The 144179-nt window shown below is 44.6% G+C and overlaps 3 protein-coding genes across 8 annotated transcripts; 1 reads left to right on the forward strand and 2 right to left on the reverse strand.

The window, feature by feature from the left end:
- Nucleotides 1–725: 725 nt before the first annotated feature.
- PIGX (phosphatidylinositol glycan anchor biosynthesis class X) lies at nt 726–54108 on the reverse strand. The gene is made up of 6 exons (XM_029615166.1): nt 53989–54108; nt 34705–34768; nt 28324–28465; nt 24621–24831; nt 10622–10719; nt 726–3336 (listed from the first exon to the last, which is right to left on the reverse strand). Exons 1-6 carry the CDS (start codon nt 54053–54055, stop codon nt 3202–3204), a joined length of 717 nt encoding a protein of 238 aa, XP_029471026.1. The 5' UTR covers nt 54056–54108; the 3' UTR covers nt 726–3201.
- A 73-nt stretch (nt 54109–54181) lies between these two features.
- On the forward strand, nt 54182–64931 carry CEP19 (centrosomal protein 19). Of its 2 annotated transcripts, none has more exons than XM_029615167.1 (3): nt 54182–54631; nt 55043–55644; nt 63265–64931. In XM_029615167.1, the coding sequence occupies exons 2-3, from the start codon at nt 55515–55517 to the stop codon at nt 63624–63626; spliced, it is 492 nt and encodes a 163-aa protein (XP_029471027.1). In that variant the 5' UTR covers nt 54182–54631; nt 55043–55514; the 3' UTR covers nt 63627–64931. The 2 variants fall into 2 exon arrangements, with proteins under 2 accessions (XP_029471027.1, XP_029471028.1); XM_029615168.1 differs by having other exon boundaries at nt 55472–55644.
- Nucleotides 64932–95236: 30305 nt separating this feature from the next.
- Nucleotides 95237–117288, reverse strand: NRROS (negative regulator of reactive oxygen species). Of its 5 annotated transcripts, XM_029616508.1 has the most exons (5): nt 117084–117116; nt 112274–112347; nt 105119–105289; nt 104701–104824; nt 95237–98144 (listed from the first exon to the last, which is right to left on the reverse strand). In XM_029616508.1, exons 3-5 carry the CDS (start codon nt 105124–105126, stop codon nt 96171–96173), a joined length of 2106 nt encoding a protein of 701 aa, XP_029472368.1. In that variant the 5' UTR covers nt 105127–105289; nt 112274–112347; nt 117084–117116; the 3' UTR covers nt 95237–96170. The 5 variants fall into 5 exon arrangements, with proteins under 5 accessions (XP_029472368.1, XP_029472366.1, XP_029472367.1 ...); XM_029616506.1 differs by lacking the exon at nt 105119–105289 and having other exon boundaries at nt 117084–117288; XM_029616507.1 differs by lacking the exon at nt 112274–112347 and having other exon boundaries at nt 117084–117242.
- Between the last annotated feature and the right edge of the window lie 26891 nt (nt 117289–144179).

Raw genomic sequence — 144179 nt, forward strand, 5'->3', positions numbered from 1 at the left:
AAACTTTTAAAGACAAAAGATTAGCTCATGCTAACTGAGCGCCTAACTGATCTTGTGTAAGCCTAGTACCACATCTGCTGCAGTCTCATTCCAGTGCAAATGTGCTTCCTTAAGTATTAAAAACACACACACACACACACACACACACAGACACACACACTCACAGTAACTCTAATGTCTATGTAGACTCCAAATCATAACTTTGTGTGAAAATAACTCTTAGCTAGTACCAAAACAATGGACTAATGTCAAAAAGCTGTGACTCTTTCCAGTCAGTTAAAAGTATGCCTTCTGCTGGTTAACCTAGTAAAAATTCATTTATTTCCTAAATCAGGGGTCCTCGTGAGCCACAAATAAGGCAGGTTTTCAGGATATCCACAATGAATATGCATGCGATAGAGTTGAATGCACTGCCTCCACTGTATGCAAATCTATCATATGCATACTCATTGTGAATATCCTGAAAACCTGGTTTGTTTGTGGCTCTCGAGGATCAGAGTTGGCCACTCCTGTCCTAGATTTGTGTTTGTCCTTTTGACACTAGAGTTCAGCACACACTCATATCACTCGGCTTCGTTGTTAGAAGACAACCTGTTCTCAATCATCTTATATTTCAGCATTGTCCTTTTAAATATGTCTTTATAATCGAAGTCATAGAAATCTCGGGCTGTAGTGACTCATGGGGTTGAGAGATATGCATACTCCTTACCACACACGGGACTTACTCACTATTAAGTTTGTTACATTTTATTACATGCTCAATCAGTCAATGTAGCTCTGAGTGAGAGAATCTGTAGAAACATAAGGGCAATACAGACATTAACAAAACATTAAAATACAATTATAAAACAGACAACCCCTGAAACCCTCATCCATCTATCAATACAAGAATAATAAACATATACCCATAATTCTTCCTCCTCCCATACATCAATCCCTCAATAAATACTTCTTTCTTCTATGCCCCCTAACAAAATATACCCTGCCTGATCAGTGTAGACTTTCCTACAACACCCCTAATTGTAGCACAACCCATTCATTAGTGGAAAACCTGCATAAAAACAAGATTATTCATTTTTTTACAGAAAGTCAAATAATTTAGGTCAATCGTAGCTCCACTGGTATCAAACGCCACGTGGATAGCCCAAAATAAAGTAAACACTTCCCGCCTCATGGAGGTCAATTCAGACCTGGACTAGCAACTAAAGTGAGATACAAGAGATTGGAGAAAACTAGCTGGACTTTAAGCCATTAGCAAATCAGCCAAGTATCTGGGATATATCAATGCAGAGCTTAAAGAGCAATGCACAAGATTTTAAACACCATCCGAGAACAGGTAACCAATAGCCTTCAGAAAAGGCTAAAAAGTAGCTTTTCTCACATTAAGTGGCATTCATAGCGAGTTCAGGAGGAAACAATCAGACTCGATTTGGTGTGAGATGTAGGGAATTTGGGATGGGTTTAGATTTGTTTTAAATGGGCTTATTGTTTTCAATTGTTATTGAATTTTGTATGAAATGTAAAGATTGTTGGTCACCGTTCTGGTCAGGTCTTGAATCTGAGTAAAAGTTATACAAGAAAGTAAATACAGCTGAACAAATAAAGGGGAGTTACTTGATTATATTCTTTCTTTCCCAATAGCAATCAAGCTGCAGCATTTGAACTATTTGTGAACACCTAATAACGTTCTTAGGCAACTCTGGTACAATGAATTACAATAATATAATTTATTGAGCACTAATCTATGTACCAAGGTCATAAGATCTTTTTCTGGTAGGAATGGTTGAATACAATGAATTTTACCCAAACTGAAAAAAAAAACCCAAACACACACACACCCCTAAATATTCTTCTGCATTGTTAGAGCAAGTTCAAACAAAACTCCCAAACTTATGGCTTATTCTTCTTCCAACAAACCATGTAGGCTGCAGTTAGCCCCTGAATAATCAGCATCATAATGCACGTGTTAAATTTGCGCTACCATCCACATCACTTAGTACACAAATGGAACTCTGGATAAACTGAAACATTCTTGTAAGTGCTGCAGTTATTGAGCAGATGTTTTGGCAATCAAGCCATGCCACACGTACATTATCCAAGTCATTCTGTGCTATCAGGTTTCCAACCAAGAGGGCCCTCACTAGTATGCTCCATGGTATCCTGCACTGACAAAACTAATAACAGGATCTCTGCAGCCTATGGATGTAATATTTATTTTAAAGGATTTATATCCTGTGCCCATCAAGGTTTGGGGCGGGTTACAATAGTACATTCATAATTAAATTTAAACATAAAATCCTAAGACAAAAATAATCATTTAAATTGACAAAATATAGAAAGCACCTTTAAAATAAATTAAAATGGCTAGAAAAGTGGGACTGATTATTGGGAATCGCACAAATCATAAAAGCTTGCTTAAATAAAAAGTGCTTTAAGGCTTTCTTGAATTCTTTGGAATTACCTATGGATCTAAGGGTTTGAGGTACGAGTTCCATAGGATAGGTCCTGCAATGGAAAATGTGTGTTTGCGTGTCGCTTCAAGCCTTGTAGCTTTAGGAGAGGGGACTTGTAACAGCAATTGATTTTATCTTAAATTTTGGGAGGGGATATATAAATGTAAGCTAGCGGGCAACCAAGTGTTATTGTTATTATAAATGAGATTGTGTAAGATTGATAGAATTTTATATTGTGTGCGCCATTTGATAGGTAACCAATGTAGACTAAAAAGAATTGGAGAGATGCGGTCATGTAATTTTGTATTAGATGATAACCATGCTGCTGCATTCTGGACTAATTTAAGTGGCCATATTGTGGGTTGAGGGAGTCCTTCGTAAAGGGAATTGCAGTAGTCAATGCTTGTCAGTACCAATGACTGAAGAACTGTTCGGAACGCATATGTGTCTAATAAAGGTTTGATGTGTTTTAGTAAACAGAGTTTATAAAATGAAGATTTTTGCGACGGTTTTTATGTGACTCGGCATGTCTAATTTGGTATCTAATATAATACCAAGATTGTGGATATTATTCGAGATTTTAATTACTGTATTATCAAATGTAAAAGCTTTTGGAATTTCTTTAAGGTGAGGGTGACCTAAAATCATTATTTCTGCATTGTTAGTAGACTTGCAAAGTCATTTTGGGAGCTCTTGTCTACTCCCACTTCTTTCATGTGTTGAACCCTGAAACAGAAAGTAGTTAGATCTAAAACTGCCCATGTTTCCATACAGCAGCAAAAATCATAACCGAACAAAACAGGGTTACAAGGATAGTCACGGTGCAAACCATGAAGCCATGCTGTTTCAACCCCACTGGAACCTGCAGAACCACCTCAGGCACCTGGGGAAAAAGAGGAGAGAAAACAGGTAGAGTGAAGACCTATGTACAATCATAGCCTTGTCTGGTATAGCCAATGTTATAAAGACATAAAGGAGAAATCTTACAGAAAGTCTCAGGAAGTAGTCCTAGAGACTTAACCAGCAAGTCTGGTTTTCAGAATATTCACAAATGAACAGTCACCAGATACAGTATAATACTCTTTGCCTGAAAATATAAGTCATTTGCATATCCTGGGTATCCAAACAACCAGGCCTGTTGCTAAATCTTGAGTAATAAGTAGCACTGCCTATCCCAAATAAATCAGAGTAACAGAAATCTTCAAGAGAACCTGGCTTGGAGTGTGAAGCTGTTTAGAACCCCAGAGTTTCAGAACAATCTGTATGATCTAAGCACCAAGTTCATTAGTAGGAAAATGAGTCCTTCTCATACTGTTTATAATGAACATGCGGGATAAAGTTTGTACACTAAAGTATCTGCTTCATGTTGCTGCAGCCTGGAATGATCACCAATAGCACAAGTTTGTTCCAGCAATGCAAGGCAGGTGCAGGTCAGATGCTGCGTCTACAGCATTGCTCGCAGCAGGAGCCATACCAGACAAAAACAGCAAGAAAATGCATGGTCATTGGTAAGCACTGCAGTTGAAATACTTACCCATTTCTATAACGCTATTTGACTTTGATCCCAGTTTAAAGAAGTAGTAGTAATAGTTAATGGAGCATGAGATTTTAGCAAAAAATCACTTTTAAGTATTTCATCTACTGAAGAATTATAGCAAGATGTTTTAACATTTGTAGACCTTGAAGAGCATGTTAGCATTGTTGACTCTGAATTAGTGAAATTGAAATATTATTTTAAACTGGGATCAAAGTCTAAGCCATATTTTTTTTTGTAAGCAGCTCATTTTTTGACTGCAACAAAAATTCTGAAAAACAATGTCTAGAAAAGAAGCAACTTGCACCTGGCCCCTTAGAAATCTAAGAAACCTTCTTTACTGTAATCTCTCTTCACTATTCAGGGCAGGAGCTGTGCTATCTTTAGGTTGGGTAAGGCAGTCAGCTTTAAGAGGCGAGTTTTTTAGGGTAGCAGCAGGTTCCCAAACCCCACTATCAGAAAGATGACCTGCACAGCAGCTCGGATCAGAGATGCCTGTGCGGTTTCCACCCCTGCCAGCAGGAAAATGACCTGCGTGGAGGTGACACAGTTCAATGAGGTGCTGGTGGGGCTTCAATCCCCACCCGGCAAGTAGAAGACTGATGTGGTGGCAAGGTAAATGACCTACCAGTGGGGTAGGAAGGTGTAAGAGGGGACAGCGGGAGAAAGAGAGGAAGAGGAGATTGAGGGAGGGGGGGAGGGGGTGTGAGGGAAGGAAAGGGGGGGGAATGAGGAAAAAAAAGTTGAAAATAAGAAAGTAGAAAGGAAGCAAGACTGTCTGGGGTTCATGCGAGTGGGAGAGTGTGCGCCACCCACCCATGCACACACACACACCATCACCATCCCCATTTATTCATCTCCCACGCTCCCAGGAGGCAGGCAGCAGGATTCCTGAGAAAGTGAAGGGGTTGCAAGCTTTTCAGAAATATTACTAACACCGTCTTCCACACCTCTGAGAACTTCACATCACCGAATGAGCCAAACGAACACCCCCCACCCTTCTCCGCAGGCAGCAGACTGCCTTGAACCACCCCTGGTTCTACGAATAACATTGCTTGGCTGGTCAATTGGGAGGAAATGGCTACAGCCCCGGGGGAGGCTTTCTGCTAATTTGATGAGAGTCATTTTCTGCTTATACTGACAGGGTTTAACATATCTGACTGTGCACTGCAAAAGCAGAAGAGACATTGTGTGGCTACATGTTTAAAAGAACGTTGAACTCTTTGTTTTATTACTGGTCACAGGCTAAGCCTCACCAAAATAGTTACTATGGCTTGCAAAAGTATTCGACTCCCTAAAAGGTCAGCAGATTTCTATGGATTACAAATGGCAATTACATAGACTGTTCCAGACAGTATGTTTACTGCAAACCAGTCTGCTCTTAAAAGAAATTTACAAAATCACAATACATTATTTCTCTGCATTTTTTGTAAAGTAAAATGAAATACTGAAAAATGCTGCATGCGTAAGTATTTAACCTTTGTGCTGTGGAAGCTCCAAATTTACACAGATGAAAGATATTGCCCTAACAATTGGCCTCTACCTGTGAATCATTTTAAAAAAAGAAAAAAAAAAGTCATTTTTTTCTGGATAAAAGACTCCCCTAATTTCAGTACCACTGCTAAGATTGTGAATCTGAAGGAAAGCTGTGAAAACGAAGAACAAATGGCATTCTACGGAAATTAAAGATAAAGTTATAGACATGCACAAGATAGGAAAAGGCTACAAAATAATATCCAAGTGCTTGGATATCCCAGTGAGCATGGTTGGCTCAGTGGGATATCCAACACTGAGAGGAAATTGCCTAGACAAGGCCAACCCTCAAAACTCAGCATCAGAACAAGGAGGAGACTTGTGAGGGAAGCCACTGAGAGGCTAACAATCACTTCAAAGAGCTACAGAGTTCACTGGCTGAGACTGGAGTGGAGGTGCACCAGCCAACCATAGTCGGGTCTGTCAGTATTGTACATATCCACAATGTAATTTAGTAAGGCTCTTGGGCCTACATGTACATATATACCAATCTAATCGGGCCTAAACAGACACTGAGCAAATCCTAAGGAACGACCTATATGCTGACAGGCTTACATTGGAGACAAACACAAAATGATCTAATTACCGTCTTTTTCTAACAAAGGTTAAAACTATCACAATCACTAGACATGAAAGCAGATATTAACTTGAAGGAAACATGCTTTTAACTTTTAGGTAAAGAGATTTCCTCTCTTATCCATCCCTTTGTCTCTTGTTTACAACACTGAACCATCCCAGACTGTTTAAAAGGGGCATTTACATTCTCACAGGTCTCTCTTCCTCACCTCTCACAGGTCCCTCTCTCTCACCCTCACCTCTCATATCACATGTTCCCTTTCCTTTTTCTCTACCTGCCACCTTCAGTATAGCAGCTGTACACTTATATGAAAATAAATTTGTAACGAACTCAAATATCATATAAAATACTATACGAATACCTGTATACTATACGAATACCTGTATATATATATATATAGGGAAGATACGATTGGGGGGGGTCAAATGTATGGAAAGTAGGGAAAGTATGGAAAGTAGGGTAATTTTTAGTAATAATATGAATGGGTGGGATTCTACGATAATTCTGTAAAAAGCATTAGTTTAACTACATCATGGTAATGTAAGATGTATTAGGATATGTTTTATATTTGTGTATTTTTTGAGTGTTGCTACTGCAACTCAATTGTATGTAAACCGCCTTGAAATGAACTTGAAAGTCGGTATATAAAGATATATAAATAAATAAATAATATATATATATATATATATACAGTGACTATAATCTATTATACTCACTGTCCAGGAAAAGCTGAACCCAAGACCTCATGCATGCATCATCATTACTAAGATTAATAAGATTACAGGGTCGATGTGGTGAAGGCAGATACACCCGTACTACTTCTGTCAGAGAGATAATATCCTGTGATGATACCGATGGGGTTGGCATCGGTGGTGCCCCCTGCATGACTTTAGGAAGATTAGGTGGCAGGGTAGCATAGGCAGGTTGTACTCTGGTGAAAAGGTCACAAAGAAAGACTTCACTACATTGATGAGTTGTTCCAACGACTGTATCGCTTGGGTAGGCAAAGGAAGTGCTATATCCTCCTCTGGTACCAATATGGGCTATGTTTAGACCGCAGATGGTCTATTGGTCGAGAGAGGAACCATGGAGCAAATGGGATCCGGTCCTTCCAAGTCTCATAAAAACATAAGAATATTAGACATGCCATACTGGGTCAGACCAAGGGTCCATCAAGCCCAGCATCCTGTTTCTAACAGTGGCCAATCCAGGCCATAAGAACCTGGCATGTACCTAAACATTAAATAGATCTCCACCTGCTGGCAGAGATGTATGAGCCCAGGCGTCTGGACTGATCTGGTTACATACAGGGAAAGGATGAGGTAAGAGGTCCCCCGGCTTCCTTTCTGTACTATAAGGCAGTTCAGAAGTTAGTGGATGCAGAGTGGGGGACGCCTGATGATTCGCTGAAGGTGGGGAGGACCTTGGGGAAGCTCTATCCCATTCCAGAGGAGGTCTTGGGGTGTTTTGTCCTTCCTAAGGTCGATGCAGCAGTGTCCGCAGTGACTAAGCGGACCACCATTTCCATGGTGGGTTCTGCGGCATTGAAAGATATGCGAGACCGCAAATTGGAGGTTTGTGTACAGTGATTTGCTCAAGCTTTATGCAGCGGGCTTGTCTCCGTTGGGTGCAGCAGCTGCAGGACCTGCTCCTGAAGTCGGGGGAGCAAACGGACAGTGTCGAGCGAATAGAGGCATCGGTTGCATTTGGGGAAGATGCCCTCTATGATTTGGTGCGTACGTCCTCCAGAGCTATGGCTTCGGCTGTCGTGGCCAGACAATTGTTGTGGTTGCGTAATTGGTCAGCGGACTTCTCCTCTAAGTTGCAGTTAGGCTCTTTGCCGTTCAAGGGGCGTCTGTTATTTAGGGACGACCTTGAGCATCTGATTCAGTCGCTTGGGGAGAATAAGCCGCTACGGTTACCGTAGGACAGACCTAAGGCAAAGAGGCTTTTTCAGACCTGTTCGCGTCTCCTTACCTTATTGATTAATAGCATTTTATGGACTTCTCTTCTAGGAACTTATCCAAACCTTTTTTAAACCCAGTTACACTAACTGCCATAACCACATCCTCTAGCAATGAATTCCAGAGCTTACTTATGAGAGGAAGGGGCTTACAGTAACCCAGTGCCCCAGTGAATCGAGAATGCATCCACCAGCGATCCGTTGCTCCTCCGGCCTAGGGAGTAGAAGCAGTCCATCTTCCCGTTTTCCAGAGAGGCGAAGAGGTCTATGTCTGGGGTCCCCCATAAGCAAAAGATCCCGTTCTCCACCTCTTGACTGAGGTCAAAAGGTATAGCTCAAGGAGTCCACCAGGGTGTCATCCACCCCTGGGAGATACAACGCCTGGGAGGAGGATGCCATTGTCGATAGCCCACGAACAAATATGGACTGCCTCCTGACAGAGGGTGAAGGATCCCGTTCCCCCGTTTGTTCAGATACCACATAGCTACCTGATTGTCAGTCTGAACAAGAACTACCTTGTTCAGGAGCTGCTCTCGGTATGCTTGCAGTGTGTAGTGAATCGCTCACAGCTACAGGAAGTTGATTTGAGACTGCAATTCTTGTGCAGACCAGAAATACATCAACTATTGGGAACCTGACGGGTACTTATGACCCAGACTGTCCATGTCAGAGACAGAGTACTGGGCTCGATGGATCCTGGTCTGACCCAGCACGGCATTTCTTATGTTCTTAAACATAGTTATGCATGCATCTCAGCTGATGCCAGAACCTGAAATCAAGAGTTCACTTATATTTTCATTTTTTGAAGTAAAAACATTTTATATATCCAAACTTGAAAGAAAATTTTTTTTTCAGTAAAATTTAATAATATAGCTCCAATTATTTAAACATTTTGAAGGCCAATCCTTCTATACAAGAAAAACAATCTGGTTTTAGGATGATGTGATGAAGTAGTTATTTTATATACAGTCATTCCAAGTAAAGATCACAATGATTTACCAAGTAACATTCATATGGGGAAACACAGACTTAGGTAAACATGTGTTTAGGCATAACAAATACTTTGGTACTACATACTTGGTCAACACATATTTTGGGGACAGAACAGCTCCCCTATGAGGAATGGCTGAAGAGGTTAGAGCTGTTCAGCTTGGAGAAGAGATGGCTGAGGGGGGATATGATAGAGGTCTTTAAGATCATGAGAGGTCTTGAATGAGTAGATGTGAATCGATTATTTACACTTTTGGATATAACAGAAGGACTAGGGTCACTCCATGAAATAAGCAAGTAGCACATTTAAGACTAATCGGAGAAAATTCTTTTTCACTCAACGCACAATTAAGCTCTGGAATTTGTTGCCAGAGGATGTGGTTGGTGCAGTTAGTGTAGCAGGGTTCAAAAAAGGTTTGGATAAGTTCTTGGAGAAGTCCATTAACTGCTATTAATCAAGTTGACTTAGGGAATGACCTCTGCTAATACTGGCATCAGTAGCATAGGATCTTCTTAGTGTTTGGGTACTTGCCAGGTTCTTGTGGCCTGGATTGGCCTCTGTTGGAAACAGGATGCTGGGCTTGATGGACCCTTGGTCTGACCTAGCAAGGCAATTTCTTATGGTCTTATGTTCTTTGGTAAAGGGGTCATGTGAGTCTATAGTTCTTTGGTAAAGGGGTCATGTGAGTCTATAGTTCTTTGGTAAAGGGGTCATGTGAGTCTATAGTTATGTACTTAAGAGTCATAGCTAGGGATATGGGGATATATTTTAAGGGGTGTTGTCAAAAGATATTTTCAATCTCTCGTCATTTAATATAGACTATGTCCTTGTTGATGTTGTCTCAGCATTCTGAGACAACAGAGTAATAAGTTGAGTAATAAGACATTTTTAAATAGCCAAGTCTTTAGTTCTCATTGGAATATCTTTCTTTCTGAGATCATTTGTAATGACTGGTAGTGAGTTCCATAATTTTGGACCTGCTATGGAAAACATATGCTCTATGTGCTTCAGGCAGGTATTCCAGACTGTCGGTACAGATAAAAGACCTTTGTTTTGGGATCTTAGAATTAACTGGGGTATGTATTGTTGTAGCGTCACACCTAACAGTCCTGGGTTATCAGTGTGAATGATTTTAAATATTAGAGTTAATACTTTGAATTGGATTCAGTTTTGTATCGGTAGCCAATGTAGTGCAATTATCGAAGGTGTGATATGATCAGAATTTCCTGGTTACTATTAGCAATCTTACAGCAGCATTTTGTAATAGCTATAGTTTGTTTTTTTTTAATAGGCAGGATGGGAGTCCAAGCAGCAGAGAATTACAGTAGCCTATATTTGAGAAAATTAGAGATTGTAGGACCGTAAGGAAGTCTTCGAAGATTAGTAGTGGTTTCAATCTACGTAGACTGCGCAGTTTTGACTATCCTGTATTGATTAGTTTATGTGCTTTTTCACTGTAATGTTTTCATCTATCTGGATTCCTAAGTCTCATATATTAACAGAGGGTGTAATTTGAAAATCACCAAAGTTTAGGGATGGAGGTTTAGTAATTGAAGGGTTACTCACTCACCGGCTTAAACGTCACATCTGTCCAGTGGCAGGCAGTTTTGTCCCTCACTGAACAAGGGGCATCTTCTAAATGCATATGGCACATCTCCAAAAGCAGATCTGCAGAAGAAACAGAAAGATGTTGATGCCAAAATTCAAATATTCTATTCTCAGTGCATTTAGCATATTTTGGTTCCTTTCTGTTTTAGGCCAATTAAATGTTCCAAGGTCTTAAAGAACCACATGAAGAGCAGGGAACTGCCAACATGAACTAGCTAGGCCATAACCATTTGTTGGCCTGGGTGCCAACAGGTTCAGAGCCCAGAGAACTACAGGCTATTCTGTTACCTAAAAATTTTAAAATGCATTTCCTATGATAATAGCTTTACTTTTTCCTTACAAGGATTAGTGAAGGGGCTTGGGGAGAGAATAAAGCAGACTTTTTATATAAAATTCAAAATACAATTAAAACTAAAAATGCCCAAGTGTTTCTTCCTCTTTCCACTAATTGATGTGGTCACATAGCCAGAAGCAGTGTAATGCTTGGTCACAAGAAACTTTTTAAAATCCTGCGAGTAAAAACCTGATAACATAACAGAAAACTTGACTGAAAGTGGGTGTTCAAGGCAGCAGAGAATCACATATGCATATAGAATCTAAGGCATGCCAGCAATGAAGGGGAAAGAATGACCAATGTTTTTAAAAACAGAACATGGTATGTCAAAATAGCCAACCAACAAGAACAGATTGCTGTCTCAGAGGAAGTAAAATGTGCATTGGGTAACCCTCCTCATCATCTGAATGTTTTGTTTTTCTCGGCTGCTAGAGTGTCATAGACTGTATTTACCAGGAAGCACTAAGAATGCAATGAAACCTGTTGGAGAGAGAGAGCAATTGGCTGAAAATATGTGAAAGAGGGGATAAAGATTCAGAATATCCCTAAAAAGCACCATATATTAGCCGCTGGTGTAGTGTGGCAGCATTTAAGATTATATGAAATTTTTGGAGGTAATATTAGCTCTATATCTATAATAGGACTCTAAACAGATGGAACTGATTAACAAAAATGTACAAAATAATAAACTATTTAATATATATACTTTTTTTTTTAACTTTAGTTCACTTATAATTAAGAAGCAGAGAAAAATAAAATACATTGTTTTGCATTAAATGGAACAATTATATCATCATGAAAAGTAAAGTTTCATAATATAAACCAGACATCACAACAGAACAGAAAAACTTCACTAATGTCAAAGAAAGGGGAAAGCAGAGCTGCTTACCTGTAATAGGTGCTCTCCAAGGACAATAGGATGTTAGTCCTCACACATGGGTGACAACAGATGGAGCCCCGATGCGGAAAACGTATGTCAAAGTTTCTAGAACTTTGACTTGGTACCTTGAGCATGCCCAGAAAGCCCTATACCACGGACCCATGCAGGGTACCTCTCCAGTCTTGGAACATAGAATTATAATTAAAACAAAAAATAGGAGAAACCCAACTCCACAGGGTGCGATCAGGTTTCGTGAGGACTAACATCCTGCTGCCCTTGGAGAACACCTGCTACAGGTAAGCAATTCTGCTTTCCCTGAGGACAAGCTGGATGGTAGTCCTCATACATGGGTGAATCCCTAGCTACAGGCTGCTCCCCAAAACAAAAGGGGACCAAGAGACACCTAACCAAGGGCCAATGGGCACAACAACAATGTTGGAGGGGGAGGGGAAGTCAGCCTGAACCCAAACAATGGGCTCTAGGCAGGAGAGTTAGGATCTACACCTCAAACAGTTTCCAAAGGACAAACTGGCCGAACCTACTCTCGCATCGGCCATCCCTATCCAGACAATAACGAGATGTGATTGTGCGGAGAGAACGCCACATCACAGCCTTGCAGATCTCTTCCACAGGAACTGCTCGCAAGAGGGCCACTGACACTGCCATGGCTCTGACAGACTGAGCCTTGTCATGACCCCCAAGATGCAGTTCCACCTTGGCATAACAGAAAGAGATGCAATCTGCTAGCCAACTGGATAGTGCCCGTTTGCCAATGGCAACGCCGAACGTATTCTTGTCAAAAGAAATAAAAAGTTGGAGGACTATCTATGGGCTTCTGTCCGCTCGATAGAAGGTGAAGGCTTGTTTGCAGTCCAAACTGTGCAGTGCTTGTTCGCCTTGGTGCGAATGGGGTCTAGGAAAGAATATTGGCAGGATGATTAACTGGTTAAGATGGAAATCAGTCACCACCTTAAGCAGGAACTTAGGGTGCATACGCAAGACCACCCTGTCATGATAAACTTAGTGTAAGGTGGATAAGTCACTAAGGCCTGGAGCTTGCTGACCCTGTGCACTGAAGTGACCACCACTAAAAATATGACTGTCCAGTTCAGGTACTTCAGGTCACAAGTGCACAGCAGCTCAAAAGGAGCTTTCATCGGCTGAGCCAACACCATGTTGAGGTCCCAAGACACAGCAGGAGGTCTTAGGAAAGGCTTCAACTGAAGCAGGCCCCGCATGAAGCGTACAACTATAGGCTGTACATAAATGGGCGAACTGTCTACACCTTGGTGGTATGCGCCAAATGCATTTAGATGAACTCTACCACAGTTGGCTTTTAAACCAGCCTCCGATAGCTGTAGAAGATAATCAAGTAGTCTTTGTGTTGGGCAGAAGTACAGATCTAAGGCCTTCTGCTCACACCACATGGAAATCCTCCTCTACTTCAGTCCATAGGATTTTCTCGTGGAAGACTTTCTAGAAGCCACCAGGACCCGAGACAAATACTGTGAGAGATCAAGTGGTTGCAGAAATAATCTCAACATCCAGGCTGTGAGCAACAGGGCCTGGAGGTTAGGATGCTGCAACCTGCCTTGATCTTGAGTGATCAGATCTGGGGAAGTCCCCAGACTGATCGGTCTCTGGATGGACAACTCCCTTGGAAGTGGAAACCAGCTGTCTCGGCCAATGAGGGTCTATGAGGATTATAGTGCCCCTGTCCTCACAAAGCTTCAAGAGAGTCTTCGCCACTAAGGGAATCAGAGGACAGGCATACAGAAGACCTTTGCCCCAATGACGGATGAGGGCATCTGAGACTAGTTTGAAGACTGACCAGTACAGGGAGCAGAGCTGAGGCACCTTCCTGTTGCAGGGGAACACAAACTGATCTAAGTCCAGGCTCCCCTAGAGGCAAAATATCCGATTCGCCAACCCCTGGTTCCAGGGACCATACTGGTCTGAAGGCTCGACTCTGCCTGTCTCCATCCCAGCCAGGTACATGGCCCTGCGCACCATACTGTGGGACAGGGCCCATGACCAGATGTGGACCACTTCCTGAGACAGGAAGTATGATCCCACGCTTCCTTGCTTGTTGACATACCACATAGCTACTTGATTGTCGATGTGGATCAAAACAACTTTGTTGGACAGCCTATCTCTGAAAGCCCATAGCGCATACCTGACTGCCCGAAGCTACAGGAAGTTGATTTGACAAGAGCATTCCTGAGTGGACCAGAGACCCTGGGTCCTGAGCCCATCTACATGAGCTTCCCACCCCAGGATGGCTGCATCCGTGATTAGGACAATTTGAGTAGAGGGACTTTGAAATGAGATTCCTCGTTCCAGATTTGATCCATCAGGACAATGAGTTCTGGAGAAACGGTGTGACTTGGATGCAATCCTGGAGGCTTTGAGTAGCCTGGCACCACTGCTACCTCAAGATCCACTGGGCTTTGCACACATGTAAACGTGCCAAGGAAGTGACATGGATGGTTGCAGTCATATGTCCCAACAAACTCAACATTTGCCAGGCTGACACCTGCTGCCTCTGTTGGATCTCTGCCACGATGATCATCAAGGTGACAGCCCTCTGGTGAGGCAGGAAGGTCTTGGTCTTAGCCATGTCTAGCAGGGCTCCTATGAAGTTCAATTGAAGTGATAGGCCGAGATGGGACTTTGGGTAGTTGAGAATGAACCCTAGTGACTCCAACACCTGAATGGTCAAACGCATGGACCTGGTGGTCCCTGCCTAAGACGTGCTCTTGACCAGTCAAACCATCCACATATGGGAAAACATGCATTCCCACTTTGCGGAGGTGCGCAGCCACCACAGCGAGGCATTTTGTGATGATCTGTGCGGGCTGACACAAGCCTGAATGACAACACCTAGTACTGGAAGTGCTGTTTTCCCCACGACAAATCGGAGATATTTCCTGTGACCGGGGAAGATCTCAATATGCGTGTGTGAATCCTTTAGGTCAAGAGAACATAGCCAGTCCACCCTTTTTGCAAAAGGGGGATCAAGGTGACCAGCGAAACCATATTGAACTTTTCTTTTTTTAGAAACTTGTTCAAGGCCTTTAGGTATAGGACGGAATAGAGTCCTCATGTTTGTCTTTGGAATCAGGAAGTACCTGGAGTAGAATTCCCGCCCTCGTTGCCCTGGTGGTATGGATTTGACCTCGCTGGCCATTAAGAGGGAAGAGAGCTCTGCTAGTAGTACCTCCTGAAGCGCTACCGGCCCCCAAAATGGGCAGGGAGGGCATTCTGGCAGGACACCCAATAGGCTCAATTGGTACCCCCTGACGGATGATAGACAGACCCCACTAGTCAGACGTTATACTGTGCCACCAGTTCACAAAGAATCGCAGCCTTCCCCAGACCAGAGGGTCCATCCTCTCAGGTACAGGCAACTGGCTTACGATCCCCAAGGCCCAATCAAAACCTCCGTCTCTCAGAGCTAATGGAGAAGCCGGTTGGGGCTTGGGCCAGCCACGGGAGCCCTGATGGTGTTGACAGGAGCAATGAAGCAGAAGATACTACTTCCTTTGGCAAAAGAAAGACTTGCTTGGCCCAGCCTTGAAGGCCTCCTGGATGAGGAGTACGGGTCCAGAGTACTGGCTGGAGTGTTTCATGGTGGTCCCGAAGTAGGACTACAGCATCCCTCTCCCTATCTTCGAAGAAATTCTCTCCAGTACAAGGAACGTCAGCGAGTCACTCTTGTACCTCTGGTCAGAGATCTGAGACCCGCAGCCATGCCATTCTGCAGGCGCAGATTCCCACTGCAGAGACTCTCAATGCCATCTCGAAAACATCATAGGTTGCACAAATCTCATATTTTCTGCACTCCAGGCCCTTATGCACCAGCGACATTAGGGTGTCCTACTACTGTTGCAGCAGCTGCTCGGCCACCTCCTGCACCTGCTTCCAGATGTCCCACGAGTACTGGCTCATATAGAACTGGTAGGCGGCAATGCATGCAATAAGCATGTTGAGCTTCTCCAGAAGTAGTACAAGAATGGCCGGCACTGGGTCCGATACCATCAGTGCCACAGGACTGAAACCCTGCAGCACCCAGTCCACCGCTAGCTGGACTTGACGTTCCAACTCCTCCTTGAATGCTGCCAATGCCAAGACCAACAGAGGAAGGAGGGGTAGCAAATCTTTCTCAGACCCTCGAGGTGGATCAGTGACTGGCATTAGGACCAGTGGAGACAGTCTCAGACCCAGGGCACAGATGGAGGCTTGGCACTCCTTGCCATGAGGTCACTTTGGGGGCATTATGGCAAAAGTTGGTGCATCCCCGTGCCTGGCACCGTGCATCGACAGGGACCAGTGCAGATGCTTCTTTGGCTTTGCTTGCTGCTCAGCCCAGTCCTTCCCTGATGCCGATGAACCCGATGTTCTTGGCCTGGAGATCGACAATGGTCGGTCTCTGGGGCCCCTGTCCGCCGGCGACATCAATAGAATCGATGGTCCCACCAATGTCGATGGCTGTGTCCATTGCTGCGGCTCCTTGGTCCTTTAATGCAGATACTTCCAATGCCGATGGCTCAGACTTCTTTGACCCAGAGAGTTATTCCATCTTCTCAAGTTGAAGCAAATGTCCCTTTGGGGTCATCTGGGCGCATAAGCGGCAACACCGGACATCATGCAATGCCCTAAAGCAGAGGGCATGTCTCATGCGGATCTGTAGTGGGCATGGTCCTTGAGCACCAGGGGCATCGCCAAAAATCTGGACGTGTTCAGGATGGATGAAACAAAAGAGCGCTAATGGAAGACGGCGGCAGGGAGTCAATGGCCGGTGGGCATCGATTCACCGCCACCACAGGGTAATCGTCCGTGAAAGGAAACTTACCCGAATGACTGAAAAATCCTGACCAGAACCACACAATATTCAAGATGAGGTCACATCATGGAACGATACAGAGGCATTATGATAGTCTCCATTTTATTCTCAATTCCTTTCCTTATAATTCCTAGCTTTCTATTTGCTTTCTTGGCTACCGCTACACACTGAGCAGAAGATTTCAATGTATTATCAATGATGCTGTCTACATCCTTTTCCTGAATGGGGATGCCTAATGTGTAACCCTGTATTGTGTAGCTATCATTTGGGTTACTCTTCCCTAAGTGCATCACTTTGCACTTGTCCACTTTAAATTTTGTTTGCCATTTGCATGCTCAATCTCCCAGTTTGCCATTTGCATGCTCAATCTTCCAGTTTTGCAAGGTTCTCTTGCAATTTCTCACAATCCTCTTGTGATTTGACAACTTTGAATAATTTTGTGTCATTGGCACAAAATTATTTGTGCTATACACACAAATAACAGAAAAGTCACACCAATCTGATATCACAGTACTGCAGCATAATACTAATGGGTCCAAGTATAATCACAAATTGTATCTACTTTCACTTCTTTCAGTAAGTTTTGCCCCTCACATAATCTCCAACTTTCCCCTTCAGCGTATTTTTTATTCTAGCTACTATTTAAGTGTTTCTAAGCAGCACGTAAAACAGGAATAAAAAATGCCGTTAATTCAATCTAAATGCAATATCAAAGCATCTTAAAATTTAAAAAAACCAACATGTAATGATTAAGCTTCAGAAGGTTTTGCAAAGTCTTGGCTCTCTTGAGGTATGTTCTTCTATACTATTGAAAACTCAGCCTACTAAACTAGATGAACCTGGGGAACAATTTTCTGGTTCTCTGTGCTGAATCTTAGCCAATTAATGCAAATGCAGTGTTCTAGCAGATCCCCCCAAAAAAGGATCATTTACGTTTTGCTTTTTATTATATAGTGGGAAAAAAGTGGAATTAGCTGCGTCATGGAAATCAAAGGTAGTGTTATATGAACATAAGCTTCCAAGAACAATGCCTAGTAAAATTAGGTGCCAGGTTTATTTAAAAAATGTATACACCACTTAGATGACATTCAAAGCAGTTTATAAAATAATCATCAAAACACGAAATAAAACAAAACAAACCTAACAATGAAAAATGAACCTGCTTGTTATACAGTCAAGAGATCATAAGTTTGCTTCAACAAAAAAAGTCTTCAGCAGCTTCTTGACAGCCTTAGTGCAAGATGTCAAATGCAACTGTTCTGGAAGATTATTCCACAGTGTGGGACCTGCTATAGAAAAAAGTTCTCTCTCGGGTCTCTTCTAAAATGTTGATCTAACACTAGGAACTGTTAGCAAAGAGGGTAGGTTGATGATTAAGGGGTAGATTTTACAAATTTGCGCACACGCGTACTTTTGTTCGCGCACAAGGCGTAAACAAGAGTACGCGGGATTTTAATAGATACGCGCGTAGCCGTGTATATCTGTTAAAATCCGGAATCGGCGCGCGCAAGGCTGTCCAAAATTGGCAGCCTACGCGCGCCAAGCCGCGCAGCCTACCTCCGTTCCCTCCGAGGCCGATCCGCCCCCCCCCCCCCCACCCCAGGAAAGCTTCGGGACTTACGCGCATCCCGGGGCTTCCGCGCGCCGCCGAGCCTACTCAACATATGCTCGGCGCACGCAGGGGGAACTTCGGGCAGGTTTTCAGAGGGTACACGCGTACCCCTTTGAAAATCTGGCCCTAATAATGCACATATCCATGGGTACTCCACATTATTATTCACAAATTACTGGACAATCAAATCATATGTAATTCTAGCATTTAAAGAGAGCCAATGTAGATCATGCATAACTGGAGAAATGTGTTTCTGCTATTGGAGCCTGTAAGAAGTTGGACTGCAGAATTTTGCACAACCTATAAAGCCCGCAATGTGGTTTGTAGTAATTCCACAAAAAAGGAATTACAGTAATCAATTTTAGTGAATATCAAAGCTTGTTGAACTGTCCAGAAAGCTGAGTGCTCAGAGGTTTTAAATTCTGCAGTAATTTAAGTTTAAAAAATATGGCCTTTACTACCACACATTTACTTGCAGGTGCAAATCTAACTGTGGATCTACTATGACTCCCAAGCTCTTTATTTTTGAAGAACAAAAGATTTCAGAATCGCCAACCACAAATTATAAGGCATTATCTACCCAAGAAAATCTGTCAAAAATCATGATTTCTGTTTTAGAGATATTCAACTGTAAGTGGTTATGAGTGAGCCAATTCTTAATGATGGCAAAGCAAAGAAATAATTGAGAAGTAGCATCCCAAACGAGCTGGAAAGTAAAACTGAAAATCCTCAACATAAAGACAATATTGCACATCAAAGGGGGACTAGATATACAATATGTTAGAGGGAGGCTGAAAGCACCAAACACTGTGGAACCCCCGTTTCAATAGCCCTCCAGGAAGATATAAGCCCAAGCAATAAGAACTTGTTGCTGACAACTGGAAACATATGATTTCAACCAGGAAAGAACCTTTCTAGCAAGCCCAAACACTTTCAGCCGATGTACAAGATTATCATGGTTGATCGTATTGAATGCTGCAAATATTGTCTAATGCAAAGACAAATCTCTGTCTGGAATTCAAGCCACAGAAGATGACATCAGTGATGGAAATTAGGAAAACTTTCAACACAGAATTATTAAAGTCAAACTGAGAGTAATCTAAAATGTGAAACTGCTCCATGAGGTCATTTAATTGTTTCAATTATCTTCTATAAAAATAGCAATGATGAAATGGGCCGATAATTCAATAAACATTTATTATTCAAAGATTTTTTTTCGGCATGCCATGAATTGCTGCACATTTCAGATGTCCTTCAGGTAATGACAGATTAAAGATATTAGTCAGAACTGGAGCAATATCTTCTCTAATAAATTTTAAAGCTGCAGTTAGACAAGGATTTAATGGACAGGATGTTATCGTTCATCTTCACAATTGTTTGCACAACCAAGTAGAAACTAAATGAAATTCTTCCCAGTTTGGCTCAGCAGTCCAAGGCTCAAAATCTGAAGTTTGGAAGCAATATTTGTGAGTATTTCAAAATATAAAGCAAACTGTTCACAATTTAACAGAACAAGTAGCACCTGTAAGTCAGCCTGAGCGTTATAATTTGGACACATGTTCTAAAAGGATGGAAGTCCATGCAGGCTATAAGCAAGGAAGGTCAGATTTCATACATTGGAGTAATCCAGCATAGATTAGTGCCACGAATAAAGCCCGATAGTCTTCATTTTCTTTCCTTCCTGGCCTGCAGGATGTCAGAGAACAGTGCTCATCTGTTATTGGTGCTGCTTTCCCCTCTGCTGGCTCTCCTCTGAAACTGAAACCACCCAGGACCTGGTACTCTTGTGAGACCTGCTGGTCCCTGCAGTTCTGTGCAGAGGGAAGCTGGCTAAGGCAATGTGGTAGAGGTAGAGGCAGCTAAAAAGTAAGAGGTGTTCTAGAGAATGGAATTAAAGAATAAAAAATAAAGACATTTTTAACATTTCATCTACAAGTTTCAGCAAGAGTTTCCTGTCAGAAAGATTGCTAGAACTTGCAGGGATGTTTTTTAAATACTGCTGAGCTGTGTGTGTCAGAGCCTGCCAGAACTTGCTTTGCTGTATGCTTTCTAATATGTTACTAAGAAAGAGGATGTGCTTTTCTGGGTTATTGAACACAGCATGACAACTATGGCTCACAGCTAAAGGCAAAGGAATTAGCTTGAGGTTCAGGTAAAGCAAGTACAATTTATTAAAAGGTATCTTTCTGCTTTAAAAAATTGTGATATCATACCAGTTATGAGTACAGCTTGCATGTGTGTGTGACATAATGAAGTAGCCTCATCAACCAATTATATTGAAACTTTCATCAAATGTACACTGCCATTTACATTTCAGGCAAAGGTAAAGCAAAATAAATGCAAAAGGTCTGCAAGACAAGATGCTGCCAGTCTTGAAACAGCTTATCTTTTGCCCAGGGATCTCCAGCAACTTCACTAAAGGAAAAATCTTTAAGAGGAAATATGGAAGCACAAAGTTCTGCAAAATATAATGCAGTGCATTTGTCCAGAAGTGCTACATTTAAGAATCTGGTAAAAGCTTTTGCTTGCAAAATTACATTTTGTGGAATTTTTTTCCTTTCCAAAAGATGCAAGAAATTAAATAATTGATAAAAGATATGCCATTTCAGAATTGTGCAAGCAAATTGATTTTTTGTATATTTTTTGCCCTACTTTTACTCAAACTTAAATCTGGTTTCTAAGTGCCTACAGCAGGGATGGCCAACCTGTTGCTCAGAAGTGCATGTGGCTCTTTCATGTACAAAATGTGTGCCTCTTGCTCTCCTGTCCCCATGACAACGAGCAGCACTGCAATGGACAGGAGGGGAGGGAAGAGAGCAGGAAATGCACACATAGAGAAGAACCATTCCATTTCTTGCTCCAGCCCCTGCCTTCCTATTCCTGCAGTGCCGCTGGCTGCCATGGAAACAGAATATGGGGTCTAGAGCAGGGGCCAGGGGCTTATCTCTAACTCAACCCTCCCTTCCTTTTGCAAGCAGCAGCAGAAGATAAGAGAGCAGGGATCAAGATTGAAGCTCACAGGACAGCAAAAAAAACCCCCAATCTGTGCCATTTCTCCCTATCCTATCCACCTGCTCTTGAAGTAGTGGGCTCTTCTTTATTCTGCTGTCTGGAAGCGAGGGGTGGGAGTGAACATTGCTACAGGCCCAATAAGTCACCGTGCTCCCAAGACTTGACAGCAGAGGGGATGAGACAGTCACCCAAAGCTTCAGTCAGGTCAGAATAATTTGTAGCGAGGCAAGGAGAGTATTGCTGAAAGGAGATGATGGGAGGGGGGGGGGGTGAATGATTGGAAGGGCAGTGCGGGAAGTGTAGAATCTTAAGGAAGTGAGGGGTGGGAATTCTTGAGAGATGAGTGGTGCAGCTGGGAGTGAATGCTTGAGTGGGGAGACAGTGATATGAAAAGGAAAGCCACTGCTTATCCCTGGGCATAATCAACATGGAATCTACTTACTATTTAGGATCTTGCCAGGTACTTGCGAGCTGGATTGGCCACTGCTGGAAACAGGAAGCTGAGCTTGATTGACCCTTGATCTAACCCAGTATGACCGTTCTTATGAAAAGGGATGGAGAGTCGAGGAAGAGGAGCAAAGGATGGAGTTGAATGTTGGGGGAAACAGCATTGGAGGAGCTGAATTAAATTAGTTGAATATACCGCTTTTCATTAATCTATCAAAGCAGTGTACAAATAAAACATCTTTGGAAATATAAAAAATAAATCGGTCATTCATTACTCGACCCAGTAAAATGCTGTGGGGGACTTTTCAAGCTAAATTCTAGCTTGATAACTTTTTTTTTTTTTTAGCAAATCCATTCTCGTCTACCTTCTTCCCGAGGCCACACATTCATGAAGGTGAAAAAGCAGTTTATACCTTGGGCTGTCAATGGAAACTGGTTTACTAGAAAAGAAGACCTGAGCATCATCATACAACTCAGCTCTTTATCTGCTTCAAACCGCATAGACAACACACTTTATCCAACTGACTGCAAATTGCACTGCATTCTGCTACACTCTAGCAGGTTTACAATTTGTAGATTCCTTCAAGCCATCTAGAACTGTGCTATAAGCAGTATATAAATGTTTTAAATACAATAAATAAGTAAGAGCCAGGGTTGTTTCAGTAGCTCTTTCATGAGCACTACCACGACATCTGTAAAAGGTGCAACGTGGTTGTCAGCTCACACCTGCGCAGCCCATTGCTGCATGGACAATCTCTTGCAGAGTGACAGTAATGAAGATAAGCAGTTTTTGCATAGCCTGTCCACCTAGTAGTCCACTCTCCATGATGAGGTCAGAGTCGCTTCCTCAGTAAAGTCTGCTACAATCCTCAGAATGGAACTCCCCAATTGTATTGGTTAATTCAGCCTACTTACGAGATGGAAAAAGCAAGTTTTCTTACCATATTTTCCATAGATAGCAAGAAGAAGTATCCATAGGATATCTGCCCACCTCTCTGGCTAGAGTAACTTTAAAATCAGCCAAGGAGGTTCACCCATGCATGAATCCCCACATAAAAGCTCTACTAGTTGAGAGAGCGGTCTGTTCGGTGCCACCACCCACATATAATGGTTAATTTATCCTATCTATAGAAAACAAATTTGCTTTATACCCAAATGAGCCTTTTGTGGTCACTTCTTCAGAAAAGCGTGACTTCCACACTAATTACAATTCAATGTAACTCCTTCATAACAGCACTGACTTCTAACATTCACTGCTCATCTCCAGAAATGGTTTTGATCTTCCCAACACTGGGCCAGCTGGGAGTGTTATGCAGGAGTTCTCATCTCCAGTCTTAGAAGACCACAAGCACATCTGGGTTTCAGAATATCCATTATCCTCATCATCATCAGGGGTGCCCTTCTTCAATATGAAGGTTGTCAACCGTGGTGTGCCAATTCTCTCTTTGCTCAACTTTCCCATTTTGTCCATGTTTTCAGATCTTGACCATTGTTTAAGGTCATTGCTCCAAAACGCTGGCTGCTGTCCTTTATCACATTTGCCCCCGTCATGCCTCCAGTACTAGATTAGCTCATTTGCCATTACAGTTTTTAAGTGCCTGACTAGCAAATCTTAATTTTCCTTTTGGCCAGAATTCTTCCACGTCCCATCATCATCTCATACACTCATTTCAGATCATGCAAATCCAGCTAATCTTTAGAATTCTTTTAAAACAGCACTTTTCAAATGCATGTATTTTCTTGTGAACTCTTTACTAACAAACCATAAAATGATGGTAGAAGAAAGCAACCAGTATCTCTCAGAGTGCCGACTAATGACCACGGAAGAGTCCTACAATCTCAGAGAAAATTCTCTACACTCTTGGTCACCACAGATTAAGTAATATCTGTTGCAGCTATAAAAAGCAAGTAGGAGAGGAAAAGCATACACAGGTTATTTTTAAAAGGCTAGATCATTCTAACAAAGACAAAGGAGGGGAAAAATGAAATATTGTACAATATTTTGGTTCTAGTGCTTGAACTCTTCTGGTTAGGGCCACAAAATGCCTATTTCCTGCTGCTAGTAGCCAGCAAAGCTTGCTATATGATGGAATACACTGGCATTAAGACTAACTAGAGTTAACTGTGGCTGCAAAGGAGAATAAAAGATGAATTCAAAGGGACATGGAATAAACACTGTGGATCCCTAAAGGCTGGAGATTGGAAATGAAGAAAAGGGTGCAGGGGGGTAACCTGCATGGAACGGCAGCTACTTCCCTTAACAGAAGGCATGGGGTTTACTATCCTTAAACAATTAGCCTTGGTGCTTTTGATGCAACTGCAACATTGCTCTCTGCTTCGACGGTAGCGGGAAAAGAGGAATTGGATTTAGATAACAACCAACAAGGACCCCAACTTTTATGGTCTGGGGAACAGATACACAGAAATAAGAAAAAAGCACAGGGCAGCTTCTATGGCCAAGTTCATAAGCAAAGCACATCAAGCAGCTCTGTCTGAATTTGCAATAAGGCTCATCACCCAGTAAAAATGTTTCCAGCAGAATTTTTTTTTAATGATTTATCATAAAGCTTGGGGGATAAACTGCATGGAGCAGCAGTTGCTACCCTTAAGAGAAACATTGGGTAACCTGCACAGCATGGCAGATATAAGAAGCTTGCTAGGTAAACTGGATGGACCATTTGGTCCTTTTCTGCTGTCATTATTGTTACTATGATAAGCCATTAAAAAAATTGCTGCTCTGACAAGGTTATGTTATAATGGGGAGCAGCTTACTTTACATTCTGCAGTCAGCAATCCTCAGGAAAGATAGGATTTGGAGAACAGCACTCACCTGTTTTGCAGCGGACTAACAGCTGGGGACTTGGCAAAATCACCAAGGCTTCTTCACGTTCCTCTGATGGCTGGTGATACCTGATATGTATGGGTACTACGGCACTAAAGCATCCAGCACACTTGGGGTCAGGTTTAGCATAGACAAAAAGCGTGTGCTCCATGGACAAATACTCTGGAGCTTCCACATCTATAGAATCCAGAATCAAAACCTGAAAAGGCAAAACAAAATCATGCTGATGAGAATAGCTGCAAATACAGCATGCATTCTTGGCAAAGCAAACTATAGACGTGCCAGTGAAAATGTGCAATTTCTAACCTAGAAGGCGTACAACATACAATGTAGTCTACAATGTCTTTACAATGGAAGTAAGTAGTGGGACAAAGACTTTTAGCATGCTGCTAGCGATTTTCAGGAATTGAGCTATAAACCTGTATACGTTGAGGGGAGCAATTTTCAAACGTTCTCATGTAGGGAAACATGTTTACCCACATAAAGCAGAGTTGCTTACGTGTAACAGGTATTCTCTGAGGACAGCAGGATGCCAGTCCTCACACATGGGTGACATCATTGGATGGAGCCCGGCACGGAAAACTTATGTCAAAAGTTTCTAGAACTTTCACTGAGCCTCTCTGAGCATGCCCAGCATGAAATTATACAAAGCATCCACACTGGATTCCCTCAGTCTTATAACAGAATTGAGGAATGAAATTTAATTAAGAACAATACCCATGAAGTGAACCCCAATTCTGTGGGGTGGTGGGCAGGTTTCGTGAGGACTAGCAGGATGGCAGTCCTCACACATGGGTGAATCCCTAGCTACAGGTTGCCCCCCCAACACAAAAAGAGAATCAACAAAATACCAAAATAAGTGCCAATGGGCACAATTTTGTTGGTAACAAGGAGGAAGAAGCCTGAAAAGAAAGAATGGGCCCTAGACAGGAATAGAGTTGGGTTCTATACCTCAAATAGATTCCAAAGAACAGATTAGCCAAATCTGCAGTTGTGGCCATCTCTATCCAGACAGTAATGTCACATGAATGTGTGGAGAGAACTCCATGTTGCAGCTCTGCAGATTTCCTCCAAGTGGACTGCTCGGAAGTGGGCTATTGATGCTTCCATGGCTCTAACAGAGTGGCCCCCAAGATGCAAACCCACCTAGGAGATGCAGTCTGCTACCCAATTGGAAAGCGTCTGCTTGGCAATGGAGATCCTCAACCAGTTCTGATGAAGAGAAACAAAACATTGGGTGGACTGTCTATGGTTTCCGTCCACTCCAGATAGAAGGCTAAGGCTCTTTTGTATCCAAACTGTGCAGGGCTTGTTTGCCTTGGTGCAAGAGGGGCCTGGGAAAATATGATGGCAGGATAATGGGCTGGTTAAGAAGGAAGTTAGGTAGGAAATTAAGGTGCATGCATAAGACCATCCTGTCATGGAAAAACTTCATATAAGGTGGATAAATCACTAAGGCCTGGAGCTCGTTGACCCTGCGAGGTGAAATGACCACCACCAAAAATATGACCTTTCAGGTCAGGTACATCAGGTCATAGGAGTCCAGCAAGTCAAAGGGAACTTTCATCAGCTGGGCCAAAACCAAATTTAGGTCCCAGGACACTGCAGGAGAGGAGGCTTCAAATGAGGCAACCCTCGCATAAATCAAACTATAAGCTGTACAGAGATAGGTCTACCTTCTACACCATGTTGGTATGTATCAATCAACATTCAGGTGAACCCCGAGTTGGTCTTCAGACCAGTCTCTGAGAGGTGTAGAAGATAGTTAAGTAGCTTTTATGTGGAACAAGAGAAGGGATCTAGGGCCTATTGTTCACATCACAATGAAAACCCCCTCCACTTCAATGCACAGGATATTCTAGTGGAAGGCTTTCTGGAAGTCACCAGGACCTAAGAGGCACCTTCCGATAGATTGAATGGTTGTAGGATCAGCCACTCAACATCCAGACTGTGAGTGACAGGGACTGGAGGTTGGGATGCTGCAACCTGACATGATGAGATCCAGGGAAGTCCCCAATCTAATGAGTTTCCTAATGGACATGCCCCAAAGGAGTGGAAACCAGATCTGTCTCGCCCAATGAGGGGCTATGAGGATTATAGTCCCTTTATCTTCATGAAGCTTCGACAAAGTCTTTGACACCAGTGGAATTGGAGGATATCCGTACAGAAGGCCCTCGCCCCAATGGTGAACGAAAGCATCCAATGCCAGATTACTGTGTGACCTATACAGGGAACAGAATTAAAGAATAAATATACCTCCAAGCTTCCTCCAGGCGGAAGATCGAGTTCACCACTCCTTGGTCCAGAGGTCATTCGTGGAGTCTTTCAGCACTCTGGGATGTATACCATCTGATCCAGGTGATTTGCTACTCTTTAGTTTGTAAATTTACCCTAGTACATCTTCCAGGTTCACCGAGATTTGTTTCAGTTCTTCTGAATCATAACCTTTGAATATTATTTCTGGCATGGGTATGTATCTTACATTTTCCTCAGTGAATACTGAAGCAAAGAATTCATTTAGTCTCTCTCCTATGGCTTTGTCACCCCAAGTGCTCCTTTTACTCCTTGATCATCTAATGGTCCAACTGACTTCCTCTTCAAATGTACCTGAAAAAGTTTTTATGAGTTTTTGGTTCCACGGCAAGCTTCTTTTCAAATTCTCTCTTTGCCTTATCTATACTTTGCATCTGACTTACCAGTGCTTATGCAGTTTCCATTTTTGTTCATTTGGATCCTTTTTCCATTTCTTGAAAGATTTCTTTTAGATTTTATAGCCTCTCTCACCTCACCTTTCAACCATGCCGGTAGTCATTAACTTTCTTCCCACCTTTTCTAATGCATGGAATACATCTGTTCTGGACTACCAAGAAGGTATTTTTAAACATCCATGCCTAAGGTAAACTCTTAACCTTTGCAGTTGTTCCTTTCAGTTTTTTCTCATTTTCTCATAGTCACCTTTTTGAAAGTTAATGCTGTCATAATAACTGGAGGGAGCGCAAGCTACTAAGTCAAATTTGATCAAGTTGTGATCACTATTGCCAAGCGGCTCCAACACTGTTACCTCTTGCACCAAATCCTGTGTTTCAGTAAGGACTAAGTCTAGAATAGTTTCCCCTCTTGTTGGTTCTTGAACCAGCTGCTCCATGATGCAGTCATTTGTTTCATCTAGGAACTTTATTTTTCTAGAATATCTTGATGTAACATTCACCCAGTCAAAACTGGGGTAATTGAAATCACCCATTATTACTGTGCTACTGATTTTGTTAGCTTCCCTAATTTCTTTTCCATCCTTATGTGCTCTGCTATTTTGTACTCTTACCCCCACAATGGATCACCTCTGCAGGTCAGTTGCATACTTTCTCCATGATTTTTTGGACATTTGTCCTCCTCTCAAACAAGCACTTAACGAGAAAATAATTCCCCAAAATTCAACTGTTAGTGAGTACACTACAATTTATGGAGGGATGATCAATAGGAAAACATGGATGGTCCTCTACACTGAATCAACTTGTAGCTAAATATAAAACAGACATTTTCTGCATAGCTTTAGCACTCCTAGCACAATATATCATAAACTACTGTGCTTGCAACTCTCTCGTACCTCTGTATAAAGCTACAGGGTCAAACAGCACTCTTTTTAGAAAGCTACTTAAAAGGAACCCAAGCTGGCTTTCATTTTGAGTAGTCGTACCTCAGTTACATTGTGCTGCTGCATTGATGCCAACTGATAGGGGTCCACATACAGTCCACTTGGAAGACGCTCCTTAATCATCACCCTGCAGTCAGCTGTGTGCTCAATAATGGCACCAAGTTCCATCTTAGAAATAAGGTCTCTACAATCATAATACAATATATAAAAATAAGATTCACAGAAACAGATAGAGCAGCTTTTAAACTAGAAAAAAGGGGAAAGCTGACAATCGCTGAGCAGGTAAACACTAAAAGTGCAATGCCTCTGTCTGTATCATATGTCAATCACAACGAGAGGCCCTATAACAGATACCTTTTCATCCAAAATTTATTAAATATATTTTAACACATAATCAACCTCCTCTAATACATAGGAACTCCTATCTAGACAATATATACATTAAAACATAACCAATCATTCATTACCCTGCATACTCACTACCCATACATACTCAAATCATCCATACACCACATAAAATCACCCAAAATCACCCAACATTTAATGATCATGTTGGGTGATTTTATGTGGTGTATGGATGATTTGAGTATGTATGGGTAGTGAGTATGCAGGGTAATGAATGATTGGTTATGTTTTAATGTATATATTGTCTAGATAGGAGTTCCTATGTATTAGAGGAGGTTGATTATGTGTTAAAATATATTTAATAAATTTTGGATGAAAAGGTATCTGTTATAGGGCCTCTGGTTGTGATTGACAATCGCTGAGCAGCACATAGTTCAGAGGATACTGATGAATCATTAGAGTTAGGGCATCCTAAAAGAGGTTCCATTAATAAGAAAAGTAGGCCAAGTGCCTATAATTATAAACTCACCTGAGCTAAAAGATTCCAATTTATCCCTGTCAACTGAAAAGCAGAACGTAAATTCAAACAAAAAACATTCTAGATTTTTTCATGGGTAAGGAGTTTCCCTTTCCAGCTTAGATGTTGCGTTCGTGCCTGCTCTTGCCCTCGCTCCACCCTCTCTACCTCTGAAGGGACTCCCTTCGAGTCTGATGGACAGTTGCTGCCGCGGCTTCTCCTCACCGTTTCTTCCCGGAGTCCCCGGGCTGGCCTGACGCTGCGGATCCGCCATGTTCCTGATGACGTAGGGCGTGTGTGCGTGCTCCAAAGTTTGTACCAGCAAGGGCGCGAACCTCGGGGGCATCCCCCCGTAGTGATGTCATCTGCTTCCAACATAAAAGGTCTTTGCTTACGCTTACGAATTGAGCTTGCAAGGGATTGATTGCGGGGATCATCTCAACCCACTTCATTCTCCGCTGCTCTGCCTCCTCGAACTTACCAGGGGTACCCACTCCTCGGGGGCCCCGCTCTCTCTTCTTGTTTTCAGATTGCTAAGACGGGATCCGGTACTCGCTCCTCGAGGGCCTATGTCCCTGAACGCTCAGAAGACTCCCTATTGCCTGGAAGCGATCGCAGATGTGAACATTGTTTCTATTCCAGTTGCATATAGGAACCGGTACTCGCTCCTCGAGGGCCATTGTTCCTAGAACTCTGAAGATTCTCTTCTGTCTAAGACGCTATCGCAGGTACGGAGATCGTGAGTTATTATTACAAACTGCAGATAGGAACCGGTGCTCGCTCCTCGAGGGCCCATGTTCCTAGAACTCTGAAGATTCTCTTCTATTTCAGAAGCTATTTCATATACAGATATTGTGAGTTCTTATTTCAGTTTGTATATAGGAACCAGTACTCGCCTAGAGGCTCCTGTTCCTGAATGTACTAACTATTCTCTATTGCCTAGAAACCATTACAGAGCTAGATAACTGAGTTACCATCACAGAGCTGTCCCTGGAACCAGGAACTCGCTCCTCGAGGGCCTAACTCTCTCCAGCTACTGAGCCTTCTTATTAATCTATGAGAGTGTATCATCTACTTCTGGTTATATATCCAGCATATCCTGTCTACTCACTATCTATGAGTCTGTCTCTACAGCTCAGCAAACCCGGAGATAGCAGTTCCAGGATCTGAGGGACTTCAGCCCTGCCGGGCACATCAGCTCACTACTGCCACCTCTGGTGGTTCTACTACCTGTCTAATAAAGAACTGTCTGTGTCTGTCTCCATACTCCAGCCTAGTCGGTGGTCCCTCTCATGATATCCTCCTGAGGGCGCTGTCATCTGCCATCGGCCCAAGGATTCACCATTCTACATTAGAGTGTTCATCTCTCACACTTCAAGAGCTGAGTACAACAAACTGCTACCTTGCAGTCTAACCCTCAACTGTTGCTAACATCTCCTTCCTCAGGAACTGTATCATAACCAATTGCTACTTCTTGCAGGAACCATAGAGATGGCCAACACCTCCCTTCTGGGGAACTCTCGTATATCAGGTTTACACTATGTGCGGAGATCCATAACAGATACTAACTCCTCCTCTATGGAAGAACAGATCTTATATGGTTGCTGACCTCTCCCCTCTGGGGAGCAACTCCATAACAGTTTGCTAACAGATTGCTAACCCTAGCAGAGTCGCTAACAGATTGCTAGCTCCTCCCCTCTGGGGGAGCAAAGCTCAACAGGATTGCTAACTCCTCCCCTTGGGAGGAGCAAACCCTAACAGACTGCTAATTCCTAGCAGCTCCTACATCAGTTTGCTAACTCTGCAGTCTAACCGATAAGAGAAGGGTGAAATATATTCTCTTTATATTTTATTTTGTAGTGTGTTAATGGGTATATAAGTCTATTCTTCAGTATGATAAGTTATGATTGGACTGCTCACATTTTGGGGAACCTTTCGCTTAGTTAATTCATAGTATGGAGCCAGTCCCGAAGAGCAGTAATAGTAAGAATGGTTGTAGTATGAAACTAGTTCTGCAGAGCAGTAATAGTAAGAATGGTTGTAGTATGGAACTAGTTCTGCAGAGCAGTTATAGTAAGAATGGTTGGATGCTGAGATTCTGTTTTGGACAATTGTGATTGGATGGTTTCCTTCTCTGTAGCCTTTTCTGATTGGTTAATTTGAAGCATTTGGTTGGTTTAAAAAAAGCAAAAAAAAAAGTGGAAATGTTTGATTGCAGAAATGTTTGATTGGACAGTTAGCTGATCGAGGGGTTAAAGGGGCACTTAGAGAAGTTAAGGCCATCACGGAAAGATTAAATGATTTCTTTGCTTCGGTGTTTACTGAAGAGGATGTTGGAGAGATACCCATTCTGGAGAAGGTTTTCATGGGTGATGATTCAGATGAACTGAACCAAATCATGGTGAACCTGGAATATGTGATAGGCTTGATTAACAAACTGAAGAGTAGTAAATCACTTGGACCGGATAGTATACACCCCAAGATTCTGAAAAAACTAAAAAATGAAATTTCAGACCTACTTCAATTAAGTTGTAACCTATCATTAAAATCATTCAATGTGCCTGAAGATTGGAAGATGGCCAATGTAATCCCTATATTTAAAAAGGGATCCAGGGGTGATCCAGGAAACTATAGACCGGTAAGCCTGACTTCAGTGCCGAGAAAAATCATGGAAACTGTTATAAAGAATAAAATCACAAAACATTTAGATAGACATGGTTTGATTGGACACAGCCAACATAGATTTACCCAAGGGAAGTCTTGCCTCACAAATCTCCTACACTTTTTTGAAGGGATGAATAAATACATGAACAAAGTAGAACCAGTAGATGTGGTGTATTTGGATTTTCTAAAAAAACTAAAAAGTCATGGGATAGGAGGTAATGCCCTTTTGTGGATTGCAAACTGGTTAAAAGACAAGAAACAGAGATTAGGATTAAATGGTCAATTTTTACAGTGGGAAAAAATAAACAATGGCGTGCCTCAGGGATCTGTACTTGGACCTGTGCTTTTTAATATATTTATAAATGATCTGGAAAGGGTACGACGAGTTAGGTGATCAAATTTGCGGATGACACAAAATTATGCAGATTAGTTAAATCTCAAGAAGATTGTGATGAATTGTGGGAGGACCATGCGAGACTGGAAAATTGGGCTTCCAAATGGTAGTTGAAATTTAACATGGACAAGTGGAAAGTGAGGAATATAGGGAAAAATAACCCTTGCTATAGTTACACAATTTTAGGTTCTGTCTTAGGAGTTACCATCCAGGAAAGAGATCTAGGCATCATAGTGGATAATACATTGAAATTGTCGGCTCAATGTGCTGTGGCAATCAAAAAAGCAAACAATTTTAGGAATTATTAGGATGGGAATGCCAATAAAATGGAAGGTGTCATAATGCTTCTGTTATCGCTCCATGATGAGACCACACCTTGAATACTGTGTGCAATTCTGGTCACCGCATCTCAAAAAAGATATAGTTGCGATGGAGAAGGTCCAGAGAAGAGCAACCAAAATGATAAAGGGGATGGAACAGCTCCCCTATGAGGAAAGGCTGAAGAGGTTAGGGCTGTTCAGCTTGGAGAAGAGACGGCTGAGGGGGGATATGAATTCTTTGCTTCCATGCCTTTTCTGCAGCCCAACGATTGGATGTGCTCGCTGGACCTCAAGAATGCTTACTCCCACATTCCGATGCACCCTGAATCCTGGAGTTACCTCTGTTTTCAAGTAAATCCCTGTCATTACCAGTACAAAGTCCTCCTCTTCAGACTTTCGTCCGCACCCAGAGTTTTTACGAAGTGTCTGGCAGTAGAGCTGGCCCACTTGAGGAAACAGGGCACTCAGTTGTTTCCATACCTGGACGATTGGCTAATAGTTGCACCAAATACCACCCAATTGCAATGAGACCTGGTCTCGACAATCCAATGTCTGGGGAAGCTGGAGTTCCTCATCAACTATGAGAAATCAAACCTCCAGCCACGCAGGTGCTCCAAATTCATTGGAGCGCTGATAGTCACTACGGTGGGGAAAGCGTTTCTACCGTTCGGCCGAGCCGCTACAAATCTTAGCAACACAGCTCATGAGCTGCAGGCGCCCTTCTGCCCATTGGATCCTGATGCTGTTAGGTCACATGGCAGCGGCCCTATTTGTTCTTCTACACCCTCGCCTGCATATGTGACATCTGCAATGGAGCCTCAAGCAGCAATGGATTCAATTCATCCATCTGCACTCCCTCTATGCAGAAGGAGTTAAGCTGGTGGCTGGCCCCAGCCACCCTTGTGACAGGGGTATCATTCCACCCTCCAGCCCATCAAATCATTCTTACCATGGACGTCTCCACCAGGGGTTGGGGAGCACACCTCGGCCACTGCAGACACAAGGTCTCTGGTCATCATGGGAGCGGTCTCAGCAAATCAATTTCCTGGAACTGCGGGCAGTAAGGAAAGCCCTCTGCAGGTTTCGCCACCTCCTTCATGGCAAGGTAGTCATGATCCACATGGACAACCACCAAGTGGCCATGTTCTACATCAACAAAGAAGGAGGGTCCAGTTCCTTGAGCCTATGCCAGGAAGCCGTGGAGATCCTAGAGTGGGCAGAGAAGCAATCGGTTTCCCTGCAGGCCACATACATCCCCAGTGTGGCCAACACCTGGGCAGACAAACTGAGCAGAATTTTTCATCCCGAGTGGGCTCTGCACGAGGGGGTTGTGAACGAATTGTTCCAAGAGTGGGGCATGCACTGCATGGACCTCTTCGCGACAGTGTTCAACAGAAAGGTGGGCAACCTTTGCTCCGTCTACCCCAGCAGGTAGAGCGTCACCCCGGATGCATTTCTCATTCTGTGTCCTATTAAGCTTATGTGCTAATATGTGACAGTATATGCAGCTGCAGGACATTGGCTAAGTCAGCAGAAAGTGAAGTTTATATTACATAATTTTATTAATTACCAGTAAAACTATTCTATATTATTTATTATCATTATGTTAAATTGTCATCCAGTTATAATGTTCTATATGTACCACTGTTCTATGTAAAGCCCCCTTATCTATGTTGGGCAGTTTATCGTTATATGTAAACCGGAGTGATTTATAGTCTCTATAAGAACCTCGGTATATAAAAATTAAAAATAAAATAAATAAATAAGGACATGGGAATAGTCTGTGTGGAAACCAACTACAAAGGAAAGTGCAGACATTGATAAGAGATGATCGATGTCTTCCTTGGGAAGTTAGTAGAGAAGGAGAACAAACATTTGGACATGAAAGAAAGAGAATAAATGTTTGGGTGCAGGTGGTCTAGGGAAAGGAAGCCAGGCCAGAGTGACATATTTAGAAATGATCAATACTTGGCAAAGGTAACTAGAAAAAAATGTATATAAGCCCTGTAAGATGGATCTTATGCATTCCTCCTTCCCAAACACACATACTGTGATTGGCAATCATTTATTTCCTATAAACATTTCACTAAATTTCTAAAATATCTCCGAGTCTCGTGCCTGATATATTGGGGCCAAGAACCAGGGGAAAGGAAGCCTGGAAGTCATGCAGTGGAATTGCATACCTATGAAATCCATCATTGAGAACCTCTCGCGTCAGAGTGACCTCTGGACATGCAGCCTCACCACCTAAATTTAAAAAACAAAACACACAATATTCTAATAAGAGAGTAGTTTTCAATGGAGTTGAGTGATTTTTCAACTGTGCATTTCTAAGTGCATTTCAGTGTAATGGCCATAGTTTCTAAACACCATTTTCTTTATTTCCCAGTTAAGGCAGCAAGGCCTTCTACTCATGGAAAAATTAAATTCTGCCATGAAGAAGATGAAGCAAATCAGCAGATGACATATTTCTTAAGCAGATCCTATCTAGCAAAAAAAAAACAAAAACAAAAACCTACTTGAAATTAACTGGAAGCCAAGAAAATCTCTAGCAAAGCCTTAGCCTCTCTCATCATGCTCAAACAGCAGCATCCCTCATTCATACCATGTGTCCCATCATGATATCAAGAGATCAACAACACCCAACATCAAGGGAACCCCTTGATATGTGGTCATGTGCGGTCACTATCTTAAGAACAGCCATTTTGTGACTGTCCTATTCAATAGCTGCCGTGCTTTATTCTTTTTAATTCTTTATTCAAATACTTTTTTATTGCATTTTTTGCTTTTTTATTTTTATAAAACCTGTATGTGCTTCATTTTCCCCGGCGCTCTGTCCGACCCACTTATCAATTACTTCTTTTTTCTTTCTCAAGTACTTATCTGAGAATACTGATCCGCCTGCCCGAACCCATAAAAGCGGCAGCAATCAGTATTCTCAGATAAGTACTTGAGAAAGAAAAAAGTAGTAATTGATAAGTGGGTCGGATGTTGGGTGTTGTTGATCTCTTGAATAAAGGGAACGAGGTTGGTTGTTGATTAGCCAACATGATATCAAAACAGCATTTGAAATTTAAACACCCTATCCAAAATGTATTGGTGGGTGAGCCTGGTAGCTCAGTGGCAGTGCTGTACACTGCCATGGGGAAGACCTAGGCTCAATTTTCAAGTCAGGACTTCCGTTACCCAGCCAGTGTGGAATACTGCAGAGGTAGCCTCAATGGTGACATTTAGTGGCCAGACTTGGGAACCCGTGTGTATGGTCCCAAGTTGAAGATTGTCGCTGCAATGACTAGGCTAAGTGAGTTGAGAAGCCGGATATAAAATAGGGGGAGGGAATCTCAAGTAGTTGTGAATCACTGAGAAACCAGTTCTGATTGAGATGTCTGCTCAAAGCAATAAGAGGACCAAAAAAAAAAGGCATATTGGTGAAAATGTGACTGAGAAAGCTGTCGCGACTCCAGAAGAGATGTGGCAGCACCAAAAGGAGATAAATCACAATTCACCAGATTGATCCTAAAGGTGTGCCAACACACAATGTAACTCAAAATCATACACCTAGTACCTTTCAAAAATGTTTTTAGTTTTTCTTTGTAATTTATATATTTTTTATGATTTTATATTACTGCTAATCAAACTCTTTCACTCATATATTTCTTGTGGTGCTCAGCCACTTTAAGCTGCCATCATGGGAAAAAACCCTTTTGTAAATTCTTCCATTGCTTATAAAGTATCATCTTTTATTTAATATTGAAAAATCTCCTAAATATTAAAAAGTCCCATAAAGATAGTACTAGTGCAGTGATTGCAAACGCCAGTCCTCAAGTGCCTCAAACAGGCTAAGTTTTTAGGATATCCACAATGAATATGCATGAGATAGATTTGCATACGATGGAGGCAGTGCATGCAAATCTTTCATATGCATATTCATTGTGGGTATCCTGAAATCCTGGCCTATCTGTGCCACTCGAGGACTGGAGTTCACCATCACTGTACAAGTCTCATCAAGCTCTTCATTCGATGCAACAACTATAAATAACACTGATTGATTATGCTCAGAACGACCTTTTTCAATGGGAATCGCTGATCTCACCAACTTACATTGTTAAACAACAACTGTATTCCCACAAATCAATAACATTTAATTAGACGCATGATTTTGACCGTCATAATAGGCAACATCGTATAGTACTAGTTGACTTTATTACTCTGCGTTATATATAATCATAGGTCAGTCCAAAATATTTTTTGACATTTTTGTTGCAAAATGTGACAACCACCACCTTTATAATAAAATATCAATATTGATGATTAGTCATTCATTGGTGTAGTATCTTTTTAAACTTGCCTTATCTTAGCTTTGTTGAATACATTCTTCGCCCACAGGTTTGCAGGTAACGGTACCAATGCCCGACACAAGGCCATGTTTCGGACAGCGAAGTCCTTTGTCAAGGGCTTACTTCTGCGTCAAAGAACAACACATAATTTTAAATTACTCAAACTCATACATTAAGTTACTCAGAACACTCACAGTCCTACTTACAATTATGGCAGGATAGCGGTTCATGGCATTTCTCGGAGTTTTTAAAAACGTTTCTCTTCCGGTCTATCCCGGATCTAAGGTATATCTAACAAGAGTTACTGACGTCACTCTGGGTTGTATCCAAAAAAGGTTACTTACGTCAATAAACACATGACTGTACAGACTCTCTTCTTAGTACAAGGAATTCCAGTCTATTGCGCTTTTTAAACCTGCTGGTGCTACCATATTCATGCGGAAGATCCATTGTTGCTCCCTCACATTTAAGACTACATTAGGGTCTCCACCTCTGGGATTCATAGGGACGTGTTCCATGATGCGCCACTGTAATAGTTGAAAAGTATGCTTTTTTTTCTATACAATGCTCTACCATTGGTGCTAAAACTTTTCCCATCAATATGCAGCTACGATGTTCCGTCAATCGTACCCGAATGGAAAGTTTAGTGCGACCTATGTAATAAAGATTACATGGGCAAACTATTAAGTAGACTACCCATGTAGACGAACAATTTGTGTATTGGCGGGCCACATATATTTTCCCTTGACCATCAACCCATTGATGGTCTAGTGACGTAGTAACTCTTGTTAGATATAACTTAGATCCGCAGCAATATTGCTAAATGTTTACAGTACAACTTTTACCATCTCATTCATTATTTAATCAATTATTTATTTAATCATTTTTTCCATTTTTTAGACAATAGGTGTCAGTTTTCTAGTTTAATTTTATACTCCGGTGCAGATTGCAACAAATTTATAACAGAGGCATTTTTTCCGCTGACCGCTGTCTGTTTCACATACGTGAAGTTTTGAGTAAACTTCCCCCTTCATTTGGATTGACAAAATAGTTGGCGCAGCATTCAGTGTTTAAATGTCTGTCATGTAGTTGTCTCTTGTTTAATATTTTACCGTGCCCCCATTGGTTGGTAATAAAAAAATTTTTTTATTAATGCAATGGATTTTTCTTCATTAATCGTCTTCCACTGTCACATATGGGTATTCTGAGTACACGCCCCCATTTCTGATTGACAACTCAGTGGTGCTCTTTTTAGTGTTTAAATGCCCGGCATTTAGATTGTTTCCATGTCTTGAGTGCATTGGAGATTGAGCTGTGACAATAAGTGTCCTGAAATGCATCAAATTGCATGTAATTTCATGACTGCATTAATACGTATGAAGAGTAGTTTTAAGACTGTGTGGCTCAGGAGGTGTTTATAGCTTTTGAATAATGGATATATATGAATATCTGTCTGAATTACCGTTTTTATCTGAAGAGCATAATATTTTTAATCATTATATTAATTAATTTTTTATATACAATCTGCTGTATGAATTGACCACTCCTGCTTGGTAACTAATCATGGCAATACTGTTAACTGACAACAGCACAACTTTGATTGGCACTAAAATCCACAGGTACCGTCTTATCCATTTTTTATTTATTTCATTCTTCCATTTTTTAGGCAATTAGTGCCATAGTTTTCTGATTTTAGTTTCATTCCCCTTTTTTATGATTTCTAATATTTATTATTCAATCCATTTTTTGATTAATCATAGTTTTTATTGTTTACATCTTCCAGACCATCGGATGTCTTTTATTCACACTCTATCTGATCAAGTTGAGGTAATGCTCATGTCATACAGTCATATAGCAGTTTCCTAGATATACATTGATAATGTTTATATGATGTATGCACACATTTTTTATTTCATATCACATTTACATGTTACCATTATATATGTCTGTTTTCCAATACGTTTTTTATGATTTATTTTATTTATAAAGATTTGTGTATCTGTTTGTATGCTGTAGCCCCTGACGCAGCCCCATTGTAAGAGGGTGAAACTCGGCCTGAGTCGGGCTTTTTTAAAAAGATATTTCTATAATAAAGAATCCAAAAATTTGGACATTTTGGCTTCTAATTCTCTAGTTGTTGCCTAATTGTAAGCAGGACCATGAGTGCTCTGAGTAACTTAATATATGAGTTTGAGTAATTAAAATTGTTATGTGTTGTTCTTTGACACAGAAGTAAGCCCTTGACAAAGGACTTCGCTGTCCGAAACACGGCCCCTTATCAGGCATTGGTACCGTTACCTGCAAACCTATGGGCGAAGAATGAATTCAACTAAGCTAAGTCAAGTTTAAAAAGATACTACACCAATGAATGACTAATCATCAATATTGCTATTTTATTATAAAGATGGAGGTTGCCACGATTTGCAACAAAAAATTTTAAAAAATAGTTTGGACTGACCTATGATTATATATAACGCAGAGTAATAAAGTCAAATAGTACTATACGATGATGCCTATTATGACGGTCAAAATCATGCGTCTAATTAAGTTATTGAATTGTGGGAATACAGTTGTTATTTAACAACTATAAATAATACATGTAATCTTGAAAAGTCCCAAAAAATAAAGTACTTAACTCATCAAAGGCTCTTAATGGATAAAAATGCCGATACGGCCATGTTTTGCAACTTCCACAGCTGCTTCAGTGCATTCTGAATATAAATAAATAAATTTATAAATAAATTTTTATTTATAAATAAATAAAAATTCTGTTCACAAGGGCTAAAAGGCAACTGACCATCCTGGAATCATTTATGAGGGAGAGTCTGATGGAGAGATCCACCTGAGGTGGGAGATGCAGAGGGCAGGACGGCCAGATGACTTCACTTCCTCCTAGATTAAGAACATAAGAAAATGCCATACTGGGTCAGACCAAGGGTCCATCAAGCCCAGCATCCTGTTTCCAACAGTGGCCAATCCAGGCCATAAGAACCTGGCAAGTACCCAAAAACTAAGTCTATTCCATGTAACCATTGCTAATGGCAGTGGCTATTCTCTAAGTGAACTTAATAGCAGGTAATGGACTTCTCCTCCAAGAACTTATCCAATCCTTTTTTAAACACAGCTATACTAACTGCATGAACCACGTTCTCTGGCAACAAATTCCAGAGTTTAATTGTGCGTTGAGTAAAAAAGAACTTTCTCCGATTAGTTTTAAATGTGCCCCATGCTAACTTCATGGAGTGTCCCCTAGTCCTTCTACTATCCGAAAGAGTAAATAACCGATTCACATCTACCCGTTCTAGACCTCTCATGATTTTAAACACCTCTATCATATCCCCCCTCAGTCGTCTCTTCTCCAAGCTGAAAAGTCCTAACCTCTTTAGTCTTTCTTCATAGGGGAGTTGTTCCATTCCCCTTATCATTTTGGTAGCCCTTCTCTGTACCTTCTCCATCGCAATTATATCTTTTTTGAGATGCGGCGACCAGAATTGTACACAGTATTCAAGGTGCGGTCTCACCATGGAGCGATACAGAGGCATTATGACATTTTCCGTTTTATTCATCATTCCTTTTCTAATAATTCCCAACATTCTGTTTGCTTTTTTGACTGCCGCAGCACACTGAACCGACGATTTCAATGTGTTATCCACTATGACACCTAGATCTCTTTCTTGGGTTGTAGCACCTAATATGGAACCCAACATCGTGTAATTATAGCATGGGTTATTTTTCCCTATATGCATCACCTTGCACTTATCCACATTAAATTTCATCTGCCATTTGGATGCCCAATTTTCCAGTCTCACAAGGTCTTCCTGCAATTTATCACAATCTGCTTGTGATTTAACTACTCTGCACAATTTTGTGTCATCTGCAAATTTGATTATCTCACTCGTCGTATTTCTTTCCAGATCATTTATAAATATATTGAACAGTAAGGGTCCCAACACAGAACCCTGAGGTACTCCACTGTCCACTCCCTTCCACTGAGAAAATTGCGCATTTAATCCTACTCTCTGTTTCCTGTCTTTTAGCCAATTTGCAATCCACGAAAGGACATCGCCACCTATCCCATGACTTTTTACTTTTCCTAGAAGCCTCTCATGAGGAACTTTGTCAAACGCCTTCTGAAAATCCAAGTATACTATATCTACCGGTTCACCTTTATCCACATGTTTATTAACTCCTTCAAAAAAGTGAAGCAGATTTGTGAGGCAAGACTTGCCCTGGGTAAAGCCATGCTGACTTTGTTCCATTAAACCATGTCTTTCTATATGTTCTGTGATTTTGATGTTTATAACACTTTCCACTATTTTTCCTGGCACTGAAGTCAGGCTAACCGGTCTGTAGTTTCCCGGATCGCCCCTGGAGCCCTTTTTAAATATTGGGGTTACATTTGCTATCCTCCAGTCTTCAGGTACAATGGATGATTTTAATGATAAGTTACAAATTTTTACTAATAGGTCTGAAATTTCATTTTTTAGTTCCTTCAGAACTCTGGGGTGTATACCATCCGGTCCAGGTGATTTACTACTCTTCAGTTTGTCAATCAGGCCTACCACATCTTCTAGGTTCACCGTGATTTGATTCAGTCCATCTGAATCATTACCCATGAAAACCTTCTCCATTACGGGTACCTCCCCAACATCCTCTTCAGTAAACACCGAAGCAAAGAAATCATTTAATCTTTCCGCGATGGCCTTATCTTCTCTAAGTGCCCCTTTAACCCCTCGATCATCTAACGGTCCAACTGACTCCCTCACAGGCTTTCTGCTTCGGATATATTTAAAAAAGTTTTTACTGTGAGTTTTTGCCTCTACAGCCAACTTCTTTTCAAATTCTCTCTTAGCCTGTCTTATCAATGTCTTACATTTAACTTGCCAATGTTTATGCATTATCCTATTTTCTTCTGTTGGATCCTTCTTCCAATTTTTGAATGAAGATCTTTTGGCTAAAATAGCTTCTTTCACCTCCCCTTTTAACCATGCCGGTAATCGTTTTGCCTTCTTTCCACCTTTCTTAATGTGTGGAATACATCTGGACTGTGCTTCTAGAATGGTATTTTTTAACAATGACCACGCCTCTTGGACATTTTTTACTTTTGTAGCTGCTCCTTTCAGTTTTTTTCTAACAATTTTTCTCATTTTATCAAAGTTTCCCTTTTGAAAGTTTAGCACGAGAGCCTTGGATTTGCACACTGTTCCTTTTCCAGTCATTAAATCAAATTTGATCATATTATGATCACTATTGCCAAGTGGCCCCACCACCGTTACCTCTCTCACCAAGTCCTGTGCTCCACTGAGAATTAGATCTAAAATTGCTCCCTCTCTCGTCGGTTCCTGAACCAATTGCTCCATAAAGCTATCATTTATTCCATCCAGGAACGTTATCTCTCTAGCGTGACCCGATGATACATTTACCCAGTCTATATTGGGGTAATTGAAGTCTCCCATTATTACTGCACTACCAATTTAGTTAGCTTCCCTAATTTCTCTTAGCATTTCACTGTCCATCTCACCATCTTGACCAGGTGGACGGTAGTATACCCCTATCACTGTAGTCTTCCCTGATACACAAGGGATTTCTACCCATAAAGATTCAATTTTGTATTTAGTCTCATGCAGGATGTTTATCCTGTTGGACTCTATGCCATCCCGGACATAAAGCGCCACACCTCCTCCCGACTGCTCCTCTCTGTCATTGCGATATAATTTGTACCCCGGTATAGCACTGTCCCATTGGTTATCCTCTTTCCACCATGTCTCTGAGATGCCAATTAAGTCTATGTCATCATTTACTGCTATACATTCTAGTTCTCCCATCTTACTTCTTAGACTTCTGGCATTAGCATACAAACATTTCAAAGTTTGTTTTTTGATTGTATTTTTATTCTGCTTTTTAATTGATAGGGATAAGTTAGAATTTTTTAGCTCAGGTGAGTTTTTAGTTACAGGCACTTGGACTACTTTTCTAATTATTGGAACCTCACTGTCGGGATGCCCTAATTCTAATGCATCATTAGTATCCTTTAAAGATACATCTCTCCGAACCATGCGCTGCTGAGCGACTGTCGGCTTTCCCCTTTGTTCTAGTTTAAAAGCTGCTCTATCTCCTTTTTAAAGGTTTGCGCCAGCAGTCTGGTTCCACCCTGGTTAAGGTGGAGCCCATCCCTTCGGATTGCATCTTCATAAAGGATTGTTCATGCTCTTTCTTTCGACATACGGAGATCAGCTGATCCAGTTACAGCGATAGTTTCAGATATCTTAAATGGAAAGTTAAGTCCCTCTGAAGCAAAAGATCCAAAACGCCAGCTGACATTGGAGTTTGGTTCTCTTATATCAATGTGCTCTTTTCTTATTTGTGCCTTTAGGCGTTTATCATCTGCAATTTAAAAGCTATACTTAAAATAATATTAAAGTGAGTGCGTTCCAGCACCTTCTGTGGACTGGGAATGGATGATCGAGTAATCCGGCTAACCTCCTTCTTTAAGGAGGTCTTACACTTTCACCTGGCTTGTGTCTCAAATAGTTGTGTTCAATTGTGGGTTTTTTGCCCTTACTAATTTTGTTTGTGCTGTGCCTCTTTATATGTGGTTTGGAATTTCTAACAATACAGAAAAATAAAAGTACACATTAAACAGTGAATTGCAAAGCAGACCACATATGGGGAGATAAAGTAAAAAGGAAATTAGCATAAGAAAAAATAAGACATTATCTAAGGCCAACTTATTTTCCCCTCTATGGACCACCACTAGGAGTGGCCATCCTATTGCCCAGAAAATTATCCAGCTGGGTAACATCATAAAATATATAACTGTTACAGTGATATTTAAGTACACATTTATATGGATACTTTAATTGAAAATTCACACCCATATCCAAAACCCTCTGTCTTCTTTCAAGAAATAGTTTATGACGAAAATTGAGTACCTCTCACATCATCAGAAAATATAGAAATCTTCTGATCACAGAAGACATTTTTATTATAAAAAATAGTTTCAAAAGCAATTGCCTATCAGATTCTTTAAGAAATTCAACCAAAAGGGTATCTCTATCTTTAATTAAAAAATCAAATTTTCTCCAAAAAAAAGCAGATAAATCAAAAGGGTCTTGTTGAGAATCATTTACTGCGATCGGAGATTTTACAGAGACAAATAATAAGCTTTGATAATCAACAGGATAGTTAGTTCCTCAACTGGCTCTGCCCCCCTTTTCATCCGCACACCTCCACAAGACCCACTCGTCCAGCCCTTCAAGGAACTCTCCGCACTCCCTCTATCAAACCCTACAAACTTATCTCAACTTTGAACAGAGCTTTCTCCCTCGCTAGCCCTACTCTTTGGAACTCTCTCCCTCCAGATCTGCGCACTGAGACTTCCACTCCTAAGTTTAAAAAAAACCTAAAAACATGGCTCTTCCTACAGGCCTACCCGTCCTCTACCCCCACCATATAACTGTAATCTGGAATCCCCGTTTTTGCCATTGATTAGCTTTGTAATTATGTAAATAAGTTCTATTTGTTTCTGTAATTTATGTAATTTTTTGGTGTTTCTTGTTCCTCCGTTTTTACCTGACAGTTCTCTGTTCCATGTAAAGGCCTTTGCCTATAATTTCTAAGTTAATTGTAAACAGATACGATGTGCTAACTGTCATCGGTATATTAAAAAATGCCAAATAAATAAATAAATAGTTTCTTTAGAAATACCTAAAAAGTCAATTAGAAACTTCTCAAGCATTTCCATGGGAGACATAATAGGACATCTGGGAAAATTCAATATTCAAAGATTACATCTTCTAACATGATTTCCCAGATTTTCCACTCTCCTCTACAAATTTAAATTCTCTCTCAATCACATTGCTGTGCTCAATTGCACTAGAAATCTTACTTTCAATGGAAATGAACTTCTTAGCACGATCTTGAATGCTCTGAAAGTGATTATTTAATTGTAGTCATAACACCTATGGATTCCAACACAGAGTCAATCATAGATGATAAAGAAGCCTCTAATAAAGTGATGGTAATTCATAAAGAGTCTAGCGTTATCGTGGCTGATTTATTTAGATGACTCAAGGGCATCAAAGAGTTCAAGATGTTAGGCACACAAGCCGCACTCAAGAACTGAGAAGGGGGAGGACAAGAACTATCTATTCCCTCATCCATTCCCTCATCCTTTTCTCACAACACGACCGGTCCGTGAAGGAACCATCTTCGGACCCGAGTAGGAGCTGGGAGAGAGGCCCGCGCAGCCGGCGCTCGAGCCCATCGGGGTAAGGCCCTTAACTCTCGCCCGACCACCGTGGGCCCCGCCCTGGCCACGCGGGGATCTTACCTTTGCGCTGCCCTTTTCTTCTCGGACAGCAGCTTACAGCCGCTCCTCGCTGCCTCAATCCAGCCCCTCCGGCCGAGCGACTCGATCCGGGGAGGAGTCCACCAGGGTTGGGCCTAGTCCTGCAGACCGACCGACGCCGCCTCTGCCTCCGATCATCGAAGTCGCGCCGCTGACGTCACCCGAGCGCGCCGGCAGAGGATTTAAAGGGCCGACACGCTACCAGGCGCCCTTTTCTCACAACACGACCGGTCCGTGAAGGAACCATCTTCGGACCCGAGTAGGAGCTGGGAGAGAGGCCCGCGCAGCCGGCGCTCGAGCCCATCGGGGTAAGGCCCTTAACTCTCGCCCGACCACCGTGGGCCCCGCCCCGGCCACGCGGGGATCTTACCTTTGCGCTGCCCTTTTCTTCTCGGACAGCAGCTTACAGCCGCTCCTCGCTGCCTCAATCCAGCCCCTCCGGCCGAGCGACTCGATCCGGGGAGGAGTCCACCAGGGTTGGGCCTAGTCCTGCAGACCGACCGACGCCGCCTCTGCCTCCGATCATCGAAGTCGCGCCGCTGACGTCACCCGAGCGCGCCGGCAGAGGATTTAAAGGGCCGACACGCTACCAGGCGCCCTTTTCTCACAACACGACCGGTCCGTGAAGGAACCATCTTCGGACCCGAGTAGGAGCTGGGAGAGAGGCCCGCGCAGCCGGCGCTCGAGCCCATCGGGGTAAGGCCCTTAACTCTCGCCCGACCACCGTGGGCCCCGCCCCGGCCACGCGGGGATCTTACCTTCGCGCTGCCCTTTTCTTCTCGGACAGCAGCTTACAGCCGCTCCTCGCTGCCTCAATCCAGCCCCTCCGGCCGAGCGACTCGATCCGGGGAGGAGTCCACCAGGGTTGGGCCTAGTCCTGCAGACCGACCGACGCCGCCTCTGCCTCCGATCATCGAAGTCGCGCCGCTGACGTCACCCGAGCGCGCCGGCAGAGGATTTAAAGGGCCGACACGCTACCAGGCGCCCTTTTCTCACAACACGACCGGTCCGTGAAGGAACCATCTTCGGACCCGAGTAGGAGCTGGGAGAGAGGCCCGCGCAGCCGGCGCTCGAGCCCATCGGGGTAAGGCCCTTAACTCTCGCCCGACCACCGTGGGCCCCGCCCCGGCCACGCGGGGATCTTACCTTTGCGCTGCCCTTTTCTTCTCGGACAGCAGCTTACAGCCGCTCCTCGCTGCCTCAATCCAGCCCCTCCGGCCGAGCGACTCGATCCGGGGAGGAGTCCACCAGGGTTGGGCCTAGTCCTGCAGACCGACCGACGCCGCCTCTGCCTCCGATCATCGAAGTCGCGCCGCTGACGTCACCCGAGCGCGCCGGCAGAGGATTTAAAGGGCCGACACGCTACCAGGCGCCCTTTTCTCACAACACGACCGGTCCGTGAAGGAACCATCTTCGGACCCGAGTAGGAGCTGGGAGAGAGGCCTGCGCAGCCGGTGCTCGAGCCCATCGGGGTAAGGCCCTTAACTCTCGCCCGACCACCGTGGGCCCCGCCCCGGCCACGCGGGGATCTTACCTTTGCGCTGCCCTTTTCTTCTCGGACAGCAGCTTACAGCCGCTCCTCGCTGCCTCAATCCAGCCCCTCCGGCCGAGCGACTCGATCCGGGGAGGAGTCCACCAGGGTTGGGCCTAGTCCTGCAGACCGACCGACGCCGCCTCTGCCTCCGATCATCGAAGTCGCGCCGCTGACGTCACCCGAGCGCGCCGGCACACGTTTAAAAAGACGACAAGACACCAGGCGTCGCGCGCCGAAGGAGCGCGACAAAGGGGCCTGCCCCTTTGTGCGCCCCTTAGTGCGGACCCTAAGAGCGGAGCTGTACCCCACAGAGGCAACCAAATTCAAAGCACAACATTACCAAACAAACAGTTAGCATTCAGACTACCAATCCTACAAGCAAGCCCTTTACAACACAGACAACCCTATGAGACGCCGCAGTCTGCACTAACGACACAGCGTCAAAAATAATTCTTCACTGCTCAGACAACCGGACTCCACATTTGCAGACGAACAGACAGCACCGACTGAAAATAGACTTCACAGACTTCACAAAAAACAAAACTAACTAAACTAACAAACACTACCACCAGACAACTCAACTACTACCCAGACTACCAGACGCCACCACCAGACAACTCAACTACTACCCAGACTACCAGACGCCACCACCAGACAACGCAACTACTACCCAGACTACCAGACGCCACCACCAGACAACGCAACTACTACCCAGACTACCAGACGCCACCACCAGACAACGCAACTACTACCCAGACTACCAGACGCCACCACCAGACAACGCAACTACTACCCAGACTACCAGACGCCAACACCAGACAACGCAACTACTACCCAGACTACCAGACGCCAACACCAGACAACTCAAATACCACTCAAACAACCATCTATTGTGAACTCAGACAACCCAACAAATACCTAGACAACTAAACGCCACCAACTAATCAACTCAGCTACTGATCTAACATCCAGTCGCCACATCACTGACAACTCAGCCAATCACTGACAACTCAGCCAATACTCACCAACACCACTTTCGCTCCTAACAATGCAAACAATGTACCACGGTCTCCCTATACCGATTCTCCATCATAGAACACTACTCTCAGGAAAACCAAACATACTCTACAATCAACGAACCTACAAATCCCTCATCCCCATCATGATTACTCCAATCACACAACTTCTAGGATTCACTCTGTTCTCACTGATTCTATTTAATGCTCAATCACTATCCAAGAAATCTCTGATTTTAAATGATCTTCTCCTAGATGCAAACCCAGACCTATGTGCTATAACAGAAACATGGTTTAAATCTACAGATATAGCATTAATTAACCAACTACCAACTCAGACTTACGACTTTTTCTCTATCCCACGACAGAAAAAAAGGGGTGGGGGCATTCTCTTAGCAGCTAAGAAAGATCTTAGATTCTCTCAGCACCCAATCAAATCTGACTCGAAATTGGAAACAGGTCTTTTCAAATCAGACTCTCTACTAATCCTTCTAGTATATGCCCCCCCAGGACTTCTAGAAGCAGATCCATCACCATTCCTAGAAATCTTAGCTTCATATCTAAAACCAGACTTCCCAACGATAATCCTAGGAGATTTCAACCTGCACGTTGATAACCCCACACTCTCAACCAGCTGCGAAACCATTCTTACAGCCATGTCTGCAATGGGATTCAAACAAATAATCAATGAACCCACCCACAAAGCTGGTCACACACTGGACCTAATCTTTGTGAACCCAGGTATTACACATACAGTACAACCCACATGCCAAAAAGTTCCCTGGTCAGACCATTCTTTAATCTCCACCACCTTCTCAATGACCCAAACGAACAATAAACACTCCCCTCAACACTCATTTCTTTACAGAAAAGTATGCCCCTCGGATGAACTCAGCAATCATCTAATCACGGAACTCTCACACATAGATGTCACATCACCTAATACAGCCGTAAATTCCTGGTCCAACATAACAGAATCTGTGGCAAACAAACTGTGTCCATGGATAACAAAAAAAGTCAAACAAGGTGCATCAAAAAGGCAGCCATGGTTTTCTAACGAACTCAAAAGCCTTAAACTTAACCTACGTCAAAAAGAAAGTAAATGGCGGAAAGCTCCTTCCCCCACTACACTTTCTACATTCAAACTCGCCCTCCATTCATACAAGAGCTCCACTCTAAAAACAAAAAGGGACTTCTACGCTCAAAAGATTCATAACATTATATTCGACTCTAAAGCGCTATTCACATTTGTCTCCAATCTAACTCATGAAAACCCTTCTGACATACCACCTAACCAAGCTCAAACAAAAGCTGATGAGCTGGCACTCTTCTTCAGTAAGAAAATCACGAACCTGCTATCACAATTAAAGCCTAATACAGGCTCACCAGCTAGCAATTATGTACTCCATAATAAAGACATTTCCCTCCAATCTCTTGAACTCACCACTTCCTCAGAGATCCAAACACTTCTTAAAAAAATGAAACCCTCATCGCATCCATTAGACCAGATCCCGTCAAAATTACTACTGCTAATCCCGGACACCATAACCAAAACCCTAGCAGACATCATAAACTGCTCATTCACCCAGGGTTTCTATCCAGACAACCTCAAACTAGCATCCATCAAACCGCTCCTTAAGAAGCCTAACTTGGACCCCAATGATCCCAACAGCTTCCGTCCAATCTCAAATCTGCCTTTCATTGCCAAGGTGATGGAGAAACTAGTCAACACACAACTATCGGATTACATAGAGGAACACGGAATTCTATTCCCTACTCAATTTGGTTTCAGAAAGGCATCAAGCACCGAATCCCTTCTCATTTCACTGACTGACTACATTATATTGGGCCTAGACAAAGGACAGGCCTTCCTTCTGATTCTATTGGACCTATCTGCAGCGTTCGATACTGTCAACCACGCCATATTACTAAAACAACTGGCGAACATCGGTATTGCAGGATCAGCACTAACATGGTTCAAGACATTCTTAGAAAACAGAGGTTTCAAGGTTAAAATTCACAACAAAGAATCCCCCAGATACCCATCTTCGCAAGGAGTTCCTCAGGGTTCCTCCCTTTCACCGACACTTTTCAACTTATACCTTCTCCCGCTTTGCCAATTGCTAAACAAATTGAACCTTAAACACTTCATATTTGCCGACGATGTCCAGATTCTGATCCCCATTAAAGAATCCATCACTAAAGCTCTAGAACTTTGGGAAAATTGTTCTCATGAAATCAACGATCTCTTATCCAGCTTAAATTTAATTCTAAACCAATCAAAAAGCGAATTCATTCTAATCTCTCCAGACAATTGCAAAATCACTACAAACCCTCCAGCCAACTTGCAAACCTCAAAAGTAAGAGATTTAGGAGTTTCCATAGACAACCGATTAAATTTTAAATCATTTATCAACCAAACAACCAAAGACTGCTTCCACAAACTGCACGTATTAAAAAGGATAAAACCCCTATTTCACTTCCATGACTATAGAACAGTGCTCCAAGCAATAATATTTGCTAAAATTGATTACTGCAACTCGATTCTTCTAGGCCTCCCATCAGCACATACTAAACCTCTCCAATTGATACAGAACACGGCAGCAAGAATACTAACAAACAAAAGGAGAAGAGATCACATTACACCAGTCCTCAAAGACCTTCACTGGTTACCAATCCATTATAGAATAATTCATAAGTCCCTCACCACAATCTACAAGAATATCCATGGGCTGGCTCCACTCGATCTACAAATAGCTCTCAAAAAACACTCCTCCAATAGACCCATCAGAAAAGCTTATAGAGAATATCTACAGGTACCACACAACAATACCACCCAACATATAACATTGAGAGAGCGGGCCTTCTCCACAGCAGGTCCCCCACTATGGAACTCAATCCCCTTAGAATTAAGACAGGAACCATGTCTCCTAACCTTCAGAAAGAGACTGAAAACATGGCTGTTCATGAAAGCATTTCCAGACCCTTAAGGATTCACTTCCAGCAATTGCAGCAAAATCTAATACAGCAATACTGAACATTTTCTATCAAATAAAATATTTATTTAAAAGAACAATTACTTAATTGAACATTCCCTTCCAAACGGAATCAATCACTACAAACCAATCACTACAATGTTTTAATTCTTATTAAACTTGTTTATCTTTCCTTTAACTCTAATCCCAGTTAGAATAACCCCTGTTTATTGTAACTTTCTCTTCCGTGCACTTGTTTTATACTACTGTAATGTATACTCTTATGTTTTAGTTATGTATGTTATAATGTATTGATCACCCCTTGTTTTATGTAAACCGACATGATACGTACTCCCGTGAATGCCGGTATAGAAAAACACAAATAAATAAAATAAATAAATAAATCCATGTCCTATAAGTCTGCCTGACTTGAAATCTTTGCCCTTGAAAGAATAAGGCAAGCAGAGCTGAAAGAGGTCATAGCCTCCAATTGAACAGAGCTGAAGGCTCCAATTTCAGCAGCTCCTGTATGGTCTTGACTTGGAAAATAAAACGCTTCCAATGTCTGTTTTGAAAACAGTGGGATAGAGGAAGAACCAGGTGGCAAAGCTCTAAAGGTATCTTTTCGCTTCTTTCCCATAGAGAGGAAGTTTTCACCACAAACATGCCTGAGGTTCAAACTACGAAGAAGATGCTCCCAGAGCGCACCCCTTAGGCATGCACCAGTGGGCCTCGCATTTTGAAGGCGCTGGATAACAACGTCAGAGGGGACTCTTTTCTCTCACAACTGCCCAAGATGTAGACTCAGAGGCAGGTACTCAGTGTGGAATTGTTTGGGGAGATCCTCCAGCACTTGCCCCCTCCTGCTGCTGCTGTTGGGCACCGCGCTTTGAAGGCACTGGACGTTGAACCGAGCTAACATTTAAATACCACTAGCATACTAGCATCTGTAGCATGGGATATATTTCGTTTTTGTGTACTTGCTAGGTACTTGTATCCTGGATTGGCCACTGTTGGAAACAGGATGCTGAGCTTGATGAACCCATGGTCTGACCCAGTATGACAATTTCTTATGTTCTTAAAAATAGGTCAAGAATATGAGTCTGGGATGAAATAATTTGTTCCAACCCACATGCTAAAAAGGTGTCAAGAAAAGTATGAACAGTGGGGTAGATTTTCAAAGGGGTACGCGCGTACCCCCCCCGAAAACCTGCCCCAAACACCCCCTGCGAGCGCCGAGCCTATGTTGCATAGGCTTCCGGCGCGCGCAAAGCCCTAAGACGCTCATAAGTCCCGGGGCTTTCCTGGGGGGGGGGGAGGGGCGTGTCGTGATCCGTGCGTCATTGGGGGGCGTGACGCGGCTGACGCGACATCCGGGGCAGAGCCGCGGGCGTGGTTTCGGCCCGGGAGCATGGCGGCGGCCTCCGGACCAACCCCCGGACCGGAACATGGCGTGTGGCAGCCGGCCCGGCGCACGCAAAGTTACGTCTGCCACGAGCAGTATCCAAAGGGTCTCTGCCAAGCTAAAGATGTGTTTTATTGTGCATTTTATTGTACTGTATGCTTTATTGTATATTTTGGTTGTAATCCGCACTGATGCTCTTCGAATTGCGGACTATAAATTTGTGAGATAAAATAAATAAATGCATTCGAGAAACACTCTATGGATGGAAATTAAAATCTAGCAAGAGAAAAGGAATCACTCCAAGAGTCATTCCAATCAATTTCATATAAATCCATCTACAAGGACTGCCAGGGTGATGCAGCGAGATTTTTGTGCTGCAGCCTGAAGATCAAGGAATTCCTGGCCCTGTAGTGCTCAATTAGCCTGAGCCAAATGAGTAGGGAAAACTGGGGAATGGCGCAGAGACAGAGTTGTAAGAATAGTTGCTTGGGAGACCAAGATGATGGGCAGGGAATGTGGAGCACAATAAGAACTGCAGGGCTGGGAGATATTGTAAGGCATGGAGGTGGGTGCAGGAGAGATGTTGCAAGCCAAAGGGGATAAGGGGAAGGAAGGGAGGGGAGAGCAGAGGAGTAGATACCAGCCAGGAGGCCAGTAAGAGGGAAGGGAAGAATGTAACAGTAGTGGGACTATTTAGCAACACTGATCACAACACAATTACATTTTTTCAAAAGGGAGATTGATAAAATTAGGGAAATAGAAAAAAAAACCCTAAAAATGTGCAGATGTAAAAGTTAAGTGTTTATATTAGGCACCGACATTGTTTAAGATACTACTGCCTAATAGCAAATCCATTAAAAAGTGGATGAAATGCAAATTTGAAAATGGGGAAAAATCCTCCTCTTCTTGTGGCCACCTTCTTTTACCATGCTGGCATAATTCTTGATGAATATATCATAAGAAATTCCAGAAGGGAGTAAAAACATGGTTAATGAAGAGAGGATATTAATATTAAGGGGCTGAACTGAGCTGTAAACAACTAGTTTATAAGTGTACAATGCAAGAGGACAAAAAGTTTTAATTTTATGTATTGTTCCACTGCCATTAGCAATGGTTACATGGAATAGACTTAGTTTTTGGGTATTTGCCAGGTTCTTATGGCCTGGATTGTCCACTGTTGGAAACAGGATGCTGGGCTTGATGGACCCTTGGTCTGACCCAGTATGGCATTTTCTTATGTTCTTATGTTCTCTTTTCAATTTTAGTGCTATGTGTTTATTGTACCATGTTATTTCCTGTAAATCATTCTGAGCAATTTTTTAAATCTGGAAGGGCAATTCATAAATAATTTTAAATAAATCAATAAATATACATGATACTAGAGTAGAAGAGGTGGCGGCTGAATTTTAGCACCACAAACATATGCATAGCTTTTCTGAAAGTGTGGACAGGTATTCATAATTATGTTTTAGGAATATGTTAACAATTGGGTTTTGGGGAAGATCCTGCTATTTTAAGAGAGCATTGTGTCAGAAAGAGAATAGAGAAACAGGTAGCAGATTAGGAACATAAGGGCGGTATTTACTTCCGCCCTTCATTCGGTTTCAGCAGCTGCAAGCCGCCCATCTCAGCAGAGGCACCGGCAGTTACTTGTTGAGTCCAGCTCTGCTGTTCAAACCTCCCATTTTATGTTCATGGCAGAACATTATCGGAGTTTGTCTGAAAATCGGGACGACGGGAAATTCAGTTCGAAGCCTCAGGAATATTTATCTGAAGCATAAAACAGTCCCGGGGGGGGGGGGGGGGGATGCTGTTATAAGCAGATAAAAAGAAGATACTTCTCCTCTTACCCCCAAAGGCCGCCAAGCAGAACACAATGATTGTGAGCGGCAGAGAAAGCCTCTCGGGGAAGCTCATAATCCAGGCCCAAGGCGGAAGGACAGCGAAACCGGAAGAGTTAACCGAAGCCCCCGAGAAGAAAAGCCTGTCTGCGCCTTCGGAAAAAAAAAAAAACCTAAATCTAAAACAAATATTACTGTGGTTCACGCAGATTCCTAATGTATTCTCTTACTTCCATAAAGAAATGTGTTTAAAATCATGTCCTTCTTCCGACTGTACGCGAGCAGTTTTATTACCACCGGCTGGACAGGCACGGAGTAGACAGGCGGGGAGAGGTCCTTCCGCTGCCGGTTGGCAGAGAGACCTGCGAGGCCGTTTCGTTTCGTTCATTTTGCCAGGCTTTCGTTTCATTTCCACGCCAGATACGTAAAGATTTTACTTTGGCTGCCGAGGCTTGGGTTTGATGCTTGCAGCGCAGATTCCCGGCCCCTGTCACTTCTGCAGAGCCGGCAGTCAGACCGTCCTTGCATGGGGGCAGCTGGGCTCACTTCCTCATTCCCGGGCCCCCGTTTTAAAGAGAGAGAGAGACCCACACTAGGAGGTGCAGAATTCAGTCCTTTTCTCCCTCCTGCTCTGGGAGGATTTACACTTAAGGTGAGCAGATGCCACGCTTGTTTACTGTATTATTGGGAAAATGAAGGAACCTAATTATAATTGCTTTCCAAATATGCCCGGGTAGTGTCTCCGCATTCACATTTTACTGTCATCCGGTGTCTTTCCTGATACACAACTCTCACTAGTGCATAAGCCAATGGCACCCTCTTTATATGTAAGCTTCTTTGAAATTTACATACTAATTACTCGTAATTTAAGGGATTTTGTTCTTGATTTTCTGCCACCATTGTACAGTTCTTAAATATTACCCTTACTAATTTTTTGTTTATATGAATGAATGGGGTATGTATTCGCCAGTTATTATTTATTTGTTTGTTTAGAGTCCCCTCTGCGACTTTGCCACGTATCCTATGATCCTGACATTATCTTTAATTGTTTTTGTTTTCACAGAGACTTTTTTCAAGAGGTGTAATGCCACTGTTATCATAATATATATGTAGCTCGTCCCTTTCGATGCAGCCCTAGTGAAAGACGGTTCTGTGACTGGAGACTGACATCTTAATAAATATTCAGCATCTTGGAATTATTAAATTTTGCTGTCTAATTGTTTGTCTTGAGAGTCTCTCTTTATGGACCTTTATAACCTATCTTGCAATCCATCTGCTGGACTGATACATATACATTTAACCAACAAAGTTAAGTGCGAATGGGAAATGAAGTTTAATATTAGTTATGTTTTAATTTTTATGCATTTATGTATTATTAAATTTTATGCCTGTTGTAATCCATCTACCATGAATTTTATTGCTATAGGCAGAATAGAAACATTTTTAAATAAATAAAGTGATAAATCTTTTATTTCTGTTCTTCATTTTCCAGAGAGTATCGAAGCATTAGGCAGCCCTGGCTGAATCAGCTGTCCATGGCCTATGATGCAAACAAATGTGGCATTCGCTTCCAGCCCCCAGCTGTCATTCTTATCTACAAGGAACAGGGCAAAGACAAAGATCGTCAGCGGATCATGCCTATCCGCAACTTTTCCAAGTTTTCAGGTACATCTTCTTAACCCTTTGTGGAGGTGGACCCTTGGCCACAGGTCCCCACCATTGGGAGGCGAGGCCAGACAGGAAGCAGAGGCCAGCTGGAGCTTCGCCAATACCAGCCCTCATTCCCCGCAGGTTGAGCCCTTGGGTGCCAAGGCTGGCTGGACTTAGGTGGGCCTCCACATGGATGATCCCGAAGGGTAGGCCAGAGGATGGTACACCAGAAGGCAGCGGCTATCGGAGAGACCCAGCTGAGGTTGAAGCAGATGGTGAGGCAGGGAAGCAGGTCCAGGCAAATGGTCAGAGGCAGGCGACAAGGCTCGTAGTCAGGTCCAGGTCAAAGCCAAGGAGATCCGTCCGAAGGGAAGAGGAAAGCTGGAACAAGGACTGGAGCAGGAGCTGGATCTAGAGCAGGAACTGGAATGGAGCAGGAACGCAGAGCACAGCTAGACAGCGTGGAGACCTGTTGCCAAGGCAAGCTCTGATTGCCAGAGCCTGCCTTAAATAGTGAAGCTGGCAGACGTCATCAGGAGGGACTGTGAGTGGATTTCCCACCGTGGCCCCTTTAAATCCAGCAGATGCGTGCGCGCCTAAGGCTGTCGGGCCAGAAGGGAGGCGGTGGCGGCGTCTCGCAGCGCGGCAGAAGAGGAGGCCTGGCTGGGCCCGGAGGAACTCCTCACCGCGCAGGGAGGCCCGGGAGGCGAGAGAACAGGGCGAGCATGGAGACGGCTGCCCACCACCACCGGAGAGGACAGGCCCATACTGGGAGGCTGGCATCGGGGTTGAGTGAGCCCGGCCACGGGTCTGCTGTGGCCGGGTAGCGCAACACCCTTCGGAGATTCCCTGACACCAACCTTATTAATGCATATATAGGACATTCTAAGTCTCTTCATTTATAAAGCTTATTTCACTTCTTAAATAATTGAAATCAATTGATCTTGATTTAATGACACCAGCAGTAACCCTCTATTAATGTGCTGGCATGTTTTGAAATAGTAGCTTTTGACTTTTAATTCTTAATAATGGTGCTTTAGAACTATAAGTATGTCATAGACATAGTACACAAATCAAGGAAAATGCTATTTGATTGGATTTACGCAGAAATAAGACATAATGTAAGTCATCAGTGACTAGGAAGCACACTCTCAAGCCATGTTAGCTGGATTGTATATTTTAGTATTATATAAAATCTTGAAAATGGAAAATATTTCTTAGATTTATGCAGTTGTTTAATCCTTATTTGTTTATTTTAAAATATTTATATATTTTTATATTTATATATTTAAAGTATTTATAATAACATAGCAATTTATACATAGATCATTAAAGCATGATAATATAAAATAAAACAAAATTACTCTTAATAAATTACATACATTCAGCGGAAAGCATTCTTCACTTTCATTTGTAAATCAAGATTCACTGAATGCTTCTTGGAATAACAAATCTTTAACCTGTTTGTGAAAACATTTTATATCATCATTAATGGCACTAATAGTAATAGATAAATAATTTCCCGTTGATAGCAGGGCTGAATTAGCCATGCTGTCTGGGAGCGCGTCACGACCGGTCCGTAGACGGAGTTTTCTCAGTTAGTACAGAGTTTTGAACTCTCTACGGCTGCGCGGTGTGCTTCCCGCGCGATTGCCTTGTTACCTCAGTCTCTTTTTTTCCGCGAGCAGGACTGCACGCAGGATTTTTCTCCTCCTCGTCTCTGAAGAGAAATTTTTTTATTTTTTAAATTTTTTTCCATCTTTTTTCCTTGGCAGTGATGGCTCCTAAACCATCTGGTTTTAAATACTGCCAGTGCGGTAAAATTATGTCCATAACAGATGGACATAATTACTGCTATATGTGCCTAGGCCAGGAGCACGACCAAGCCTCATGTCGAGACTGTGGTCGTATGTCACCCCGGGCCCAAAGGCAACGCGCTGAAATTGCGCGTCTAAAATCACCTTCAACACAGTCTTCGCCGGGACTGGCAAAGAGACCAAAGAAGAAACCAGCTAAAAGGTCAGCATCGCTGGAGGGTGCCTCGGTAATACCACCAGGGCCGGTGAAGAATGTTGAGGCCTCGACTCCGCTTATGCAGAAGGCCCTTCATGAGCCATTCGGGTCACAGGGCCCTGTACCCGTCCGCTTCTGCTCCTTGACGCCAAAACACTCGGAGCATGGAAAGTCTAAATGACTGAAGCATTCCATGCACGGCGCATCCACGCATGGCGCATCAAGACACGACACATCAAAGCACGGCACGTCTGCACATGGCGCATCAGGGCTCGGCGCATCACCACATGGCGCACCAAAAGGAGTTGACCCAAAACGCGACACATCAAAGCGTGCCGCACATACATCTAAGCATGAGGACACAAAACATGTGAAGCTCTCGACTCAACCTCGAATTCTAACACCTGCCTCGTCACAGTCCTCACTACATGGTCAAACACCTCTTAAGAAGACTCATAAACTAAATATATGGAGTCATCTAAAACTCCACAGACAGAATCTGAACTAGATGTGGAACTAGTCTTGGACCACGACCCTTCCAGTAGCGAGGGTTCTCAATCTGATTGGTCTTCACTTAGTAGACCACATTCCCTTCATCTTCCAACACCGTGCCTGCCTCCTCAAGACTTGATTCTAGCAGCATTGCCTCCAGGACCAACTCCATCTCCAGGACCGTCACAGCATCATCTCGCATCAAAAGCAGGCTTTGAATACTTTTTTCCCAGGATCTAGACTCCGCACAGTCTCAGCCTCCAGTTCCACCTTCTCAACCTTCGCCTCCTGCAGTACCGAGTCCTATCCTTCCAACTCAACTAGCAGCACCATCTCCAATTCCAGACCGGCCAGGTTCTCTGGATTCGCAATGGTCATCATCGTCGCCGGGCTCATCCACCAGATTCCCATCAGATACTCCTGAGGGTCTCCTGGAACCTTATTCTCCTTCCTCTCCAATTCCAGACCGACCAGGTTCTCTGGATTCGCAATGGTCATCATCGTCGCCGGGCTCATCCATCGGATTCCCATCAGATACTCCTGAGGGTCTCCTGGAACCTTATTCCCCTCATCGAGAAAGTAGGCTCTCTTCTAATCTCTGATCCTCGAGCAGAGATTCTTGGAATCATGAAAATATTTGAAATGCCGCCAGAGCCTACAGCTCTGCCACCACATGCAGTACTGGATGCAGTTCTTCGCAAAATGTGGGAGAAACCTTTTACCACCACAGCCGCTACCAGGAAAACGGACTTAAAGTACCGTATGTGTAATTCCACAATTTACAATTCCACACAATTACCCCACAACTCAATAGTAGTGGAATCTGCACTATCAAGAACCAAAAGAACAAAACTTCATGCCAATTCATCACCAGGCAAAGACCATAAATCGATGGATGACTTCGGCCGCAAGGTGTACCACTCGTCCATGCTAGCCACAAAAATCCAACACCACCAATTTTACATAATCCAGTATTTATTTGAGTGTCTCCAGAGATTACGTCCATTATGTTTGGCGGATAACACTTTACCACAACCATTTACAGACATGGAGGAAGGTCTTCAACATTTACTTCGTTCTGTGTATGAAACATTTGAGTCTTCTGCAGGATCTTCAGCTACGGCGATAGCAGCACGGCACATGGCATGGTTGAGAGCGAGCGCAATAAGAGAGGACGTCCATGACAAGTTGATGGACATACCTTGTCTAGGAGACAATCTTTTTGGGGATAAATTTGGGGAAACTGTTACCCTTTTAAAGGAACAGAATACAGCTGTACTGTCACTAACATCGCCAGCAGACCCCCATACCTCTTCTAGGAAATTCTATCCTTCATTCAGGAAAAAATCCTATTTCCAGGGCGCCCTTCAAACCATACAACACCTATCGAGCGCAGAATTATTCACACCAGAGATACCACCCTCAATCTCATCCATCCCATGGACGATCTCATCAACAATGCCCTCAAAAACAAGCACCAACAGCTCCTAAAAACAGACTCCATCTTTTTGAGCTATCCCGAGCCACCTCCACCACCATACATAGGGGGTCGCCTTCAGCATTTTTATGCCAGTTGGGAGACTATTACCTCAGACTGTTGGGTGCTGAACATCATAAGAGAAGGTTACTGAATACATTTTCTGACACTTCCGTGCCTCCCTCATATACCCCCCCCCCCCCCCACTAAAGTATGTCATCCCACTCTCTGTACCTTCAGAAACAGTTACTCACTCTACAGATACAGAACTCTATTCAAAGAATTCCAATATCACAGGAAAAACAGGGATTCTACTCCCACTATTTTCTCATTCCAAAAAATTCCGGAGGTTTTCGACCAGTCTTAGACTTCGAAACCTCAATAAACACATCCAAAAAGAAAAATTCAAGATGACCTCTCTCAAGAGTATCCTTCCTCTCTTACAACCCAATGACTGGCTATGTTCCATAGACCTGAAGGATGCTTACTCCCATATACCCATGCACCCTTCTTTTTGGTACTACCTTTGTTTTCAGACTCAAAACAACCACTATCAGTTCAAAGTTCTACCCTTTGGCCTATCCTCAGCACCGAGAGTATACACAAAATGTTTAGCGGTGGTGGTGGCTCACCCAGACAGCTCTCGATCCAGATTTTTCCCTATCTAGACAACTGGCTGTTAGTAGCCTCAGATCCGGCTACTCTGCAAACTCACACATTCCAAGCAATCAACTGTCTTCAGACATTGGGCTTTATAAACAATTACAAAAAGTCCAACCTGCAACCGACCCAGACTCTACAGTTCATTGGAGCGCTCATCAATACAACGCAACAGAGAGCATACCTCCCACAAGACAGGATTCGAACTCTATCCTCGCTGGCCCAGTGTTTATACAATCAATTGCATGCATCGGCACGCCAAATCCTCCAGCTACTGGGGCATGTGGCAGCAGCTATTCATGTGGCACTGGTTCCCTACACAAGACTACACATGCTCCGCCTACAATGGGGCCTCAAGAATCAATGGTCTCAATACTTACATCCAGTCTCAACCAAAATACATCTTACAACACAAATGCAAACTGACATTCAATGGTGGATAAACACCAAACACCTGAACTCGGGAGCACCTTTTCGGTTACCGCCCCATCAAATCATACTCACGATGGATGCATCCAGAAAGGGCTGGGGAGCCCATCTGTGCGACTTGAAAACTCAAGGCCTCTGGTCTCCTCAGGAGAGCGCACAACAGATCAACCTTCTGGAACTTCAAGCCATTTGGAGAGCACTTCAAACCTTCTCTCCCCAAGTTCAGGGGAAACATCTCATGGTATACATAGACAACCAGGTCGCCATGTTCTACATAAACAAGGAAGGAGGGTCAGGTTCCTGGATACTCTGTTGGAAAGCACTTCGGATACAGACTTGGGCAATATCAAAGTCTCGATACAAGCCACTTTCCTCCTGGGTTTAGACAACGTCACAGCGGACCGCCTCAGCAGAATTTTCCATCCACACGAATGGACTTTAAATCAGGACATTGCATCCAGACTGTTCCAACGCTGGGGCAACCCAATAATCGACCTGTCAAACGCAGGAATTTTGCTCCATCTACCCGAGCAAACTTCGTCATGCTCGGGATGCTTTTCTTATCCCATGGACGAGGGACTTACTCTATGCTTACCCTCCCATTCCACTAATATCAAGAACAATTAAAAAATGCATCCGAGACACAGCGGATATGATCCTCATAGCTCCGTCATGGCCAAGGCAGCCATGGTATGCGTTTCTCATGCAACTATCCATTTGCCCACCAATACCACTGGAAAACCATCCACGTCTGTTAACTCAGGAAGGTGGGTCCCTCCTTCAACCAATGCATCGTTCCCTTCACCAGGCATGGAAGTTGAACGGCAAGTATTAAACCACCTGGGACTTCTATCTCAACTAGAGAACATTCTTATCGCATCCAGAAAGCCTTCAACCAGGCATAACTATGCTGGAAAGTGGCGTCGTTACTTGAAATGGTGCAAACCGAGGTGATTAGACCCATCAGTCACGCAGCTTCTGGAGTTTCTGCATACTCTCTACTTAGCTGAAGCTAAGCGGTTTGGCATCCGCTTCAGTTCATGTACATGTTAGCACCATTGTAGCTTTCCACCACTCTCATAACGGACTTCCCATTTCCAACCATCCTTTAATTTCTAGATTCATGCGTGGAATGCTACAGCTACGACCACCAGTCACAAAACTGCCTATACCATGGACTCTCAGTATTGTCCTAGAACAATTATTGCTGCCTCCCTTTGAACCATTAGATTCGTGCCACATCAAATACTTAACCTGGAAAACAGTTTTCCTGGTAGCTGTCACATCAGCAAGGAGAGTAAGTGAGCTTCAAGCCTTAGTTCATTATTCTCCTTGTTTAGAATTCTACCATAATAAAGTCACTCTTCGTCCTCATCCTGCCTTCCTTCCAAAAGTGGTATCGGCTTTTCGCATCAATCAGTCCATTACACTGCCAATCTTCAAACCTAAGCCTCATGAGAATGACCGGGATAGGCTTCTCCATTCCTTAGACTGTAAAAGAGCATTGGCTTATTACAAGCAAAGGATCCATTCTGAATCCAGACCATCTCAGCTGTTTCTCTCATTTAATCCAAATTCTCCAAATCAACCCATCTCCAAAAGAACTATTGCTAGTTGGTTATCCCAATGCATTGAATTCTGCTACAATAAACGTGCTATTCCTTTGAATGCAAAACCTAAAGCACACCAAATTCGCGTAACAGCAGCGTCTATTGCACCTGCTAAACATCTGCAAAGCGGCAACTTGGTCTTCTTTTCATACCTTCACATCACCTACTATATCGAACAGCAAACATCTTCCGATGCAGCTCTGGGTTCGGCGATCCTGTCAACCCTTGCACCTGAATAAGACTGTCTGCCTTATTCAAGGGTAGTGGCCTCACCTAAGGAAACATATTACATGGACACAACCCGGGAGCTTGGGACGGCTAATTCAGCCCTGCTATCAAGGGGAAAAAGCAAGTTTGCTTACCGTAAACGGTGTTTCCGTAGATAGCAGGATGAATTAGCCATGCGATCCCTTCCCACCTCCCTAGTCTACAGATTCTACCAAAATGTTTTCCACGTACATCTCGCTTGGCTACAAGAGACTGAGGTAACAAGGCAATCGCACGGGAACCTCACCGCGCAGCTGTACAGAGTTCAAAACTCTGCTAACTGAGCAGACAGCATGGCTAATTCATCCTGCGATCAACGGAAACACCGTTTACGGTAAGCAAACTTGCTTTTCCATATAGATGGTCCTATTATGGAAAATGTGTTCTATAGCATATATCATTACATTCTGAGTTTCTCCTTTAAAATGTTTTTCTGTATTTCAAACATTGCCTGCTAAAATGTGCATATGCTTGGCATCAAAATACCTCAGCAGTGATTACTATCTGTCATTGAGAATAAGGCACATTCCATGCATGCATCATACAACCTACACGCATATAAGGCTGTACACAGATTTAAGTAGGAGGTATAGGTGAAAACCTTTTTACTGTAGTAATCAGGACAGGACTTACTGAACAATGGGTTCAGTACTATTTATGTTTCTGATGTTTGTATTTTGCATCCAGACTGCACCAGAGCTGCAGAACAGCTAAAGAACAACCCACGTCACAAGCAGTACTTGGAGGGGGTCTCGCTGCAGCAACTAGAGAAGCTGTTCACAGTGTTGAAGGGCCATCTGCAAGGTCAGACCCTGGCTGAGAGCCTGCAGAAGATTCAGCAGGAAGCCGTCCTGGACCCTGATGAGGACCTAAACAAGCTGGATGACAAGGAGTTGAGCAAAAGGAAAAGCCTAATGGATGAATTGTTTGAGAAAAACCGCAAGAAGAAGGATGACCCAGAGTTTGTGTATGACATTGAGGTGGAGTTCCCACAGGATGCACAACTGGAATCTTGTGGCTGGGATGATGGCTCTGATAATGAGTTCTGACAGAAGCAGTAGGATTCATTGACATTTAGTCTATTGTATCAGGGAGGCATTGCTGATTTCCAGAAATGCAATTCAGATTCCAGGAATGTCCCTGGAGATTTTCCAGAGTCTTCTGTCCACTACAGGGCAGAGTCTGTTTTCATATGATCCATTTGCTGCTGGATTAGTTTGATGTTCATATCACAGAATCATAGATAGGATTGGAAAGGACCACAAGAGATCCTTTAGCCTCCAGGCCAGATCCACTGTACCCAATAGTAGAAAATCAAAAAGGTGCACTAAAGACATGAAAATATATAAACTGATAAAATGAAAACAATGAAAATTACTCTCCAGTTACCTCTTTATTTGTGCAGCTCTCTCCGGTTACTGTTTCCTCTGATATGCAGTTATAGCATGACAGGAGCCTTCATTTTCTCAATCAAACATGGCAAGGCTGCTTCTTCAGCACTTTGGAAGCCTTGAGAGCCCAATTCCAGATTCTGATACATATTGATTATCTTTACTTGCAAATATGGAAGGTGACCTCTGAAGGGGCCATGGGCAATAACTTTCTTTGAAAGAGGACTCTTATGGAACGACTCTTAACGCAGATCACTCAGGGAATATTGAAGCTCTGTCATTTCTTGGCCTTTGGGGATGGAAAGCTTAACATTAGTGCATTGATATTGAGCGATCTCCATGTAGAGCTGGATGAAAGAGATTGGCAGGGAACATGGGGCATTGCTACAAAAGTTTCTATTTGTAATAAGAGTTAAGAACTACTGTATACATTACTGTATAGGGCCTATAGGTGCCCAGGCTTTAAATTATGTGGCTCTAGTCCTCTGTGCTAGAGGGAGTGTGGGGTCCTCGGTACTTACCTGCAACATTTTTAGCGGGTGGTACATGGGGTTATTGAGGATATTAGAGGGCTCTCTTTTGATTTGACTCCCCAATTATATCTCTTGTGAGTCTGGGGAGATAGTGATGTTGGCTGGCATACACAATGCTTTATGGGGCTCTGTTTACTCCCAGCCTAGCTCACCATTGTTTTCTTTTGGAAAGGTAGCCCTCAGATTTCTCACTGGCATAATGTTACGCTTGAGCTATGATCCGATGTCGTGAACACCACCCAACAGGGTGGCTCCAGGTGGAGAGAGACAGGGATGGCTGGAAGGTCTCTGAGGATGGCTGTGAATATGTGGAGCAGGGTACTAGCAGGGACAAAGTTCAAGTCCAGGCTGGGTCAGGGCAGGCGGCAGGCAAGCAGAGTCAGAGTCCAGGCTGGGTCAGGGCAGGCGGCAGGCAAGCAGAGACAGAGTCCAGGCTGGGTCAAGGAACCTTATAGTAAGGCAGAGAGCCCGAAGGCCACACACACAGCAAGGCAAGGCAGAGGGCCCGAAGGCCACACACACGGCAAGGCAAGGCAGAGGGCCCGAAGGCCACACACACGGCAAGGCAAGGCAGAGGGCCCAAAGGCCACACACACAGCAAGGCAAGGCAGGGCAGTAGGCCCGAAGGCCACACACACAGCAAGGAAAGGCAGGGCAGTAGGCCCGAAGGCCACACACACAGCAAGGCAAGGCAGGGCAGTAGGCCCGAAGGCCACACACACAGCAAGGAAAGGCAGGGCAGTAGGCCCGAAGGCCACACACACGGCAAGGCAGGGCAGTAGGCCCGAAGGCCACACACACAGCAAGGCAAAGCAGGGCAGAAGGCCCGAAGGCCACACGCACAGCAAGGCAGGGCAGTAGGCCCGAAGGCCACACGCACAGCAAGGCAAGACAGGGCAGAAGACTCGAAGGCCACACGCACAGCAAGGCAGGGCAGAAGGCCCGAAGGCCACACGCACAGCAAGGCAAGACAGGGCAGAAGGCCCGAAGGCCACACGCACAGCAAGGCAGGGCAGTAGGCCCGAAGGCCACACACACAGCAAGGCAGGGCAGTAGGCCCGAAGGCCACACACACAGCAAGGCAGGGCAGAAGGCCCGAAGGCCACACACAAGGTAAGGCAAGGCAAGACAGAAGGCCCGAAGGCCACACGCACAGCAGGGCAGAAGGCCCGAAGGCCACACGCACAGCAAGGCAGGGCAGTAGGCCCGAAGGCCACACGCACAGCAAGGCAGGGCAGTAGGCCCGAAGGCCACACGCACAGCAAGGCAGAAGGCCCGAAGGCCACACACAAGGCATGGCAAGACAGAAGGCCCGAAGGCCACATGCACCGGAAGGCTAGAGCAGGGAGCCCAAGCGAGCTCAATGCCGAAGCACCTAGGGAACTGCCAGGCAGGGTTATAAGGGGAAGTCCAGAACATAGAGAAAACAAGGAAGATGGACTGGGCCAGTCAGGAGAGCCTGCTTGAGGGACCCCTGGTGGTGAGGCAGTTGCACAGCAGCCATAGCCGTAACAGTACCCCCCCTCAAGGCCTCCCCCTCCTCCTGGGTCCCATCTTTGCAGGGGGTACTCAATAATGAAGTCAGACCCCTCCTGGGGCGATGCGGCAGGTTCAACTCCTTCCTGAGGCAGCAATGCAGTCCATAACCCCTCCTGGGGTGATAAGGCAGACAGAAACCCCACCTGGGGCAGCAAAATAGTCCATAACCCCTCCTGTGGCAAGGCGGCAGGGTTAGACCCCTCTTGAGGCAACAGGGCAGGTGCTAACCCCTCCTGGGGCAAAGCGGCAGGCTCGGACCCCTCCTGGGACGGCAGCAGGGCTGGTCCAGACCCCTGTTACGCTTGAGCTATGGTCCGGTGTCGTGAACACCACCCAAAAGGGTGGCTCCAGGTGGAGAGAGACAGGGATGGCTGGAAGGTCTCTGATGATGGCTGTGAATATGTGGAGCAGGGTACTAGCAGGGACAAAGTCCAAGTCCAGGCTGGGTCTAGGCAGGCGGCAGGCAAGCAGAGACAGAGTCCAGGCTGGGTCAAGGAACCTTATAGTAAGGCAGAGAGCCCGAAGGCCACACAGACATGGCAGGGCAGAGGGCCCGAAGGCCACTCACACACACGGCAGGACAGAGGGCCCGAAGGCCACACACACACACACGGCAGGGCAGAGGGCCCGAAGGCCACACACACAGCAAGGCAAGACAGGGCAGAAGGCCCAAACGCCACACGCACAGCAAGGGAGGGCAGTAGGCCCGAAGGCCACACACAAGGCAAGGCAAGACAGAAGGCCCAAAGGCCACACGCACAGCAAGGCAAAGCAGGTCAGTAGACCCGAAGGCCACACACAAGGGAAGGCAGGGCAGTAGGCCCGAAGGACACACACAAGGGAAGGCAGGGCAGTAGGCCCGAAAGCACACGCACAGCAAGGCAGAAGGCCCGAAGGCCACACGCACAGCAAGGCAAAGCAGGGCAGTAGGCCCGAAGACCACACGCACAGCAAGGCAAGGCAGTAGGCCCGAAGGCCACACGCACAGCAAGGCAGAAGGCCCGAAGGCCACACGCACAGCAAGGCAAAGCAGGGCAGAAGGCCCAAAGGCCACACGCACAGCAAGGCAAGGCAGGGCAGTAGGCCCGAAGGCCACACGCACAGCAAGGCAAGGAAGGCTAGAGCAGGGAGCCCAAGCGAGCTCGATGCCGAAGCACCGAGGGAACTGCCAGGCAGGGTTATAAGGGGAAGTCCAGAACATAGAGAAAACAAGGAAGATGGACTGGGCCAGTCAGGAGAGCCTGCTCGAGGGACCCCTGGTGGTGAGGCAGTTGCACAGCAGCCATAGCCGTAACAGTACCCCCCCTCAAGGCCTCCCCCTCCTCCTGGGTCCCATCTTTGCAGGGGGTACTCAATAATGAAATCGGACCCCTCCTGGGGCGATGCGGCAGGTTCAACTCCTTCCTGAGGCAGCAATGCAGTCCATAACCCCTCCTGGGGTGATAAGGCAGACAGAAACCCCACCTGGGGCAGCAAAATAGTCCATAACCCCTCCTGTGGCAAGGCGGCAGGGTTAGACCCCTCTTGAGGCAACAGGGCAGGTGCTAACCCCTCCTGGGGCAAAGCGGCAGGCTCGAACCCCTCCTGGGACGGCAGCAGGGCTGGTCCGGACCCCTGTTACGCTTGAGCTATGGTCCGGTGTCGTGAACACCACCCAAAAGGGTGGCTCCAGGTGGAGAGAGACAGGGATGGCTGGAAGGTCTCTGACGATGGCTGTGAATATGTGGAGCAGGGTACTAGCAGGGACAAAGTCCAAGTCCAGGCTGGGTCTAGGCAGGCGGCAGGCAAGCAGAGACAGAGTCCAGGCTGGGTCAAGGAACCTTATAGTAAGGCAGAGAGCCCGAAGGCCACACAGACATGGCAGGGCAGAGGGCCCGAAGGCCACTCACACACACGGCAGGACAGAGGGCCCGAAGGCCACACACACACACACGGCAGGGCAGAGGGCCCGAAGGCCACACACACAGCAAGGGAGGGCAGTAGGCCCGAAGGCCACACACAAGGCAAGGCAAGTCAGAAGGCCCAAAGGCCACACGCACAGCAAGGCAAGACAGGGCAGTAGACCCGAAGGCCACACACGCACAGCAAGGCAGGGCAGTAGGCCCGAAGGACACACACAAGGGAAGGCAGGGCAGTAGGCCCGAAAGCACACGCACAGCAAGGCAGAAGGCCCGAAGGCCACACACAAGGCAAGGCAAGACAGAAGGCCCGAAGGCCACACGCACAGCAAGGCAAAGCAGGGCAGAAGGCCCGAAGACCACACGCACAGCAAGGCAGGGCAGTAGGCCCGAAGGCCACACGCACAGCAAGGCAGAAGGCCCGAAGGCCACACACAAGGCAAGGCAAGACAGAAGGCCCGAAGGCCACACACAAGGTAAGGCAAAGCAGGGCAGAAGGCCCAAAGGCCACACGCACAGCAAGGCAAGGCAGAAGGCCCAAAGGCCACACGCACAGCAAGGCAAGGAAGGCTAGAGCAGGGAGCCCAAGCGAGCTTGATGCCGAAGCACCGAGGAACTGCCAGGCAGGGTTATAAGGGGAAGTCCAGAACATAGAGAAAACAAGGAAGATGGACTGGGCCAGTCAGGAGAGTCTGCTCTTGAGGGACCCCTGGTGGTGAGGTGGTTGCACAGCAGCCATAGCCGTAACACATAACACCTTAGTAGAGATAGCACTGACAGACAAAATCACTTATTTGCTTCGGGACAAACCTGTCTTATATCATTCTATATGAGGGTCATACTGGAACTGGAAGACACTTACTTGTTAATGGGGTTCCTTTTTACTTTTGCAGTTATTATCATTAATATGCTTTTGTTGTTTCTTTTTATTCTCATCTCTGTATTTTACTGATATGTATATTAGTATCTCTGTTATTGTCACTTTAATTTGCTTCTTGTCAATGTGAAGGATAACCTTTTCTTGTTTTGAGATTTTCTATATTGGTTATTGTATTCAAATTTATATTTGGATGTCTGTGCATTTCTTTAAGTAAAAATTTATTTTAAAAAAAGCATAAGTAGGGACCTCCTAATGATGCAAGTTTTAAGTAGTTCTGTGGGGATAATGGTGGCTGTTTGAACTTTTTAAACTGAACAATGCAGGACCGGAACATTATAATTTTATATCACCTAGGTTTTATCTAGTATTAAAAAAACACAAACCAAGGGGACCCTCATATATTTGAGTGATATTCTGTTCTCTCAGCTATGTTCCAGGTTTGTTTGTTGACTTTAAGCAAGAGCACTAGGATATTATATTTCACTCTCAAAACAATTGCTTAACTCAATTTTAAAGAACGTTAATGATTTTCCAGTTGAACACCATTTCACCATGGTGTTTGAATGAAAATATTGATTGGTTCTCTTTGATTTAGTCCATCCAGGTTCTTATTGGTTAAATTTGTCCAGTCTTGAGCTCTGATTAGTTCATCTAGTTTTCAGACTTGAAAAATTCAAAATAGAGGTGCAAGCCATTTTGTTTACAGAGCTGCTGAATGTTTGTCCAAAGAAATGTGCATGGTCCTTATTCAATATTGTAAGTTGGTTATTATTTTATCAAGTTGTAGCTCAATTATCTATTACTTAAATGTATTTTTTGATAATTTAGTAAGAAACAAGAGAATCTTTAATTCATTTACTGCCCCTGAAGAAGATATGAAACACACAATGTGTCAGGCAGGGTAATGCAATGCATCGCATTCTTAGAACAGTGAAAGGACTTTATATTTTCTGGGACGAATATTTAAGACAAGTAATGCAAGCTTGTGTTACCTTGAATTTTAAAATGCATCTAAAGAAACTTTTTAAAAGTATTTTGAATGTGGTATATTAAGACTAATGATTATGTTTTGAGGGTCATATATAACGCGCTGGTGCTCCCATTCTAAGTCAACAAACAAACATGATACAAAGATGAGCGAACAGAAAAACACTCAAATATATGAAGGTCTCTATACAATCCTCCTAATGTTACAATAGTAGTATCCCCTTGGTTTGTGTGTTTTTTTAGTAAATTTACCAGTGGGGTATTATATTGTTATTGTTGTGTGTTTATCTAGTATTAGACTGTTAGAAGTACTTCCTTAGTAGATAGGTCAATCCCAATGAGTTGGTTATGCACCTCTACTAGCAGATGGAGATGGAGCAAAAGCTGACATCACAGTTATATAGTCCCGCCCCGACATCAGCCCACCAGTATTCTCCATCTCAAACAGATGGTAGACATGCATTTCCCTTCAGGGGATTGCCTGTGAGAAAATAAAAAATAAAAGAAGAAAGAAGATGTCAGTGTAGCACCGCTTGCCTCCTGAGTCCCTCCTTCAGTAGAGTGCCTCAGTCTGGTAGCCTTGATTAGCGTGGACCTAAATTCCAATTAGCGGTTACAGGCCGAGAGAGGCTCGGCGGTGAAGGCTTTAGTCCTCTCCCCCACATAGCCGAAACCTGTTCCTGCTCTCAGCCAGGGAGGGCTGGGCTAAGGTTAAAGTTTTGAACTTTTACAAAAAGATAAGAGTTAGTGACAGGAAGACAGCAGGAGAAGGGTCTGTTTCCGGAGTCTCAATGGGTGGATAAGACATTTGTGCAAGGAAGAGGGATTCAGTTTTGTAAGGAACTGGGAAACCTTTTGGGGAATGGGGAATCTTTTCCAAAGGGATGGGCTCCACCTTAACCAGGGCGGAACCAGGCTGCTGACACTAACCTATAAAAAGGAGATAGTGTTACGAGCGCGCGCGGAGCGCGGTCGTCTCAAGCAGGTGGTGAGCCCTTGGCCACGGCAAGACTTAGGGAGCCCCAAGCCACACCGTGGGAGGTGAGCCGAGCAGGCATGGTGAGCCAGGCGGGTACAGAGGCAGGGAGTAAGGAGTGGAGTCTGACCCTCAGCCGGACCTGCAGCCCATGGCAACCAACACGGGGATGTTGATTGATGAACGGTCCTCCGACTGTTCCCGGCCCTTTCGGACCTGCCGCTGGGTACGGCAATGGGCGGCAGGCCAGACAGAGGCGAGGGCAGACAGAGTCCTTACACAGAAGACGTCAGACGGGGCCTGAAGCAAGACATCCAAGACAGGCTGAAGCAAGACATTGAAGACATCAGGGCAAGGGCTGAAGCAAGACATGGGCACTGTCTCTCAAGGCGCCCTACACAGCCAGCACGGCTGGACTGGTCACGGACCACCCTGTCCCACAAACGCGGGAGCGTGACACGCACAGGGAAGAGGAAGCGGTGGGTAGCTGCACTCCTGGCAGCCAAAGCAGGAAGGAACGGCGGGAACTGGATCAGGCATGGGTTCAGGAACAGACATCATGGCACATCAAGGCAGAGACGCTGGACAGGGAGCCATCAAAACAAGGTAGACCATGGAGGACCTGGATCAAGGCAGAGGTACAGACGACTGTAGTGCTCAATCCAAAGTTGCAAGTGACAAGAGAGTCCTTATATACTGGAGGTTGTAGGCAACTCCCTGGGAGGAGTTTGCCAGGACCGCCCCTCGCTGGCCCTATAACTGGGGTAGAGAGCTGCGGGCCGGCCCCTTGGGAGAAGGGCGTCGCCAAACAGGAAGTCCAAACAGCCGAGCAAGCCACAGGCAGGCCTCAGGAACAGCTAGGCCTCCCAGGCCCTGGAGCAAGTCCCGGATGGTGCACAGGCGAGGCCCTGGCTTCGAAGCGGCCTCCGGAGGGAAGGTAAGATACCTCCTGTAGCGCAGCAACAGGAGGGATCGCAACAGATAGAACAGCTTTTAAAGTAAATCAAAGGGGAAAGCTAACAGTCGCTCAGCAGCATATGGTTCAGAGGGAGGTATTTTTGAAGGATACTAATGAAGCATTAGAATTAGGGCATCCCAACAGAGAGGTTCCAATAATAAGAAAAGTTGGCCAAGTGCTTTTAATTAAAGACTCACCTGAGCTAAAAGATTCCAATTTATCCCTGTCAAGTGAAAAGCAGAATCTTAATACAAACAAAAAACAGACTTTGAAATGTTTGTATAATAATACCTATTGTACCTGAATGTATTTATTTATTTAGTTAATGCTTTTTTTTATACCGACATTCATGATACAGGTCGTATCATATCGGTTTACAGAGAACATAAGTATCATAACCTAACAATAACTAGAAGGAGCGAAAAAGTTACAATAAAACAGGAGTATGGAAATGCAGAGGGAGAAAGTTAACTCATTAACTAATTACAATTAACTCTAACTAATTACAATTATTGAGATGTGGGTACTTGGTAGGCTTAAGTCTGATCTGTGACATGGCTGTTGCTAGCCTTGATTAGGGGAAGGCTTATTTGAACAACCTGTTGTGCTCCACGGCCGTGGGAGCCACAGCCACGGACCCCCTACCGCACCCGCGACGGCGACCCGCCGTGGGAATCCCGGGGGAGGACCCCGACACTAGGTCCTCGTTCTGGCACAGGTTCCCCATGCCGACCGCCACAGGAGGAGCCGTCCCTGCTCCTCCCTCGCGGCGTCCTGCAGCGTTTCCCCCGAAGAAAATCCAAGATGGCCTCCGCCATCTTTAGGGGCGAGGCCACGCCCCCTTCCAAGGCTTAAAGGGACTTGATCCCTTTAACCAGCTGCACCTGTGTCTAATCAGCCTGAGGAAGGGAAGTATAAAGGAAGGCTTCCTCTGCTCATTCCTCGACTTGGCAACGTCCTTCCTCGCTGTCTAGTCTGCTTGCTTCGGTGAGTTCCCTGCGCTTGGACTCCGGTTCCTGTTCCGTCTTGGTGTTCCTGGTTCCTGACTTCGGCTTGGCTTCAGTGATTCTCTGGTTCCTGACTTCGGATTGGCTTACGGTGATTCTCTGGTTCCTGACCTTGGATTGGCAAGCGGTGATTCTCTGGTGTACGACTTCGGACTGTTGAGCGACGACCCTCTGCCACTCGACCTAGGACTCCTTCAAGACTCCGTCTCCAAGGGCCCACCTAAGTCCCAGCGGCCCGGGTCCCTACGGGCTCCTCCTGGGGGGGACCGCGGGCTTCCAGGGCGAAGCTCCAGTTGGCCTTTGCACCGTTGCTCTGACCTCCCTAGGTCCACCTAAGTCTCAGCGGTCGGGTCCCTAAGGGCTCCTCCCGGGGGGACCGCAGACCACCAGTGGTGAAGACACAGCGCCTTATCTCGTCTCTTCATCGTCTCCGTGTTTGCCTCAGTCTCCAGTGCCAAGAGTCAGCTGGTTCTGCCTCCTGTTCTGCCTCGGCACCCGACGAGAGAACCTACGGACCCCCCGAAAGGTATACCATCCTCTCGCCGGCCAAGGTTCCACAAGCCTGAACATAACACAACCATGTTTTAAGGTTTTTTTTGAAAGTCAACAGACAGGGTTCCTGTCTGAGGTCTGGACGTATGGCATTCCAGATAGTAGGTCCCACTGTCAAGAAGGCCCGTTCTCTGGTGGTTGACAAATGGGCTGCTTTGTTAGGAGGGGCGTGTAGAGATCCTTTATAAGCTTCCCTAATGGGTCTGGAAGAGGTATGAGGTTTGAGCGGGATTTGCAGGTCGAGGGGGACCTGACGGTGAATGGTTTTATGAATAATAGTGAGGGATTTGTGAAGGATTCTGAAGCTTATTGGGAGCCAATGCAGATCTCTGAGGATAGGCGTAATGTGATCTCTCCTATTGGTGTTTGTCAGAATTCTAGCGGCTGCATTTTGGAGCATCTGAAGGGGTTTAGTGGAGGATGCTGGGAGACCTGGAAGAATAGCGTTGCAGTAGTCTACCTTGGAGAACAGAATGGCCTGGAGAACCGATCTGAAGTTGTGGAAGTGCAGTAGAGGCTTGAGTCTTTTTAGCACCTGTAGTTTAAAGAAGCAATCTTTGGTTGTGTTGTTGATGAATTTCTTTAAACTCAGATGGCTGTCGATTATTACTCCCAGATCTCTTACTAGTGTGATTGGAGTGTTCGTGTGGGACTGCTGCTGGATGTCACAGTTTTCTGGAGAAATAAGAAGGAGTTCCGTCTTGGCAGAATTGAGAACCAGGTTAAGGCCGGTGAGGAGGTGGTTTATCGCTTGCAGACAGTTGTCCCAATACTTGAGTGATTTTATAAGGGAATCTGTTATAGGGATCAGAATTTGTACTTCGTCTGCATAAATGTAGAATTTCAGCTTTAAATTTGTAAGCAATTGGCAGAGGGGAAGGAGGTAGATATTGAAGAGGGTGGGAAATAGGGAGGAGCCTTGGGGAACTCCAAGTGGAGAGTTGATGCGTGGAGACTCCTTGCTATTGACTTTGACTTTATAGCCTCTATTGCTTAGAAAGGAGTCGAACTAGCTGGAGGGCTGTTATCCCAATGTCTGATAGGCAATTTAATAAGATGGAGTGGTTTACTGTGTCGAACGCTGCGGAGATATCGAGAAGCACTAGTAAAAAGGAATGCCCTTTGTCTAGTCCCATGCTGAGGTGGTCTGTAAGGGATATGAGAAGGGTTTCAGTGCTTCGCGATTTGCGGAAACCATATTGTGTAGAGTAGAGAATTTTATGTTCTTCGAGATATTCCGATAGTTGACTATTGACCACTTTTTCCATGATCTTGGTGACAAAAGGCAGGTTGGAGGGTCTCCAGGGACCAGGTTTGGTTTCTTGAGTATGGGTTTGAGAGTGGCCAGTTTTAGAGCGTCCGGGTAGATTCCTTGTGAGAGTGAGCAGTTAATAATATCGGCCAGATATTTGGAGATAGAGTCCGGTACCAGTAGTAGTAGTTTAGCCGGGATTTGGTCGAACGGATGTCTGGAAGGTTTCATTCTCTTTAGGATAGTTTTGATCTCCATAGCGGATGTGGGTTCAGAAGATTCCAACGAAATTTCAATGTTTGGAAAGGAGGATGAGGAACTGGGTGACGGGTTAGGGCTAAGTGGAAGACGTGTTAGTAGGTTGGAAATTTTGTTCTGGAAGAAGGATGCAAGTTCATTGGCTTTCGATTGCACTTGGTCATCCAGGATGGGTGGGGTGGTTGCTTTAGTAAGTTCAGATACATAAGTGAATAGTGCCTTCGCATCAAATACAAGATCGTGGATTCGGAGAGTGTAAAAATCCCTTTTTGTTCGTAATGTTGCGTTTCTGTAAAAGTGGAGAGCAGCTTTGTATGTAGCTAGAGTGCAAGGGTTGGGGGCCTTCCACCATTTGTTTTCTTTCTGTCTAAGGTCTTGCTTTAAGGATCGGAGCTCATTGGAGAACCACGGTTGTTTATTTTTTTGGGCTGGGTTGATTTTTATTGTCAAGAGGGGGCATAAATTGTTAGCTACTGCTTCCGTAATGTTGTGCCATGAGGTTAAGGCTGAGTTAGGGTTTGATATGTCAAGGTTAGGAAGTTCTTTGGCCAAGGATATGCTGAGGACTTCTGAGGTGCAGGCTTTCCTGTAGTGCAATGTAGATGGGGGGGGAGGGGGGAGGTAAGGAGCTTCCTTTCATCTTGAGGGTGGTGGAGATCAGGGAATGGTCCGACCATGGGACTGGGAGGCATATGGGAGGTGTGGACTGTATGAAGCTGGAGTTAATGAAGATGAGGTCGAGCGTGTGTCCGGCTTTATGCGTAGGCTTGTTTATAATTTTCTTGAAACCCATGGCTGTGAGGGAGGTTAGGAAAGCTTCACAATTGGTTGAGAAGTGGGTCAAGTCAATATGCAGATTGAAATCCCCTAAAATTATTGCTGGGGAGTCCAAATTTAAGTATTATATCGACACAGAATTTAATGGCCAAGCACACATAGCCAAGAAAGTGAAGGAAGGTTACTATAAATTAATGATGTTGAAACGTCTTAAACCTTTGCTTTCCCAAAAAAATTTTAGAACAGTACTACAGGCCCTGATACTCACAGGGCTAGACTACTGTAACGCAATGTTACTGGGCTTGCCAAAAAGTACTTTACGACCTTTGCAGATTTTACAAAATACTGCCACACGTATATTGACGAATACAAGAAAGAGGGATCATATCACTCCAATTTTGAAAGAATTGCATTGGCTCCCGATTGAACAGAGGATAATTTTTAAAGTTTTATGCATTATCCACAAGATTCTATATGGAGAAGGGACAGACTGGCTGAATTCAGCAATAAGATTACACATACCACAACGTAATTTGAGATCATCAAACAAAGGTCTTCTCGTGATTCCGAATATTAAATCTGCCCACTTATGCGAAGTCAGGGAGCGAGCATTATCAATCGCAGGCCCTAAATACTGGAATGAAATGCCCACTAATCTGAGATTACAGCAAGACAAGAAGAAATTTAGGAAAGACCTGAAAACATGGTTATTCCAGCGAGCATTTGATGCGGAATAAATGGCAGGGTTCCCACCAAAGCAAGTAGAATCTCTTGAAGGCAGCATTTCTATTTTATCTTTTTACTTTTAGTTTTTCTTTTAATGATCTTAACCATATCTGTAAGTTATAATTTTATACTCCTAGGTTTTATAATTTACATTTAGGTGGTATTTTAGAAGTTTTAATTAATTTACTGCTTTTAGTGAATTCTGTATTTATGAGAAATTGTAATTTTTCCTTTCTTTCTATACTATTGTAATGTAGAAATTGTGAACCGTAGAGATGGACTTTGTCTAATCAACGGTATATAAAAACTGTTTAAATAAATAAATAAATAAATAAATAAATATTTGGCTGTAGTTTCAACCATGGGAGGCGTCCGAGTCTAGAATTCCTGGTAGGGCGTATATGAGGAGGATTTGGAGCGATTTGGATTTGAACAGGCCCACCTCTAATTTGGATGCCGTCTTGGTTGGTTGTAGAGTTAGACTCAGTTCTTTTTTGGCAGCTAAAAGGAGACCTCCGCCTCTTTTTCTTTGTCTGGGAAGTGAGAAGAAATCATATAAGTGAGTAGGGAGCTGCTTTATCAAGGCAGTATCTGTCTGTTTGAGCCAAGTTTCCGTTATAGCACAGATGTCTGGCTTGGAGTCGAGGAGATAGTCATTGAGGATATGAGTTTTCTTGGTGAGCGATTGAGCATTGAAGAGAGTCAGAGTGATTAGGGCAAGGCCAAGGAGTTGGGTAAATGGAGAGATCATGATTGGGATGAGAGTTCTATTGGAGCGAGTTCGGTGCTGCGTGATTGAGTTCTCCCTGGTGAGGAAGTTGTGGTGAAGGATGGGAATTGAGTGGCCTTGTGTCATGATTCACTTGAGAGTTCAAGTAGTATTTATTTTATTTATTTATTTAAATTCTTTTAATATACCGATGCTCAAGACCAGGTCTTATCGTACCGGTTTACAATAAACTAGGGGGAACCAGTTAACAATGAAAGCAAAAAGTTACATTATAACAGGGAAGTGGAACTAGGCTTGTTAGCAAAAGGATAGGATAAACAATTTCTAACTGGAGAGAAGAGGGCATATAAGCAGGAGAAAGTGCTTACAAGGTAGGAATTATATACAAAGTGCAGCATATGAATTATATACGAATTTACATTGTGTATACGATTAAGCACATTTTATCAAAGTGTAATGAGGCGAGCGAGCAGTTCCTTTGAGTTGCGGAAAGGGACGCAACCGAGGGGTATGAGACTGTGTGGGTGACCTTGAGGCTTCTTCTAGTAGAATAGAGTGGTGGTGAGTCCACTGGTGAGCTGGTAGGAGAAGTAGGTGAATTAAGATCCGTCCGTTCTTGATATGAATGTGAAAGATCCTGTTAGGGAGTTAAGAAGGAAGTCCCAAGCAGGAAGTGAATCGGTTATCTAGGAGATTTAGAGGTGAGAGATTATAACCACTTATTACTTCTTATTACTGGACCGCGCACTGAGACGCACAAAGGGGCAGGCCACTTTGTCGTGCTCCTTCGGCGTGCGGGGCCGACGTGCAAGCCCTGGTTTAAAGGGCTGCCGCTCCCGGGGTTCTCGGCCGCCGATTGGCCAGCGGTGCTGAAGTGGGCGCAGTTTCGGGCATCGTCGAGGTGACGTGGGCCTGAAGTCGGCGCAGCGAGTTCAGTGGCTGGGGGCCTCTTACCCCAGGTAGGTCGCCGAGCGGTGAGGGTCTCCTGACCATGTGTTGCGTTGATTCTTCTTCGCGGCGGTGAGGAAAAGGAGGGCGCCGACGTGCAAGCCCTGGTTTAAAGGGCTGCCGCTCCCGGGGTTCTCGGCCGCCGATTAGCCGGCGGTGCTGAAGTGGGCGCAGTTTCGGGCATCGTCGAAGCGGCATGGGCCTGAAGTCAGTGCAGCGAGGTCGGTGGCTGGGGGCCTCTTACCCCAGGTAGGTCGCCGAGCGGTGAGGGTCTCCTGACCCTGTGTTGCGTTGATTCTTCTTTGCGGCGGCGGTGGCGAGGAAAAGGAGGGTGCCGATGTGCAAGCCCTGGTTTAAAGGGCTGCCCCTCCCGGGGTTCTCGGCCCCCGATTGGCCGGCGGTGCTGAAGTGGGCGTGGTTTCAGGCGTCATTGAGGCGGCATGGGCCTGAAGTCGGCGCAGCGAGGTCTGTGGCTGGGGGCCTCTTACCCCAGGTAGGTCGCTGAGCGGTGAGGGTCTCCTGACCCTGTGTTGCGTTGATTCTTCTTCGCGGCGGTGGTGGCAATGTAATCTGATTTGATATAAAAATCTAAATAAATAAAAAAATAAATACTATATCACGATGATAGAGAGAAGCAACTTGGTAGCAGGATGGCACTTTATTTTCAGGATGGCATAGGTCCAACAGGATAAAGATCCTGCAAGAGATTAAATGCACAATTGAATCTTTATGGGTAGAAATCCCTTGTGTGTTGGGGAGGAGTATAGTGATAGGAGTATACTACTGTCCACCTGACCAAAAAGATAAGACGGACAGTGAAATGCTAAGAGAAATTAGGGAAGCTAACCACATTGGTAGTGCAGTAATAATGGGAGATTTCAGTTACCCCAGTATTGACTGGGTAAGTGAAACAACAGGCCATGATAGAGAAAGTTCCTGGATGGAATAAATGACAGTTTAATGGAGCCCGTTGGTTCAGGAACCAACGAGAAAGGGAGCAATTTTAGATCTAATTCTCAATGGAGCACAGGATTTGGTGAGACAGGTAACGGTGGTGGGGCCGTTTGGCAATAGTGATCATAATATGATCAAATTTGAATTAATGAATGGAAGGGGGACAGTAAGTAAGCCCATGGCTCTCGCACTAAACTATGAAAAGGGAAACTTTGATAAAATGAGAAAAATAGTTAAAAAAAAAACAAAACATGAAAGGTGCAGCTACAAAGGTTAAGAGTTTGCAACAGGTATGAACATTGTTAAAAAATACAATCTTAGAAGCGCAGTCCAGATATATTCCACACATTAAGAAAGATGGAAGGAAGGTCAAATGATTACCAGCCTGGCTAAAAAGCAAAGTGAAAGAAGCTTTTCCCGTTGAGAGCAGGGCTGAATTAGCCATGCTGTCATGGGAACTGTCATTCAGGGCCCAGGAGGCGGAGCTTTACCAAGCAGAGGCTAGAGCTTTGCTCTCTGCGGCTGCGTGTGTGTTCCCGCGCAGGAAAGTAACAGATTCTCCTCAGTCTGTTCTTTCCGCGTGCGGGACCACACGCAGAGCTCGTTTTCTTCTCAACAAATTCGACATAATGTCTAAAAACAGTCGGGATTTAAACCCTGCAGATGTGGGAAAGTAATGTTGGTCACCGATGGCCATGACCGATGTTACAGGTGCCTCAGGCCACATCACAGTCAAAAAGACTGAATTTTGTGCCAGAATGTCACCTAGGGCCCAAACACAGCGAGCCTATAAGATGAGGGAGCTCCAAAGTTTTTCAGAGCCTTTCAAGGCGCACTGTTCGCCAGGGCTCTCCAAAAATCCAGCCCCACTGCTAAAGAGAGCAGTGTCGTGGACTCCTAGACCCTCCAGGCCTGGAGGTAAGGAGGATTCACGGCGTCCTAAACTTTCAGATCAGGGACCTGATCCGAGGAAGCGGGACAAGGTTTCAGCCTCGCTATCAAAAATTGCGCCGTCCTCGAAGCACCGTGCATCAGAATCCACTAGGACGCACAAGGCGCCGGGAGCGGCGCAGGGGGCGCCAAAGACCACACCAACGTCGACGAATACGGCCAAAAACCGAAACTTACAGTGCCGAGACACAGCTCAACACAAGCGACGAACACTGCGTCGAGGCGCACGGCGCTGACGGAGCCAAGTGTGGCACCAATGGCGCCGAAGGATACGGCGCCAAGAGATATGACGCACACGGTGCCAAAGGCGACAAATACGACGCAACAGTCATCCCATAAGGGACAACACACATTAAAAAGTCGGCATGAATCTGCGGGTCTCTCCTATTCAACATTTAAAGATTCAACACCAAACCGCTCTCTTATTTCATGGTCCTCAAAATCCACTTCTAAGGGGCACAAACTAAAATATAGAAGACTGTCATCGACAGAAAAAAGAACCCGTACAAAAACCTCTTCAGGCCATCACCATAGACATTCACATCACTCAAAACATAAGATGGCTACACAAGAAGTTAGTGGTTGGGACTTAAGCTGGGACTTAAGCCTTTCCACTTCTACTTCACCTCATACACAAGGTTCAAAACCTTCACATGAATCAAGCAAGGACATAATACATGTTCCTTCCTCCACTGCCTCAACATCCTCCCATAATTCCATTGGGAGTACAGAAGACAATAGGCCGAGTATGATACCCGGGAAGAAGCACGCTGTCCCATATAACCCACCGAAACCATACCCTGTGGAGCCTAACACAGGTGATACATCCAGACCAACTAAAGAAACCAGTCATTCAGCAATGCCACCGCAAACGAAAGAAGCGTTTTTTCAGCTATCTCAATCATTAGCAGGATTTTTTTAAACCCTTCAATCATCCTTCAAGATGCCTATAGACACCTCTGTAAGTTCCCCGGAAGCAATACACACTTCCAGAGAACCCTCGGTGGAGCCTCCGTCATCTCCCGTGAGACTTCGCCCAACTTCACCAGTTCAAAACCCAGAAACACCAATTGACTCAGTTTCTCCACAAACGTCACCATCCTCTTCTACTGGGTACCCATCTGACCCACCAGAACAGCCACAGGAACCGTATTCCCCTCCAGAGGACCTCACCCAAAATTTTTGGAAAAACTGGGTACAATATTACACCTAGAGGTCCAAAAGGATACTGATCTTAGAACGGAAACTATGGGTCTCCTAAAGATTTTTTATGTTTAAACAATTTTATTGGGTTTTCCAAAACAAACAACAATTGTAGGGGAGGGTGGTTTCAGATCCCTCCCCCACCACAATTCAGAACAAGTACCACAGTCTTCCCCCCCCCCCCCCCCCCCCGCCCCTGCATCCCCCCTCCCCCCTCCCCCTACAGTTAATGAGTCACAACAATGCGTGGACAGATGAGAAAGGCCAGTCCGGCTGAATACCAAGGGCAGCCCAGTAAAGATTTTTTATACTCCAGGGGAACCCATGTCTCTTCCACCGCAGGAAGTCTTACACAGCGTTTTTCAGAAATCCTGGGAAACACCATTTTCTCTGTCAGCGGTTTCAAGGAAAACGGATATAAAATTCCAAATGAGGAAAACATCACACTACACTATACCCCAATTGCCACATGCATCAATTGTGGTCGAATCCGCGATGCAAAGATCTAAGAAGACAAAGACACATACCTCCTACCCACCGGGTAAGGACGACCGACGTTTTCAAGAAACAGTGGGTAAATTAAAAGAGGAAGCTCTAGCGGTTCAATCCTTGACAGCGCAATCAAAATATCCATCCACACGCCGTTACTTTGGCTCTAATCATCGGCAATTGTATGCCCACAGACCCTATAGGTCTTACCAGTCATACCAGACACCTTCTTACCAATCGTATCAGCGTCCACAAATGCAACAGCAGACCCCACTTCAACGAAGGGGTAAGCCATGAAACCAGAGGCAGCCGGCCCAACAACCGGCAGCTCCGGTAAAATAAACACCATCTTTTTAGTACCTCAGCCACCACTACATCATCAAACATCACCCGCCAGAATCCATTCTCGCCTAGCAGCCTGGGAGATGATAACATCAGATCAATGGGTTTTAGAGATCGTACGACACGGTTACCAACTCCAATTTACCACAAAACCCACATTGCCCCACCTTGCACTTCAAAGGCCTCAGGGGTCCCAAACACAACTTGGGGAGGAGATTGCCTTCACAAACAAAAAGCTATATAACTTGTTTCTCTGAAAACCCGAAACTCAGGGTTTTATTCCCCATATTTCCTCATTCCGAAGAAGTCGGGAGGTCTTCGCCCCATACTGGATCTTCAAGAGTTGAACAAGTTCATGATCAAAGAGAAATTCAAAATGGTATCATTGAAATCCATTCTACCTCTGATTCAGTCCAACGATTGGATGTGTTCCATCGATCTGAAGGATGCTTATACACACATTCCAATCCATCCATCCTCTTGGCGGTACCTATGCTTTCGCTACAGGCATCAACACTACCAGTACAAGGTTCTCCCCTTTGGAGTATCAGCTGCACCCAGAGTTTTCACCAAATGCATGGTAGTGGTGGCTCATTTCAGATTTAAAAGAATTTAATCTTTTTCTGGTTTTTCCAAGCGATTTCTCTGTCACAGTTCTCTTTTCACTGTCAGTACAGCCGTTGGTGGTGGGATCGGCGCTTTAGCGTCCTATGCCCTAGTCTTATCTAGGATTAATTACTGTAGGTTGATTACTGTAATATTCTATACCTTGGCTTGCCTATGGTCCAAAAGCTGTACAGCTTCTGCAAAACACTGTGGCTAAAATGATCTTTGGCTTGGGGAAATCTGATCACATTTCTCCCGTGTTCTTTAGGATCAAGTGTAAAATATTATGTTTGGTTTTTCAAGCTTATCATAGCTGCCAGCTAGCATATTTGGCCAACCTTTTATCCCTTTGCTCCAGTTAGAGTATTACTCTTCTTTCAGCAGGAGCTACTACAAATTCCTTCCACTTCTATGCTGAGCTCTACATTCAGCTTTCAAGCACCTGTTTAACAAAACACTCTGTTCTCTAATATTTGTGCTGAGCTAAATTATTTTTAATTCAGGAAGCTGATCAAATCTTGGTTATGGAGTGAATTTTCAAAGGGGTTCCATGTGTAAAAGAAGCATATATATCATAAGTAGCATGTATGCACATATATGCTATTTTATACATGTGGAGAGTACACATGTATGTTTGGTTTCATGCTTACATTTTACTGAGGAAAAAAGGGACAGTCTAGGGGGGGTCCCAGACAAGGTTCTGAAGTACATGTGGTAGTTGCTATTTTGTAAGAGATATGCGCATATACATTACCATAAGAACATAAGAACAGGCCATACTGGGTCAGACCAAGGGTCCATCAAGCCCAGCATCCTGTCTCCAACAGAGGCCAATCCAGGCCATAAGAACCTGGCAAGTACCCAAAAACTAAGTCTATTCCACGCTACTTATGCTAGTAATAACAGTGGCTATGTTCTAATTCAACTTGATAAATAGCAGGTAATGGTCTTCTCCAACCCAGCTATACTAACTGCACTAACCACATCCTCTGGTAACAAATTCCAGAGCTTTATTGTGCGTTGAGTGAAGAAGAACTTTCTCCGATTAGTTTTAAATGTGCCCCATGCTAACTTCATGGAGTGCCCCCTAGTCTTTCTACTATCCGAAAGAGTAAATAACCAATTCACATCTACCCGTTCTAGAGCTCTCATGATCTTAAACACCTCTATCATATCCCCCCTCAGTCGTCTCTTCTCCAAGCTGAACAGCCCTAACCTCTTTAGTCTTTCCTCATAGGGGAGCTGTTCCATTCCCCTTATCATTTTGGTAGCCTTTCTCTGTACCTTCTCCATCGCAATTATATCTTTCGTGAGATGCGGCGACCAGAATTGCACACAGTATTCAAGGTGTGGTCTCACCATGGAGCGATACAGAGATATCATGACATCCTCTGTTTTATTCACCATTCCCTTCCTAATAATTCATAACATTCTGTTTACTTTTTTAATTTCACAGCACACAGCCAACGATTTCAAAGTATTATCCACTACGACGCCTAGATCTCTTTCCTGAGCAGTAGCTCCTAATATGGAACCTAACATCGTGTAACTACAGCATGGGTTATTTTTCCCTATATGCATCACCTTGCACTTATCCACATTAAATTTCATCAGCCATTTGGATACCCAATTTTCCAGTCTCACAAGGTCCTCCTGCAATTTATCACAATCTGCTTGTGATTTAACTACTTTTACACTTGCTAATTGATTCACAAAAGTAAAATCGGATTTGTCTGTTTGCAGTTTTTGGGTGGGAGGTCTGTGTAAACAGGTTCCGAATGAAGCTCTAGAGGGTCTAGATGAGCTAGAGAAGAAAGAACTGGTGGAGATATCAGCAAACTAGTGATGCCAAGTATATGCACAAGTATTTTCAAATTGGTATACATACATACTTTATATAATACTTGCCTCTCTGTTGGATGTTTATTTGCACAGGGACACAATTATTTCTCACTTAAAATACGTACACATGTTTGTAAATGGGTAGAAAAAGTATGTGTTTTCTTGCATTGGAAATATAGGAATGTATTGAAACTTTTAAAGCAAAAATATGCAATATTTTGTAAACTGTGCAACTCCTGCTGCACAGTTTATAAAAAAAACTACCATTATCTTGATGAGATTTCGTAAGGGAGTGAAAACATGACTCATGTCCCGTGGGTGTTAATATCTATCTGTAATTGATCAGAGTAAACAGCTTTTTATGTTGGATTGGCACTGTAGTGAGGAAAACTGATGTCCCTTTGGTCGAGTTCACATTATTTAATATATCCAGTATAATGATAAATTTCAATCTGGTGCACATTTGCACGCATATGTCAGCTCCTGCACATATTATAAAATTGCCTGGCCATACACACATGTGCACCAAATTTTAAGTGGACGCATGCATGTGCACGCAAATCCCACTTCTGCGTATATCAGGGAATTTTAAAAGGGGCGTGCGTAGACACCATTCCCAGTTTTATCAGTTCATCCTCAGTTCTCCCAATTATGAGAGAGGTCCTCCAACCCCCACTGGTTTGATTGCCTTCACTCCCCCCAGTTAGCCCTGACCCTTAAAACCTTGCAGATCTGCTTGGTTTTCTTTAAATTTTAACTTACACAGCATCCATAACAGAAGTAAAGTGATGCGGCAGGATGCCGCGGCAGGATGCCATGCCACGGCATGCACCGGGTTGCATAAGTATTTACATGCTCATCTCAAGTTCATGCCCCAAAATGTCCAAGCCCCGCCCAGACCATACTCTCTCTCTTTTTGAAAACTTTTGAGATGTGCACACTGCAGCATTTAAGCGCGTATCTGAGTGCGCACAGAAGCCTGACTTATTCACACATCATCCGATTGATGCACATGCCTGGCTTTTAAAATTAATTTCAAAATGTATTGTTTGTTGTTGGTTTTATGAATATGTGTATTGTTGATTTTTAGTTTTGTTTAACATCACTTTGAGTGACTTTTCTAAAATCTGGAAGGCAATTTCTAAATGATATTAAATACATAAATGTATCTCTGCATGACCACTTACACATGCAAATTCTGTGCTGGTGATAAATTTGAAAGTTCGGCTTCATTTAAGAAAGCTTTTAGCTGTTAATTGTTAGTAGGTTTCAAGAATCTTGACTTTTTAGTATATCACCTGGCTATATGAGCTTTTTGTGCCTCCCTCTGGTGGTTTATCATTTTAAATTTTGGTTTTGTGCATTGTTGCATTACCTGTTGTGTATATTTAATGTTGCTTTGTTTATCTATATTGTGGTTTTGTTCTATTTAAGTATGTTATTTGCTTTAACTGGATTCTTTGGACTACTTATGATATATCAGATAAATGGATAATTATAATAATGATGTGAGGAAGGGAAGATTATCCTTGTGTTGAGAGTTATATTGCTAAGATTACCCATTTCCTGGCACTACAGAGTTGATTGCACCATTGGTAGAGATAGTTTGACTGGTATCAAATGATCTCGGTTACAGTCTAGTTCTACTATGGAATGGTTCTGCCAGTAGGATATATCTCTAATGCTACCTGCTACTATCACTACTTATCATTTCTAGAGCGCTACAAATGACAGTCCCTGCTCCATGGAGCTTACAATTTAATCAAGATGCATAGACAAGACAAATAGTAGGTTTCAGAAAATATATGTATTACAGTAAATAGAGTTAAAATTGACAAGACTATGATTGATAAGACCCAGGGTTTCAGATTTAAAAGCAACCTCAAAATGGTAGTTTTTTTTAGGTTTGACTTGAATATGGCCAAGAAAGGAGCATGGCACACTAACTTAGGGATGCTGCTCATGGCATATGGCACAGAAGGGTGGAAAGTGCACAGTTTGGAGCTGGAGAAGAACAGAAATCACAAAAAGGGGAATTAGGGGATAAAGTGAATAGAGATATTGAGGAGCTGCAGAGAAAAAGCAATTGTAGTTGTGCAGGAGAAGCTTGAACTGCATGCAAACATGCAGAGATGTCAGAATCAAGTGTATGTTTGCCAGGAAAAGATAGCAAGTCAGGTGCACCAGTGGGTGTGAGTAGCCTCCTGGAATAACACCCACGAAGGATCTAGTGGAGAGAAAACCACTATAGACTTGCAAGAACATCTCCAATCAAGCCTGGTAAGAGTAACAATTTTTACATTCTTATTCTTCAAATATGCTAAGTATACACTGACAAGGCTGCAGCTTCTTGAAAGAATCTCTTGACCCATGCAAACTTCCAATTCCTACCCCAAGAGATCCTCCCCTTTTTCCAGAGAGCATTAGGATACCTAGGAGGGAGGCCTGGAGGTAAGGGTAATTGCTATTGAAATAAACAGTCAACATGAAAAATATATGGTTAATAGAACCACAAAAGAAGAAATAAAACAGAATTGTAAGCTCCTTGATAGCAGCCACTGGTTGTGCCAGTATTGCAGGTGTGTAACTGGTGGCATTTGATCCCAGCCATTGACTGCTAGTGTCACGGACTGACCATGGCAGTGTTGCAGGGGTTGTAAATGGAACTGGCTGGTTTGACAGATTGGCTCTATCCAGGGGTGGCTGCGTCACTGTTGCACGAGGTTTAACAGATTCAGGTTGTGCGGTGGAGCCTATGGTGTGGTTCCTCTTTTCATGGTTCCTTGAGGGTTTTTTTTTTGGGGGGGGGGGGGGTAAGAAGAAATGATTATGCAGCTCCAGGCTTATCAGGGAGATGTCTTTACTTCCTGTGCAAGTTCTTCTTTCCAGGCATGAGCTCAGTACGTGACAGAGAAAAAGAACAGGTGCTGCGGGCTTTCCAACAGCAGTGCTGTGGGGGAGATCGGAAGAAGGCAATAAAGTGAAGTTTGACATTTAAAGGATGCAAGAACACTCTTACCATCATAAGACAGCATTATAGGCATTCGTTCAGCACGGGGACCAGCTTTGTCTGCATTGGGGGCAGATATTCTAAGTTTCGTTCCCCTCCCTGACTTATCAAGGCTTCTCCACTACATCATGTTCTCCTTCCTCAGAAAAGCCACAGCTGTACCTGTGGTGGTGAAAGCTCCCGTCCTACCCAGCGTCCAGAATCCCACTTTCTCTTCCTCTCGTTCCTTCCCCTGCACCCCCCTCTCATTGCACTCTGTGCCCTGCATCCCCCCTTTCTCTCCCACTTCCCTCCATGCTCTGCATTCCCCCCTTTTCCTCCTCACTGCCTGCTCTGTGTCCCCTGCTTCCTCTCCCCCAACTACTGGTCCTGCATCCACCCTCTCCTTCACCTGCACCCTCCCCCCCTTTCTCTCCCGTCCACTCCTTGCCTTGCATCCTCCTCGTTCTCCCACCCAATGCCCAGAAGCCCCCCATCACCCATCGTTAGCCTATCAGTCCCCCTCTCTCCTCCTCAGTCCTATCTAGCAGCCCTAACCCCCATCCCCCCAAAACCCTCTGCCCAGCAGCAGCAGCCCCTCTCCTCCACCAGCCCTGTGCCCAGAAGCACAGGCCTCTCTCTCTCTCTGCCTACCAACCTACTACTCAGCAGTGGCCGCCTCCTTGCTCCCCCACCACCCTCCTACCCAGCAGCAGTCACCCCTCCTTCTCTCTATCTGCCTTTTCTATTTTATTTTCTATCTGCTTTATTGTTCCCTGCCCGGGCAGCATACACATGTTTTAAAATAAATCGTCCAGCTAACCCTCCGCCCAGTCTAGCCACCCCCCCCCCCCCTCTCCCACTAAGCCCCATCCCTTGTTCTACTTTTTGTGATGGGCGTTTAAAAATGGGACTGGTTTCGATGAGGCGACTAAACTCAGCAAAAGCCGGGATATACAGGAATGAGCTGCAGCTGTATTATCTGCATTTATAGAAGCCCAACATCAGAGTTAAGTAATATCTGGGGTGGCGGGAGGCTAGAGTGGAGTTAGTATGTGTGGGATTAAGTGGGTATGGGGACAGGCTGGGGGATTAGGCTCTTAGTGGGGGGGGGAGGGGGGGATCTGTTCGTGGGTGGAGATTGAGTTGGTAATGGAGACCAGAGTGGGGAGTTGGGGAGTGGTTGAGGGGCTGGAGTGGAGAGGTCTTAGTGGGTAGGGGGAATTGAAGAATGGGGGTGCATTAGTGGCATGGGGTTCTCAGAGCAGAGGGCCTTGAGTCTGGCCCTGGCATCCTAGATTAGAGGCTCTCTCACCTGGGACCTGGGCAGAAGAGACCCAAGAAACTATTGAAAAGTGAGCTAAAACAGAAGGACCACATCATCTTTAGCCTCACTGCAAAGTCCTTTTGAGAACAGGAAGTGCAGGGTTTCTGCTCTGAGAATTTGTTGTTGGCACTGATGGTTTGTGATCATGTTATAATGTAAAATAGGACGGACTACGCCCTATTCTCTTGGTTATCTGGAAACCGATGTGATATCTCGATTGAATGTCGGTATATAAAAGAAATAAATAATAATAATAATAATTGCAGATAAAGATAGATAGCAAAGCGTAAACAAGCTGCTGATTGCCTAGGGCGCTCATTTCATTTCTCTGGGTTCATTTTGGGGCAGCATCTGCTTGCCTGGTGTGCTGCCTTCTATCGAAGGGAATATATGTCAGCATTTCTTGAACATGTAGCACTTCCGAATCACTACCCAGATTGGGCAAGATCTGTGACAGCACAGAGTGAGTGAACCAAGGGATCCATTTTTTGCGAAGAACTCCTACATAACCAGCAAACACACAGCCACTCTTAAGAGTCACCAGATATTTTTCAAACCAAATCCTGTCTTCTCATGTTTGAGGGTTGTCAACCAGAAATGGGAGCACAGTCGGGTCCATGTCCACCAAAAAAAAGAGGAACACTGAATGCAAATAATCAATAGAAAAAATCTGAAAATGATTCCTAAACGAATACCAATACATGCTGCTTGCAAAAAACATCTTTCCCACATTAAATTAACTCACTTATAAGTTAAGGCGGCACGGGCTTGTCTCGCGCCGCCGCCCTTAACATGGGGCAAGTGTAAGGAGCGGGTTGGAGGTGTGGGGGGGGGAGGTAACCGAAGGCGATGGCAACAATGTGCGTTGCTGCCTCGCCACTGGTTACCTCGCGGGAGTGTCGTTTTGGCGCAGCTCCCTCCCTCAGTCAGCGCGCTGCAGCGAGGTGATGAGCAGAACTTGCTTTTTGCTGCGCAGCGTTTTTTGACGGTTTTGTGATTTTTCAATCGTTTGGCAGCAGGTTGTCCCTTCGGGTCCCGGTATGAAGCGCTCCTGCGATCATGCAGCCCCTCCCTTTCCTGCCGGGACGGTCAGCCGACCTCCGGCAGCGGGCCCTCGTGCTTCCTCTGGACGAGCTCAGGCTGCACCTACTAGCCCCCCCCCTCCCCTCCGGTGAGTGCTTCCAGCGCTGTGGTTCCTGCCCCGCCGGCGCCTCCTTCGCATCCCCCCGAGCCGCGGGCACCCCTCCCGCATGTTCCTTCTCCCCTGCGAGTTTCCGATTCGGGGGAGAGCAGCCTGGAGTCCGCTGATGCTCCGGTTTTTGCTACCACCTCACCCCTTTCCTTATCCCCTCCCAGTGCCAGTTCACCCGGCTCGTGATCGTGACAGTAGTCTGTGACTGTTACGCGTGCCGCCCGTGGCAGACCCACGGCGCGGCCCTCTCACCTTCTCATGCGGACTCCAGCTCCTGGTCCCTCTTCGCTGACGGTGGTGGGCTGCCAGCTCCCACCTCTGGTTGCCTCTGGTGCCTCCGGCTCTGCCATGGTCCCCAGTGTTGCCAGCCAAGATGTCCTTGCTTGTCGGGCCTCTCCGGTGGCCCGCGGAGAGACGCCACCATCAGCGCCACACCCCTCCCTAGGCACGCGTGCGCACATCACTAGTTCTGTTAAAGGGCCCACGGTGGGAACCTGGCCGCGGCCCCGGATGCTGACGTCAGACTCCTCAGCATGTAAAAGCTCAGGCCTCGCTCCATAGCGTTACCTTTGCAACAGGTCTCCTCGCTCTCCGAGTACTCATTGCTGATTGAGAATCCTCTCTACTTTGTGGTCCCAATTCCTGTGGTTCCCGGTTCCTGTCTTCTTCGTTCCTGTCTCATCTATGTGTTGGACTGACTCTTTGGATTTCGACTCTGCTTTGTTTGACTACTCTTCAGCTCGTCTCCAGCCCCGGACCTCCGCTACGCCTGACTACTCTTCAGCTCGTCTCCAGCCCCGGACCTCCACTACGCCTGACTACTCTTCAGCCTATCTCCAACCCCGGACCTCCGCTACACCTGACTACTCTTCAGCCTATCTCCAACCCCGGACCTCCGCTACACCTGACTACTCTTCAGCCTATCTCCAACCCCGGACCTCCGCTACGCCTGACTACTCTTCAGCCTATCTCCAACCCCGGACCTCCGCTACACCTGACTACTCTTCAGCCTATCTCCAACCCCGGACCTCCGCTACACCTGACTACTCTTCTGCCTATCTCCAACCCCGGACCGCCGCTACACCTGACTACTCTTCAGCCTATCTCCAACCCCGGACCTCTGCTACGCCTGACTACTCTTCAGCCTATCTCCAACCCCGGACCTCCGCTACGCCTGACTACTCTTCTGCCTATCTCCAACCCCGGACCTCCGCTACGCCTGACTACTCTTCTGCCTATCTCCAACCCCGGACCTCCGCTGCGCCTGACTACTCTTCAGCCTATCTCCAACCCCGGAAGGGAATGGTGAATAAAACGGAAAATGTGATAATGCCTCTATATCGCTCCATGGTGAGACCGCATCTTAAATACTGTGTGCAGTTCTGATCGCCATATCTCAAAAATGATATTAATTAATATCTATTAATTTCATAACATATTAGTTGATAATTACCTAGTTAATCTCTATCGCTCTTACTCCTACTTCACTTATTCCTAGCTACACTAGCTCCCAAGTTCAATACCCCTGTTTATTGTAACTTTGATTTTTTGACCTTTCTTATTTATGTTTACTTGGTTTTATTTTTACTTCTGGTTTCCCCTGTTCCATGTAAACCGGCCTGATATGAATCCCATTCATGAAGGCCGGTATAGAAATGTTTTAAATAAATAAATAAATAAATAAATAAATTAAATATATTTACAGTGGAGAAGGTACAGAGAAGGGCAACCAAAATGATAAAGGGGATGGAACTGTTACCCTATGAGGAAAGGCTGAAGAGGTTAGGGCTGTTCAGCTTGGAGAAGAGACGGCTGAGGGGGGATGTGATAGAGGTCTACAAAATCATGAAAAGACTTGAACAAGTAAATGTGAATCAGTTATTTACTCTTTCGGATAATACAAGATCTAGGGGGCACTCCATGAAGTTAACAAGTAGCTCATTTAAAACAAATTGGAGAATATTCTTTTTCACTCAAAGCATAAGCTTGAATTCATTGCCAGAGGATGTGGTTACGGCAGTTAGTGTAGCTGGATTTAAAAAAGGTTTGGATAAGTTCTAAGAGCAGAAATCCATAAAATGCTATTAGTCAATAAGGATTGGTAGCTTGAGATCTATTCATTTAATGTTGGGGTACTTGCCAGGTACTTGTGACTTGGTTGGCCACAGGGCCTTGATGGACCCTTGGTCTGACCCAGCATGGCATATCTTATGTTCTAAGAATCTCTCAACAGGGCACAGGGTCGAGCTGGGAATAAACTCCTCCCTTTCTTATGTCAGGAAACACTGGCTGCAGTTTCTGTGCAGGGGGAGTGTCATTCCTCTGATGAAAGAGCCAACAGAGATAAACAAACAACCAACAAAACAACTAGAGGGTGTTTCCTAAAGGTGTATTCCTTTATTGTATGCTGCACAGAGTGTACTGTGATAGGAATTTTACCCTACACTCACAAATATTACAGGAGGGACAGACTGCAGGGGGATTTCAATCCAGAGAAACCCTATGTGCTCTAAACAGTGGTTACCAACAGTGGCTAGGTGCTCAAACACACAGTTTGAACTAAACCCATTTTCACAGGCAGGTCCATATGAACCTGGGGTTTTGGGGCTACTTGCATGCCTCTTGCAGTTTCTGGGGTTGCCGTTGTTATCAGAAGTGACATTCTGCTATTTTTAGATAAATACATGCATATATATATATAAAACTGCTTTTCCTGTCTGTTACTGAGGGGCATATTTCTGCTGTCTCTTCGCCTTTGACAAGGAGTAAAGTTATTTTGAAAGTTTCAGCATCTCGTGGTGTATCCTGGGTCACCTGCTCAGGAACAGGGGTACTAACTGCATTGAATCTGGGCTGCCTGGGGCATTTCCCACAGTATCTAGAGAACCCACAACCCCCATCTGGCCCTATTACTCGGAGGCTGGAGGGGTCTTCTGCTGCAGCACCCCTCCAGCTATTTCTGGCAGGATTCTCCCCACATCGCCTGTGGGGTCGCTACACTGTCAAGACTCCTAACAAAGTTTGTTTGAAAAGTCAAATGTCACAAAAGGCATTCAAAGGTCAATGGCATATGGTGATTTTTGACCCATAATTTGCATCTTAGTTGAATTCTCAAACCTTTTCAGGTCCACTATCTAGTGTAAATTAACATTAAAATGCTGTACAATATTGTAATGGGATTGCAATACTGTTCACAACCGCCTATGTGTAGAATAAGATATCTACTTATTACACTAGTGAAAATATAGGTTACTTTACCAATATACTGTATTCCATTGCAGAATATGAGTTTATTGCATATGCTTCTGTTCTTATAGAAGTACAGTTGTATTTATTCTCACAGTAGATGTGTTATTATGTCGGTCCTTATAGATCTGCTAAGATATTCCAATAAGCCTCATTACAGGCCAAGTTAAGTGCAATACTCCAAAAGTGCTACATTTCCCTTTGAAACTGGAGCTGTGTAAGCCAGGAACATGTAATAATAAAACTAACCATTGAACGGTTCACACTCAGCAGCCGTCCTGCTAGTGTGGGGGCATCTGATGAATATCCCCAGCTATCTTAAAGTTAGCCAGGTTAGTTTATCTGGCTGACTTTGGGAGAGCTCTTTGGCTTTTCTAAAGTTATTTGGCTATGTTGTCCAGATAAAGCTAAAAACCTGCGTTTTTCTGCTTCACCTAGCCAGATAGCCAGTTCTGTCTCAGAAAGCCCCTATCCTGCCCCCAATTTAGCTGTATAAAATGTTATCCAGCTAATTTAGGGCCAGTCAGGGATTTTCAAATCTTGCCATTTGTCCAGCTAAGTCTAAACTTTGGCGTTGAAGATCGGCCTTGGAATATATCATTCCTAGAAGCTCCACAAAAAGTTCCAAGATGACCGTCTGTGTTCAGGCATATGCCTAATCCTCTTTTGTTTGAGTTTTCGTGGATAGAATAAGGCATCTGTAGTCTCTGTGCGTTACACAGTATATGAAAAGTACACCTAGCAGGTGCTAATATTCATCGTGTGTCAAATAAATGATGAATTGGTAAGTTGTCGTTTTCTTGACCAGCAGTCCTGCAGTTACATTGTAGCCCATATGTAGAAGAGAGTCACCAATAGCGTGAGACACACTGGACACTACTGCTCCATGCAGGGTGTTTAATGTCAACAGAGACCGGGCTGAACCAGTCTGTGTGCATGGGATAAGAGTTTGTAATCCTGTGTGGATGTGGCTGCTCCTATAGCTGCAGAAAAAAAATGGAACAGAACAGTTTCAAGAACTTCAAATGTCATCCTTTAAAGACGACATAATTGTCATTTGTACAATGTAATTATTAGGTCTTGCTGTGTGCGCTGATGAAGTATTGGGCCAGATGCGTCTCAGGGAAACCCTCTTAGCTCATCTGTCCCCTCAAGCACTACACAGAGGCAGTTTCCTGTCTTCAGGTAGTCTGACACTTATTCCTAGTCTTAATTTCTTTCTTTACTGACACTGCTTTCTCAGGATGGGATGCCCTTGCAGGTAAGTTGACCAGGCAGCTTTTGATCAGCAGCTAAAATGAGACAGTTCAGAACAGGGAGCAATCGTTTTCAATCTATGGGTTTAGGCCTGCTTTTCTTACTTAATATGGCACTACTACCAGTCTCAGAATTGCTCCCTGTTCTGAACTGATCAAAGGCTGCCTGGTCAACTTACCTGCACAGATCTCAGACTCCCTAACGACAGGAGGCTTTGCTGCTCCTCACATGAGTATTCATTGCAGCTCTTCTGAGAACCAGGGCTGATTTTAGCTCTTGAGGATCAGGTTTGAGACACCAGGCCAGAGCCATCTATGTCCTGCAGTGGATATTTCAGTTAGCAGCAGCAGAGTGAACTTTATTTTTATACCTTTTTGCTTTCCCGTGCTTATTTTCCCTTTTTTTTTTTTTTTTTAAATGAAGCTTTACCTCTGGATTCTACCCCTCTTTCTAGTACTCATGCTGAGGGTAGATTTTTAAATCCATGTGCGCGTGGTTTCCGGCATGCGCACATGGACGCGCCAATTTTATAACATGCGTGCGCCGACACGCATGTTATAAAATCCATGCCCAATTTTGTATCAGCACGCACATGTGCCCCCCTCGCATGTGCGCGGGGGGGGGGGGATTTTTTTAAATACACACGGTGACGCGATCCCACTTTTTTCCAGTTCCCTCTGAGTCCGCTCCAATTAAGGAGCAGGCTGGGAGGGAATTTTCCTATCCCCCCTAACTATCCTTCCTACCTTTTCCCCTCTCCCCCTTGACCTCTAATGCCTATCTATCTTTTTTTTTGTTTTGTTTTTAAAACGTACCTGCTCTGATGAGCAGAAGCAAGTTACGTGTGCCGGCCAGCTGCCGGTGCTCGCTTCCCCAGGACAGGACATAATGGCCACTGTCCCGGTCCCCGCCCCACCCCTTTCACATAGCCCAGCACGTCGGAGCATATCGGGGGATCCGCGTGTGGCCGGTAATATGTGCACGGTGCGCACACGGCCCAGCCACGCGTGTATCCCCCCGTTTTTGCGCAGGCGGGCTTCATCACATTTGGCCCTTGTTTTTTAGTATTTTGAGAGTTCTTTGCCATTCACCTTATTTTCTCCCCGCTCTCATGTAATGTTTCCGTTTGCCAAACACACAGATTTTCTGCAGCTAAAAAACAGCACCTGAGTAGCTCGGAGGAAAGCCCTTTTCCTTCTCTCCCTCACCTCAGCATTCTGCTGTTACAGTCTCTTTCCTTAGGCAATAAACCATACCTGAGCTGAACTCCAGAAAACATTCCCCCACTTTCTTGGAATAAGCAAAAAGCAGAATGTTTCTGGCTACCTGTTTCAGGTATTCAGGGTCACAGAATGGCATTTGGGTACCTGGAACACAGTCAGCTCAAGATGCAAAAAGTGCTTCCTATAGCTGAAATGGCCATTCTGGCTTTTGGATCTGGTTAACGATCTTGGACTGGCTGATCTAAGTACCCGGGTGCCAGTGGTGAACCAGGAAAAGATGTTCAGATTTCTGACTCCTGTTCCAGAGCTTGAGGTTTTTTGCTACAGTAGGATCCTACTTTTGTTGGTTGACCTCTCTCTCACATCCTGAGGAGATCTGCTCTTGAAACATAATAGTGCAGCACCAGAGGGCACAAACCATTTTCCAGCCACCTTCCTTAAATGGACATTAACCTTTAGATGCTGTGAACCAACTGAGCAGTATTGCTAATTCTGCATCTCGTCTGCACTGCAGGTCAAAGTATGCCTGTAGTTTATTGGCCCCTGTTATTATTATAAAATCAATAGTTGCTAGATCCTCTCCATCTAGATTTTACCATTTTAAAAAGCTTCTGTTTAACCATTAAAAATAGAATAATGAAGGCCACCAAGAGGGTTAGTGATGTCGGAAGGATGAGCACCAAGTATAACAAGGTAGTGTCTGCTGTCATCCACAGGCAGCTCTGGATGACAGACTTGGGGAGTTCCACTACAGACACAGTGTTGGATGAAAAGTTGCAAGTGATCAGCGCTCTGTCAGCAATGTGTACTGTCATGAGCCCTTGGAGGGAATTCAACCAGTCCAGTTTACAACAGTCATATGGGTTCTGGCTGAGGTAGATAACATGAAGATTCTTCCCAAGTCGCTGCTGAGCTATTAGCTGTGGAAGAAAGGAGATATGGTTCTTCCGAAGATCCAAGGTGCGGAGTGCCAAGTTGTTCAAAGAACTAGGAAAGCTGGTCAGGGAGTTTCCAGACAGATCCAATGCTACCAATTTCTGAAATTTAGAGAAGTCAACCGCTGCAGAGGTAGAAAGATCAATGTTTCTGAGAGATAAAGACTGCAATGATAAGGCAAGTACCTGTAGTGGGCGCATGCCCCTTGACAATACTTTCTTGTTGTTTGAGAGGTCTAACTGAATTAGTGAAGTGCCCTTAAAAGCATGGTCGGACACTGGTTCCAGATCGCACCCTGACAAGTACAGATACCTCAAGGATGTGACATTCCTGAAATCTACACAGATTCCATCCCCAACCCTACCTGCCTTGTTTTGCTTGGGACAGAGACTAAGTTGGATATGACTGAGATCAACTGTAGTGATGCTGTTCAGTTGGGCAAAGATTTCAGATGGCATCCTTTTCAACCTGTTGGCACTCAAATTGAAGAACTGAAGATTAGGAAGGATACTTTTTGAAAAGGGGTCCACCTGAAGCTCTAAGAGCTGGTTCTGGCTAACATCCAGCTCAGTAAGAGTAGCTGGGAGTTCCCTCTCACTTAAGTTAATGATCTGAAAGCAGTTCTGATTAAGTTTTAGGTGCAACAAGGAGGTCATGCCTGCGAGGAATCCATCAGGCAGGTACCGAAACTGGTTCCTGCTCATGTCCAGAAAGTTTAGGGAGGAGAAGTTCCCCAGAATGACCTCCTCCCAGAGATTAACAGAAGTAACATTGGTAACATTGTTACTTATGAAGATAAATTTTACTAAGCCATCCTTGGACGTTGTGGCATTTGAGATATTGGCATAAAAGTTCATTTCATTATCTGACAGCAACAGGGAGCGCAATTTGCTGAGCTTGGGCAAGAGCGGGAAGAACAGGAGCTGATTGTGGGAGAGATCCAGTGTCTCAAGCTCAAAGTCAGCATTGGATTCCTCAGTCAGAAACCATTCAATGCTGTTGTAGCTGGCATTGAGTACCTGAAGTTTGGTCAGATCAAAGTTTACAATGCAGGGTATGTGATTATAGGCCAAATTAAGTCTCTGCAGTCTCCATGAGTTTTCAAAAGCTCCATCTTCAATTTCATAGATGTAATTGCTCTCTAGGTTCAGCTCCCGAAGCTGGCCCAAGCTCTCAAAAACTGTAGAATCCAACCTCATGATGATGTTCCTGGCCAGGGACAAGGACTCCAAGGATGATAGGTTCTGAAGCAGAGTGCCTACCATGTCCTCAGTGAGATAGTTTCCTGATAAGTCCAGTTTCTTTAGAGCTGGCAGTGACTGAAGGGCAACTGCTGTTACGGGGCAGTTTACAAAGATAGAGTTGTCCTGTAGGGAGAGAACCTCAAGCTTCCTGTTGCTAGAGAAGGCTCCTGACTCAATGGACTCCAGATTGTTCTCCCCCAGGCTGAGACTCCACAAGTCACTGTAGCGTTGCATAGAGCTTTTCCTGAGAATTCTCACAAAGTTAGCATCCATAAAAAGCTCTTGAGTGTTGGCTGGAAGATCCTCTGGGACTGAGGATAACTGTTTCCCATTGCAATCCACAGCCCGGTGTACCTGTATTAAGAGATACACATCAGTAACATGAAATTAACCGGAAGAGAAGAGGTCTGAATGACTGGCTAAGATCTCTGTCAGGCAGTGCAGCAGAACTGGGACAGGCTGTCTACTCATCTAATTTATTTTTCACAATTTTATATCCAGATCTTAAGTGAAAATGTATCAGAAAGCTTGCAAAAACACTCCAAAATACAGAGGCTAAAAGCATTTCACTTTCAAAAACTAGTATTTTCCTATACATTTGAAATGTATCATTTAATTTCCAAAAATATGAGAATACTTTTATTTATTTATTTAAATTTTATATGAACTGCCCATGATCGTAGCAGTTTGCAAAATTAAAAAAACATACATAATTTTCATCCTAAAAACATGCATACATAATATTTAAAACACACATTAGTATCACACATTCTATATAAGCTTCTATTAATTTTTGCATTTAGGACGATATAACAGGTTTTATATTTAATCATCTATATATATTATGGTTCTATTGCTTCGGTCATTGCTTTAAATAGCCAGGTCTTCGATGCTTTTTTAAAAGCTTTCTTTTCAGGTATTACTCTTAGCTGTTCTGCATTTCTAAACTGGTTGAAATATAGTTTTTAAAGCAGAACTGAACTCCTAAGAAAAGTACAAGTTTCTCTCCCTGTACTAACCAGTTTATTTCTTTGTTAATGTATCTATTTATTAATTTACAATTTTTATGTGGCACCTCTGTACCTCACAATTAAAGGGAATTACTTGAATAAAGTGCTATTAGACAAAAATATGAATCATCAGGGAAAGTGAAGTTGGATTAGATGGCTTCTGAGTCTGATCCAACAGGCAAAGAGGAGGAGGCAGTGTGAACATGAAAGGGAAGCTCGTTCCAGAAGAAAGATACCAGGAAAAAGTAAGCTCAGGAGTGCAAAGTTACTTTTCTGGTGCAAGGGACAGAGAAGAAAGTGTGTGTTTGTGAGCAGAGATGTAGATGGAAGAACGGCTATGGATGCATTTATAAGTGAGAGTCAAAATTTTAAAGAAGGTACAGTACTTAATAGGGAGCTAATACAGAGCTCACAGCAGAACAGCAATATTTAGGCATGCAACAGAGTTTTGAAGAAGTTTTAATGGACAGTTCAGAGACAGGAAAACTAACAAGATGAAACGTGGGGAGTGGAGACAGAGAGAGCAATGGATTGATAGTGACATAAAGAGCGGTCATTTAGTGGGATGAACATCCCGCTGAATATACTAGCCTAATGTTATCTAGCTACATCTTCAGACAACTAAAAACCCTAACTAGCAATATTTGAATATAGCCAGGTAGGTTATTGACGCCAATATTCAGTAGGCCGTTCAATGGACAAGTTATCCGGCTAAGATTAGTCGGATAACCTGCCCCGTATATTCAGCACGATAAATATCACACTGAATACACTTGCTTAAAGTTATCCAGCTACATGTAGCCGGATAACTTAAAAACCTAATTGGCTATGTATGAATATAGCCGCTTTAGTTTTTAAGTTATCTGGCCTTATGTCGCCAGATAACTAGTTACTTCCCTGGATATCTTTTGAAGATAACCGGGTAAGTATCACTTTTGGTATAAATAAATAAATAGATTTAAAAAGCCTCTGATCCCATTTGTTGTGTTCCTTTACCTAATATTAAAGCTGCCCTATTGGGCCTTTCATCCCACCACCCCACATCTCAGTAAAAAAGCAAAAATGTCCCAGGATCATTGCTTCCCACCCCCATGACAAAGCCCTTCCTCTCACTACACTCTACGACTGAGGTCAGGTCATCTGATTCCCCACTGCACCCCAACACCCCCTCCCCAGATCCTTCCTCCCCCTACCGAGAGCGGAGGCTGCACTTACCCACTCCCGGCAAGATCCAGCCCTGTTTCTGTCAAAGCTGCCGTGTAAGCGTAAACTACATTCAGGTTTTGTAAAAAGTCAGAAATAACTCGTTTTTGGGTACATTTGCTACCCTTTGTTGTTTTTCTATAGCTTTAGTGAACATAAGAATATAAGAAGTGCCATGCTTGGTCAAGCCAAGGTCCATCCTTGTGTCTGACAGTGGCTCGTCCGGTCACAACAATTGATCTGTTTCTTGTATCTCATTCCCAGGGATAAGCGCTGGCTTTCCTGTTACCTGGCCAATAACTGTTTATGGACTTTTCCTTCAGGAATTTTTCCAATCCTCTTTTGAACCCCCCCACTATGTTGCCTTCACAGTGTCCTCGGCCACAGATTCCATAGCTTGATTGCGTACAGAGTGAAAAAATACTTCCTAAGATTTACTTTAAATCTGCCAGTTGCCAGTTTCATGGACTGTCCCCTAGTGTTGTTTGAAAGGATAAATAACTGTATCCTAGTTACTCCGGTCATCCCTCCCATAATTTTATATCCACCCTGAGTCATGTCTTTTCCAAGCTAAAGAGCCTTAATCTGTTTAGCCTTTCTCCATAAGGGAGCTTTTCTAATTCCTGTATCATTTTTGTCACACTTCTCTGTACCTTTTCAATGTCTGCTATGTCTTTTTTGAGATAGGGCAATCAAAACTGCACACAATGCTCAGGGTGTGGCCGCACCCTAGACCTATATAAAAGCATTATGATATTCTCCGTGTTTTTTTGACTGCCGCCTAACATGGAACCCAACAATGCCTACCTATAGTTGTAATTATTTTTACCTATGTGCATCACCTTTCACTTGTTTTTGTTAAAGGGCATCTGCCATTTAGAAGATACCCTGTCTCCTAGGCTCAAATGATCCTTCTGCAATTTTTCACAATCTACTGCTGTTTTCTTGACTCTAAACAATCTTGTGTCATCTGCAAATCTGGTCACTTCACTTGGTGTTCTTTTCTCCAGATCATTTATGAATATGCTAAATAGCTCAGATTCCAAAACAGACCCCTGGGGCACTCCACTAACAACCTTTCTTCATTTGGAAAGCTGACCATATAGTCCTACCCTCTGTTTCCAGTCTTTTATCCACTTGCCAATCCAGAACACGATATTGCCTCTGATCCCATGACCTCCCATTTTTCTGAGGAATCTCTCATGAGGGACTTTGTCAAATGCCTTCTGAAATTCAAACTACACTATATACACCGGCTCACCTTTATCCACATGTTTATTTGCACCTTCAAAAAAAATCTAGTCAATCAGTAAGGTAAGACTTCCTTTTGCAAAAAACATGCAGACTCTCCCCCATTAAACCAGGTCTATCTATGGGTCTGTAATTTTGTTTGGAAGAATAGCTTCTACCATTTTGTCCGGCACTGACATCAGGCTCACTGGCCTATTTTCCTAGATTTCCCAGGACCCTTTTTTTAAAAATTGGCAGCACGTTGGCCACCCTCCAGTTTTCTGGTACTGTAGCTGTTTTAAATAATAGGTTGCCAATCACCAGAAACAGGTCATAAGTTCATGTTTGAGTTCTTTCAGAACTCTTGGGCGAATACCATGTGGTCCCAATGATTTGTTATTCTTTAGTCACCAATCTGATTTATTTCATCCTCCAGTTTCACAGTAATCTTGTTTAGTCGTTTAGAGTCGTCATCAAAAAATGTTTCTGGTATGGGTATGACCCCCAACATCTTCCTCAGTAAAGACAGAGAAAAAAATTAATTTAGTTTTTCTGTTATTTCCTTGGCCTCCCTGACCAGCCATTTTATCGCTTGATCATCTAGCAGCCCCACTGATTCCCTCACAGGCCTTTTGCTTCAATGGACTTGAAAAGTGTTTTATTACTCTTTTTTACCTCTATGGCAAGTTTACTTTCAAATTCTCTCTTTGCCTGCTTAATAGCTTTTTTACATCTAACTTGCCAGTGCTTATGTTCTTCCCTATTTTCCTCATTTAGGTCTGTTTTCAATTTTATGAATGATATCCTTTTGGCTTTAATTGCTTCTTTCATTAAATTACGCTGACAGTTTGACTTTCCTTTTGCCTTTAATTCATGGAGCACATTTCATCTGGGCCTCAAGGATGGGACTTCCAAAGAAATTAATTAGAGTATTAGAATTGGTTCAAAATGCTACTATTCAAGCAATATTTGGTTTACCATGGGGGACTAGTTTGATTTTATATCGGAAGAAATTACATTGGTTGCCAATTTCTGATAGAATTCAGTTTAAAGTTCTAACCATGGCACATAAATCATTATTTACTGATGAGTATTGTCTTACTAGTAAGCTTTCATCATATGATCCAGTGCGTAATTTGCGATCAGCAAATCAGAACTTGTGTATTGTTTCATCTTCTCATTTATTTCGTTGGCAGTTCTAATGTTATGGAATAATTTACCTTTAGCAATACGACAGGAAGAAAATTACTTGAGGTTTAAGAAGAAATCAAAGGCTTTCTTCTTTGCCAAGGCTTATGCAGACTCCATAATTATTTGCTGGTAACATCGATAGTGCAATTTATATATATATTTGTATTATATTTTAATTATTGTATGTTACTATGTTGTCATTGTTTTATGTTATTGTTTTATGATTATATGCAATAGAGTATATATGTATAAACTATAAACCGCCTTGAACAAATGGAAACAGCAGAATATAAAATGGAATGAATAAATAAATAAATAAATAAATAAAGGATAGTGATTTAAAACATTTTTTCTGTAAAGCCCCTCACCTTTAACCTGGAGCGCCTCTGACATCATGCTGCATCCAAAGTACATGGATGAACTTCCTATAGATCTGGACTCTTTTTATAAGTCCTCCAGCAAGGACTTCCTGTGGTGCTATTTGAGGAGCATCACATCCTGCATGAGTATATAAGGAAGCCCTTTGCAAGCAGCCCCACATCTGCAACAGGTCCACCTGCCTTGCCACAAAACATGTTGTTTCTGATCCTGCCTTCATTCCTGCGCCTGATCTGACCTACACTCCAGTTCCTGCTCCTGCCTGACCAGCCTGATTTTGCCTTGCCTTGGATCCAGCCTCGTCTTCCTTCCTTGCTCCTTCTTGCCTCTGTTCCCTGGCCTTGTACCTATTTCTGCTTCACCTGACCCACTCCCTGCTTTCTACTCTGTCCCCTCTGCCTCCTTATCTTCCAGTCTGATCTCTTGTGCGTGTTCCCTGTTTATTTCTCGACCTTGCTTGTACGCTGCCTGCCGCGACCCCTGGCCTGCAGGGAAAGGAGTTGTCAGAGGTGAAGACTAGCCTTCATCCCTGACAGGGTGGGCCTAGTGGGTTCACTTACCAGGCAGTGCCAATCATACCTCAGTGCAAACCCTCACTGACCATGACATTTTCTAATACATTTCTGCATTTTAACATAGTCTCCCTTTTTATAGTTCATTTATTTAATTTAGGCACTTCAATTAAATGCTACTGTAGTAGTTTTCCTTAGTATTTGCTCATCAGTTATGTTAACTATTATTACATTATGATCAGTTTTCCTTAGTATTCGCTCTCCAGTTATTATATTTAATATTATTACATTATGATCAGTTTTCCTTAGTATTCGCTCTCCAGTTATTATATTTAATATTATTACATTATGATCAGTGTTGCCAAGTGAATCCATCACCTTTCTCTCTTGCACTAGGTCCTACATTCCACTGAGAACAAGATCTAAAATAGTACATCCCCTCTCATTGATTCTATGACCAATAGCTGCCATAAAGCAGTCATAAACGACATCTAGGAACTTTACTTCCCTTATATGTTCTGATGTGATTTACCCAATCAATACTTGGATAATTGAAATCTCCCAGTATTACTGTGTTGCCCACTTTACTAGCCAGTCCAATCTCTTTTAGCATTTTACAGTCTGCTTCCTCATCCTGTCCAGTGAAGTAGTTATATCCCCCACTACTATACTCTTCCATTTTACAGTTAGAATTTCTATCCATAAAGATTCAAGTGCAGTTTGATTCCTGCATAACCTTTATCCTTTTCAATTCTACGCCATGCTTAACATATAGTGTTATCCCCCTCCACCAATTTTATCTGCCCTGTTATATTGTTATAATTTATACCCTGGTATCACAGTGTTCCATTGGTTATTCTCCTTCCACCAGGTCTTCGTGATGCTTGTTTATATCTTGTCTATATCTTCCTTTAATGCCATACATCTAGCTCTCCAGTCTTATTTTTCAGAACCTCCCTCTTGAACCTTCCTATATCTGTGGTACCCACATGTATGAAGACAGCCCTCTCTTCCCCAGCACAATTTTTGAAAAAGAAGTAAAGGAGCCTGTGGCCTAATTCTCTACCCCCCTCCCTCCATATTTCATATATAGCCCTGTCGGCTATGCACCCCCACCCTGGGTCCATTTGTCACCCTGGTTGTAGTAATAATATTAAATAGTAATGCTGCAGGTCCCTCCCATTCATCCACAGTCCTAAAGTCCCACAGTGCATCAGCCAGGACTCCTCCCATCCCCTCCAAATCCATCACCTCCCGGTGCTCCAGCACTGCTTATTCCCCTGAATCTCCAGCGAACTTTAGCTGGACAACTTGTCTGTCCTCCAGCTTACTGAACATGGCCCTCCATGTGTACATCTATAAGCAGTTTGGAAGACAGGGACTCACTAATTTACAGATGCCCTCGTAAGAAGGCATGGCATCCACAGTCTTGTTTCTCCATTCTAGATCCAGAAAGATTAAACCCAGAGAGAGCCAGAGAGACACGAAGGCCATTTCATCAGCGACAGTCCTGCAGCAAAAGAAAGGTGGAGAGATAGAGATGGTGAAAGTTACACTTAGTTAACGACTGCACTTTTTCTTTAAAGATACACTCTGCACTTTTCCCACTTTTTTTGTAATTTTGATTGTTTTACTCTGTGTAAAGGTTTTGACGCCCTTTATAGAAGCATAGAATATGATGGCAGATAAAGACCATAAGGTTCATCCAGTCTGCTCAGTTTCATTCCTGGTGCAATATCGTAGGCATCAGTTGATCTCTGGCTTTCTCTTTACTTCTTCAAAACTATAAATCCTTTGGGCTTACCCATGCATTCCTGAATTCTGTTACTGTTTTTATCTCCATCACCTTCACCAGGAGGAGACCCCATGAATCCACCACCATTTCTGTGAAGAAATATTTGCTGACATTGTTTCTGAGTCTGCCACCTTGGAGTCTCATACTGTGACCTCTTGATCTTCTAGAACATTCTTTGCTCTGAAAAAAATTACTGGTGCATTTATTCCTTTGAAGTATTTGAATGTTTCTATCATATCGCTCCCTCTCCTCTCAGCTATTCATATTTAGGTCCTTAAGATTCATCTCCTATGGCTTTTGGTAGCTTCTCACTGGACCATTTCCACCCTGACATCTAAAATTGTACATAATATTCTAGAGAGGGTCTCACCAGTGATTTATAGAGAAACATTATCATCTCCTTTTTTCAACTGGTTCTGCCTGTTCCTATATATCTCAGCCTCCCTCTATCTCCAACTCCACCGTATCACATCTTTTGCTATCTTGATATAATCAGACATGATCACCTCGAAATCTCTGTCCTGGTTGGTGCACATCAAGATCTTAGCCTTCATCAGTACAACTCTCGTGGATGTCTGCACCTCAGATAAATGATTCTGTACTTTATTGCACTGAATCTTAATTGCCAGCTTTCTTAGATCATGTTTCATTCTGTCTCCTCCTTCAGAGAGATTCACTATATTGCAGATCTTAATGCCATCTGCAGAATGTCACATTTTTCCCCACTAACATGTACTACCTATCACTCACAAAGATACTGAACACAACCAGCCCCAAGTGCCAAATCCAGAGCGTTGCCAGAGGCATACCAGTCCACACTATAGTAAATACAGAGGAGGCGATGTAATAAGCTGTATTTTGTGTGCGTAATTACATGAATTTTCCTGTATCTTACGCATACATGTAATAACACATTCAGCACAGAAAAAACATCTGCACAAACCCACGGGAAAAAACCTAGCAGATTTTGCGCAAGTGCATGCAGATGGCATGTAAAGGAAGCAATTATCTATTCATGGGCTATGCAGGGATCTCTGCTAGCAGGGAGAGCAGTTAGTGTGGGTTTTTTAAGTGGGTGTTTCAGCACCTGGGTCAGGGCAGGAGTTAGGTGAAAGTGCCTGTCTGGAGGCGCCCGAGGCTTTTGGTCCCAGTCCTAATCCCAGCAATGCTGTGGCTCTGGGCAGTGTCAGTGCTCGTCTGTAGCCCCCAGAGATCACCAGTCCATCTGCCCCAGCTCCTGATCTCTCCCGGTGGGGCTGATCTATGCTGAAGAGGCTGCACAAACATACAACCAAAACAATGCCAGCAATGGAGTAAAAGGGCCAAAGCAGAAGGAGCTGAAACAATTTATTTTTGAATAGTAATAGCCTGAAATAGTTAGAAATGAGTCTGCAACATTTTTCCATTAACACTTATTTTTAGTGCCTGTTTTCCTGTGGCTTTCTGCATCAGGGTTTTTATGCAGGTTATTGGTGCATGTTTTAGGTATTCCACAGTTTGTTTGTTTGTTTTTTTGCGCATATCTCATTTGCATGCTGTCCCCTTTTTACATTCCAAAGACCCACTTGCATTTGCCGAAAGTGCTAAAAAATTATGCACAGAAAAATAGCGCCAATTTCAGCGTGGGTCTTATTATATCGGCCCCAGAGTATTTACATAGCAATTCTACAACATTTCACACAGTGTATAAAGAAACAGTATATTGTAACCATTTAATATCTCCTTCTAGTTTGCTTTGGGTTCGTGACAATGGGCTTTAGAAGGTCTCCAGATTATGGACAGTATCCCCTTCTGCTGGAGAGTCATCGCTGCAGATCACAGGGGTTGACTGCACACTACTGTGGATCTGCTAAATAGTTGCAAGCAGCCAACAAGAGGGTCATGAATATAGGAAACTGTTCTCTGGTGACCTCAGCAGAAACCTGATAGGGTAAGGCAAGAGGGAGAGGACTGTTCACAAGGGGAGAAAAACTCCCTTGTAAGACAAGTCCAGTGGCAGCATTCCTGTCCCCGCGCCCCGTTGGAGTCATTTTTTGTTACTTTTGCTGAGAATGTATACAGAGGGTAGGTGCTATGGATTCAGCGTTTTCAGCCAGACACAGACTAGGTTGAAGGCCACAGGCCAACCTCTGAGTGAACTCCTATTTACTGTCTTGCACTGCGAAATGTTTACAAACAGGCAAGAGTCTGTTTATTTAGTTATTCCACTAAGTCTATGACGAGAAAACAGTTGTTATTAACTTCTACTAAAGCCTGAAAGAGAATGAAGGCCACACAGCTGCGCCTGAGATTTGATAAGAAAGCAGAGGGAGGGAACATCACTGCTTCCACAAGCATTTGAAGTGTATAAGGAGAGACAGCGAGAGAGGGAGAGCGGGGAGAGAGCTCTGGATGTGATGGTACAGGCTGATCCTTTGGAAACAAGTACGATTTTTATATCTATGTAGCAATTGTTATTACCTACCATCACTTCTTCTGTACAATCTGATTTTATTTCTTCCATCCTCCTATTGCTCAAATAAACATTTTCCCAAGCACCTGGAACCGTGATATACTGAATCAAAGTTTGTGTGTGGCTATTTGTGCAGAGGATAAGCTCCTGGGTTCAAGCCCCCAGGTATAACCCCAGTAATTGTGGGTGTTTATATAGGATAAGCCCCTCAGGTAGCCCCCAGTGTAGACCTCAGTGAGATTACCCCCCCCCCCAGTCAGAGCCCCTGGGCAGAATACCAGTGTGCATGGGCTGAACCCGTAACCCACCCAGAGAGCAGTGCATGGTCCGTGGCCCAGGATCATCGCTGCAATGACCTGCATAGGTCTGTCTGGGGAGGGAGGGAGGAAGGGGGATATAAAACAGGTGAAAAAAATCCCTGGGTAGTTACAAAAGAAGGCTCAGGGCACCAGACCCCAGCCCTGTTTCCAACTAAGCTGAAGGTACAAAGGAGCAGGAGGAATCTGCTGGATGAAAAAAAGAACAGAAAGGAAATGAAAAGCAGAGCTACCTTGACTGCATGGCTGCTGGTGGTACATGGGTTCCAGCTTCAGAGAGAGGGATTAGATTGAGAGATTCATAGACAAACACAAAAAGTGCTCATATACAAATATACATATGTACTCACACGAAAGCACACACACACACACACACACACACACACACATTGTCTATCTCATATATCTGTGAACACAAAACCACTTTTGGTGCATCATTTCCTCATTCCATGTAGATTTACTTTTCAAACTTCCATGTGGTCATGAATCATTGGCTTACATGAAAGCTGCCCCTGAAATAAATATCTTTATGGGAAATGTTAATGCCTTTTGTGACTCCACTCTCTCTCTTTAGCTCTCCTCCCTGCTTATTCCAATATCATAAGCTGCCTTTTGGCTGATGCTCCACTCATTGTACGGAAAGGACGCACATCGTACAGGCAGAGAATGGCCAAGGTCTCCACTCTCTTCTTTGTACGCAGCATAGAGGTTCCACCCAAAGCCAAAAAGACTGACAGCCTCCTCCCTACGACTAAATTTCACTTCCACGGGTGCAGGGGCAGCTCAAGGTAACCTGCTGCTTGAGGCGAGAGGTGAGATGGCGTCCTCCTCAAAGGCACAGCACAGGTCAACTCATTGAGAGGGCCAAGGGAGGGTTCCTCTTGAAGGCTGACCCTTTCAGTGATTTCAAATGCTGCAGAAGGGGGAAAGCAGGGGCCAGCAATCCCCGAGGAGTGGGAGGGTCAGTGGTAACCTTTCTAGGAAGCTGGCAACCCTGAAACACTCCTGGGAACCCTAAGACCTGCCACCCACATTTCCCCAACATTTGCCCCCCTGGATGAGTGGGAGATGGGGGAACAATGGAGGTCCGAGTGTGGCACATTCTCTTCAGGTCAGTGCAAGGATATTAGGTGCCCCCCTCCTTCCCAGCCCTCACCACACACAATTAAAAACTGTGCATTTATGATGACAGATTTTACATGAAAAAGGACAGTCATAGTCTTCTGAGGTAACAATTTGCTTTAGTTTAATTATTGAATAATCTGTCTGTCAGCTGTCTTGAAATACTTATGGGGCAGATATTCAAAGCTGGTTATGTAAGTAACCTAGCCAGTTAGAACTTATCCAGCTAAGTAACGATGTATTTTCAGCAGCATGGCGAGACCGCTGAATGTACGTGTATATATATATACGCATTTAGCTGGATAAGTCTACCTGGCTAAGTTTAGACCTCTTCTCTGAGGTGTCTAAACATACAAGTATACTTATGCGGCTATCTCGCTCCGCCCCTGATCAGCCCAGTACATGTCTACTTTTAGTGTGTGTAACTTTTACTCATATAAGGGACTTATACTGCTAAGCAGTGGTTGCTGAACACAGGCAGATATTCAGCGGCTGCTACTTAGCCGCATTAGTCCTGCTTATCCAGCTAAATAGCGCTGAACGCACTTTGAATATTAGACCCATATGTTCTATTAGTATAGTTTTACTATTATGATTGATGTGTAATAGTTTTTTATTTTATTGTTTTATGACAAATCATGGTATTTTTGTTTTTACATTGTTGCACTGTATACAGAGTCTGGCTTCTTGCGGTTTACAGTTCAGTTTTTGTTTGCGCACTCTTGTTTATACTTTATGGTCCCTTTATTCTGTATTTGGTGAGTGTCCATTTGTGACTGCATGTGACTGAGGTGAGGTATGTTTCTAGCATGTCGTTTCGGTGGAGGAATCTATAACAGCTTGGCTTGTTCTGTTTCCTGATAGGAGGTGTATTGATATTTTAGGACCCAGTGTAAAGAGAAATGAATAAGCATGAGAAAGATTAGCTATATTGTTCTATTTCTACATTTGTATTTAATTTTGTAATAATTACATTGAGCCCAGTATTCAAAGATATCTGGTTATCTAAGTTATCCGGATAATTTTTATCTGGTTAACTTAGAATGGATTTTTAGCAGCATGGCATGGCTATAACCAGATAGATGCTAGTTAACAGGATAAAGTTATATCCGGATAATGTTAGACCTGCTATTCAGCTGGAATCAACACCCCCACCTATTAACAAGTCGATACAGTAACGTGCGGTTAAAGATTCCCCGTCTGTAACGTGCTGGGAGCGCACAATACAGACGAGTAAGGCGATCCAGCGATACAGTCTCCAGTTTCACGCGTCCTTAGCGCTTCATAAAACAGACGCATAACCCTTTCCGCACGCAGCATGTATATGATGTGTAAATGAAGGAATTAGCTGTATAATGAAGGAATTAGCTATTCCCCTCCGATACTGTAACGGGCGCTGATATTATCTCCTTAGTAACCCGCTGTTTTGCCGCGGCCTTAACGTGTTAGTTTACCGCCTCCCCCTAGTAGGTGTTAGGACTGTGAGTGTAGTAACAAATCCATCGACACCGCTTAAGATACTCAAAAACAATAAAACACAATAAAAAAAAAAGCGATACAGAGATCGAGAAAATGTAATGCTGTGGGACACATAAAACCTGTCAGAAAAAAAAATAAAAATTTTTAAATACCTGTCGGAGGGCCGGCGGCCGGGCCAGGGGGGGGCGGGTGGTCGCGTGTTAAATCTAGGCCGGGTCGCACAGACGCGCATTCATCCAGGCGGAGGAGCCGGCGGCGAAAGCCGCCGGCTCCTCCGCCTGGATGAATGAATGTGCGCCTGTGCGACCCCTGCGATTCGGCGCTCAAGGCGTGACGTCACGACGCCCGACGTCACGGCATGTGACTGCCTTGAGCACCAAATCGCAGGGGTCGCACAGACGCGCATTCATCCAGGCGGAGGAGCCGGCGGCGAAAGCTGCCGGCTCCTCCGCCTGGATGAATGCGCGTCTGTGCGACCCCTGCACAGACGCGCATTCAAGGTGTGACGTCACGACGCCCGACGTCACGGCATGTGACTGTCTTGAGCACCAAATCGCAGGGGTCGCACAGACGCGCATTCATCCAGGCGGAGGAGCCGGCGGCGAAAGCAGCCGGCTCCTCCGCCTGGATGAATGAATGCGCGCCTGTGCGACCCCTGCACAGACGCGCATTCAAGGTGTGACGTCACGACGCCTGACGTCACAGCATGTGACTGCCTTGAGCACCGAATCGCAGGGGTCGCACAGATGCGCATTCATCCAGGCGGAGGAGCCTGGATGAATGCGCGTCTGTGCGACCCCTGACAGGTACCAGGACCCCTGACAGGTACCAGCGCACCCAGGTTACTGTATAGGCGCTGTATTAAGCGCCTATACAGTAAAATGGGTTGCGCGGGCCTAACCCTTCCCTAACGCTTCACAGCCGCGGCATGCATTTGCATGCGATTAGAAGAGAGTATCAGGCGCTAGGTCAAGAGAACTGTGCGTGCGGGGAGGAAGGGTGCGCCTGACACTGCCGCACTGTTTCTACCGCGGCCTTACAGGATCGAGCCGTAAGTGAGGAGTAAGACAGCAAGCAGAGTGGCACCAACACCCTCAAGCCCAGAGTGGCAGCCTAAAGACTGTCATCAACAGCAGGACCCTGAACCAAGCGAGAGCAGGAGGAGTTGGCCAGGCAGCAGCAGCAAGAGTGACAAAAAGATCCCAAGGCATTCAGAAAGAGACAGGGAAGGAGTTTCCTCTCCTCTTTTAAAAGTTTTTGGAGCCAAAACAACCCAGGGCCCAGTACAACCAAGAGAAAAACCAGGCGGCAGCAGCAGCAGCAGCAGCAAGACTGGCAAGCACACAACAAGGCTTTAAAGCACGAGAAGGGCAGGGCATGTTTGCTGCTTAATGCCACTGACACAAAGGTCTTTCTAAGAAGCAGATCAGAGTGGGGAGGGTGGTTTGTTGTGCTACTCTCTATGCACAGCCGAGTGAACAGGCACTTTTGTCACAAACAGTAGTGCACTGCTGACTACGTATTCACTGGCTTAGACTGACCCCTGCTTTTATATGTGTCACACCACACACTGTCACTTTTAGACAGAGAGCAAGCTGTCTCACCGCAAAGCAAATGCTGAAAACACAAAGAATCTCTGTGAGACCGTGTATCTTTTCCAAAGACACACCTTGCATCTGATCTTAGCCCTGCTGATATATTATATCTAGGATCAAACCTTTGATTTCAGTTTTTTAATTATATTTCTCCATTATATATATCAGAGTCTATTGCAACAAGAACAAATATATTTACCCAGAATCATGATGCATCATTTTTCCTACTGATCTTCTCCTGTTTTTGCTCTTGTAATAAACACTGATAAAATTCTGGGAAAAAAAAATAAAAACTGAAAATAAAGGTCATTCAAAGTAAGTTTACAGTTTCCTTCTGTTAGTAGTACTGCAGTGCAGAATAAATTCAAGCAGCAGCACAGCGGAACACTGAACCAGTGACTGACAGCGCACGTTCTCTCTTTCAATTCTTTTATATGTTTTCTTGGAACTCCCTGCCAGACAACCTGTGGGCAGAAGTCTGCCCAGGGACATTCAGGAAGCAAATGAAGACCTTATTTTCTTAGTCAGGCTTTTGGAACAGGCAATCGATAAATACTGTACCTTAAATTTTAATTGCTTATTCTTCTTGGTTGCACCTTTTTGGAACCTCTATCAGTAGAAGTGTGGGCCCAGGTATATACTGTATTTGACAGGTTAATTTAATTCAAGGAATATGCATCTATGTCTAGAGAGGTTTATGTTTGTCCTCCGTATGGAATAGGAGAGGTTATATTTGTAAATTGAGTATACTGCTGTACCCTGTTTAAAACTGTAAATGGGTAGAAACCCACTTAATGAAGAGAGGCTACTGGGAAGCCAGAAAGCTACTAAAAATTGTTCTGGATGTTGGGATGGTTTGGGAACTGGCTGTAAAGGGCTGGCTTAAGCTGTGCATCAAACAAATGTATATTCTGTGAGTTAAGGGAGGGAGCGATTATAGGCAAACTCGCTGCACCACAGAAGTGCTAAAGCCATCTGATTCTCCACATGGTCAGTACTGGAATAGGGGAATCGTGGCCCAGTTGAATGCTTCTGAGTGCTTGCATTTATTGTTTTATGATTATTGGAATTTTGCCAGCAGCAGTGGCCTGTGCTGGTACAGACCTGAGCCACGAGTGTCTCTGACAAGCCTGGTAAAAGATTGGAGTTAAATGCCAAACTTTCCAGTGAGCTGGGTTAAAATCACTGTCAGCAATTGAATAAGTAATTGCTGCATTAACCCTGAAGAGCTGGAAACCTGGCATGTTTGGTGTGTTTTGGTTTACTGTAAAGGCTAACTAAATGAATTGTAATTCTTAACTTGGGGGGACAAGGTAACATCCTCTGAAAGAAGAAAAGAGAATTTGAGGAATTTAGGTGTGAACTGTCTTTGGGGCCGATGCAATACAGTGCATGGACGCGGGTTAAATAGGCGATAATCCACCCCCTAATGGAATAGGGGGATTAGCGCCTATTTAATGCGCGTCTGATGTGGAGTGAATGAGATAGCGCTCATCACATGCGAATGAGGCAAGAAAATAAATGTGCATCTCAGACGCACATTTATCGCTCAGCTATTAATGCCTGCCTGGAGCAGGCGTTAATAGCTGAGCGCACATAGAAGAAGTACAGAAAAGCAGAAAAAAAACTGTTTTTCGGTACTTCTTCAATAAAAAAAACAACCCTCGGCAGACCGCCGAGTTATGAAGACCCACGCCGGTAAACTCTGCGTCAGTTTTCATAACCGGCTGCCTGCCAGTAATGAAAACGGATGCCAGTTATGAAAACAGTTCAGTTTTTGTTTGTACGTGTCACAAAGTAGGGGTAGTGATCCTTTGGACCACTGTTAAGTTTATACAAGCAAGCATACGATAGTCCTTCACAGACGGCAGCAGCTATGTCACAAGACTAGATCTTCTGCCTGACCAGACACCTCCAGGGGCAAATTGGCCTATCAGTGGATCGGGCATCCCCCAGTGGGCCGGTCGCTCTAGTCACGTGGTCTGCCGAGCGCGGCTGTGACAGAGCTGCGCTCGGCAGACCACGTGGTATCTCCTGGGCTGCAAATCCCCGGGCCGGTCATCGGGAATCCACCCCTGGCCACCTCCCCCTTGGGTTAAGCCTGCAGGTTCTGGTGACTGGCAGGGCTTTTCAGGCTGGGTACGAGGAAGGTAGGTCAGTGGCTGGGCTGAGGTTGGGGCAGGCAAAGAGCAAAGTGAAGTCAAGGTCTAGGATGAGGTCAGGGCAGGGGGAGAAACAACAGGACAGACAGGAGCGGGCAAAGCTGGAACATGGCAGGGCAAGAACAAACAGAACCAGAACCACACTAAAGCAACTAGCACGGCAGAACAAGCAGGAGACATGTTGCAAAAGCACTGGAAGGTGGCACTGAGCTTTCCCTTATACTAGGCAGGATGTGATGTCACCTATGTGTGTCGCAGTGTAACAGGAAGTCCAGTTAGCAGGCCCTATAAAAGAGCTCAGGAACTGCAGGAAATTTAGCCATGTTCCATGGATGCAGCATGATGCCAGGTGCACCTCACACTAGTGGTAAGGGGCATTGCATGTTTCTATTTATGCTTTTTTTAAGGTCACTTTATTCTGTATTTGACATGTTCTGCTAGCTATTTTGTAGTTTCTGTGGTAGGGGGTGGATTGGCAAGGCGGTGGGAGGGAATGAGACATTTATTTTTCTTTTTATAATTCTGTTTTTATGTGGGAGAAAAGCACATTAGTTTCAATCATATTTTTGTATAATTCTTAAATATTTTAACTGACAATTGTCAAAAAATGAATATTTGAGAGTTGTGTCAAAGGAATCCACTGAATCAGGCTAGACCAGAGTTGCCTACTCCTGATTTAAATCCTGGGACACCTCTTCAAAAAGGTTGCCTACCTTGCTTTGGAATAGACTATGCTCTCGTATCCATATAAAAGAATTGGTTGAATGAATAATTTTAATGTCTTTATCTTACTAAGAGGTTGAAACTGGCTGCTTTTTTTTTTTTTTATTATTATTATTGCACAATTTTCTTATTGTAATTTTTTTTTTTATAGCCAATTTAATGGTAGGAGCATGTGATGTGTGTAAATGTCTTTGGCTTGCCCCCCTTTCACCACCCTAAATACTGTCTAGAGATGCCACTGTTTGTGGCAAGCTCAGCTGCCCAGGGAGTGGAGTCCTGGCTATGGAACTGAATCCAGGTCCCACTGAGCACCCCCAGGCTGGTTCTCCACTCAGTGATTTAATAAAATGGCTGTTTGGTATTGCGCTTAAGAATCTGGAAGGAAAATAGGCAAAGAACCTTTTATTCAATCCTTTTATTATATCTTATTCTAATTTCTTTTAAATAATTTTAGTATATTGTGTTACTCTATTATGTAGGATGTTGTATTTTATGCTTTTTTGTTTTAAATTAGGCCATATTTATGTTTCTATTTTGTAATCTTTTAAATAAGATGTAAACCGCTATGATGGCTTGACTGAATAGCAGTATAAAAATGTTAACAAATAAATAAAATAAAATACCTGTAGTCACTGCAGCACAGGGCAAGTATTCACCTAATATTACTGAACCAGCATCAGTTGAGTCTTGGCTGCAGACCCAGTACATCCATGTGGAGGAGGCATATCACATGTGCCACAGTTTAGCTTTTTTTTTTTTTAAAGTTTCACTAGATTTGCATTTTCCCACTGACTTTGCTTTTTAACTACTATTGACAATTTAGGGTTTTTCCATATTACAGTTTTTTAAATCACAAAAATCCCATGTATTCAAGGTATTGCTGCTTACTACTTCTGCGTCTTCCACTTTTTGAACAGTTAACAGCAAAGAAGAGAAATATAAAAGCTCTGCATACTGAAGTTAGGCAGGCAGCAGATATCATTAAGCACTGATACCCCTATTGTCTGATGCAAGGAATACATCCCAGCCTTCCTTAGCATTTTTCTCTGTGCAGAGGTTGAATGTGTGAAAGTGAACTGATGTGAGCTGGCAGCGTGGCTGCCATCGCTCTCACACAGAAGAGATAAGAGTTTTAATCCGACTACTCGAGTTGATAAGGGAGAGGCAGAAGGTCCCGTACATCCGCCTGCTTCCTCATTCTATTCATGAACAAGTGGCTAAGGAGAGAAAGAACAAGCAGAGATCCCATAATAGGCCTTCAACATTTGTTTTTCCAGAGGCAGAAAGTGGAAAATATTTCTGAAGATGGCCCAAGTCCCCTTCACACTTTAATAATGTATTATCGCATGCCAATAGGGCTACTAGAGGACTCACTCCAGTAGCCCTATTGACAAGTGAGGACAGGACCCACGGGGCTTACAAGACGAGCTCTGGGTAATTCTTACACTGGGCCAGTAAAAGGCAGAGCTTCATTCAGAGCAGCATTTTAGGAAGTAACCGGAAGCCTCTGCCATCTCTGCCCCAAGCCATTCCCCCGGCGCCCCGTGACACCTCCCGGGCTCTGCCACGTGTGAGCCACCCGCTCCCCTCCCCCGTGGCACCCACGCCCCCCGTGGCACCTCCCGGGCTCTGCCATGTGTGAGCTCCCCCCGTGGCACCTCCCGGGCTCTGCCATGTGTGAGCTCCCCCCGTGGCAGCTCCCGGGCTCTGCCATTTGTGAGCTCCCCCCGTGGCAGCCGCTCCCCCCGTGGCACCTCCCGGGCTCTGCCACGTGTGAGCCACCCGCTCCCCTCCCCCGTGGCAGCTCCCGGGCTCTGCCATGTGTGAGCTCCCCCCGTGGCAGCCGCTCCCCCGCTCCCCTCCCCCGTGGCACCTCCCGGGCTCTGCCACGTGTGAGCTCCCCCCCGTGGCAGCTCCCGGGCTCTGCCATGTGTGAGCTCCCCCCGTGGCAGCCGCTCCCCCCGTGGCACCTCCCGGGCTCTGCCACGTGTGAGCCACCCCCTCCCCCGTGGCACCCACGCCCCCCGTGGCAGCCGCGGGGCTGTGGCTCGGCTCGGATCCCCGCTCCGCGGCTCTGGCCGGCGGGGCTTCTCCCACGTTCACGGCCGCAAGGCGCTTACTCACCGCCGGGGAGGGCGCCCAGAGCTTCCCGCAGAGCGCGGCGGCGGCGGCGGCGCGGCTCATCCTGGGGCGGCCTCGGCCTCCGCTGCCGCCTCCCTGGGCGAGAGCTGGCGGCGGCGGCTGCTGCTGCTGCTGAGGCTTCTCCCTCCCTCGCTCGCTCCCTCCCTCGCCGGCCACAGATTTATTTAGATGGTGCGGAAGGAAATAACGGAAGCGGGGGTCACATGCACTGGAGCCGAGAATGAACTGCACGGCACTTGCAAGGGGAGATCGGCGACAAAGGGCAGAGGTCCAAGTGCTTTACCACCCTGGCCTGGTAGGGGTCATCCTGGCCAGCACCTCACACTTGCCGCAGGGCTGGCAGTGAACCGCTACCCATACTTTCTTTTTCCCTTCTCCGGTAACGGACCTTTTAATAAAGTAATCACTAACCGAGGTGCCTACCGGCAAAGTGGCTCCTTAGGAGGGGGAAATGGCAGCAAAAAGGTCTCCAGCAGCGGCTGAGTCCTGCACTTTTCTCCTGAGCCCGCTGCCACGTGCTGCACTGAAGCCGAAAGGCCCCGCTTAAGTGCATAACTGGGCTACAGCGTTTCCTTTGCTCTCTTTGTGAAATCGGAGCCCCATGTAGGCTGCCCTGGGTTTAGTACCCTGCATTGTGCTACAGGTACAGGTTCTGTAAAGTGGCACAGCTCAGCACAGTAAGCACAGACACTCAGGACCAGGTATTGCTGGGCCCTCATTACACTGAGTGAGTGTAGGGTAGCCCTGAGTGAATCACTTACTCTGTCCCCTTATCTTGGTTCTGGTTCCAGCTCTGCCTTTCAGTTGCATGGCTATTGCCTCTGCCACTGACCCTGGGTAAGTTACTTTACACTACACACCTTATTGTTCTACACACTTATTTTCGTAATAACAACCAGATCCCATTGCTTAGAGTTATACAATTAATTTCAGACCTAGTGTTGTAATTTCTATTTCAGGTATGTGCATAGGCTCTGATGTAATAAGATGTGCACAGTTTTACCCACAGATGTGTATATAAAACAAGATTTATGTGCAGAAAACATTTGTCCACAAAGCATCATTTTTGTTCAGCAGTCAGGACTTTCCCTAGTTAGAATTTGTGCTCAGCCTATGCCAAAGGTTTCTGCGCACACTTTCCAGCCTGCACGCTGTCGGGCCACTTCTGTAAAGTGCACTCGGCTGTGCTGTTTAACATGCATTTTGCCCACATGTTTTCGAGGAGAGTCTATTACCCCTTATACTGTATAGGGTTTAGAACCTCGAAAACGTGTGGCCAAACCCCCTGAAAACTAATAGCGCTCATCACATATAAATGCATGTCGATGAGCCTATTGGTCATTCACCTGGGATTCAGAAAGTAAAATGTGCGGCCAATTCCCAAGGGCGGGCGTTATTTTATGAGCAGCCCGGAAAAGTGTACAAATACTGCTTTTCTGTACACCCTTCAACTTAATATCCTAGAGATATTCAACCCAGAGCCGCCGTCCTCCCGCGACCTTTACTGAATCGGCCTCTTTAACTGCCGCTGTACTAGCATAGCGTTAGCTTACAGCATCAGGAAGAAACATTGAGCGCGCACCTTACAAAACTGTGCACTGACTTTAAACCCGTCACTTATTACATTGTTTTGGCAAACTGTGGGGGCCAGTGCTGGGTGCAGTGTACAAAACTTTGCAGGTTTTTGCAGAGTCCACGATCACCCTCTAACCCCAGGGACTTCGTTTAGGGATGCAGAGATTTACGCCCTACGTTTTCTGCAGAAAACAAGCACATAATTAAAACGCAGAACGAGGCCACCTGACCTTGCATGGGTGCTGCAGAGCCCTGCGCATGCCTTTTCCCCTCACATAAGGTGGGTAGCCATTCCCCTAGGTAAATGGCTTTAGAAAACTGCCCTCATGGAGGGTCGTTTTGTAACAGCCTGCATAAAGTAGATGGCAAATACGCCCATAAGTTACGCCACACATGCACTTCAATCTTGGGACACCACTTCAAAAAGGTTGCCTACGCCTGCTTTAGAATTTGCTCTCGTACCCAAAATGGTTGAATGAATTTTAGTGGGGTTTTTTTTTTTATTGCACAAAACTTTCTTATTGTATCTTTTTTTTATAATCCAATTTAATGGTAGGAGCGTGTGATGTGTGTAAATGTCTTTTTTGAGAATTATCCCAATGAAAGTGGCGGTACACCTGCTCAACTGTGCGCAGAAAAGGTTGCTGTATGCAAAACACCGTTTTACCCGCACAGGTTCCTTTAAAAATGACCCTAAGTGCAAATTTTACCCCATTTTCCTCTTTCATAGATAGATATATATATGTATCTATCTGTATCCCCCTCCCCTCCACCATAGACATCCTGTCCAGGTGACACTGGCCCCCTTACTAACCAAGGAATTAGAGGGCAGTCTCTCTCTCGAGAGGCAGGCCAGCAGGGAGTCACCCCAGTAGCCTCTTCCCTCCTTCTCTGGTATACAATGGGCTGCCTTCCATGATGCCAGAGTGGGCATTGCTCCCAATTTATGGGACAGATTCGAACAATAAGTGGCTGTATACTAAAAAATAACCTGAGCAGCCCAGGGGTTGGCTGGATTGAGAATTGGTTGAATGAGACAGCAGGGGGTAGTGTTAAATGGATTTCACTCTTGAGAGTGATGAATGGCCTCAGGGGCCATTTCTGTTCCATATTTTTGTAGGCAGTATTGCAGGAAGGCTAATAGGAAAATTGTTTTTCTTTTTCCAGATGCCACTAAGAACTGCAACAGAGTGGATATTCCTGAGAATAGACAAAATATTGTTTTTTAAAACAGGACAGCATCTTGGCAGTGGGCACAGCATTTTTTTTTTGTTTCTTTGAAGTGAAAAAAGCAAAAAAATGACATTTTTAATAGAATAAAAAATATGTAAATGTCAGGTACCTGCCATCACAGGAACAGTGATTTTTGAAAAATCAATCCCTCATCCTCCCCTGATCCCTCTCATCCATTTTGTCACTTGAGCTTTTCTTCATGGGGCTGGAGCGATCCCCAATTGCTCCTGCCCACTGGTGAGTCAATTGCAAATGGCACCCAAAAATCGAGATTGGCACGACAAGAAGCATGGGAGTGGGGAGGGGTGCAGGAAAGGGAAGGTGGAGGGACTGACAAATGTCCCACAAAGGAATAGGAACAGGAGTATGAGGAGGAAGGGGAGAGAGCCAGAAGGGGCCATGAGGGAGATGGAGCAGAGATTTCACTTTGAAATCCCCTTGTGTGGTTTAAACATGTCCCTGCTGGGGCCCTGCATTTTTGAATAGAAACTCTGCAGGGAGTGAGTCTGCCTCTGGCCCCCTTTCCCCCAGCTTCTGCACCCGTCCCGGCCCCTCCCATGCATCTGATCCCTGTGGCAGCAGAGAACAGAGCAGAAGTAACTTGTCCCTTGATAGCAGACTACAGTACTCAGTATCTTTTGTGTCAGTACTGTGAGCAACTTCATAAATCACAGGACAACACTTCTCGTTGTTGTGCATTGCAAACCCAGCAGTAAGAAGAGCTGGCCCTCAAGATTTGAAGTTGCTTGCAGTGCCGGGAACAGATAGGATTTTGTCTTGGACTACTTTTTCCAACCCAGGCTGAAGGCGAGTTATATTTTAGGTAGGCAGGTTCCATCCCAAGAGGGCTTACTATCTAAGGGGCTCACTCACAAATCCATGTTAGGACAGATACCTCACAGTGAACACTATTTACTGTATGATAAATGGCCTAATGCAGGGATAATGTGAGGTATTTGACCTACCTCATGTTGTTCTGTTGTCAGCATCACATGTGTTAAAATGAGCTGTTTCGGCTCCTTACTGGCTTAAACTATGCAAATCAAATAATGCAGCTTGCCAAAAAAAGCAAGCCATGTTGTTTGATGCTAACTCACATCCTCATGATCCAGGGCCCTATTTTATAGGGCCAATGGCCCCCAAATAAGCCCCCTCCAAAGTGACTAAAAAACCCTGGAGGTCTCCATAGACCTCCTGTTCCATCTTCCTTGCTGCCCCTAGAGGTGGCTGTAGAGTTAAAAAGAAAACCAAAAAAAACCCAAAAACCTAAATCAGTAACATAATAGGCAGCAGATGAAGACCAAATGGTCCATCCATTCTGTCCACCAAGCTGCTCATGGTAGTAACTGTAATAAAAAAAAAATAATAAATAAAAGGTCTGGTGCTGGCCCTGCCCCTAACTCAGCAACCCCTCTCCTATAAGTAAAAAATATGGTCCCTGAGGCCAAATTCCCCCCCTCCCCCCACCTTCCAGACTCATCTGTAACACAGTCTTATCCCTGGTGTTATAGTGGAGGGGACTAAAATGCACCCTGGCATGGGCCTCTCTCTTATGGGAAAGAAACGACCCCAGTATAGCTGATCCTCAAACATTTCTGACTCTGTTCAGGAAGATCTTCGATGAACCCACTCGAGCATCTTTTCCAGCCTCCAAGCTGCTCTGCTCGAGACAGGGATTTATGATAGTAGGACAGTATGCAGTACAGTGCTGCACCCTGGCTTTGGAGCTTTCCTGGAATGATGAAGCGCGAGTGGCCATATTTTGGCAAGGTCTGTCAGACCGAATCAAGGATGAATTGGCAGGCTGTGATGTCCCGGCCAGGTTCGGGAATCTTATATCCCTGGCCATGAAGATTGACATCCATTTCCAGAAAAGATCCCGTGAACAAAACCAGCCTAGACGCTGTGGCCGCCTGGCTCCCAGGTTCAGAGACTGATGTTGTCCTCTATCCAGCCTCCACCACAGCCAGCTTCAGAGGAGGAACTCGTGCAGCTGGCCCATGCCAAACTCTTAGAAAAGGAGAAATGCTAATGACTGCTCAATCTGTGTCTATACTGTGCCAGCAAGGGCCATTACACCACTTCATGCCTAGAGTTGATGAGGAAATCTACCCTCGACAATGCCTACTCCACTCCACCACAAAGAACTATTTTTGATTGTCCAGTTAAGCCCCGGACATAAGAGATTCTTCTCGGAGGCCTTTTTGGATTCTAGCATGGCAGGCAACTTCATTGATGAAGCTCTGGTGAAGGAGTTTTAGAAACTGCTAGTACTGCTGAACATCCCTTTTTGCATTGTCTGTCTATGGAGAGCTATTGCCAGCACTATTCACTATATGACGGGACCTATGATTCTAAAGGTCGAACTCTTTTTACATGAAAAACACATCTCATTCTTTGTGCTCCAGAAGTCCATCAACCCTGCATTACTCGGCCTGCCCTAGCTATGTCATTGACCAGTCGTGGATAGGGAAAATAGAAGGATCCTCTTCTGGAGCACTCGCTGTTTTCAAACATGTCTACTGTCCATGTGTCCTGCCAAGCAGCTTGGCGTAGCAGAACTAGCAACTTTCAGGTTTACTCATGTGTTACGTCTCTTTAGCAGATGTTAATAGGCTGAGACGCTACCTCTGTTATGCTTCAGCTCCTGAGGAAGGGAGGAGTTAGCAAACTGTTATGATCTACTCCTCAAGAAGGGAGGAGTTAGCAATCTGTAATGAATCTGCTCCTGAGGAAGGAGGAGTTAGCAATCTGATATGCTCAGCTCCTGTAGAGGGAGTAGTAAACAATCTGTTAGGGTTTAGACAGCGGAGTAGCAATCTGTTATGAATCTGTTGCTGAAGACTCCTGATGGAGAAGGAGTAGCAATTTGTTACCAGCGGAGTGCTTGGAGAGGGCACTCAGCTGTAGAGGAATGTAGATAGGTGGATTCTTGGGCCGATGGCAGCTGACTCTGCCTCCAGGAGGATATCCTGAGAGGGACTACCGGCTAGGCTTGGGTACGGAGACACACAGATAATTCTTTTATTAGACAGGATAGGAGAACCACCAGAGGTGGCAGCAGTGAGCTGATATGCTCGGCCAGGCTGAAGTCCCTCAGATACTGGAACAGCGATCCCAGGGTTGAGCTTTAGAGAAACTATAGATAGTGAGTAGACAGGGTATGCTGTGTACATAGCCAGAACTGGATGACAAAACTCACATAAGCTCTTTAGGAAGCTCAGTAGCTGGAAAGGGTTAGGCCCTCAAGGAGCGAGTACCTGGTTCCAGGGAAAGCTCTGAGAGAGCGATGGTAATTCACAAATGTCTGTATCTGCGATAGCTTCCAGGCAGTAGAGAATCTTCAGAGTGTTCAGGAACATAGGCCCTGAGAAGCGAGTACCAGTTCCTATTGGCAATCTGAAATAAATAAAAGAGAGCGAGGCCCCCGAGGAGCGGGTACCCCTGGTAAGTCCGAGGAGGCAGAGTAGCTTGGGAGTAAAGCCAAAGCAATCCCCCTTGCTAACTCAATGCGTTAGCGAATACTGAGACCTTTTATATTGGAAGCGGATGACGTCGTCATCTCAGGGGGCCGCCCCCGAGGTTCGCGCCCTTGCTGGTACATTAATCGGAGTGCGCGAGCGCGCCCTTCGTCGTCAGGAACATGGCGGATCTGCAGTGTTGTGCCGGTCTGGGGACGCTGGAGGGAGACGGCAAGAAGACGCCGCGGCTGCTAACCGTTCATCAGACCCGGAGGGAGTCGCCACAGAGGTAAAGAGGGCGGAGTGAGAGCATCGAGCAGCAACGGATGCAACACCCTCCTCATAGGCCCTATGACTTTGCCATTGACTTAATGCCGGATAAGATGCTGTCTTGTGGTAGTCTACCTTTTGCCTGTTCCAGAGACCATATCTATATCAGATTACATCCAGGAGAACCTTGAGAGGGTTCATCAGACCATCCTCCTCTCGCACTAGGGCTGGGTTCTTCTTCGTAGACAAGAAGTACAGTTCTTTTGCCCATGTATTGACTTATGGGGTTTAAATGCCATAACTATCAAAAATAAATATCCCCTGCCACTAATATCAGAATTTGTTTGACTGGCTTCAAGGAGCTATCATCTTCACTAAATTGGATCTGCGGGGGGCATATAACCTCATAAAGATATGTGAAGGTGAGAGTGGGAAAACCATGGTTGACATGGGTACAGCCTTTGTAATGCCCTGGCGGTTTTTCAAAATGTTGTCAATGACATTCAAACGTACTATACGCTTGTGTCATAATATACTTCAATGGCATCCTGATCTACTCACCCAAATTTGAGCCCATTGATCTCATGTCAAGACATTGCTTTAGCAGTTAAGGGAACATGTCTATTATGCCAAATTGGAGAAATGTGCTTTTGAACAAAGACAGAGAATATAATATCTGCTCAGGGCCTGTAAATGGACCCCTCTAAATACTCCCCTATTATGAATTGCCATGGCCAAAGCAATTTGGCAATTCCTGGGATTCATCAACTACTGCAGGCAATCCGTCCACCACTACTCCACCTTCATCGCCCCCATTACCGCACTTACCGAGAGAGGGGCAAATGCCAAGGACTGGCCACCTGACACCATTCACACATTTGTCTGTCTGAAAGAGGCTTTTCTCTCTGCCCCAGTGCTTCAAAGACCTGATCCCAGGCAGCCTTTCTTTCTGGAAATCGATGCTGCCTCGGTCGGCATACAGATCATCTGTTCTCAGTCCACTCCCAGCAACAAACTGTAAACCTACATCTTTAACTCTAGAAAATTCTCTCCAGCTGAAAGAAATTATGGCATAGGTGATCATGAATTAATTGCTATTAAATTGGCCTTGGAAGAGTGGTGTCACAAGCTGGAGGATGCATTACACACCTTTACCAACTTCACAGATTGAAAAACCTGCTATATCTCTAAAACACCAGACGACCAACCCTGGACAGACCAAATGGTCCGTGTTCTTCGCCAGGTTTGACTTCTGCTTAACTTTTTCTTTTTTTTATTGCTCAGCAGAGAAACATTAAAGCATACACCCTGCCCAGATCATTTGACCCCCCCCCCCCTCCCCCAACAGACCTCTTCAAAACTTTCATCATTTCATTGACCTGGCCAACCTCACCGTCACTTCTATGGCACCATTCAGAAATCCCCCTGGAAAGAGGTTTGTGCCTCTCCATGTTCAATGGAGAGTCCTGAAATGGGCCCATGACTCTAGACTGGCTGGCCACCAGGGCATCCGTAAAACAGTGGGATCTCATCTTCCACAATTACTGGTGACCCAACTTAGCCAAGGAAGTGAAGACCTACATCTCTTCCTGTAATAATTCTCTGCAAAATTACCCCCCCAATGACCGGTGGGCTTACTTCATCTCTTGCCGATGCCCCAGAAACCCTGGAGTCTTTTGTCAATGGATTTTATTGCGGACGTACCTTCTCTGCAGGGCACACTGTTATCTGGAAAGTCGTGAACAAGTTTTCGTAGATAGCCAATTTCATCCCTCTTAAAACCTGGCCCTCTCCCACCTCTTTCTGCAACATATATTCCACCAACATGGACTCCCAGAAAAGATCATCAGTGACTGTAGAGTTCAGTCCACTTCAAGATTATGGCGGTCCCTCAGCAAACAGTTGGAAGTGACCCTAGATCTTTCCTCTGCCTACCACTCTCGGTCTAATGGTCAGATGGAGAGAGTTAATATCCTAGAGGGCCTCCTCAGAGCCTATGTATTGACTAGGAAGGATGATTGGATGCAATTATTTCCAAGGGCTGAATTCTGTAACAAAAAACGGTCGGTGAATTTTCAAGATCCTGCCTGTTCTACATCATATATGGCCAACACCTTAGAGTGCCCAACCCTGCGGTGACCACCTGTCTCCCAACCTGCAGGAGAAATGGAAGAAGATTCGCACCCTTCTTGATTGCTTCAAGAAGAGTGCCAACAGGAAGCTTAGATCTGCTTTGCAATTTGGCTCGGCACAAGGTGCCCATGCCTAAACTTGCCCCTAGATTCATTGGACCTTATCAGGTCAAAAAGAAAATAAACTCAGTGATCTATTAGTTCAAGATCCCTCCCTCCATATTTGTAACTTGTTGCACATCTGTCTGCTCAAACCTCTGATCCTCAACAGATACTCTAAGAAAAAGCCTTTCCACCTCTCTGCTGACTCAGAAGCAGGGTTTGAAATAAACATAATTGACTCCAAAATAGTGAGAAATAATAAAGTTTATTTAGTGGACTGGAAGGGCTGCAGCCCTGAGAACAGATCCTGGGAACCAGCTGAGAACCTCAATGCCCCCTTTCTGATCCAGACTCCATCGCCTCCTTCCTCATAAACCCAAGCATAGATGGCCTGGAGGGGCCTCTGGAGTGGCCACATGTTGTGGGTTGCTGCCTAGCATCCTATACCTCAGGGTCCTGAGTCCAGCATGGGCCCTAGCATCCTGATCCTCTGATGTATCCTGCACCTCTACCTAGGACCATCAACAACTCAGTGTTATAGACCCAGGGTATAGGATTTCCTGTGGTTGCTCCCTGATAACATCACTGCTATCCTATAATAGGAGGCTTAGTTCTCAGAGCTGATGCCTGAACAACAAATTTTGGTTTTGTGTGTTCCTGTTCATTGCTGTTCCTTTACTGTCTTTCTCCTGTGACCCAGCTTGCTCTCTGCCTTGTCTGTTGCTAGCCTTTGACAGTGTACATACTCATCCTGCCCTGACCTGTTGCCTGTCTCTTGATGCTATCTGAACTTGGCCTGCCTCTCTGACCATGCTTCTGCCTCCTGATTCTGTACTGGTGCCTGGGTACTCGCCAACAGCTGCTGCAAGTCCACTCTCTCTAGTCTCCGATGCCTGTCTTCATCACTTCCTTCCCTTCTCAACATCTCTCACTATCTACTTCTCCCTGTCCCAATATTTCACTTCCCCAACTTTCTTCACATCCATTTCCCCCTCACTGGGTTGCTTCCTCAGTCAGTCTCCTATCTGGCTCCCTTTTCCCACATCAGAAACCCCACTTCTCCCACCACTCTCCATCATCCCCACACTAAACTTTAGTCTCTCAACTATCCCTCCCCCCCCCATCACCTTCTCTGTGATTCACTCTGCCTCAGTCATCCCCTTGTATGTTCTTCCCACTCCCCTCCAAGATCCTTTCTGGATTTCTGTCCTACATGCTTCTGCCTCACACCACCACCACCCTCAGTCAAATCCTTCCTCCTCCCAGTCACTACTTCTGGCTCTCTTACTCCCTCTACTCCCATCACATCTTTCTGTCTCCTCTCCTTTTTGGCTCTTCTGTCACATTCCCTTCCCCTTCACTACCTCTGGATCTCTTGTACACAGACTCTCCATCACCCTACCCCTGTCTCAACACTATCTCTGGCTTTCTTCTCTCATCGCCACCTCTGGCTTTGTTTCACCCAGGCCCTACCACTGCAGCTCTCTCACTACCTGTTACTATTGGCTCTTTTGCACCACTTTCCCAGGTATTGTGCCCCTGCACTATCCCACGCGCATCTCCTCCTTCCACATGGTTCTCGTGCACCTCCATCCCTGGCCTCTCATTACCTCAAAGTTCTTTTGCACAGCTGATTTCAGGGACATGGGGAAGGAAATTGAATTCACATCCCTTTGTGCTTCTCCTAGCATTTACCCCTCAACACACTCCTACCAAAATGATAAAGGGGATGGAACAGCTCCCCTATGAGGAAAGGATGAAGAGGTTAGGGCTGTTCAGCTTGGAGAAGAGACGGCTGATGGGGGATATGATAGAGGTCTATAAAATCATGAGAGGTCTTGAACGAGTAAATGTGACTCGGTTATTTACACTTTTGGATATTAGAAGGACTAGGGGGCACTCCATGAAGTTAGCAAGTAGCACATTTAAGACTAATTGGAGAAAATTCTTTTTCACTCAATGCACAATTAAGCTCTGGAATTTGTTGCTAGAGGATGTGGTTAGTGCAGTTTGAAGGCATTAGTTAGGGATGTGCACACTCATTTTTACCTTTTCATTTCATATTTTCATTTTTTCAGATATTTTTGGTTCCTTTGTTTTCAGGGCTTTTATTTTATTTATTTTTGGAAATAGTGTGCATATTTTGCTGATGGTGCACTCTGTTTGCAAATAATGCACACTACTTCCCAAAATCAAAGTTGATTCATTTTTTTAAATTTTTTGGTTCGATTGAAAGTAAATGAAAATGGGCTCATGTATCACGTTTTAGACTTGAGCTATTGCCCCCAATACAGAGATGTTTGCTTGTTTAACATATGCTTTCTTAGTGCTGGAAAGTTTACTCCTGGTCAGAGGATGAGTAAAGTTTCCAGCACTAGTGTTAAGTCTATGGGTATATTTGTGTTTCTCGTGTGTGACCAAGATGAGGTATTCTGCTAATGTGTCAGTTCTGTGTAGGGGGTCGACAGCAGTCCAGTTTTTGCCTTCCAACCTGCAGCTGCTAGTAGAATGCATATTGGTGTTCTAGGATCCGTTGCAATAATGCTTCTTGGGCGTTCTTGTATAACGTGAGAAAAGAAGACTCATGGGCAGATTGTGTCCATCCGTCTGTCAGTCTGTGGCCTAGTAACTGCAGGGAAGGTACTGTAATCTACTTTTGGGTATTTGCCCTATCGCTTAATGTAAAAGTCGGTGGCATTAGGGTCACCTTCAGTAGCAATGTAGTGAATGTAACCGACAAAAGAGAGAGCTGCAGCTCTGGGAGGGAGATGCTTTGGAGAGGGAGCCACAGTAGCCTACAGCAGCAGGAGAGAGTCTCATGACAGAGGAAGGAAGACGCATTGCCAGAGAGAGAGAATGACAAGGGCATTGATACAAGAATGTCACTCCCCCACATGTATGCCTTTTATACTTGTTCATAGGCAGAGCTGTCGCTGTTTGATTGCAGCAGGCGGGTGGAGAGGGGGAGTGCAGATTTCTTATGGCAGGTTTGCTGCCTAGGTATTGAGTCTGTTTTTGTGCGGAGTTTAATATCACTTCACATAATACCTGATTAGTGGAGGACATTTGTGTTGCTGCTATTGAGGTGACGCCAGAATTTCATTTCACTAGATAAGAGTTAGAGCTGACCTCTTGAAGTGGATGGGTGCTAGAGTGACGAGGAGGGCAGCGGATTGCTGAGAAGCAGCAGCAGCAGCTTGTGTGTGGCATGCTAGCTCCGGAAAGGGTGTGCACTCTTCCGCTTCTGTGGTTTCCTCTCAAGTGGTTACACTCACAGCAACAAGTCGATCTCTCAGCGGAAGCAGTAACAGCAGCTATTCTGGGACACTGACAGTACTCAGTATGAAGCTGATGGCAGGAGCAGCAAATTCTGAAATTGTATCTCATGTTAAGCTTTTTCAGTATGGAGACAGAAAATCCAATAAGCAGGTATCTGCAGGCCTTACCTTCACTGATCACTTCTTGATGATTTTTTCTCTTCTTCCAGCAACCTCTTTACCACAAATCTTCCCCACATCCCTTAATGTGACAGCTGCAGTTCTTTCCTTGCCTACACTCCATCCTTTAGTTCATTCTCCACATTCCTCCTCTTTAATGGATATATACGAGTCGCCTTGCCCATTCTCACTCACTGTCAGGTCACCAGCCTCAAGGCTTCAAAGCAGGTGTGGGAGGCAGATATAGTCCTAGGCCCCTTGCCATTCAGAGCCAGCCAGCATTGGTCTAGCAGTACTAAGGAGTAGCAGATGAGGTTATCAGTACCGTGTTCAGTCCAAATCAAAGTACTAGTAGACTGCCATTCTGATTTCAGCATAAGCCACCTCCTATGCAGAGGCAAGGTCTGGGCTCCAAGCATAGGGCTAAGTAGCCTTTGAGTTGCTAGGCTCCAGGCTACCACTTTTCAGGGCCAATCAAATTCCTCTGGGCTGAGGTTACTGGCTCCAGCATCAGATTCATTCCCTTCAACATGCCAGTTTTTCCTGTGTTGAACCTTTGCCTTAGTGACCAGAGCACTGGTCTGCTTCCCTGAATACATCCCCACCAGGTGTCCTCCTCCCACCGGTCATGTCTGGGCACCAGTGGGTCCCTCCCAAAGGAAGTATCATGGAAAGTATATCTTGCAGATTAAAACTCCCTGCTTTTCTTTAGTGTATATAAATTACAGACAGGTCAGACTATTTACAACAATGGAAAGTTCATATTGGTCGCCCTTCACGTATGAGGTGAGAAGTAATCAAAATTTGATAGGTCTATTTCATTTGAGTACATTTTTGCAAGGTCCCTTTCATTGTAGTTTGTGGAATCCAGGTCAATTTCATCCAATGCAAAGTCTAGACTGGGAGCCTTCATCCTGTGTCCCCCACCTTTGGCAATACTAGCAGCATGGGGCTCTAAGGGTTGATCTGTAACAACCCCCAAGCATCTGACTCCCTTCAGTTTGTGATTTCCTTATGATACTAAGTCATTGCTTTCCTTACTTATTACTCAAGTGCTTCCAGGGACATGTTGCAATGTAGGGTCCTGGGCCCCTACAATAAAGACACTAATTTCAGTGTTGCTACTCATTGTCATATGACAACTGAGGGCAGACCAGGTCTACCTGTATAGATTCGGGGACTGGAGCCTCAGCAAACTCAGACATGGCGGCCACAAACATGAGTCAGGGTGATCCTGGGGTTCCTATCTTTTCTTCATGATGTTAGCCCAGATAAGTCTATCTTTATATTTATACATGTGTTGAACTTATCTATCCTCTCTGGCAGTTTCATCTTGACCAGGTTGTCTGAGATATTATCCCTTAGTCTGTTGTGAAACTGGTGCCACTGGGCAGGTTTGTTCCAGGCATTGACTACTGTAAGTTGGTGAAAGCAGTCATCGTAAGTGCTCGCCAAGCCAAGCCTCTAAGTCATTGTAATGCCTTCTTGGCCATGTGAACCTAGTGCAGGTCATCAAATGCATGGGTAATGGAACACAGGATGGTGTCCCAGCTCAACAAAAGAGAGCTGTTCTGTTTCAGCAGAGGAGATGCCCGTTTAGGATGTCACCCATGATTAGGTAAATACCAATGCTCCCTTGGCATTCTTTTGGGCAAATTTCTTGGGGTACATCATAAATTGAATTTTGCAATGATTAATCAACCCACAGAAGCACCCTTGGGTTCCTTTAAAATGGTATGGGAGTGTTAGTGTAGGGCCTGAAGTTATGATTGGTGATCAGAAGGCTGTGTTTTCAGCCCACAGCTGGTTTAGTTGTTGGTGCAGCCTGAATTTCCGCAGCCAGTAAGCTGACCTGCCCTTGCAGACAGTCAAGTAGCAGTTCTGTGTTGCTAGAGAACCCTGGAAGTGGATTGATGTTCCTGACAAAATTGTCAGGTTACATGAAAGACGTAAAACATAATCTACCTTCTATAATCTTTTCTCACAATCTAATTTCTTACACTATTACCACTTTCGATGACACATTTGCCTCAATGAAATACAGGGAGTATGGTGAGGAGGTGCCATGGGTCATCTTGGAAAGAGGGGATGGCACTTCTGCCTATACTGGAGGAATCTACAGACTTCTGGAACTGGTAGAAAAACTGGATAGAGATATATAGTCAATAATATATATATAGGACTGCAGTGAAAGAGGAGATATTACTGGCTAGAGATGTGCATTGGAGCATCCCATCTGCAGAATCAGAAGTAAAGAGATTTTGGACTCCCTTCAAGAGATGTTCCTTAAAGAAATGGTAATGGAACCCCTGAGGGAGGGGTAATAGTAAACCTGGTAATTAAGAACATAAGGTGCCATACTGGGTTAGACCAAGGGTCCATCAAGCACAGCATCTTGTTTCCAACAATGGCCAATCCAGGCTACAAGTACCTGGCAAGTTCCCAAACATTAAGTAGATTCCATGCTATTGATGCCAGTTATAGCAGTGGCTATTTCCTAAGTCAACTTGATTGATAGCAATTAATGGACTTCTCCTCCAAGAACTTACCCAAACCGTTTTTAAACCCAGCTAACTGCACTAACCACATCCTCTGACAACAAATTCCAGAGCTTAATTGTATGTTGAGTGAAATAATTTTCTCCAATTAGTCTTCAATGAGCTACATGCTAACTTCATGGAGTGCCCCTAGTGCTATTATCCAAAAGAGTAAATAACCTATTCACATTTACCCATTCTTGACCTCTCATGATTGTATAGATCTCTTCTTCAAGCTGAACAACCCTAACCTCTTTAGCCTTTCCTCATAGGAGAGCTGTACCATCCCCTTTATCATTTTGGTCGCCCTTCTCTGTACCTTCTCCAGTGCAACTATCTTGAGATGCGGCGACCAGAATTGTACACAGTACTTAAGGTGTGCTCTCTCCATGGAGCGATAGAGATATTATGACATTTTCCATTTTATTCACCATTCCCTTCCTAACGCCTAACATTGTTTTCTTTTTTGACTGCCACAGCACACTGAGCCGACGCTTTCAAAGTATTATCCACTATGACACCTAGATCTTTTTCCTGGATGGTAGCTTCTAATATGGAACCTCACATCGTGTAACTACAGCATGTGGTTTTTCCCTATATGCATCACCTTGCACTTGTCCACTTTAAATTTTATCTGCCATTTGGATGTCCAATCTTCTAGTCTCGCAAGGTATCGCAATCATCATGTGACTTAACTACTCTGAATAACTTAGTGTCATCTGCAAATTTGATCACATCACTCATATCTCTTTCCAGATCATTTATATTTATATTGAAAAGCTCTGATCCAAGTACAGATTCCTGAGGCACTCCACTGTTTACCTTTTTCCACTGAAGACTGACAATTTAATCCTACTCTGTTTCCTATCTTTTATAACAGTTTGCAATCCACAAAAAGACATACTCTTATCCCATGACACTTTCATTTTCTTAGAAGGCTCTCATGAGGGACTTTGTAGTGTATTTTGATTTTCAGAAGGCATTTGACATCTACCGGTTCACTGTTATCCACATGTTTGTTAATCCCTTCAAAAAAAAAAAATGAAGCAGTTTTGTGAAGCAAGACTTTCCTTGGGTAAATCCATGTTGATCCATGCATATAGAAAGATCCATGTCTTTCTATATGCAGTCAGGCTCACTGGTCTATAGTTTCCCGGATCACCCCTGAAGCCCTTTTTAAAATATTGGTTACATTGTCCACTCTTCAGTCTTCAGGTACAATGGATGATTTTAATGATAGATCTGAAATTTCATTTGAGTTCCTTCAGAACTCTGGGGTGCATGCCAACCAGTGCGGGTGATTTGCTTCTTTAGTTTAATCTGGCATACTGCATCTTCCAGGTTCACAGTGTTTTGGTTCAGTTCATCTGTTGCCAGAGGATGTGGTTACTGCAGTTAGTGTAGCTAGGTTTGGATAAGTTCTCAGAGGAGAAGTCCATTAACTGCTATTAATCAAGTTGTCTTAGGGAATGGCCTCTGCTATTACTGGCATCAGTAGTATGGGATCTTCTTGGTGTTTGGTACTTGCCAGGTTCTTGTGGCCTGGTTTGGCCTCTGTTGGAAACAGGATGCTGGGCTTGATGGACCCTTAGTCTGACCCAGCATGGCAATTTCTTATGTTCTTATCTGACTCATCACCCTTGAAAACCATCTCCGGAACAGGTATCTCCCCAACATCTTCATTAGTAAATGGAGAAGCAAAGAATTTATTTAGTCTTTCTACAATGGCCTTATCTTCTCTAAGTGCCCCTTTACCCTCTTGGTCATTTAACGGTCCATCCAACTCCCTTGGAGGTTTCCTGCTTCGTATATATTTAAAGTTTTTATCATGAGTTTTTGCCAGTGTGGCCAACTTCATTTCAAATTCTCTCTTAGCTTGCATTGTCAAATTAAGTGTAAAACATTGATAATGCTTATACTTTTTCCTATTTTCTTCAGATGGATCCTTCTTCCAATTTTTTAATGTTTTTTGGCTAAAATAGCCTCATTCACCTCACCTTTTAACCATGCCGGTAATTGTTTTGCCTTCCTTCCACCTTTATTAATGCGTGGAATACATCTGGTCTGCACGTCTAAGATTGTTTAGAAATATAATGTCCACATCTGTTTACACTTTAAACCTTGCCAGCTGCACCTTTCAGTTTTTTATATATTTTCCTCATTTTATCAATTTCCCTTTTGAAAATTTAGTTAGAACTGTAGATTTACATATTATCCCGATTCGAGTCATTAGTTCAAATTTGATCATGTTATGATCACTATTGCCAAATGGCCCCACCACCATTACCTCTCACCAAATCGTCAGTTGCTGAATCAATTGCTCCATGAAGCAATCATTTATTCCATCCAGGAACTTTGTCTCTAGCATGTCCTGATGTTACATTTACCCAGTCAATATTGGGGTAACTGAAATCTTCCATTTATTACTGCACTGCCAAATTGGTTAGCTTCCCCAGTTTCTCTTAGCATTTTGTCTCTCATCAGTTTGGCCAGGTGGTTGGTAGTATAGTCCTATCTTACCCAACAAACATGGGATTTCTACCCATGTGTGTTTAGTCTCTTGTATGAGCTTTATCCTGTTAGATTGTATGCCTTCCTGGACATAAAGCGCCACACCCCCACCCTCCCTATCATTGTGATATAATTTGTACACTGATATAGCACTGTCCAATTGGTTATCCTCCTTCCAGCAGGGCTCTGAGATGCCAATTGTGTCTCTCATCATTCATTGCTATACATTGTAACTCTCCCATCTTATTTCTTAGACTTCTGGTATTGGCATACAGACATTTCAAAGTGTGTTTTTTGTTTGTATTAACAACCTGCTTTTCAGTTGCTAGGGTTAATTTAAAATCCTTTAGGTCAGGCGATTAAGAACATAAGAACATGCCATACTGGGTCAGACCAAGGGTCCATCAAGCCCAGCATCCTGTTTCCAACAGTGGCCAATCCAGGCCATAAGAACCTGGCAAGTACCCAAAAACTAAGTCTATTCCATGTAACCATTGCTAATGGCAGTGGCTATTCTCTAAGTGAACTTAATAGCAGGTAATGGACTTCTCCTCCAAGAACTTATCCAATCCTTTTTTAAACACAGCTATACTAACTGCACTAACCACATCCTCTGGCAACAAATTCCAGAGTTTAATTGTGCGTTGAGTAAAAAAGAACTTTCTCCGATTAGTTTTAAATGTGCCCCATGTTAACTTTACTAAAGGCACATGACTACTTTTGCTGTTATTGGAACCTCCTTTGGGATGCCCTAACTCTCCTATTTCATTAATGTCCTTCCAAGATCCCTTCTTCCAAATCATGCACTGCTGACTGTCAGCTTTCCCCCTTATTCTAGTTAAAAGCATTTCTAATGTCCAAATAGGTGGTGTCCTAAGCACTGGTGACATCAGACAGTATGGTTTAATATAAGAGCAAAGGCAGAGGTCACATAATGGTCACACTCTTGGACTTAGAGTAAACAACTTTATTAAAATAGGGAAGTACCTTGAGTATTGTGCGTAGTTCTGGTGACTGTATCTCAAAGATAAAGCAGAATTAGAAAAAGTACAGAAAAGGGCAACCAAAATTATAAAGGGGATGGAACAATTCCTCTGAGGAAAAGCTAAAGAGATTAGGACTCTTCAGCTTGGAGAAGAGATGGCTGAGGAGAGAAATGATAGAGGTCTATAAAATGAGTGGCATGGAATGAGTAAATGTTAATTGGTTATTTACTCGTTCAAAGCCCCAGGGGACACAATGAAGTTACTAGGCGATACATTTAGAGCTAATAAGAGAAAATATTTTTTTACTCAATGCATAATTAAGCTCTGGAATTCATTGCAAGAGAATGTGGTGAAATCCATTAGTGTAGCTGCATTTAAAATTTGATTAGACAAGATCCTGGAGGAAAAGTCCATAAAACATATTTAAGGTGGAGTTGCAGAAATCTGCTGCTCATTCTTGGGATAAGCAGCTTGGAATCTATCTACACCTTGGGATCCTGCCAGGTACTTTTAACTTGGCTTGGCCACTATTGGAAACAGAATACTGGGCTTGCTGGATGTATGGTCTGTCCCAGTATGGCAAATCTTATGTATTTATATACATTAAGGAAGTACTGACAGGATGGGAAAATGTGTGTAGGAAAAATACAGTTGGGTAAATTAAAAGAAGCAATATTAAGGGCTACAAAATCTTTATCGAGCTGATGCAGTAATCTTAGCATTAAAAAAAAAAACAAAAAACTGAGCTGGATTCCAGTATTCATTTTTAATGCTCAGGTTAATTTTTTTTTTTTTAATGCAATGCAGTAAGCCAATGATATGCTAATGCATCATGAGTTAAAAACATACAAAACTGTAAAATGTGCATTCAGCACAGGCCAAACACACTTTAATGCAGGAAGGAAGGGAGGGAGCCATCTTTGACGACAAGTTGCGGCAGTCACTGCCGCTGCCTCCACATAATCGGATAAATACAGACTTAGCTTCCTGTTGCCAGATAGATGGATAAGTCTATACTTATCTGGCTAAGGGGTGGTGCCGGCTACTGCCACTTACCTGCCCAAACATTTTTTCACTTAACTCCAGCCTTGACCCAGGTGTTAAGGTTCCAGTGCTGGCCTGATGCAGTCTCTCTGCACTGGGGACTAATACTTAATGCCCTCATTTGCATGGGATTTCCATGCAAGGACGCTAAGCATTACTCTTGAGGTATGCACATTCTCTGTGCACAGAAACCCTTCCTGCATCGGAAGTAAGTTTTGCCCATTGAAAATGGGTGCACAGATGCAGGCTGAAAGGTGCATGCCACTGAACGCACCTTTCTGCATTGGCTCCTCTGTGAGGAGAGCAAATAGAAGTGACAAAAAGAGACCAGAACACGTTTCAAAGGAGGCGGCTCAAAAAGTAAGGGCAAAAGCCTTAGCATTCAGAGGATAGGATGAATCTCGGAACATAAGAAGGGCCATGCTGGGTAAGACTAAGATCCATCGAACCCAGCATTCTGCCTCCAACAGTGGCCAGTCCGGGTCAGATCCCCAGTAGTTGATCTGTTTCTTGTATCTCACTCCCAGGGATAAGCGCTGGCTTTCCCACTTCTACCTGACTAATAACTGGTTATCGCCTTTTCCTTCAGGAGCTTGTCCAATCCTCTTTTGAACCTGCTATGTTGGTTGCCCTGACCACGTCCTCTGGCAGCAGATTCCATAGCTTGATTGTGCGCTGAGTGAAAAAATACTTCCTACAATTTGTTTTAAATCTACTGGTCGCTAGTTTCATGGGGCGTTTCCTAGTCCTGGTGTTATTTGAAAGGGTAAATAACCGTTCCCTATTTACCCATTCCATCCCACTCAGGATTGAAATTTATAAAATCATATCGCCCTCTCATCTCTTTTCCAAGCTAAAGAGCCCTAACCTGTCTAGCCTTTCTCCATAAGGGAGCTTTTCCATCCCCATTATCTTTTTTGCCACCCTTTTCTATGTCTGCTATGTCTCTTGTTAGATGGAGTGACCACTCAAATGGTCTCAAAGTGCCGTTGCATCTTGGATCTATACCGAGGCATTATGATATTCTCAGGTTTGTTCTCTATTCCTTTCCACATAATTCCAAATATCTGTTTTGTCGTCTTGACCACTGGCACAGACTGAGCTGAAGATTTCAAGGTATTGTCCACAAGGACTATCTGGAAACTCCCAGGCACCTCCGCTTTAGTCAGAAGTTAACCCTTTAGAGTCGGTTGCACTGAAAAGAGCACCAATTAGCAGTATAACAGCAAATACAGCAACTATGAGAGTAAGACATGAACAGCAGCATTAGGAACAGAGAGAGTAAACCCGCTGTGGAAGCAGGGCACTGAAAGCAGAACATTGATTACATAGGAAAGCACCGTTTGAGGCATTTTTTTGTTACTTTTGCTGAGAATGTATATAGAGGGAAGGCTGTATGGATTCAGAGTTTTCACCCAGACAGACTAGTTTGAACGCCATGGGCCAACCTCTGAGTGAACTCCTATTTACTGTCTTGCACTGTGAAATGTTTACGAACAGGCAAGAGTCTGTTTATTTAGTTCTACCAGGTCTATGATGAGGAGCAGTTAACTTATACTAAAGCCTGAGAGAGAAAGTGAAGGCCACACAGCTGTGCCTGAAATTTGATAAGAAATCAGAGGGAGGGAACATCACTGCTTTCACAAGCATTTTCCGTGAATAAGGAGAAATAATAGAGAGATGTGATGTACTGAATCTAAGTTTGTGTGTGGCTATTTGTGTAGGGAATTTAGCTCCTGGGATCAAGCCCCCAGGTATAATCCCAGTAAGTGTGTGGGTGTTTATATTGGGTAAGCCCCTCAGGTAGCCCCCAGTATAGATCTCAGTGAGATTAGCGCCCCCACCCCCCAGGTCAGAGCCTCCGGGCAGAATACCAGTGTGCACGGTCTGAACCTGTAACAGGTCACCTAAAACCACTCCCACCTAGGAACAGCCCTTTTTTTTTGTAGCTAAAGTACTCATTAAGAGCCCTGCATATTTTGTTTTGTGGCTCACTCTGACTAACCAGCAGATCTCTAGCAAACCTCCAGAGAATTCTCCAGTGAACCTGCAAGAGGCCTGAGAAAGTAAAGCAGATCCATTTCACATAAGTGCAACCAGCATGCTGGGCCTCAGGCCTGCTTTAACCACTTAAGTGACAACATTAATTTAGAGCACTTTACCCATATATCTATTTATCCAGATAAAGGGCTTTGAGAGATGTCCTGGGCCAGATTTTATAAAATTCCGCACGCTCGTACTTTTGTTCGCGCACCAGGCGCAAACAAAAGTACGCCGGATTTCAATAGATATGCGCCTAGCCGCACGTATCTGTTAAAATCCGGGGTCTGCGCGCGCTAGGCTGCCCAAAATCGGCAGCCTAGCGCACGCCGAGCCGCGCAGCCTGCCTCCGTTCTCTCCACCCCCCGGCCCTATCTAAACCCCCCCCTACCTTTGTTGCACGTTACGCCTGTCGGGCTGACCATGGTCCGGGCCTCCGGCCCGGACCATGGTGCGCTGGTCAGCCCGACGTGCCACGGCCACGGTCGGTCAGCCCGACGTGCCACGGCCGTTGCGATGACGCAACGGCCGTGACACGCCCCCCCCCCCCCCCCCCCAGGAAAGCCCCAGGTCTTATGCGCGTCCCGGGGCTTTGCGCGCGCCAGCAGCCTATGCAAGATAGGCTCGGCGTGCGCGGGGGGGGGGGGGGGGTTTGGGGGGGTTCGGGGGTTATGCGAGTAACCTATGCGCGTAATCCTTTGAAAATCTACCCCAATATGGGCAGCCAGGACTGATGCTTCTGCCCAAGCCCACCCCTTTACAACCACCTAATACACAAACACAGATTTGGGAGTCGTCAGGCCGCAGCTTTATTAAACACCCCGGAGCCCGAGCCATACACATATAACCTTGAATTTCCCCTATTTATACCCATCCGCTGCACACTAGCAAGATGGGCAACCCAGGCTATCCCAGCCTGTATGAAGCGCCCACCTTTATCACGTCCCCACGACTCCCGCCGCCATCAAGCAAGGAGCCGAATAAATCGACCCCCGCCACCGTCCAGCAAGGAGCCGTACCAGCCACAACTGCACCCAGTTGTTTGGCTAGGGACCACTGACCTGCCCCCTGCCAGGTCAGCCACCAGTTACCACAGCACAACCCCCCCCCCCCCCCCCCCCAATGAAGCTGCGACAACGTAAAACCCAAACAACAAACAATAACAACAAGGGCGGGCGGGTGGGATGCAGCGCCAGATGCCAGGCCAGGAAGAGAGACAGACCTGAAGAATCAGGAAGTCTCTCTTCCAACTCCTCCTCCCCCCTCCCAACCAGACACCACAGGAGCCAATCGGCTCCCACCACTATGTGGTTCAAAAGAACCACTAATCCCAGCAGTAGGAAGCACGAGGAGCCCGGGGGCTGGCCGGCCCCCTCGAGGCTCCCCTCCCCCCCCCTGCATGACGCCAGCCAGGCTTGCATTAGCGAGCCTGGTGCCATATTATCTTGGTCGGGCAGGCATGAAGCCTACCTGACCTCTCAGTCATCCAGGTTCTCTCTCAAACCTGGCCATATGAAACTTCTACCGCACGAGTGGTTCCATTGTAAAGTTGTAATCTCTTTTATCATGCATTTACTTCTGACTTTAGTCATGCAAGGCTTTTAAATTCCTGAAAAATAAGATGTACATACATTCAGACAGGTTTGTGACAGTGAAATGCATTTAACATTCATGGGAAAGTAGGATAGGGAATTGTGTGGTAGGGTGTACACCTTTTGCCACTGGTACTTCTGCTTTAAATAGACACAGCACACCCTGTGACAGCATCAGCAGCAGGTTCATGAACTGAGAGGCTGAATGCAGGGAGTGTTCCTGTGTTGAACACTGCAAACCAGAGAGAAAACCCTCAAGGGGAGCAGAAGCCATTGTCGTGGTACACACCGCGCTCCACTGGTTTCATTTTGAGGTTCAACCAAAGTGGTGAATATATTCATGCACTCTTAAAGAGTGTTTACAACTACTCTCGGTCACTGTCCATGAAGACTCTGCTGCTGAGCGAAAACAGAATGAAATGCTGCTGCTACTACTGCTACTTGTCATTTCTATAGCCCTGTCGGACACATATTAGAGACAGACCATGCTCCTTGAAGCTTACAGTCTAGTCAAGACACATAGTTTGCTTGGTTTATTTATCAGTGGACCATTTACTGATACCTTCTACATTAAAAATTGTCTGTGTGCTCTGCCTTGGAAAAAGAGAGAACTTAGACCTGTTAAACCTAGCTAATTATAGGTCTATATCATTGCGGTTTGTTTTTTTTTTTTGTAAAAAGTTATTGAGAGTCCTGAAGCAGTTATTTTTTCTACATAACCAGTATCTTTATGATTATCAGTGTGGCTTCAGAGCTGCTTACAATACAGAGACACTGTTTCTCTCTAACCTTGATGCCTTCTTGCGTGGTTTTCACTCTGGCACTAAATACTTTTTAGTACTACTAAATCTGTCCTCAGCTTTTGATACTATAAACCACGCAATTCCATTACAACTCTTAAAGGCTTTAGGCCTATCCTCAGTTGCGCTTGTATGAGTTACCTTTGTTTTTAACTAACAATGCTCACAAAATGATGGTGGGCAATTGCTATTTATCTTCTGCACATCAGCTTTCCAGTGTTCCACATGGCTCTGTCCTTTCAGCAACTTTGCTTAATATGTATTTCTGGCCATTGTAAAGTTCTTTCTAGTCTGGAGATGAGCTATAAAATCTATGCCTATGATTTGCCAGGGACATGGGGTAAAGAAGAGGCATTACGGACTGTGCTAAAAAGAAAAGATGTTGCTTCCATTTTTACTGGTGTGATCTACAGGCCTCTAACCCAAATGGATGAACTGGACAGAGACCTGATCAAGGCCATCCAAAATGTGGGAAATATGGGAGAAGTGTTGCTCTTTGGAGATTTTAATCTTCTCCTAGGACAAGCAGGATGGTAGTCCTCATCACACATGGGCGACCTCAGATAGAGCCCAGCAGGGAGAACTTATGTCAAAGTTTCTGAAACTGACTGCTCACTGAGCATGCCCTATTACAGGCATCCACGCAGGGTCCCTCTTCAGTTTTTTTTTATTTTTTCTGTGGAGCATTCGCCTCGTGGTAGAGTGAGCTTGTGGCTTTTCTCAAGAAATTGCCTCAGGAAACTTTTCCACTGTCTCCTTTTGGGTATTCTCGCAGTTTTATCGAACGTAGGTCCCTCTCTGTTCCCCTTAGTCTCCTCAGTCATTCAGAGTTTTTGGCAATTCTGTAAGTTTATTTTCGCTTCCATTCCTCTCCCCCCACCCCACCCCCTTCCGTATCAGCAGCCCCTCAATGCCCCCTGGTATTGTCCACTTGCTGTCACCATCTCATTTTTTTCCTCTTCTTTTGTTCGTCATGGCCTCATCTGGTTTCAGTTGATAACTCCCAGTGTCCGAGGACCATGTCCATCATGGACCTCCACGAGGTATGTCCTCTGCCTGGGGGCATCGCACTATGTCCGGAGTTGCCGCATGTGCACCCTGATGACCCCTAAGCGGTGTCACACTTTACTCGTTAAGATGGAGAAACTGTTCAGGTTGAAGTCCAAGCCATCTGCACCGATGGGCACTGAGCCATCGGCAGGGCAGTCTGTTCCGTCAATGCGCTCGGCAGACAGGGGCGCCAGGGACCAGCCCCTGTTGCCTTTTCCTGGTCAAGGATGACAGGTTCATTGTCATCAACCTCTATACTGGAGAAAGACCTTCAATGCATGGTGCCGGGCTTGGGAAGGCGCTGGATCATGCCATGATACCACCGTGGCTAGGAGTGCTCCTCCTCCATAGATGCCGGGGGTCTGGAACTGTCTCCATTGGTCCTGGTGCTAGTCGCCTATCCACCTTGGGGATCCGAGGAAGATTTGGCCACCCCTCCTGCCTCCCAGTAGGTTTTGGTATCGGTGGTTTTCAAGAAGTTGGAATGCAGGATCCAGCATGAAACCAGTGGCACCGATGGTGCCAGCACTCATCTTTCTGGAACTGCTGGAATGGTTCAACGTGCTTATCGGTGTTGCTGACTCAGTTGACATCTGTTCTTGGGAGATTATCGATGCCCGGTGGGGCATTTCTTCTTTTGACTGATACGGGGCTAGTTGTCAGTTCAGAGGAGGAGGAAGCTCCATAAGGGTCAGCAGGGACACCGAGGCCTGCAGCTCCCCTATCTAGCTTTGCCGGAGCCAGAACCAGTGCCTGTGCCTCTAGACTAAAGTGGAGCAGCCAGGCCCCCATCCCCTGTGAATTACAGTGAGGTTGAGACCTTGTATGACCCCTGAGGGGAATGACACTGCCAAGTTGACCTCCGAGGACTTGGAAGGTCTCCCTTCAGAACAGTCTCCTCCAGATGAGCAAACGAGATCTCCTCCAAAGGACTTGACCTTCTCAGGTTTTGTCCGGATGATGGCTAAGGCTATCCCCTTTCAGTTAATGACCGAGGAGGATGCCAGGCACAAGATGCTGGAAATCCTCCAGATCGTGGTAGGTCTAGTACACAAGATCTTTAGAGTTACTGCTGAGGATTTGGGAACACCCACTCATGGTACTTCCTGTCAACAGGAAGGCGGATGGAGTTTACCTCTGTATAATTCTGACTGCTGGACTACTGAGCTAGGCCCTACTAAGTTTATGCCAGCACACATCAAATACATGCTATGCTGTTTGCTGTAAGGAAAGCAGCTAATGACAACTACAGGATATGGGCCTAAGACAGCGAGGAGTGAAGGACATAGGAATGGCTCACATACAATATATTTGTGGTCTGTGTGGAGATCAACTACAAAGGAAAGTGAAGATAATGACGAGATTGATGTCTTCCTATATTTGGACACAAAAGAGAGAGAATGTTTGGGTGCAGGTGGTCTAGGGAAAGGAAGCCAGGCCAGAGTGACGCATTTAGAAAATATCAATACTTGGCAAAGTAACTAGAGAAAAATGTATATAAGCTTTGTAATATTGTGACATAGGCACGGAGGGATCTTAGGGTGTCTAGTGCCTTGCTGACCCTGTATATTTCTCCTTCCCAGACACTTATACTATGATTGACAATAATTTATTTCCTATAATAAACATTTTACTAAATTACTAAAATGAGTCTTGTGTCTGGTATATGGGAGCTAAAACCATATACCTCATTCAAGAGGCTACCGGAATCGAGAAGTGCCAGCTGTCACCTCAATCAGTAGTGATCAAATCTGCTCTCAAGAAGGCCAAGAGTGTTCTGACACATGCCTTGGCACCCCCAGGGCAAGCATCATAGAGCGATGGATGCTCTTGGGAGAAAAGTGTTCCAAGGGGCCTTGCTCATTGCCTGCATTGCCTCTTACTAGCTCTACATGAACCAATTCCCATGCAACCTCTGGAAGCAGGTTCAAGAGGTGGCCAAGCATCTGCCTCAGCAGCAAGACCACCCCTTATTGTTGGTGCGTCAGGGCCTGGAGTATGGAAAACAAAAGGTTCATTCAACCTACGATGCTTTTGAGACTGGATTGAGTCTCTGTAGTGGGAATCTGCGCCTGCAGGATGGCATGGCTGTGGGCCTCGGATCTCCGATGGAGGTTCAGGACTGCCATGCACAGGAGAGAATCTCTTTGGAGATGAGGTGAGGGATGCGGTGGTCCAGTTACAGGATCAGCAAAAGACCCTCCTCAGCCAGGAGGTCTGCAAGGCAGGGTCAGAGGACATACTTCTACCACCAGAGGAAGTACTATTCTCCAGCCTCTCACTCCCATTCCCAAGCAGTGAGCTCCTG

The sequence above is a fragment of the Rhinatrema bivittatum genome, chromosome 9 (genome assembly GCF_901001135.1).
Source record: "Rhinatrema bivittatum chromosome 9, aRhiBiv1.1, whole genome shotgun sequence".
Classification (NCBI taxonomy): Eukaryota; Metazoa; Chordata; class Amphibia; order Gymnophiona; family Rhinatrematidae; genus Rhinatrema; species Rhinatrema bivittatum.

Excerpts from the sequence above, each read along its gene's own strand:
- NRROS (XM_029616506.1), bottom strand. The coding sequence starts at position 117,143 with ATGAGCCGCGCCGCCGCCGCCGCCGCGCTCTGCGGGAAGCTCTGGGCG. Across the intron at positions 112,348-117,083 it reads TCTGGGCGCCCTCCCCGGCG|AATTTTATCAGTGTTTATTA; the intron begins GTGAGTAAGCGC and ends TTTTTTTCCCAG. Across the intron at positions 104,825-112,273 it reads ATGATGCATCATGATTCTGG|GACTGTCGCTGATGAAATGG; the intron begins GTAAATATATTT and ends CTTTTGCTGCAG.
- PIGX (XM_029615166.1), bottom strand. The coding sequence starts at position 54,055 with ATGAGCTTCCCCGAGAGGCTTTCTCTGCCGCTCACAATCATTGTGTTC. Across the intron at positions 34,769-53,988 it reads CTGCTTGGCGGCCTTTGGGG|GTGGTGAGGCTGCATGTCCA; the intron begins GTAAGAGGAGAA and ends TTTTAAATTTAG. Across the intron at positions 3,337-10,621 it reads CAGATGTGACGTTTAAGCCG|GTGCCTGAGGTGGTTCTGCA; the intron begins GTGAGTGAGTAA and ends CTTTTTCCCCAG.
- CEP19 (XM_029615167.1), top strand. The coding sequence starts at position 55,515 with ATGGCCTATGATGCAAACAAATGTGGCATTCGCTTCCAGCCCCCAGCT. Across the intron at positions 55,645-63,264 it reads CAACTTTTCCAAGTTTTCAG|ACTGCACCAGAGCTGCAGAA; the intron begins GTACATCTTCTT and ends TTTTGCATCCAG.